This window comes from Dendrobates tinctorius, unplaced genomic scaffold, assembly GCF_039654945.1.
Source record: "Dendrobates tinctorius isolate UK_male_01 unplaced genomic scaffold, ASM3965494v1 ptg000138l, whole genome shotgun sequence".
NCBI lineage: Eukaryota > Metazoa > Chordata > Amphibia > Anura > Dendrobatidae > Dendrobates > Dendrobates tinctorius.
In genome coordinates, this window is record NW_027361806.1 from 1,276,847 (window position 1) to 1,421,025 (window position 144,179).

General features: G+C 43.5%; 1 long non-coding RNA gene across 1 annotated transcript; it reads right to left on the reverse strand.

The window, feature by feature from the left end:
* Nucleotides 1-29,621: 29,621 nt before the first annotated feature.
* On the reverse strand, nucleotides 29,622-58,833 carry LOC141048878 (uncharacterized). The gene is made up of 4 exons (XR_012220167.1): nucleotides 58,777-58,833; nucleotides 56,344-56,506; nucleotides 54,765-54,934; nucleotides 29,622-30,011 (listed from the first exon to the last, which is right to left on the reverse strand). It is a non-coding gene; the product is annotated as an uncharacterized lncRNA (long non-coding RNA).
* Nucleotides 58,834-144,179: the final 85,346 nt, after the last annotated feature.

Below are 144,179 nucleotides of genomic sequence, written 5' to 3' on the forward strand. Positions count from 1 at the left end.
GGTTGGCAGCTATCGGATTGCAGAGCCCTGAACCTATCCACAACAACTAGCAGTAGCCGTGGGGGGTTCCTAAGGTGCCCTAGACCCCTCGATCACAGCCGGAGAACTACATAGCCTAAAGACAGAAAGGGGAAAAACTAAACTGCCCCAGAGCAGACCCCAAAGCAATAGGCAGCCCCCAACATATAATGATGGTGAAGCAAGATGAAAACACTAACGCAGATAGAAAGATAGGTTGAGCAAATGATGGGGCCCAAGCTAACTAAATAGGACAGGATAGGAAAGCCGCTGTCTGCCATCCGCAAAAACCCTATCCAAAATGTGCCAACCTACTGATAGGAAAAACAGGCCCTGAAGTCGCTAGGCTTCAAAAGACTATATCAGCACTCAGGTATATTCTGAAGACAGAGCAAAAGATCAACAGATCAGAGACAAAAATGGAATTCAGCTCACCCCCGGCCGGGGATGGCAGAACTCCCAAAAAACAAGGCAAAACAAAAACAAAACTGAAGTGTACAAAGCAGAGCAGAAAAACTTAGCTTTGAGACGCAGGAATCAGACTGGTCTCCAAGAATCCAGCAGGATCACCAGCAAGGCAGAAGGGCGTCGGCTGCCTTATATCCAGTCCTCAATTCCAGCCACCCAGTCATCATCTAGCTGCCCAGGTGTTTGGTAATCAGCCTCACTACCTTCCTTCACCAGAGGAGGGAGTTCATCAGACCTCAACGGTGAAGGGAAAAATGAACTCACAACAAGTACCTGTGCCAATGACAATGCCAGGAAACAGCTGGCGGTGCTGGAACCCGGATGGGTAGCAGAAGGAACAAGAGCCAATGGCACTACCGAGGACCAGCTGATGGTGCTGGAACATGGTTACTAAGCAGGAGGTACCTGTGCTAGAGAGCACTACCAAGGACCAGCAGACATTGCTGGAACTCAGATACCGAGAAGGAGGCACCTAAGCCAAAGGCACTGCCGAGAACCAGCTGATGGTACTGGAACCCGGATGGGTAGCAGAAGCTGCAAGAGCCAATGGAACTAGTGAGGACCAGCTGACGATGCTGGCACCTGGTTACTAAGCAGGAGGTACAGATGTTGCTGGAACTCGGATACCGAGAAGGAGGCACCTAAGCCAACGGCACTGCCGAGAACCAGCTGACGGTACTAGAACCCGGATGGGTAGCAGAAGGTACCCATGAAAAACAAAGTTGCAAGGCCGCGAGCCGGCCGCAGATACCGAAACCCACAGTCCTACAGGCGGTGCTTGTCCTATTGGCACTACGGAACCAGCCTTTGCTGCCAGATCCCGCAGCCCACATAGGAACCCCATAAACTGCAGGCACCATAGACTTGGCTAACCCGACCGCAACACGACAGGACAACATATTGGTGGCAAAGTGACGTTGACACTACCCGGAAACAGCAGGCGTGCTGGAACCAGGCTGGGCAGGAGGGAGTACCCATGCCAAAGACACTGCCGAGAACCAGCTGATGGTGCTGGAACCCGGAGGGGCAGCAGAAGGAACAAGAGCCAATGGCACTACCGAGGACCAGCTGACGGTGCTGGAACATGGTTACTAAGCAGGAGATACCTGTGCTAGAAAGCACTACCAAGGACCAGCAGACGTTGCTGGAACTCGGATACCAAGAAGGAGGCACCTAAGCCAAAGGCACTGCCGAGAACCAGCTGACGGTACTGGAACCTGGATGGGTAGCAGAAGGTGCCCATGAAAAGCAAAGTTACATGGCCGCGAGCCGGCCGCAGTTACCGAAACCCACAGTCCTACAGGGGGTGCTTGTCCTATTGGCACTACGGAACCAGCCTTTGTTGCCAGATCCCGCAGCCCACATAGGAAGCCCATAAACTGCAGGCACCATAGACTCGGCTAACCTGACCGCAACACGACAGGACAACGTATTGGTGGCAAAGTGACGTTGACACTACCCGGAAACATCAGGCGTGCTGGAACCAGGCTGGGCAGGAGGGAGTACCTGTGCCAAAGACAATGCCGGGAAACAGCTGGCGGTGCTGGAACCCAGGTAAAATACTACAAACAGAGTGGAGACAGAGGCCTAATTGGAGCAAGTTTAAAATCTGTAGTTGTGTGAGTGTGGACAGAGCAGGAGAAATTGCCGGACACACAGCTGGGGATCAGATGACATTTCTGAACCCCAATAACACTGGAGCATATGTTGACTGTGCAGACGGCACTTCTAAGCAGCAACTGGCGATGATGGAGCCCAGGGTCAATCAGGGTGTAGGCTGAGGCCTAATTTCATCAAGTAGTGGGAATGTGGACAGAGCAGGAGACATTGCCGGACACACATCAGGGGATCAGCTGACGTTACTGAACCCCAATAACACAGGAACAAGTGTTGATTGTGCAGACGGCAATTCAGAGCAGCAACTGGCGCTGTTGGAGGCCAGGGTAAATACTAGAGACAGAGTGGAGCCAGAGGCCTAATTGGAGCAAATTTTATATCTGATGTAGTTTGAATGTGGAGGCAGCAGGAGACTTTGCCGGACACACAGCAGGGGAGCAGCTGGCATTACTGAACCCCACTAACACTGGAGCATGTGTTTTTCTCTGTGCAGACAGCACGTTTGAGCAGCAACTGGCGGTGTTGGAGCCCAGGTTCAATCAGGGTTTAGGCTGAGGCCTAATTGGAGCAAGTTTTATATCTGATGTAGTTTGAATGTGGAGGCAGCAGGAGACTTTGCCGGACACACAGCAGGGGAGCAGCTGGCGTTACTGAACCCCACTAACACAGGAGCTAGTGTTTTTCTCTGTGCAGATGGCACGTCTGAGCAGCAACTGGCAGTGTTGGAGCCCAGGGTCATTCATGGAGTAGGCTAAGGCCAAATTAGAGCAAGTTTAATATCTGATGTTGGGATGAATGTGGAGGGAGCAGGAGATATTGCCGGACACACAGCAGGGGAGCAGCTGGCGTTACTGAACCCCACTAACACTGGAGCATGTGTTTTTCTCTGTGCAGACGGCAGTTCTGAGCAACAACTGGCGGTGTTGGAGCCCAGGGATTACAGTTCAGGTGGTAGAAACATGAACACAACAGGAGACCTGGATACTGTTGCCAACCAATTATTGATTCTGGAAGAGGACTGGCAAATTCCAGCGAGATTCAGGCCTTGTTCATTTTCAGAAAAGTAAGCCGGTCAACGTTATCGGAGGATAGTCGCGTGCGACGGTCTATTAGTACACCACCTGCGGCACTAAAAACGCGTTCCGATAATACACTAGCAGCAGGGCAAGCCAGCACCTCCAATGCATACTGGCTAAGATCTGGCCATGTATCCAGCTTAGAGACCCAAAACTTGAAGGGGGAAGAGCCGTCTTGGAGTACACTGAGAGGTCAAGACATGTAGTCTGTCACCATCTGACGGAAACATTGCCTCCTGCTGACTTGAGCCATCTGTGATGGTGTAGACATTTGTGGCGGGCACACAAAACTTTGCCACATTTGGGCCATACTTTGTAAAGCACTAGCAGCACTGCTCTCGGGTGGAATGGAGAACATGATGGAATGCACCAATGTGTCTTGGTACTCCCGCATTTTACGCTCCCGATTCAACGGTGTTATGAGGCTTTGTAAGTTGTCCCGGTAGCGAGGATCTAGGAGGGTGTACACCCAATAATCAGCCGTGTTGAGAATCTGGGCGATGCGGCGGTTGTTTCTCAGGCACTGCAGCATGAAATCAATCATGTGCTGCAGACTCCCAACTGCCCAAGAAATGCTGTCCTCTGCTTGAGGCATCATCTCTGCCTGCTCTGCATCACCCCACCCTCGCTCTACATATTGACTACTAGAGCATTTTGTACCTCCCTTCTCTGGAGAGATGTCTTCCTCCTCCATTGACTCCTCATCATCCTCCTCACAAAGTGTCCCCTGCCTAGGCCTTTGTGAGGAACCACATTGCGCAGACTGTCCAGAAGCAGATGGCATTTGTGACTCCTCATCCTCCACCTCTTCCAAAATCTCCTCCCTTAGTGCTTGCAGTGTTTTTTGAAGCAGGCAGATAAGGGGGACAGTCATGCTGACTAGTGCATCATCTGCACTCGCCATCCGCGTGGAATCATTGAAGGCACGCAAAACGTGGCAGATGTCCTTCATTGAGGCCCACTCAGTGGTGCTGAAGTGTGACCGGCGCACAGTGCGACTTGTTTGCGCCTGATGCAGCTGGTACTCCATTACTGCTGCCTGCTGCTCACACAAAAGCTCCAACATATGTAACGTTGAATTCCACCTGGTGGGTAGGTCACATATAATGCGATGTTCCGGAAGGTGGAATCGGCAGAGCTGCAATGCGCGATCTTGCCATGCTGGAACGCCGCAAGTGAGCGCACTCTATGCAGACCTTGTGCAGCAGTGCATCAAGATCCGGATAGTCCCTCAGAAAGCTCTGCATGACCAAGTTGAGCACATGTGCCAGACATGGGATGTGAGTGAGGTTAATAGGAGGGGAAGCCAGCACTGCTTAAGTGCAGATGAAGTGCAGATGAAGGCCAACCAGGTCTGAACACAGACATATCAGGATTGACCTCCACACATTGCCCAACCAGCAAACATAGATGAAGGGCAATGTTGGCCCAGACACAGGTGCACAATTAAATAAAGCTTGGGGCAGGGCGGGGCTGCCGTGTGTGTGCACAGCAGCCTAGATCCATCATAATGAACACAGAAAAATTTATAGCGGACATAGCCAAGCGTGCACGGCAGCAGTGGTGGTGAGCCACAAACCAACAACAAGAAAATAGGGGGGGAAGCCAGCACTGCTTAAGGTTAGAACGCATAAATTGAAGTGCATATGCACATAATATCCAGCTGTATTAAAAAATGAGATATTTGGCAAAAAAATTGATCAATTCAATTGAGCCACCCCGCCGCGCCAAGGCAATCTCATGTGGGGGGTCCTACTCTACATTTATAATAAATACTGTGCCATTACGGCCTCCTAAGAGCATGACCACATCAAGTGCAATCTGTACCTGAACATTGCTGGATCGCTCCCATGAAGCCAGATGAAGCAAGTGCAGATGAAGGCCAACCAGGTCTGAACACAGACATATCAGGATTGACCTCCACACATTGCCCAACCAGCAAACATAGATGAAGGGCGATGTTGGCCCAGACACAGGTGCACAATTAAATAAAGCTTGGGGCTGGGCGGGGCTGCCGTGTGTGTGCACAGCAGCCTAGATCCATCATAATGAACACAGAAAAATTTATAGCGGACATAGCCAAGCGTGCACGGCAGCAGTGGTAGTGCGCCACAAACCAACAACAAGAAAATAGGGGGGGAAGCCAGCACTGCTTAAGGTTAGAATGCATAAATTGAAGTGCATATGCACATAATATCCAGCTGTATTCAAAAATGAGATATTTGGCAAAAAAATTGATCAATTCAATTGAGCCACCCCGCCGTGCCAAGGCAATCTCATGTGGGGGGTCCTACTCTACATTTATAATAAATACTGTGCCATTACGGCCTCCTAAGAGCATGACCACATCAAGTGCAATCTGTACCTGAACATTGCTGGATCGCTCCCATGAAGCCAGATGAAGCTGTTGTTGTTGGTTTGTGGCTCACCACCACTGTTGCCGTGCACGCTTGGCTATGTCCGCTATAATTTTTCTGTGTTCATTATGATGGATCTAGGCTGCTGTGCACACACCCTGCCCCAAGCTTTATTTAATTGTGCACCTGTGTCTGGGCCAACATCGCCCTCATCTATGTTTGCTGGTCGGGCAATGTGTGGAGGTCAATCCTGATATGTCTGTGTTCAGACCTGGTTGGCCTTCATCTGCACTTGCTTCATCTGGCTTCATGGGAGCGATCAAGCAATGTTCAGGTACAGATTGCACTTGATGTGGTCATGCTCTTAGGAGGCCGTAATGGCACAGTATTTATTATAAATGTAGAGTAGGACCCCCCACATGAGATTGCCTTGGCGCGGCGGGGTGGCTCAATTGAATTGATCAATTTTTTTGCCAAATATCTCATTTTTGAATACAGCTGGATATTATGTGCATATGCACTTCATTTTATGCGTTCTAACCTCAAGCAGTGCTGGCTTCCCCCCCTATTTTCATGTGAGTGAGGTTGCCTAGGCCCAGAGTTGCCACCAGATTTCGGCCACACTACCAAGCCTGGCTGGAGATTCGCTGGCACAAGCCACACGTCGCTCTCCTGCTTGATGGCATTCCAGAGCTCCTGCGCTGTGTGGCTTCGATTCCCCAAAGAAACTAATTTCAGGACGGCCTGTTGACATTTGGCCACGGCTGTGCTCATATCGGGTAAGCGTTCACGGGTCCATGTGGAGGTAGACTGACAGCTCCTGCAGCGCTGATTCTGAGGAACTGGAGTATGAGGAGGAGTCAATGTGTACAGACTGGATTCCTGCAAGCCTTGGAGTTGGCAAAACACGTACAGCGCCACACTCAAGATCTGTACCCGGCTCCACAACACTGACTCAATGGGCAGTGAGGGAAAGGTATCGTCCCTGTCCATGGTTACTGGTCCACGCATCGGTGGTCAGGTGGACCTTGCTACTGACGGCGTTTAGTAGCACATGTTTAATTTTTCCCTCCACATGCTTTTGCAGGGCAGGGACGGCTTGCCTGCTGAAATAAAAACGGCTGGGCATGGTGTATTGTGGGACTGCCAATGCCATGAAGTGATGGAAGGTGTCAGTCTCCACCAGCCTGAATGAGAGCATTTCAAGAGTCAGTAGTTTTGCAATGCCAGCATTCAGAGCCTGTGCTCGGGGATGGTTTGCGAGTATGGCCGCCTTTTCTCCCATGCCTGTGCTACCGATGGCTGTAGAATTGCCTGGGAGTGTGAGGATGACAGGGTACATGGTGCTGTGGGTGGAATGTCACTGGGCCTCTGGACAACAGTGCCAGAGGTTCTTCTATGGCGATCCTGTGAGGAAGCCGAACCAGCTGTATGTGAGCTGGAGGAAGAGGCTACAACACGAGCTGAAGAGGTGGTAGGTGGTGCTGTAGGTTAGCCTACGTCTTCAGTGTCTTTGTAACTCCACCACGTGCTTGGTCCGCACATGTTTCCACATATTTGTGGTATTGAGGTTGCTGACACTTTTCCCTCTTTTGACTTTCTGATGACACAGCTTGCATTTGACAAAGCAAATGTCATCTGCAACTGTGTCAAAAAAGGACTACGCACTGCAAGTCCTGGGAGCGCCCGTTTTGGGTTTTGGAAGAGGAATGCTTCTAATGGGTGCTGAAGTGGAGGCTACAGGCAACCAAGTCCGCCCCCTCCCTCTCCGTCCTGTTTTGGCTGTTCGGGGAATCTCTTCCTCAGAGCTGCTCCCACCACCTTCCTGTTCCTCACGCCATGATGGGTCAAGGACCTCATCATCTACACTCCCCTCTTCAAACACCTGCTTCTCCTGGGTAGTCTCGTCAGCACAGTACGCACCAGAAAGTGGCACCTGAGTCTCATCATCTGATGCATACTGAGGTGTGCTGACCATAGGCACTGGCCCACCCGCCTCTTCAGATTCAGAGGGACAAAGCAGTTGCGCATCACTGTATACTCCCTCTTCTTCACATTCTAGAATGCTGCTTGGCTGGCCCCCTGTTTCCAAGCCAAGAGATTCAGAGAACAGAAGTAGAGATGGCTCCTGTCCAGGGCTCTCTGACTGCCTGGGCAATTTGGCAGGTGGTGAAGAGACAGATGGTTGCTCTTCAGTGCTCTGGCCCTGAGAGGATGTGGAAGTAATTGAAGTCAATGCGTTAGCTGCCATCCATCCGACAACAGCTTCAGTTTGTTCGTCCCGTAGCAGTGGGGTATGGCGAGGTCCTACAAAGCTGCGCATAAAGGACTGTTGCCTGGTAAAACTGGGGATGCTGAGTCACTGGTGCCTGCAGCAGGCACAGAATCCCCACGTCCTCTCCCTGCTGAAACTCCACGCCCACGACCACGTGCCTTACTCCCTGCCGTCTTCATCTTGGTAGACTGATAAAGATAGGCAGAAAAGTACAAAGGGGGGTCATAGTGTGCTTATTCCTGAACAGCTGCTAACAGGTATAAGAAACACTAATTTTATAAAGTATGTGGACTACACTTTAATATGAGCTAATGTGGCCTACACAATTGTCAAGTGGAGTGTTTGGTGAACTTTATTTACGTGGTTTTTTTTCAAAAAAACAAAAAGGATGTGACCAAAGATGTGAAAGCGATAGTATCACAAACTTTTTGAAGCTATTATAATGCAGTAAGGTAACCTACAATGCAATAGATGAGGCTCCAAAAAATAGGCTAATACTAATCTGGCTGCGGCTGCAGGGCACAAGCCAGAAAAAAGGCTCCTCTATCTACTCCTATATAGTGTTTGCAACCAACCAATGTAGATGGATACGGATGGAAGCACACTAATAAGAGAAAAAATCAGGAAAAATGAGCTGCAATAAAACAAAAAAAGGACTATGTATGAGGCAGTGACGCACGCTGAGCGGACTACAACCAGAGGTGGCTGCAGAACACACTACAACGTGAGCTGCACTCACACACAGAGACCTCACAGACAGCCGTGAACAGTGCAGAGAACTGGGCAATAGCACTGAAAGGCTGCAGAAAGGCTCCGCTGTCTACTCCTATAGTGTTTGCAACCAATGTAGATGGATACGGATGGATGCACACTAATAGGAGAATTAATGAAAAATGAGCAGCAATAAAACAAAAATAAATATGTATGTGGCATTGACGCACGCTGAGCGGCCTACAACCAGAGGTGGCTGGAGGACACACTACAGCGTGAGCTGCACTCACACAGACCTTGCAGGCAGCTGTGAACAGTGCTGCAAGGCAAAAGAAAGCTACAGTGATTGATAATGTAGCCTGGGTAAAGCACAATATTATATAGCAAATCGCTATCTCTAACTTACTCTCTGAGTCTTGAACAGCAGCCTGTCCCTAACTGAATTCACAGCAGAGTGAACCCTAAATGGAGGCGGCGGCGGCTTTTACAGTGCATCATGACATCATTTCAGCAGCCAATCACAGCCATGCCATTAGTTAACATGCCTACATGCCTACCAGGATGTGCCCTCACTTCTGAGGATTCCTCATTGGCTGAATCAAATCAAACTGGCTCATAGCATTATGGGAACTTCCGATTCCGGTATTCGATATGCAAAAAGTATTGGAACTCAGTATCGGAATTCCGATACCGCGAATATCGGCCGATACCCGATATTTGCAGTATCGGAATGCTCAACACTAGTCTGCGCTCATCTGTTTTTTTTTTGTTGGAGTTGCTTTTTCAAGTAGCTTTCACTTACACTATTTCTCAACTTTTTTGTGTGTGTGTTTCTTTTCTATGTTTTTCTGTTTTCGTCATTCAGACATATGCGATATATCCCATACCATGCAAAAGGGTAAGTCTTAAATGAGTAGACCGTTAAGGTGTTTGTAATCTTGATTCTTAATCTATGTCCTCCCCAGTGGACATATATTAAATATTTGCATGAGGATATTTAAGTTTGTTTTTGAGGTGAACACTATATGTTCGGGCAGCACGGTGGCTCAGTGGCTAGCACTGCAGTGCTGGGGTCCTGGGTTCAAATCCCACCAAGGACAACATCTGCAAGGAGTTTGTATGTTCTCCCCGTGTTTGCGTGGGTTTCTTCTGGGTACTCAGGTTTCCTCCCACATTCCAAAGACATACTGATAGGGAATGTAGATTGTGAGCCCCAACGGGGACAGTAATGATAATGTGTGCAAACTGTAAAGCGCTGCGGAATATGTTAGCGCTATATAAAGATTATTATTATATGTCATGATTAAGTGCGATTTAACCACTCAAAACGCGCAGGCTCTGTACCTCTTTGCATGATGTTACTCTGTTTTTTCTTAACATTCATTAAAGATTTTATACTTTACCCATGTGGCTGGATTAAAGATGCATTTTTTATTTTTCAACTATGCTCAGCAAGACTTTACAGTTACTATTACAGCTACTGCATGCATTAACCCTCTGTCACCAGCTCCTGGCTCCTCTTATGTGACACTGTCTATCAAGATGTTGTCTTCCTTCACTCCTTCATGGGCAATTGGTCAGTGGAATCATCCCAGAAGTAATCTTCCCTGTTGTGAGTTCATTTTCCCCTTCACCGTTGATATATGATGAACTCCCTCTGCTGGTGAAGAGAGGTAGTGAAATTGATTGGGTTGGGAAGAACCTGTCATCTGAACAGGTGGAGCCTGATTGGACACCCGGAATCACTGAGTGGATATAAGGCAGCCGACGCCCTACAGGGGTGCTGGTGATCCTTTCTGCTCTGAGCTCTTGCAAACCAGTTCAGTACCTGTCTTCTAAAGCTAAGTATTTGCTCTCTTATTTTTCCATTAGATATTGTCTGTTTACTTAGGGTTTGTGTTCTGCCTGCCCTTGTTGGTACAGGCTGAGCTCCATTTTTGTCTCTGGTCAAGTTGATCTTTTGCTCAGTCTTCAGAATATACCTGAGTGCTGATATAGTGTTTTTGAAGTCTAGTGACTTCAGGGCCTTTTTTCTATCAGACGTGTTGGACATTATTTTGGCAGTATTTTTGCGGATTGCAGCGAGCATCTTTTCTGTCCTTTCCTATTTAGTTAGTTGGGCCCCATCATTTGCTCAACCTGTCTTTCTGTCTGTGTTTGTGTTTTCATCTGCTTTTCACCGACAATACATGTTGGGGGCTGTCTATTGCTTTGGGGTCTGCTCTGGGGCAGTTTAGATTTCCCCTTTCTTTCTTTAGGCTTATTTAGTTCTCCGGCTGTGAACGAGGGGTAACTATGATGTGGGGAATCGGGAACTGTTGGCCATGAAATGGGCATTTGAGGAGTGGAGACATTGGTTGGAGGGAGCTAAACATCAAGTCGTGGTCCTTACTAACCACAAGAATTTGGTTTACCTGGAGTCGGCCAAACGCTTGAATCCTAGACAGGCTAGGTGGGCCTTGTTTTTCACATGTTTTGATTTTGTGGTCTCTTTTCTTCCGGGCACTAAGAATGTCAAGGCAGACGCCCTCTCTAGGAGTTTCTTTGCTGATTCTCCTGTGGTGACCAAGCCTGCTACCATCTTAGGTGAGGGGGTAGTTCTTTCTGCCATCTCGCCCGATTTGAGACGTGCTCTGGAAGAGTTTCAGGAGGACAAACCTGAGCGTTGTCCCATTGGAAAATTGTATGTTCCTGACCAGTGGAGGAAGAGAGTGATGTCTGAAGTTCATTGCTCTGCATTGGCTGATCATCCAGGTATTTTTGGTACTAGAGATTTGGTGAGTCGGTCTTTTTGGTGGCCCGCCTTGTCTCGTGATGTCAGGAGTTTTGTGCAGTCCTGTGGGACTTGCTCCCGGTCTAAACCTTGTTCTCGCTCTAGTGGGTTGCTGATGCCTTTGCCGGTGCCCAGGAGGCCATGGACCCAAATTTCAATGGATTTTATCTCTGATATGCCTGTCTCTCAGAGAATGACTGGTATTTGGGTGATTTGTGATAGATTCTCTAAGATGGTCCATCTTGTACCACTCCTAAGTTGCCATCTTCCTCAGAGTTGGTGCCCTTGTTTTTGCAACAGGTGGTTCGCTTGCACGGGATTCCTGAGAACATTGTATCTGACAGAGGAGTTCAGTTTATTTCTAGATTTTGGAGGACTTTCTGTTCCAAGCTGGGAATTCAGTTGTCCTTCTCCTCTGCGTTTCACCCTCAGACCAATGGGCAGACGGAGAGAACAAACCAGACTTTGGAGTCGTATTTGAGATGTTTTATTTCTGCTGATCAGGATGATTGGGTTTCATTTTTGCCCTTGGCCGAATTTGCTTTAAATAATAGAGCTAGTTCTGCCACTTTGATGTCACCTTTTTTTTGTAACTTTGGGTTTCATCCTCGATTCTCTTCAGGGCAGGTGGAGTCTTCTGCCTGCCCATGTGTTGACACTGTGGTGGAGAGAATGCACCAGATCTGGGACCAAGTGGTGGATAGGTTGTCTCTCTCCCAGGAAAAGGCCCAGCGGTTTTCCAACCGTCATAGAACCATTGGTCCCCAGTTCAAGGTGTGTGATATGGTTTGGTTGTCATCAAAGAATATCTATAAGAAGGTGGCTTCTCCAAAGTTTAAACCTAGATTTATTGGACCTTACAAGATTTTGGAGATTCTTAATCCTCTCTCCTTTCGATTGGCTCTTCCTGTTACATTTAAGATCCATAACGTGTTTCATAAGTCTCTGTTAAAGAAGTTTGTTGAGCCAGTAGTTCCTGTGGTGGCACTTCCTGACCCTGTATTGGTGGAAGGTAATGTGGAATATGAGGATTTGAAGATACTGGATTCTCGCCTGGCTAGACGAAGACTCCAGTATTTGGTTAAATGGAAGGGTTATGGCCAGGAGGATAATTCTTGGGTCCCTGCATCTGATATTCATGCCGAAAGATTGGTTCGTGCTTTTCATCGGGCCCATCCTGATCGTCCTGGTGGCGTGGATGAGGGTTCGGTGACCCCTCCTCAAGGGGGAGGTACTGTTGTGAGTTCATTTTCCCCTTCACCGTTGATGTCTGATGAACTCCCTCTGCTGGTGAAGAGAGGTAGTGAAATTGATTGGGTTGGGAAGAACCTGTCATCTGAACAGGTGGAGCCTGATTGGACACCCGGAATCACTGAGTGGATATAAGGCAGCCAACGCCCTACAGGGGTGCTGGTGATCCTTTCTGCTCTGAGCTCTTGCAAACCAGTTCAGTACCTGTCTTCTAAAGCTAAGTATTTGCTCTCTTATTTTTCCATGAGATATTGTCTGTTTACTTAGTGTTTGTGTTCTGCCTGCCCTTGTTGGTACAGGCTGAGCTCCATTTTTGTCTCTGGTCAAGTTGATCTTTTGCTCAGTCTTCAGAATATACCTGAGTGCTGATATAGTGTTTTTGAAGTCTAGTGACTTCAGGGCCTTTTTTCTATCAGACGTGTTGGACATTATTTTGGCAGTATTTTTGCGGATTGCAGCCAGCATCTTTTTTGTCCTTTCCTATTTAGTTAGTTGGGCCCCATCATTTGCTCAACCTGTCTTTCTGTCTGTGTTTGTGTTTTCATCTGCTTTTCACCGACAATACATGTTGGGGGCTGTCTATTGCTTTGGGGTCTGCTCTGGGGCAGTTTAGATTTCCCCTTTCTTTCTTTAGGCTTATTTAGTTCTCCGGCTGTGAATGAGGGGTCTAGGGCACTGTAGGAACCCCCCCACGGCTACTGTTAGTTGTGTGAATAGGATCAGGGGTCTGCAATCCGATAGCTACCAACCTCTCAGGTTTTCTGGACTTAGCTTGTATTTTTGTTTTTTCCTCCTTCGGTGACTCATTCATAACACTTCCCTCTATAATCTGGTGCTACACTCCTCTCAAAATGTCCCCACTACTCATCTGTTAGCCACTGTTCAGTGACATTGCTCTTGCTCATTACACAGACCCTCTTCAACTGACACAGGCCCTCTTAAAGTGGCTTTGAGGAAAACAAGTGACTAGATAACTTCTGTCTCAGTTACAATCTCTACCCAACCTTGTTTATCTACAGGACAACAGACCTTAAATGGGTTATCCACTTCTAGGACAACAGTTCTCTAGCTGAATGTTTTCCACCATTAAAATAAAAACACCAATACTCACTTCCCATGCTGGCGCCATTCCAGCGGTCATGGGGCTTCCGCAACAAAGAGAGTCAATAAAATCGTGGCGTCTGGTTTCATAAACTCCTTCACTGATTTGAACTTCTTTATCATCTTATTAAACAGTGCAGGTTTTTTCCTTGCTGGCAGTACAAGGGTTAATCAGTTCAGTTGATCTCCAGGAGCTCTCTAACCTGGATTGTCTCAGCTGTTCAGTGTTAGCTGCTTCTCTCTGCTATATATACTTGCCACTGGCGCTTGGAAATTGCCAGTGATAGTTCTTACTGCCTGGTTAGGAGTTGGAAGTGAAGTTTGTGTTTTGAGCTGGCGTTTGGAGAGTTGCTCAGGAGACTGTTCAAGAAGTTTGTTTGGGTGTTCATCCTCATTCTCTCCAATTTGGTTTCACCTTCCTTTAACTCCCCTGTTTTCCACTCTGTTGGTTGGTGAGTGCATTTTATATGGTTGTAGTTTTCAGTTATCCCTGTCTGTCTTCCCTTGCTTGTCTGGTTAGTATTATCCTATACACTTTAGCCACACACCTCCATGGGTGAGGGAGGGAACAGATATGGATTAATATATGAGTATAGCAACTCGCATGACCCAGGTGTCTCCACCTTCAGGAGTAATCCAGGGGACAGGATGTCTCTAGTCCAAGAGATTAGGCAGGAACTCACAGTCCCTAGTCACTACGTGACATCTCATTCTCAGGACTCATGTGAGGTTGTTATGTCATGTGAGCCATGTGCCCAATCATTGTTGGTGTTACTGTCCCTGAATTTTGACGTATAAGTAATGCAGGGGAAGTGAGAGCAGCTGCAGATGTGAGTATTACTGAAGAAGCCAGTGCAAAACGCGCATTGGGGTGGAGGAGGTCACACCACACTGAGTCACCGATGCCCTGTCACTTGAGCTAATAGATTTTTGTACCTTTTCTTATGTTGTTAATATCCCTGCAATAAAAGCGCTTTTATGAGGACTGAAACTCTGTATTTACTTAGATATAGCTTTGCGGGTTATTGGCTAACACAGAGATTTTGAGATTAGATGTGTATGTGGGATTATCAGTATATGAGAATTTGGCATCTTTAGGTACCTGTAATTTATTTTTTTTATATCCTGTATTAACTAAGAGATTATCTATTCTCATATTGTACTTTTTGTGTAGCCCTATTTTTTATATTATATTATATTTATCACTTCTTTGGGCAAATACATGAAGTTTTGGTGACTTTGATTATTTTGGTGGTTTCATTGCCTCCTACTGGGCATTTCTGTTATTTAATTCTTTTAAAATGTATTAATAAAATTTCTTGTTTTTAATGTCACTGGATCTCTTTTCTTCGGCTATTATGTGATATTAGTTTGATTTTAGGTTTTGACTTTATGCTTTAAGAGTGCCAGTTTTGGATTTCTTATTGGGACAAAATTTGATTTAAATGTTTTCCATATAGCAGTACCATGGAGTATTAACAAAGACACTACAATCATAAGCACATGTAAACATCAACATAATAAGAACAATTAGAAGAAGCAGAGCAAGGCGGTAATCCTATGTCACCCCCTTACAATACCATGGGTATATTATGGCCTTGACCATTTTATACTCTGGGGTATAAATTGGTCAAGGCCATTTCATATCCCCTCATGCCAGATATCAGCAGGATTGAGTGTTATACACAAGAATTACTTAGTTTTTCGACATCTTATTGTGGATTAGGTTTGTCAGGTAAGTTATGTGAGAAGATAACTGACTTAAATCTTAAAGTTCTAAACACATAGATTTTAATTATTTGAACCAGAAAAATGTCAATCAGCAAAAATATCAGACCTCCACAAACCTAAAATGAGGTAAAGAATCTACCGCACTTCTCAGTAGTTACACATTTTCATAAATATGGTAAAAATTATGATGCCACATTTTCTCCAATTGCTAAGCAGACCACGTTCAGGACTCTACTGGCTATAGCTTTTGTACAAAAGGTGTTTGTCAGACATTTGGACATCAAGAGTCCATTTTAAAGGGAACCTGTCAGCAGGATTGTGCATAGTAACCTTCAGACAGTGTCAGGTCGGCTCCGTTATACCGATTAAAATGATACCTGGGTTCATGAAATCTGTCTTGTGGTTGTTGTTTAATCTCTATTTTCAGTTTTGAGTTAATGATATGCTCGTGCTCCGGGGCGGCCTGTGGGGGGGTCTTTGTGGTGCTCTGCTTAGGTATTCACCAGTACGGCTTCTGACAGATCAAAATATATATATATATATATATATATATATATATATATATTTTCTTATACATGGATGATGGGATTATGGTTCATCAAGAGGAAACATAAATTGCAAAGATGTCTAAAATTCTGAGTCAGCATTTTGAAACTATAGACCTTGGAAATGTGACATATTATCTGGGGATCCAGGTCCAAAGAGAAGAAGATGGAAGCTTTCTTCTAAACCAAAGTGCAAAAATCAAATCAATTCTGGATCAATTTGGAACATAAGAAGCCAAAGGTATATCAACTCTAATAGAACCATCCTACTTAAAGCTGGAATGAGACGATGATCTGCTACCTAACAATTAGAAATACAGACAGGAAGTGGTGGTACTTCTATACATAGCAACTATGACCCAACCAGATATCACAGCAACTATTGTAATTCTCTGCAAATATGTGGAAAACCCGCGCCAAAAGACTGAAATGCCATCAAAAGTGTTCTTTGATATTCGAAAGAGACTCAAGACATAAATTTAAGGATATCTGCAACAGGAGATCTCAAACTCACAGGCAACGTTGATGCAGACTGGGTTGGTGACTTAAGTGATTGTAAATCGACAAGCAGCTATTTGTTCAAGCTTGGAAAAGTTAAATTTCTTGGTCTAGCAGAAAACAGGGGTCTTTAGCCTTGTCATCTACAGAAGCAGTGTATGTGTCTACAGCCCACGCAAGTCAAGACTTCATTTGTTTAAATCAATTGTTAGGTGATCTTGTAAAGCCATCAACTCAACCGATGGTGATTTATGAAGACAGCCAAGGATGCATTAAACTTGCATACAGTGAGAAGATCAAAGCGAGAATCAACCACATTGATGTTAAATATCATCACCTGCATAATTTGAAAGAACGTGACATAATTGAGCTTGTTTATTGTGAGACTGACCAGATGATAGCTGATGTTATGACAAAGCCACTTCCAAGAGCCAACTTTGAAGAATTCAGAACTAATATGGGAATAACAGGATAAGCAGTTGTTGAGTGGGGGTGTTGGAATAATGCTTATACTTATTGCATCAGCTACTATTTACCACTGTTTAATAGTGCATGAGTCTCTGTCTCCAGCAAAAGTGTTATTTTGCCAGTAAAGCACTATAAAAGAAAAAAATCAGGAAGTTCCTGTTCACTGAGTGTGTAGCTGGAGCACAGTTTTACTTTCACTTTGCAAGCTGACAGACAAGATGCTATGACCCTAAGCTATAAGATCTACCAGTTGTACAATGTGTTGCCTTTGTTCCTTAATAAATATATATTCACTGTTGACAAGCTGGACAGTAATGAGATTAATCCACTGCCAAGAAATGCCAGGAAAAAAATTATGTTTTCACAGAATGGTAACTGTCTAAATAGATGAAATTAACCATATGTTACCCATACTCGATAGATACAAATTCCCACAAGTAATATGACAAATGCAGCACGTCATTGTCTCGCTGCTCGGGACTCGGAGCAGTTCAAGGCTTGTTGCTTGTGATTTCTAATGGTGCATAATACGAAGAATAATGGCTCAATAAGTACTAAATCATATAGAAGATGCATTGTCAAGGAAAAATCATGAACTCGTCCCTATTCTTCCTCTTAACCTTTCTAGCTGTTCATAGCTCTATCTGCCTGGAAGCAGCCTTGAGACCCGATGCTACCTTCCATACAGAAACTCTTGATCTCGACCTCACCTTCTCCAGAGAAGTCCTTAACCACAGTCTCGCCCTCGAAACCATTAACTCTTATATTGGAACTGTACACATCTTTGTGTTTTCAGCATGACCCTTATGCTAAGCCTACAGTCAAATCACTTCTTAAAGGCAAAGGTATATAAAAACTTAAACGGGTGATACAATTCCATAAAATGACTTTTAGGTTGTGTTTGAAAAATGATTACAAACATCTTAATAATCTATTTTTTTATTTTCATAGTTGCCAGATCTTTAGCTGTCAGCTTTGGTCCTGGTTTGGCATCACTTCGGGTCATATCATAAAGCATTTCCTGTATTAGTACATTATCAAATCAGAATGTGAAGGGGGCTGGTTGCCATTTCGATAACTGAGCCAGCCTCCTTCTATTCATCAGCTTTAGCAGAAAAGGAGACTGGCTTAGTAAAGATAGGTTCCTTCTTTGTCTGCATTGTTTATGACATAGAAAGGATCTGACCAGATCCTTCTTTGTCTATACATTAGCTGTGATAAAGAAGGGGACTGAGCTACTGAAATGAGAAGTCGGCCAGATCTCTTAAATAGAGATGAGCAAATTTGTTCGCATTTTGTCCCTGAAACTGATTTTGACATATCCGCGCCATATTCGAACACACTTCATGCCGAATGTATGTCTTATGATCGGTTCCGAACATATTCAGTAATTTCTACTCCCATTAACTCTAATGACGTTCGGCTATGTTTCAATCGTATTCAGAACCAAATCCAAACAAATTCGCTCATCTCTACTATTCTTAACCCCTTCATGAGATGCACCGTACATGTACCACAAAAGTCGAAAATGGGTGTATGGAGCGGGCTCACGCAGAGAGCTTGCCTCATACACAGCAGGTGATAGCTGAGTATTACAACCAAGACCTGCCACTAGCAATCTCTGCATTAAACACACTTCTGCATGCGTGAGATTGCGGTTCACCGATGGGTTATCATGACAGCCGGGGATCAGCTGATGGCCCATATGCCATCGCAGCATATAGCATAAGCCATCGAAAGATCGTATCTTCAAGTTCCCTGAGGGGGGTTAATAATAAGAGTGAAAAGAAAAGTTAAAAACAAAGTTTAAAGAAAAATAACTGAAGGTTCAAATCACCCTCCTTTTCCCCCATTGACAATCAAGATATTAAAAAAAATAAAAATATGCACGTACTTAGTTAAAACAATTTTGATTAAAAAAAGCGTGAAATCTTTCCACCGCAATAAGGTGTACCCAATTGGGACAGTAGTAACCTGCTCTACCCTTATCTACTGTATATTTCTATATTGAGGTTTGCTGACACAACGTGAGGTTTTAATACTAGACAGGATGGGACCATCCCAATTGGGTCACCTTGTCACGGTGGAATGGCTTGTACATTTTTTTTATCAAAGTAGTGTTAGCAAAGTACCTTATGTTGTTTACATGTACTATTACTATTTACTTATTTACTTACTATAGGGTATATGCTCCTTTTTATTTTGAGGGGGTTTGGTCTGTGAAATGGCCTCAGTGTGAGTGTGCTCCTACACATTGCACGTGTACCAACTTATGCTCTGGCTTATTTCTTTGGTTTTGCTGCTCATATCAATTATAAAGTCAGCTTTCTTCTTTGTCTATGCATTGTCCGTGACAGTAAAAGGAGCTGACCAGCCCCCTTCACACACAGCATTGATGATGTGCCAACCCTGGAAATCCTTTGTTAGGGTGATTTTACACTTACTGCATTTTTGCTGGCCGAGTTTGCGGCTCCAATGCATTTCTATAGGACCGTAAAATCGGCCCGCAAAAAATCAATGGTGCGCCGTGTGCCATACGGCCATGAGGGCCATATCTGCAGCCATGAAAAAATATCGAGCTTGCTCGATATTTTTCACAACGTACGGACACGGCACCCATTTAAATCAACGGGGCTGCAAAAATAAACTGGAAGTTTGTTGTTGCGGCGCGCCGTCACTTCCGGTTTTGCGGAATGCCTTTTTTTTCTCCAATACTATTTCCATAGTATTGGGAAAAAAATCCGGCCACAAAAAATGCGGCTATATGGCCCACAAAAACGGGCCGCAATAACGGGCCGCAAAAAATGCGGTAAGTGTAAAACCACCCTTATAGGGCCAGAAGTGGTGCTGCCAAATCTGAGACCACTCTGATATCTGGAAATCAGAGCTCTTAAAGGGAATCTGTCACCCCTTTTTTGAGATATCATATAATGATATCATTCAATTGTGTGTCACATAAGGATTCTCTTAGTACTTTTGCTTCCCCCAGACCCCGCACCTTTCATGCATAAATACCTTGTTTATATCAGTTCAGATGTATGTAAACTGCCACGGTCCGGTCCGCTGGGCGGGGCTTATTCAGCTGCTCCCCCCCTCCCTGTCTTGCTCTACACAAAAAGAAATGCATAGAGCAAGACAGGGAGGGGGGGAGCAGGTGAATAAGCTCCGCCCAGCGGACCGGACAGCGGCAGTTTACATACATCTGAACCAATATAAACAAGGTATTTATGCATGAAAGGTGCGGGGTCAGGGGGAAGCAAAAGTACTAAGAGAATCCTTATGTGACACACAATTGAATGATATCATTATGTGATATCTCAAAAAAGGGGTGACAGATTCCCTTTAATCAACACAGCACAAAAGCCACATAAGGAATGCAGTTAAAATAATTTGAGGAAAAATGGACAATCCCTTTTTATATTAATGGTATGTTTTACTATCTATAACACCATGAGGGTGCACGATTTTGGGTCATGTCATTGGAACAATATTTTAATATTCACATTGAATACTTGACTCATTTTACAAACCATTGAGGATGACGATGGTGAAGAAGATGTTGAAGGTTTCCAACTGTTCTAAACAAAACCCTTTCATAGTTGCCTATTACAGACTCTCGATGCGGTAAGTTCTCACAGTACAAAACGTTATTTCAAAACCATAGAAACACAAGACAAACGTTTCCTTTGTTCCATCCAAGCCTGGTAAACTGGAACTGCGCACTCCATGGGCTTAAGGCATTTTATTTTTTCCATCGTAGTACTAAACAATTGCATATACACTTTAGCTATTTCAACCTGAAAGCTAGTAACGGTGGTTTTCTATTATTGGAAAGAAAACAAAACCAGTTTAGTTTGAGAAAATAACATTTGCAGACCCGTTCCATTTGCCTTGACGTTTCTAAAACACCTTTGAAATCGAAAACAACCCCATAAAGCCTGCAGAAGGACGACGGAGAATTAAGTACAATGCATAATTATTAGACGAACTGGTGTGTTTTTCACAGATCCAGCTCATTTGCATTAAATAGAGTAAAATCAAAGAGTGTCTGCTATTTAATAAAATTATACGCGTCTGCCTTTTGTTAGCCAGCGAAGAGATGGCTTTGTTCTGACGAAGGTCATATCTGAGAAGCTAAAGGTGTAACCGGTCCTTCCCTATTGCATAATAATGGAGAGTTTTGCGTGCGTCTTTTGCGGGAAAACCTTCCAGGAAATAATGAATAAATACAGTGGCCGCTCTCTGTTCTATTAGCATTTGCAAGTTGTTGATTGCTCGCCTCTTAAATGTGTGTCTTTGAAAATCAGACGTGCAAGGATCACCTTTGAGTATAATTATGAAGACTCTTTATCAAAAGATTTTCTTCACCTGATCTGACAACCTTAATTATCATTCATGGTCAGGGCAAAATATAAAGCTACAATAGAAGGAAGGTTGGGTTAGTGAGTACACGATTATTGGCGTATTCCCTGTATAACAGGATATCCCAAATGTAAAAAGTTCATCATCAACTTAGACTGTCTAAAATATTGTGGGGGGCTCTCAAAAAGTATTAGGACCCGCCTGTGAGTGAAAAAGGGTGTGACCTCCAAGGGGATAAAGGCTTGTGTAAAGGCCATGTGGTCTCTCTCTGATATGCTTGCTGTTCACTTCAAAAGTTGTGCCATGTCGAGTAATGTGCTGTGAAGGAACTAGGAACCAGCTAGCAGCCCATGCCCTCTGCAACCCAGCACACACATGGTAGAACATCAGACCGGTACTTGAAATGATCCATCTGCTCTTATGTTTTGTACTTTACTCATATTTGCATATCTGACCTTTGTATATGTATAAACATTGTGCATATAGTATATTATCTAGTGTGCCCTTAAGGTGATTAAATATATCATTTAACCATGGGCTGTATTTTCGGTTAAACTTTCCATGTTACCGGGGCTGGTTTCGGGCCCAATGTAATCCCGCTAACGGACTGGGCTTGTATCTAATGAGGAACTGGTGGCAGTCCTACCAGGCTGGCAGCACTCGCTTTCACTGTGCTAGTGAAAGGGGCATGTAAGGGATGTGAGTGTGATGCCACGTCACCAGCTACATGAGCCAGATTCTCTCACTCCCTGTGCCTCCCTGGTCCCGTGTGGACAGGGGGTGTTTGTGTAAAACTGTATTAAGCTGACTTTATGTGTCCCCAGATGGTGCGGAACATCAAGTTGATGCAAGTGGCACTACGGGATCCTTCTGATGTAATAGTAATATCAGGCGGGATGGCGACATGCAGGTTTATCACAGCGACCATCTAAAGTTTATGTTAAGGTCCGTTTACTTGGACCAACTAGCGGCACAGGCAGACCAAAGTAAATGATGTGCACTGATCTATTTATGCCAGATCACTAAGTGTGCATAGGTTACTGTAGTTCTCAGTGGTATGAGTCCTGTTTACACTGACAATGTGCTGCCGAGAACGATGATATTTTGTGTTGCACAAAAGAAAATTTGGTGGACCTTTCTTCACAGCAAGATAATTGCAAAAAGAGGATTTTAACAATGCTTGTTCCCAAGCAACTTGTATTGTAACTGCTCATTTAGTCTCTATAGACATTAGATAAAAGTCAGCTGAACTTTACAATCTATGTGTGATTGGCCACTCTTCGATATGTATAGTATCTTCACTAATAATCACCTTCGACAGGAGTCAGACTCAGGGGGGATAAGAACTGGGCTATTTGAATTTAATTGCCAGATCCTTTTGTTCTCCCAACGGATAAGGCTGGGTTCACATTAGCGTTTTTGTGCGCAGCGCATCGTGCGCTTCCGTGCGCATGCGTCATGCGTACCTATGTTTAAAATTGGTGTGCGCAAGGTCTTGCGTTGCGAATTACTGTCTGCTGTCCAATCTAGAGCAGGGGCATGCTGAGCTGTCATTATTTGATGGAAAGTTCAGCTGCCCAATCGGATGCTGGGGCGTGCTGAGCTGTCAGTGTCTCGATTGACAGTTTAGCTTTCCAATCTGAGTTTAGGTGTTGCTTGAGCTTCATCCATGTGTCTACTGTTTCGGTAATTACCTGGCAATTTAGCTACCACTCTGCCTCGATTGTCGCTTCTTGCTCACTGGTGTGCATTTGCCTTTTTGCTCTGTGCTCTGATCTACTGCTAGCAGCCTATGCGCACTGAACAGTCTAGTATAGTTCACTTGATGTGCATCACGTACTTTGGTCTGTCTGTGTAAACAGTTTTTCGAGAGGCAGTTGTATTGTGTTGCCTGCCGGTCTATGTAAATGGATCTTCAGTCTGCAAAAACAAAAAATATCATGAGTGATTGCAAGGTTCATGCTGTGGACTTGTGCCGTGGATAGGCATATTGTTGGCATGTAATAGTTTAGTCTCTTTGAGCCCAAGGGAGGAGCTTCGAAATGCATTGCTATTTGAGACCTTGATTCTCTAATAAAATTTGTATGAAGTCAAACTGTTGCAGACATTATTTCCTCCATACATCTGTACCCAGGGGAAATCTGGGATGTGGTTCATTTGGAATAGTGGATGCACTCTCCAATCTCCAATCATCTACTCAATTATGTCAATAGTGATCATCATGCACCATTGGTTTCCTTTTTACCATTGGTTTCCTTTTCACTATTGGTATCATTTTCACCATTGGTATCCTTTCCACCATTGGTATCATTTTCACCATTCGTATCCTTTCCACCATTGGTATCCTTTCCACCATTGGTATCATTTTCACCATTGGAATCCTTTCCACCATTGGTATCCTTTCCACCATTGGTATCATTTTCACCATTGGTATCCTTTCCACCATTGGTATCATTTTCACCATTGGTATCCTTTCCACCATTGGTATCATTTTCACCATTCGTATCCTTTCCACCATTGGTATCCTTTCCACCATTGGTATCATTTTCACCATTGGAATCCTTTGCACTTCATCCAGTGCAGATGTGGACAAAATATAGCATGTTCCAATAGTTATGAAGCTTGAGAAATCTCTGGTTTTCATTTATAGAACCCTATACAGTATAAACCAAACTTGGCAGAACTTATTTTCAGTCTACTGTGTACAATGGCCTCCTGACACTCTCCCGACACATTAAGTGGGGGAGAGAAGTATCCAGCACATTGGTATTCCAATGGGTGATCCTTTTCTTCTCCTGGGGATAACCCACGGCACATAGAAGATGATTCTCACAGAGATTATTGTGGTTTGCTCATGATGAAGAGGTTTGTAAATCTTGAAACGTGTTGACAATAAACCAGATTCATGCTTCACCTTCGTGTGTGATTGTATCTTTGAACTTTGGGCAGCGCAGACTCTGAACCACCATATTCCTCATTTATTGACAAGATGATTGTCACAGAGAACGCAGGAGCGCTCATCCAAGCATTTTTGTGTATGGGATAGTCGACCAACATTTATTTAATGTGTATGGGGAACTTAATATCTGACCATACAGTTCCACCATAGGGGAAATTATATTATTTAAAAGTCATTCAAATCGATACCCAACTATGTAAAAATTGGATAGGATGAGTCTACCAGAGGGACATCCTTGGTCTTCTGCACTGGCCAATAGTGGGAGGTCCTGCGCAGGGCCGCCCTGTATAATGTCCTTATGTCCTATTAGAGCATTACGGAAGGGGTTGTCCTCCTGAGATAACCCTGTATAAATATCTCACAGTTTAGCATCAGTTGATAAAATCCTTTTTAACAAGAGTCTCCACAGCCCGTTTGGTCTTTGACAGGTTGCTGTATAAATTTAGCAAGTTACAAAAGAAGAAAAACATTGCATTAGATTGCTTATGTGTTTTAATGCCCCTTTAATTTTTACACAGCATGAAAACAAATAATACAGAAATTGAAAAGCTTTGTGGAAGGCTTTCTATCGCACATACACATGCACTTGGCCTACATAATTTAGCAGAGCAGAGAAGAGAATGGATTTAGTTTCTTTTGTGCAAAAAGCAAATGAAATGCTGCAGGAAAGAAAAAAAAATCCTGGAGTTAAACAGTGGGACCCACAAGCAACTCTCTGCGCAAACAGCAAGGTTAAATGAAGCAGAAAAGAGGATTGTAGTCACTGAAACAGACAATATCTCTTTCAATACCTTTCCAAACATCTATCCACGCTTACCAAGAAACACTCTGCTCTTTTGTCAATCCGCTCCATGGTGTATTCACTAAATGTTAGATTTCCTTTAACCCACACTTGTGTCTTTGCTGGCTGACAATTTGCAGAAAAATAAATACAGTACTTTATTTTTTTTTGCTTTCAATAGATATCATCTAAAAGGAAGAAGCCGAGACGGGAGACTCATGCTGGTGTTTGCTAGTGTACCATCCACTGATAAAAGACAATCAAAAGGCTCAGAGGAGTACTATAATAAAGATTATCCGCTGCATAATGAAAAATTATACAATTTTATTTTATACTTTCCGCATCGATTCATTCATCTCACCCGTTTGGAAATGTCTAGTGATAATTTGATAATAACCCATAAATACGGTATATCAATTTGACAACGAAACATTTCAAAAAGGTCCCATGCAGGATGTATGTGTATAATGTGTATGAGAGATATACAGTACATGCACATCACACACACACATTCACATTGCACACACAGAACACACATATATACAGTATAGTAAGCACATTACACATACAGAACACACAAATATACAGTACTAGCTGAAGAGCCCGGCGCTGCCCGGGCATAGTAACTAACTGTGGTTAGTAATAACAAATTATAATTATCCTCCATCCCATAGTCCCATGCCCATATACCCATCATACATATCCTCCATCCCATAGGCCCGTGCCCATATACCCATCATACATATCCTCCATCCCATAGGCCCGTGCCCATATACCCATCATACATATCCTCCATCCCATAGTCCCGTGCCCATATACCCATCATACATATCCTCCATCCCATGGGCCCGTGCCCATATACCCATCATACATATCCTCCATCCCATAGTCCCGTGCCCATATACCCGTCATACATATCCACCATCCCATAGGCCCGTGCCCATATACCCATCATACATATCCTCCATCCCATTGTCGAGTGCCCATATACCCATCATACATATTCGCCAGCCCATAGTCCCGTGCCCATATACCCATCATACATCCTTCATCTCATAGTCCAATGCCCATATACCCATCATACATATCCTCCATCCCATAGTCCCGTGCCCATGTACCCATCATACAAATCCTCCATCCCATAGTCCCGTGCCCATATACCCATCATACATATCCTCCATCCCATAGTCCCGTGCCCATGTACCCATCATACATATCCTCCATCCCATAGTCCCGTGCCCATATACCCATCACACATCTTCCATCCCATAGTCCCGTGCCCATATACCCGTCATACATATCCCCGATCCCATAGTCCCGTGCCCATATACCCATCATACATATCCTCCATCCCACAGTCCAGTGCCCATATACCCATCATACATATCCGCCATCCCATAGTCCCGTGCCCATATACCCGTCATACATATCCTCCATCTCATAGTCCAGTGCCCATATACCCATCACACATCCTCCATCCCATAGTCAACCATTATGACATCATAATGAGCGGCGGGGCTTGCAACCTATGATGGCATCAGCATCGCCATGGCAACCATTATGACATCATAATGAGGGGCGGGGCTTGATACGCACACACTTTTTCCCCATTATGTAGATAGGGGCAAAATTGTTTGGTGAATTGGAACGTGCGGAGTTAAAATTTCGCCTCACAACATAGCTTAGGACGCTCTCGGGGTCCAGACGTGTGACTGTGCCAAATTTTGTGGCTGTAGCTGCGACGGTGCGGATGCCTATCCCGGACACACACACACACACACACACACACACACACACATACATACATACATACACACATACATACATACATACATACATACACACTTTGAGCTTTATATATTAGATAATAAGCACATTACACATACAGATTACACACATAAATATAGTTCAGATAGTCAAACATGCATACACATTACACACATGCACATTAAACAGACATACTTACAGTATTAAGCAACATATATACATAGTGGCTTGCAAAAGTATTCACCCTCTTGGCATTTTTTGTAATTTGCTACCTCACAACCTGGAATTTCATAGTTTTTTTTAGGGTTTGCATCAGTTCATGTAATAAAATCATGCCTACAACTGGGAACATTTGGTTTTATTTTTATTGCGAAGGAAGCAACAAATAGGACAAAATTACTGAAAACTTCAGTGTCACACGCCCTAAAGTCAGTGCTTTTTAGAGCCTTGTTTTGAGGCAATTACAGCTGCAAGTTGCTTTGAATAAGTCTCTGAGCGCTCCTCATCTTGCCACTGGGATTTTTGACCATTCCTCAAGGCAAAACTGCTCCAGCTTCTTCATGGTTTCCTTTGGTGAACAGTGATCTTCAAGTCTGACCACAGATTCTGAATTATATTAATGTCTGGGCTTTGACTAGGACACTCCAAAATATTTATGCATTTCCTCTTAAACCAATCGAGTTTTGCTTTAGCAGTATGCTTTGGGTCATTGTCTTGTTGGAAGCTAAACGTCTGTTCCAGTCTCAAATCACTGATAGACTCAAACAGGTTTTGCTCAAGAATATTCCTGTATTTTGCACTCTCGACTTTCCCCTAGATTTGGACCATTTTCTCCCTGCTGCTGAAAAACATCCCCACATCATGATGCTGCCATCACCATGTTTCCCTGTGGGGATGGTGTTCTTGGAGTGATGAGCTGTGCTGAATGGTTTGGCATCAGACTGTCACGGGTGTGTCAGATGCAACAGATAGTCGCTCTGCATCTTGCTACAGAAAGTCTCTGCGTTGCAGACACATTCTTAATCCTTCTGGCTTTTGGACCAAGTGGCAACCTCCCTCTGGCTCTAATTGACACACATGAACCTGGTTGTTTATAGACTCCCAGTCTGCATCTTCCTTTTTTCCATGTGCACCCTTGTCTTATATCTGGTATATTATTTTAAAATTAATCCTGAAAACTTATGCAAAGTTTATATTTATAGTTTTTTCTTTTTTTTGCTTAGATCTGGTGATACTAATGCAATACTTCACATATTTTTAAAGGGGTTTTATTAGGCTTTAATGCTTTAATCTTTAGGAGCACTTTGCTCCCTTACCTCCAGGATTTCTGATTGCAGGGTCAGGACAGGGGGCTCCTGATAATTGACAGTTTAAGCTGGCTAAACTTCTTGCCCAAACTGTGCACTACCCAATGCTGCAGCTTTGGACAATATCCAGCGATCTGACCAGCTTCAGACTATCTTTAGATGTTGAATTTCCATATTTTAATTTTTCTATTTTGCAAAAAGAATCCATGAAAAAATAAAAATCACTCTTAACCAGGCACAATAACAACCCAGGATGATCGATGTATCTCTTTAATTCATTTCCCCACAATTCCATTCTGCATATAATAAAACTTTGGCAGCAAATAGCGTTATGATAAAGTACTGAGGAAATCGTGTTACAATTAATCTTAAACTCACTACATTCTGCACAATGTACTAAACACCGGTATGGAATATGCTCTACTTTGTATCTTCAGCCAACCTAGGACTGAAGTTTATGTGAGTAATGTTTTAAAATGAAATATGCAGGTATTTCCAATAGAACATTTACCACATCCAATGCTTGCAGACAATTTATTGCCGTTGAAGACAGAAGTGAAGAGCATTGGTCAAATCAGCCAATCCCATTGTAAATTCCAGTTGTAAAAGCAGCTTAGAGAATGGATATAATTAGATGAATTCTTTGTCCCATACAGAAATCCACATCATTCTCAATGACAATCCACCCTCCATGTATGAGACAATTCACTTGTTGCTTTGAAGGGGGTATCCGGTCTTAAGAAAGAAGTCTGCAGTCACTCAATGTGATTGCAAACTTGTAAATCCTCACAGAGAGCGCACTGTGACCTGTGATCATTTTCCACTGCTGGAGCTGGGATCGTCCGGTGCGTGGCCACAAGTATGGGATTTGCATACATGCTGTCACATGCCAACTAGACGGATCCGACTCACTTCAAGTCTAGTCTAGTTGGAATGTGGCCCAAAGTAGGCAAATCACAAAATTGCAATCACATGGCCTACTGTTCCCGACGCTGGCACCAGAGAATCTCTTGGTGCGCAATGCGAACTATGTGAAGATTCACGAGTCTGAAATGATTAACCTAAATTAAACTAAAATTATAAATCCTTTCCTATTATATTATATTCATATTAAAATATTCAGATTTTCACACTGGAAAGTTGGTGTTTATTTTTTGTGAAATTCATAAAATTGAAATGTTCTAATCTTTCTCCATCTTTTTTTTTTTGGTAGATAAGCTGACCTCTCTGATTTGGAGACATTTTCTAGTAATGAAACCCAAAATTCATAATTTACAGCTCTCCTGGATCCGGAAGACATATTTATTTTCAGTAATTTCCCCAATTATATATCTATACTGGCCGTATGATGAAGTGCCAAGTCTCATGAGTGTGTCTGGAAAGTCAGAAATGTTTGTACAATGCAAACCTATGTCATGTAGGGAATTACTCAGACTAATAGATCTTTAATTGAAACCTTGTGAGGTCTAAAGGGTAAGGTTTTTTAAGATTTCATTTACAAGCTAAACTAGTAAAATTAGCTCTTCATAAACTTTTAAATGCCAGAGACCAGAGTCTTATTGAAAAGAAAGTTGTTTACTATATTGGCTAAAACACTAAAAAAAAACACACCAGAAAACTAATAATACCCAAAAATGTTAAATAAAATCAGACGGATCGACTCTCCTGAGTCCATTTACTGTTCCTCGGCTAAGGATAATTTATGGAAGCTTCCTCTTGGTGACTCTGAAAGTATTTATCTTGCTGAGAAGTGTCTTTATTTACAATTCGGAATATAGTAAGTAATATTTCCGAGACCATTGGGACTTGACTTGCTTCTTCCCTTGGATTCCCTTTCATTTAACGGCTTCACTATAAATGGATAATACAAGTTTGGAGAATCTTCAAAATGTTTTCCATTTACGTTTTGAAGTGATTTGCAATCAGTAGAAATTACGCTTATTGCTCTGCAAATACAAAATTTAAGAGAAATAATTGGAATAACACTCTACGTATGGTACAAAAACATTTGCAGGTAGACTTTCCGCCCAGTCGAAGGAACATCTGTGGTGTCAGTCTTAACCCAGACAGACATTATTTTGTTGAATGCACTAAAATTCTTGACAACGTCTCTTTTTATGTGACTTGAAATAAGTCATAAATAGAGAAGAGCTGATGAATTTTTAACAGTTCAAACTTGTTATACATTTCTTAAAAATTTCAAATTTGGCAAATCCTAAATTCTCAGGATTTGATTTGCAGGAATCCAACAAAATGGCAGTCAGGTGAGCAACAGTTTTCTTGATTCTTTTTGAAGATTGGAAAGGGTAAAAATAAAAAAATATATATATTATACTAACGTGACCTATTTCTTCCCCTAAATGCTTAACATGACTCTGCTTCCCTGGTTCTTCACAGTTCTTCCAGGCACATACAACGACATGGGTGGTGATGAAGTGCTTCATGACCCCCAAGTGGTGTTGGCCTCACGCTGTCATGTGATTGGGGCAAAGCATATCTGTGATATCAACATTTATCGCCTCCCCCATGTGACCGTGCGAGCCTCTTAGCTGGTAGAACCGTAGACCAAGTAAGCAAAGGCAAAGGTGGCATAAAGAGTCAGAAGTATATAATTTTGTTTCACCCTTTCCCAAATTTCCGTTTTATTTAGCTTTGGTGTCAGGTGAGACCTCAGAACATAGTCAAGCAAGAAACTTTTGATTCAGGCTGAATACAAGTGGCTCTTCCTGAAATGAATTTTGAGAGAGTCACTCAACTCTATTTGGAATCAAAAAATTGCATAAGTATTCAGACATAGCTGAAACAAATTTTCTCAGTTTCAGAATCTTTGATATCCTCAAAGAAGGATTTTTCCTGGTGTGGAAAATCATAGATGCTTTCTAAAAAAAAAAGCACCAATGGCAACAGCTCAAAAAAGCTGAGTTGAAATACCACACACAAACTGAAGACAGGTGTGGTGATGTTTTCAGAAGAGAACAGCCACATTTTTCCAGTCACTGAAAGCCACTTTACAGTAAGTCACATCATGAGGGAGCATCAATGTTGGTTCTAGAACTGGTCCCATTAACTGTAGTCTGAACAAAGCAGTCCAGGTGCTTGGTAAAAGCTAAGGATCTACATATTATTATTATTATTATTATTATGCATTTATATAGCGCCATTTATTCCATGGCGCTTTACATGTGAAAAGGGGAAATATAGACAAGTATGATAAACATGTGTAAGACAAGGGACACACAAGTACATAAGGAGAGGGGACCCTGCCCACGAGGGCTCACAGTCTACAGGGATGGGTGAGGATACAGTAGGAGAGGGTAGAGCAGGTCATGCGGTGGTTCAGTAGACCGAGGATCATTGCAGGCTGTAGGCTTGTCGGAACAGGTGGGTCTTCAGGTTCTTCTTGAAGGTTTCCGTTGATGGTGAGAGTCTGATGTGTTGCGGCAGAGAGTTCCAGAGTATGGGGGAAGCACGGGAGAAGTCTTGTATGCGGTTGTGAGAAGAAGAGATAAGGGGGAGTAGAGAAGGAGATCTTGACATATCATAGTTGAAGCCACAGTAAGGCCACCAAACAAAAAGAGCTTAGTCCATGGTTGTTGAGGACCTGCCAAGAGATGCCCACCACTCTGGTCCTACAACATTAAGCATCAGAGGTGTTGGGAGTTAACCCAAAAATCATGGAATGGAGATGTGATGGTGGCGTAAACAGATGGTAAGTGATGTATTTGTGCTCGCTGGCAACATAAGGGAACTCCTTACCATAATGTAGGCTTTGGTTGAATCTTTGCATCTCTGAATGGGTTTTTATCTTAGGCATTTTTATAAAACATAAGCAAACCAAATGACTAAAATTAAGTCAAAGTCATAGTAATAGAGGCACGGCCTGACTAAAGTTTGACTTTTACCCACTGTTGGGTCACCTTCAAACAAGCTTGGAATCAGGGCTTTAAAGGGAACCTGTAAGCAGTTTTGGCCGATATAAGATACGGACATCACCTTTCAGGGCTTATATACAGCAGTCTCTAATGCTGTATATAAGCCCCCAATCCAACCTGGAAGAACTGAAAAAAAAGTTTTATTATACTCACCTGCGAGGCGGTCCGGTCCGATTGGTATCGCTGGTCTCAGTCCGGCGCCTCCTATCTTCTTATGATCGCCACCCTCCTGCTTGCTTCTTGTGGATGACGTGACACTGCATCATCCACACAGGCTCCCCAGCATGGTGTTCCTGCGCAGGCTGTTGAGGGCTCTTTGACCTTTTCTGGCACCTGTGTACTGCGCACTGTTCTATATATAATGAATATGTCACTCATGTTACTGAGTGGCATATTCATTATATATAGGACAAAGTGCATTGTGCTTTGAGCAATGATAATGTGGGAGGTAGCAGCTTATTGATTTAAAGAAACCCCCATTCCTATGTATATACATGCCAAATCTCAAGATAAGACACAGGCAAAAAGAAAACAACAGAGAATGCCAAACTCAGCACAGAACAGGCTATTAAACTGTTAAATGGGTCTACTTATACCCTATGGAACGCCTTGACACATTTCCCCAGGTTCATCAGGAGGCCAAATGGATCGTATCTGTGGTCATAAAAAAGATCCACATCCAGTCATTGTGATGTGAATTGAAGACAATCAAGGATTTTTCTAACATTGACATATTGGCAAATATATTAAAGTCCTTAACATATATTAAAGTCCTTAACAAACTTTGTAGGAAGATAAAAGAGGACACAATATCATTCATGAGGTGAAATCAGGATTACCCATAGCTGGGAGGCATCTTGTATAATAGGGAGGTGCCTGAGCAACCCATATAGTTAGGTGTTAGGTGGTTAAGGGTGTGCAACTGTAAGATGCCAGGTCCCCCGGCCCTAGTCTGTTAATGTTTTCCATGTCTCGTATCATGTGTCCCGTTAGTCCAGTATAGTTAGTCCTTGTTCCCGTGTCTGCTTCGGTGGTGTCCATACCCTGTAACCGCATCAGCAGTACCTGAACTGTTTCCTGAGACCAGTGTGTATAACTAGTGATGAGCGAGTATACTCGTTGCTTGGGTTTTCCCGAGCATGCTCGGGTGGTCTCCGAGTATTTTGGCATGCTCGGAGATTTAGTTTTCATCGTCTTATCTGCATGATTTGCGGCTGGTAGACAGCTTGAATACATGTGCGGAATGCCTGTTTGTTAGGGAATTCACAAATGTATTCAACCTGTCTACAAGTCGCAAATCATGCAGCTGAGACAACGAAAACTAAATCTCCGAGCACACCAAAATACTCGGAGGACACCCGAGCATGCTCAGGAAAACCCGATCAACGATGCTACTCGCCCATCACTATGTCTAACCTGTTCCTGTGGCTGTTCTGTCTGTTATCCGGAGACTGCATAATCCGAACCTGTCCCTGTGGCCGCCCTATCTGCTATCCGGTCTACACAGCCTGAACTTGTCCCTAGTGGCCGTCCTGTCTGGACCTGTCTCAAGTGGCCATCCTATCCTGTATAGGAATCTGAGTAAATGGCTTAGACCTTTGGCGTCAGCTGCTACTGCCGAACGGCACCCTAGAGTGATATCTGGCAGCTACCAGTCGCACAAGCCTGACCTCACCACTAGAGGGTCCATTGTACACTAAGTTTGCTGCTTAGGCCACTCCAGGGTAAGTCCAGTCCATGCATGAATCACATGCGCCATCAGTGAGCATGACAGCCAATAGGTGGTGATGTCATTGCCTGTGGTCCCAACATAAGGACCAAACCTATAAGCAGGATATAGTATGTTGAAGGTGTTCAGCATCACAAATCCTTCACGAAATACTTGTCCATGGTGAAGCTTCTGGTACTGCAGTGAAGGGGCAGTAAGTTCAGCTGCATACTTGTTCTTCAGATCAATGGAGGTCTACTGAGTCAGATAGGCCAACTTTTAATAAGTAAGCAAAAAAAATCCCTCATACAAGGTTCTATAACTCATACCAATCACAGAAAAGACCTGTTCTCTTTATCTTCTCAGTGACCAAATATGTTTTACAATTTTTCAATGAATGTCCTACAGTTGGGTCTGTTGAAACAGTCAGAGATTTGGGATGAGAGACTTTTACATGTCAGCAGTTCAGAAAACAAGTTCAAAAGTTGAAAGCCGTGCGCTCAGGACGTCTGACTTCAGCGCATAATATATTTTACAAGCTCGGCAGTCAATCTTATCACGGATGCGCAGAATTCAGGTTAGACCTGTTATTGTCATTTATTTATTCAGAGCCATATATATATATATATATATATATTTGTGCAGAAGATAAATTATAGACATTTCCTCGTCCTATATCTACAAACTGGAAGAAGAAAATACTTCTAAACTAGCAATAAAAGAAAGCCAGGAAGCATAAGATGAGCCGACATTAAGAATGGAAAGGGATATAATATTGGATTATAATTGGAGTCAGAGATAAATTAAATGCTTTTATTTCTATTAAAATGTAGTTGCTCTCCACCTCCAGGATACAAATGAGTCCATCGTTACCTTTCTGCAATTTTTTCACAATACAATACTATGAGATGCTAGCAAAGCCCTCCACAGGCTGCAATTGTCATCACAACTAAATATAACACAAATATCTCGTGACAGAGTATCACAAAATTGTATATCTTCCTCTATAGGACTATCTCAAGGTCCATGACTAGTACAGCTTGCATAATATGTGTATATATATATATATATATATATATATATATATATATATATGTGCACATATATATACATACAGTATATATATACTGCTCAAAAAAATAAAGGGAACACCACATCGTAGATATTACTGAACGAAATAATGCAGCTGCTAATCTTTATTCATTACATAATGGCATGCGTTGAGGACAAGAAAACATGAAAATGATCAATGTAAATCAAAATTAATATCCCATGGAGGTCTGCATTTGGAAGGATACTCAAAATCAAAGTTGAAAATCAAATTACAGGCTGATCCAACTTCAGTGGAAATGTCTCAAGACAAGGAAATGATGCTCAGTAGTGTGTGACCTCCACGTGCCTATTTGACCTCCCTACGACACGTAGGCATGCTCCTGATGAGTTGGCGGATGTTGTCATGAGGAATCTCCTCCCAGACCTGGACTAAAGCATGTGTGAACTCCTGGACAGTCTGTGGTGCAACGTGAATTTGGTGGATGGAGCGAGACATGATGTCCCAGATGTGGTCAATCGGATTCCGGTCTGGGGAACGGGCGGGCCAGTCCATAGCTTCAATGTCTTCATCTTGCAGGAACTGCTGACACCCTCCAGCCACATGAGGTCTGGCATTGTCGTGCATTAGGAGGAACCCAGGGCCAACCGCACCAGCATATGGTCTCACAAGGGGTCTGAGGATCTCATCTCGGTACCTAATGGCAGTCAGGCTACCTCTGGTGAACACTTGGAGGGCTGTGCGGCCCTCCAAAGAAATGCCACCCCACACCATTACTGGCCCACTGCAAAACCGGTCATGCTGAAGGATGTTGCAGGCAGCAGATCACTCTCCATGGCGTCTCCAGACTCTGTCACATCTGTCACATGTGCTCAGTGTGAACCTGCTTCATCTGTGAAGAGCACAGGGCGCCAGTGGCGAATTTGCCAATCCTGGTGTTCTGTGGCAAATGCCAAGCGTCCTGCATGGTGTTCGGCTGTGAGCACAACCCACATCTGTGGACGTCGTGTCCTCATACTGTACCATCCTCATGGTGTCAGTTTCTACTATAACTGTTTGTGCAGACACATGCACATTTATGGCCTACTGGAGGTCATTTTGCAGGGCTCTGGCAGTGCTCCTCCTGTTCTTCCTTGCACAAAGGCGGAGGTAGCGGTCCTGCTGCTGGGTTGTTGCCCTCATGCGGCCCCCTCCGCATCTCCTGGTGTACTGACCTGTCTCCTGGTAGAGCCTCCAGCCTCCGTCTCATGCTACCATGAGTGTGAAAGCACAACCAACATTCAAAAGTGACCAAAACATCAGCCAGAAAGCATTGGGACTGAGATGTGGTCTGTGGTCCCCACCTGCAGAACCACTCCTTTATTGAGGGGGTCTTGATAATTGCCAATAATTTCCATCTGTTGTCTATTCCATTTGCAGAACAGCATGTGAAATTGATTGTCAATCAGTGTTGCTTCCTAAGTGGACAGTTTGATTTCACAGAAGTGTGATTGACTTGGAGTTACATTGTGTTGATTAAGCGTTCCCTTTATTTTTTTGAGCAGTTATATATATATATATATATATATATATATATATATATATATATATATACACAGCTCTGGCAAAAATTAAGAGACCACTGCAAAATTTTCAGTATGTCTGATTTTTCTCTTTATAGGTATATTTTTGAGTAAAATGGAAATTGCTCTTTTATTCTCTAAACTACTGACAACATGTCTCCAAACTTCCAAGCAATAAGTTTTGTATTTATTTTCAGAAAATGATAAATGTTCAAAATAATAAAAAAAAGCAGTGCTTGCAGGCCTCAAATAATGCTAAGAAAACAAGTTCATACTCATTTAGAAACAACAATACTAATGTTTTAACTCAGGAAGAGTTCAGAAATCAATATTTTGTGGAATAACCATGATTTTTTTTCACAGCTTTCATGCATCTTGGCATGCTTTCCACCAGTCTTTCACAGTGTTTTTCTATGACCTTATGCCACTCCTGGTACAAAAATGTAAGCAGTCCTTTATTTGATGCTTGTGACTATCCATCTTCCTCTTGATTACATTCCAGAGGTTTTCAATGGGGTTCAGGTCTGGAGATTGGGCTGGCCATGACAGGGATTTGATGTGGTGGTCCTTCATCCACACATTCCCTCAGCGTATCCAGTTCAAATTACTAAGACTGACTTACAAGGCCATCTATAACCTGTCTCCCCTATATGTCTCTGAACTAATCTCCCGATACCTTCCCTCACGTAATCGCCGATCCTCCCAAGACCTCCTTCTTTCCTCCACACTTATTCGCTCCTCACCCAACCGCCTCCAAGACTTCTCCTGAATTGCTCCTATCCTCTGGAATTCTTTGCCCCAACAAGTCCGACTATCAACCACATTTGTAGCATGTAAGCCCGAAAGGGCAGGATCCTTTCTGTTAGGGCTCGCAGCCTGGGGTCCACCTTGCAGAGGTGGTACACTGCTGCTAGGTAATAGCGGAATAATAGAGCGGCGTGAAAGCAGTCACATGTGGGTTACGTCACCCAGTGTGAACAGGAGCGAACTCTGTTGACTCACAGAGCCGCACAACCACTGAACGCAAATACCGGAGCCTGTTTCACTCACAGAGCCCGGCCAAAAGCGCACAGAAATCGGCCACAAAACTCTACCCCAAGGACACGGGATTAGAGTTCCTCTAGGCCCTCTGAGCGCACGGCGTCGCTGCCGTGAACGCTGCTATAGATGCTGGCTACGGAGTGTGGAGCACGTGCACTGAGGCGTGCCGAGTCACTGATGGGGAGTAATGCCTGACTCCAACTCTGCCCTACCTACACCTAAGCCTGGGCGCTAACAGGCTAGGCTGCCTAACACATGCGTACCAAGGGTAGGGGTTTCATAATGAGTCAGTCACCAGAGACATTCATACGTGCATACACCACTCACTCCTCATAGTCTGAAAATACAGTGTATCCTAGCGCATGGCCAAGCAGCCATGCGAACCTTTTATAGCCGCGTGCGTCCGGGACCTTCCTGGCTTCTCGGATGGGCCAATCCGAACACGCGCAGGACCTTAGCACGTGACCTTCGATCTCCAATGGGAGATCACTCCACGGGCATGCTCAGTGGCCCGACATGGGGACTTAGTCCCTGGAGAAACTTGCTGCTGAGCAGCATGCATTGCAATAGCTGTGCCAGAGGAGGCAGCAGCAAGCAAACCCACAGAACTGGTCTGCGATGAGCACCCTCCTCTGCGGCTGGGGAAGAATGGGAGACCGCCGGGAGCAGAGCTCGGGATTCCCGCTGTGCAGCCACAGGAACCCGACGCCTAACATTTTCCCCTATGTATCAGTCTGTCATTGTTAGTTTGTTTACTGTAATTTGTATGTAACCCCTTCTCATGTACAGCACCATGGAATCAATGGTGCTATATAAATAATAATAATAACATTGATTGACCTAGCTGTTTGGCATGGTGCATTGCCCTGCTGGAAAAAAACAGTCTTCAGAGTTGGGGGACATTGCCTGAGCAGAAGGAATCAACTGTTTTTCCTGTATAACCTTGTGCGCGGCTATGCCCATGGACGGGATAGTACGTCTACCGTGATCAGCGGCGCCCACGTGGTGAGCGCCGCTGATCGCGGCCGGGTGTCAGCTGATTATCACAGCTGACACCCGGCACAATGTGTCAGGGGTGGTCACGGACCGTCCCCGACATGTTAACCCCTTGCACACCGCGATCAAACATGATCGCGGTGTACCGGGGGTTAAAGGGAAGCATCGGCAGGGAGGGGGCTCCCTCCATGCTTCCCTGAGACCCCACGGCAGCGCAATGTGCAGCGCTGCTGCCGGGGGCTCCTTTCCTGCAGGCCCCCGAATCCAAGATGGCGACGGGGGCCTTCGGGGGCCTGCAGGAAGCTGGCTTCCTCAGTGCCTGCAAAGCGCAGGCATGAGGAAGCCTTGTGCACTGCCTGTGACAGATCGCTGATCTGTCACAGTGATCTGTGATGTGACAGATCAGCGAACTGTCACAGAACAGTGATGTCCCACCTGGGACTATTTAATAAAGTAAAAAAAAAATTAAAAAAAAGTGTTAAAATAATTTAAAAAAAATCGGCAAATAAATTACAAAAAAAAAAAAATATTCCCCCAAATAAATCCATTTTTTGAAAATAAAAAAAAACAAACAATAAAAGTACACATATTAGGTATTGCCACGTCCGTAACGACCTGCCCTATAAAACTGTCCCATTAGTTAGCCCCTTTAGCAAACCCCTTAAAAAATAAAAATAAAAAACGAAGCAAAAAATAATGATTTATTATCATACCGCCAAACAAAAAGTGTAATAACGCGCGATCAAAAAGACGCATATAAATATCCATGATACCGCTGAAAACGTCATCTTGTCCCACAAAAAACGAGCTGCCACACAGCATCATCAGCAAAAAAATAAAAAAGTTATAGCTCGCAGAATAAAGCGATGCAAAAATAATTATTTTTTATATAAAATAGTTTTCATTGCATAAAACAGACAAAACATAAAAAAACGACCTAAATGAGGTATCGCTGTAACCGTACTGACCCGAAGAATAAAACCACTTTATCAATTTTACTGCACGCGGAACGGTGTAAACGCACCCCCCCAAAAGAAATTCATGAAACGCTGGTTTTTGTTCATTCTGCGTCCCAAAAATCGGAATAAAAAGCGATCAAAAAATGTCACGTGCCTGAAAATTGTACCAATAAAAACGTCAACTCGTCCTGCAAAAAATAAGACCTCACATGACTCAGTGGGTCAAAATACGGAAAAATTATAGCTCTTAATATGTGGTGATGCAAAAACTATTTTTACAATAAAAAGCGTCTTTTAGCGTGCGACAGCCGCCAAACATAAAAACCGCCATAAATAGTAAATCAAACACCCCGTTATCACCCCCTTAGTTAGGGAAAAATAATAAAATTAAAAAAAGTATTTATTTCCATTTTTCCATTACGGTTAGGGTTAGGGCTAGGGTTAGGGCTAGGGTTAGGGTTAGGGCTAGGGCTAGGGTTAGGGCTAGGGTTAGGGCTAGGGTTAGGGTTAGGGCTGAGATTAGGGTTAGGGGTGTGTTGGGGTTCGGGTTGGAGTTAGAATTGGGGGTTTCCACTGTTTGGGCACATCAGGGGCTCTCCAAATGCAACATGGTGCCTGATTTCAATTCCAGCCAATTCTGAGTTGAAAAAGTCAAATGGTGCTCCTTCCCTTCCAAGCTCTGATATGCGCCCAAACAGTGTTTTACCCCCACATATAGGGTATCAGCCTACTCAGGACAAATTGCAAAACAATTTTTGGGGTCCAATTTCTCCTGTTACCCTTAGGAAAATAAAAAATTGGGGGCAAAAATATCATTTTTGTGGAAAAAAATTATTTTTTTATTTTTACGTCCGAGCGTTATAAACTTCTGTGAAGCACTTGGGGGTTCAAAGTGCTCACCACACATCTAGATAAGTTCCGTGGGGGGTCTAGTGTCCAAAATGGGGTCACTTGTGGGGAGTTTCAATAGTTTAGGTACATCAGGGGCTCTCCAAACGCACATGACACCCGCAGACCATTCCATCAAAGTCTGCATTCCAAAACGTCACTGCTTCCCTTCCGAGCCCCGACGTGTGTCCATACAGTAGTTTTCTCCCACATATGGGGTGTCAGCATACTCATGACAAATTGGACAACAACTTTTGGGGTCCAATTTCTTCTGTTACCCTTGGGAAAATGAAAAAATTGGGGACTAATTGATCATGTTTGTGGAAAAAATACGATTTTTTTATTTTCATGCCCGGGCATTATAAACTTCTGTGAAGCCCTTGGGGGTTCAAAGTGCTCACCTCACATCTAGATAAGTTCCTTGGGGGGTCTAGTTTCCAAAATGGTGTCATTTGTGGGGGGTTTCCACTGTTTAGGTACATCAGGGGTTTTCCAATCGCGACATGGTGTCCGATCTCAATTCCAGCCAAAAACGTCAAATGGCCCTGCTTCCCTTCCGAGCTCTGCCATGCGCCCAAATAGTGGTTTACCCCCACATGTGGGGTATCAGCGTACTCAGGACAAATTGCACAATAACTTTTAGGGTCCTGTTACCCTTGGAAAAATAAGAATTGAGGGTGAAACGATCATTTTTGTGGAAAAAATATGATTTTTTAATTGTACCGCTGTACGTTATAAACTTCTGTAAAGCCCTTGTGGGTTCAAAGTTCTCACCACATATCTAGATAAGTTCCTTGGGGGGTCTAGTTTCCAAAATGGGGTCACTTGTAGGGGGTTTCCACTGTTTAAGTACATCAGGGACTCTCCAAACGTGACATGCGTCCGATCTAAATTCCAGCCAATTTTGCATTGAAAAAGTCAAACAGCGCTCCTTCCATTCTGAGCTCTGCCATGCGCCGAAACAGTCGTTCCCCCCACATATCAGGTATCAGCGTACTCAGGACAAATTGCTCAATAACTTTTGCAGTCCAATTTCTCCTGTTACCCTTGGTAAAATAAAAAAAATTGAACCTGAAGTATTTTTTTTGTTAAAAAAAGTTAGATGTTCATTTTTTTTAAATATTCAAAAAAATTCCTGTGACGCACCTAAAGGGTTAATAAACTTCTTGAATGTGGTTTTGAGCACCTTAAGGGGTGCAGTTTTTAGAATGGTGTCACTGTTGGGTATTTTCTATCATATACACTCACTGGCCACTTTATTAGGTACACCATGCTAGTAAGGGGTTGGACCCCCTTTTGCCTTCAGAACTGCCTCAATTCTTCGTGGCAGAGATTCAACAAGGTGCTGGAAGCATTCCTCAGAGATTTTGGACCATATTGACATGATGGCATCACACAGTTGGCGCAGATTTGTCGGCTGCACATCCCTGATGCGAATCTCCCGTTCCACCACATCCCAAAGATGCTCTATTGGATTGAGATCTGGTGACTGAGGAGGCCATTTGAGTACAGTAAACTCATTGTCATGTTCAAGAAACCAATCTGAGATGATTCGAGCTTTATGACATGGCGCATTATCCTGCTGAAAGTAGCCATCAGATGTTGGGTACATTGTGGTCATAAAGGGATGGACATGGTCAGCAACAATACTCAGGTAGGCTGTGGCGTTGCAACGATGCTCAATTGGTACCAAGGGGCCCAAAGAGTGCCCAGAAAAAATTCCCCACACCATGACACCACCACCACCAGCCTGAACCGTTGATACAAGGCAGGATGGATCCATGCTTTCATGTTGTTTACGCCAAATTCTGACCCTACCATCCGAATGTCGCAGCAGAAATCGAGACTCATCAGACCAGGCAACGTTTTTCCAATCTTCTACTGTCCAATTTCGATGAGCTTGTGCAAATTGTAGCCTCAGTTTCCTGTTCTTAGCTGAGAGGAGTGGTACCCAGTGTGGTCTTCTGCTGCTGTAGCCCATCTGCCTCAAAGTTCGACGCACTGTGCGTTCAGAGATGCTCTTCTGCCTACCTTGGTTGTAACGGGTTGCAATTTGAGTCACTGTTGCCTTTCTATCAGCTCGAACCAGTCTGCCCATTCTCCTCTGACCTCTGGCATCAACATGGCATTTCCGGCCACAGAACTGCCGCTCACTGGATTTTTTTTCTTTTTTGGACCATTCTCTGTAAACCCTAGAGATGGTTGTGCGTGAAAATCCCAGTAGATCAGCAGTTTCTGAAATACTCAGACCAGCCCTTCTGGCACCAACAATCTTGCCACGTTCAAAGGCACTCAAATCACCTTTCTTCCCCATACTGATGCTCGGTTTGAACTGCAGGAGATTGTCTTGACCATGTCTACATGCCTAAATGCACTGAGTTGCCGCCATGTGATTGGCTGATTAGAAATTAAGTCTTAACACACAGTTGGACAGGTGTACCTAATAAAGTGGCCAGTGAGTGTAGACCCCTCAAAGTGGCTTAAAATGTGATGTGGTCCGTAAAAATAAAATGGTGTTGTAAAAATGAGAAATCGCTGGTCAACTTTTAACCCTTATAACTTCCTAACAAAAAAAAATTTTGGTTCCAAAATTGTGCTGATGTAAAGTAAACATGTGGGAAATGTTAGTTATCAAGTTTTTTGGGTGCCATATCTCTGTGATTTAAGGGCATAAAAATTCAAAGTTGGAAAATTGCGAAATTTTCAAAATTTTTGCCAAATTTCCGTTTTTTTCATAAATAAACGCAAGTTATTTGAATGAAATTTTACCACTAACATGAAGTACAATATGTCACGAGAAAACAATGTCAGAATCACCGGGATCCATGGAAGCGTTCCAGCGTTATGATCTCATAAAGGTACAGTGGTCAGAATTGTAAAAATAGGCCCGGTCATGAACGTGCAAACCACCCTTGGGGGTGAAGGGGTTAAACGTACAGATAGCAAAAGCCATGTTGGATAAATGGCAATAAGTTACTTTTAAATTAACAACAACATGAAAAAAACAAAAAATAAACAGTCCACAATAAATATTATCACTAACATGCAAAGTGCTGCCCATGACTTTGTAACAGTCATAGACGAGCAACAGGGTAAATTTTATGACGTGCACAAAATCTTATAACAGGACCTTCAGATCCCATCATACGAATCATAGCTCTACAAGGTGTGTTGAAATCTGCAAAGAATCGGCATAGCCTAAATGACCATGTGGGACACTAAACCTCGAAAATGTCAACATGAAATTATTGATTAGTGATTGATTCAAAGAATAAAAAAAATGGAAAATAGGCAGGGTGAACAGCATGAAACAATGTTCATCCAGACAAGTGTAATACTGAGAGGGGTGGTCAGAAATCCAAAGTAATTTTCATCCTAAATCTCTATCTATTTAATGCCGAGATCTAAATAGTTTTGTAATAAGTAAATTGTCTCTATCCTTCCCTAAATTCCTTTTGCTGATGCTTCATTTGAGAATCCCATTGTATGCTGGAATACTCAAATGAAGCGTCATCAGGGGGTAAAGACTGCAGTCACTGTCGCAGAACCTGCCCCCTACCCGAAACAAAGTGTCATCAGTGACGTTCATTTCAGGGGCTGAGCTAGTTCCCGCTTTAAGTGGACTGCGCAATGTGCAAAATGACAGTGCACTCTGCTGCCAGCTCAGTTCAGCAGTAACAAGCCTTCAGGAGAGCGCAATGTTGTCAGATGAATCCCCAGTGTGCAGAGACCATTCCTGTCCCCACAAGTGACGTCAAATGATGCTGGTATTCTTACAACATGCACAAAGTGCGCTCTCTTGCCTGCTCATTACTGCTGATCTGATCCGACGAGACTAAAGAGTGCACTGTCATTGTGCACATCACACAATGCACATCAAAGCTTTAGTATCACCTGCCTAATACTGTTTTCTGCTTTAGCTTTCAGTTGATGACCTAGAGCAAAAATGTATAGTAATATCCCAACTGCTGCCTATTGTAGTTTATATATACAGTACTAGACAAAAAGCTACACATAAAACAATATATCAAAGTTCAAAATTTTCCAAAACAATAAAATGTGGAAACAAAAAGAGGTAAAGTAGAAAGGGGAATTATGACAGTGTATCAATGAACGTTTTGAGTCATAGTTCATATGATGTATCTCCATAAGAAGCACACCAGTGTTTTGTGCACTTTTTTTCTATGCCTGGTTTTAGGATTTCAGTTTTATATCATTTTTTGTGATATATCTTTGGTATATGGTTCTATAACTAATAGAGTTTTGGATTTAGGTTTTCATGGTATATGAATGATATGTAAGGGCCAATTTTGTATATTTTTGAAGTTCCCGTGTAGCCTAGGTTTCATTTTTAAGTCATGTTCAGTTAAATAGGCGCTGTTGTTTTAATAAACTAAGGTTCATCTGATGGACAATGGAATGACGAAATAATTTGAAAAGTAATTTTTTTTTTTTTTTGCTTAAAATGATGTTTTCAGCTGGAAAAGTGCTAGTCAGCTGGTGTTTCCCTTCTGTGTAATTTACTGTCTACTGTATGTTGCATATTGTCAAGTGTGATCCATCTAAAGATAGATTACAGGAAGTCGGGGTGGGTTTTTGTCTCTTTATTCCCACTATCCTGTCCCGGACCTTTGGTTTGGACAATGGTAGAAGCACTATTTACTAGCAAGTAAGGCTAAGTCAGTTCCTGTACTCATAGTGCTGACAGAATGCTAATGAAAATAAACCACCTAAAAAGAGTGGAGGACACATGACAGAGTCCGGGAATCAACAAAGTTCTTGGACATATTAAACAGATATGTGCACCAAAAGCAGCTTCATCTTCTTGTAGGCATTAATGGAAGAATACCAAAATTTTACTCTGTTTTTTTTTCTTTTTGCTCCTGCTGTCCCGTCCCAGACTTTTGGTTTAGGGCAGGAAAGCCATTGTACAATGGTTGGACTCAATATATCCTGGCAAGTAATGCTAAGGGAGTTCCTGTACTCATAGTGCTGGCAGAATACTGATGAATAAAAACCGTGACGGACACGTGTCAGAGCATGAAAATCAATAACGTTCCTGAACATATCTAAACTATGTGCACAACAAGCAGCTTCATCCTGATGTAGGGGAAAATGGTAGCATGTTGAAGTTTTACTCTGGTTTTACATTTAAAGACTCAAAGATTACAAAAAGTGGAGCTATTTTATATTAAAAAGGTAATGAGAAAAAAAAATGGAGAGATTATTAATCCCCTTTCGCCGGCAACATAAAGAGAATTCAAAGTCTTTGTTTTTGGAACCATTGAAAAGCGGAATTGAAACCTTGTGGCTCGTAAGGCAACAGAGAATGATTTCTCTTTTGCTATCGACCCAAAACAAACATTTTTACAATAATTTTCCAGTATCAAAGTAATTTTTTTTCTTTTTTTCATGCAAGACAGATGAATACTTTACACCCATGAAATAACTTTTCCGTGCCAAGCATGTGCGATGTATATATTTTAACACCTTTGATAATCATTTAAAAAGTGCACGTCTCTAAGGCTGAGTGCACACTCTGAGGATTGGGGTGCGGATTTGGCCGCGCGGATTTTGTAAAATCCGCAGGTAAATATGCAGGTCAAAAGACCTGTGGTTTTACCTGCGGATTGCTCTGCGGTTTTTCTTCTCCACAATGGAGGAGATGGCAAACTGCAGGAGAATCCGCAGAAAGAATTGACATGTCAATTCTTTCTGCGGTTTCAAAACCGCAGGAAAACCGCGCGGAAAAATCAGCACCGTCTACACTGCGGTTTTTTGGTACTGTACACTGCAGCAAAAACTGCTGCGGACCCGCAGCAGCCAAATCCGCTGTGGAACCGCAGCGGAATCCGCAGCGTGTGCACACACCCTAACAGTTTTCTCAACTTTCCTTTGAAAACATCGTCTCGATGCTACTAATTTCGCTTTTCATATTCATTACGGGATCTGTGTTTAATTCTCCCTCCCGGCTTGACATTTCTAACCTTCTCCATACTGTACATTCATTCCTTTTACTCCCCTTGATTAAGAAATTAGGCTATTTACTTTTCTCAGTAAAGGGCTAAAAACTCCACCTAAAAAAAAAAAAGAAACAAAGTAAGGCCAGTTTCACACGTCAGTGTCTCCGGTACGTGTAGTGACAGTTTTCTCACGTACCGGAGACACTGACACACGTAGACACATTCGAATGAATGGGTCTATGCAGACGTCAACGTGTATTCACGGACCATATGTCCGTGTGCAAAATACGCTGACATGTCCGTTTTTGTGCAACAGCACGGATCACACGGATCCATACAAGTCAATGGGTCCGTTTAAAGACGTACCGCACACGGATGGCGTCCGTGTGCCATCCGTGTACGTTTTTAGAAGTCAAAGGGTTAACATTGAAACCAATTTTTTCAATACATGGACACACGGACAGCATACGGACAGCACACAGATCACACACGGATGGTACACACGGACATACGGATAACACACGGATGTAACACGGATGGCCTACGTATCCACAGGGACACACGGACACGGATATCTCCGGTACCGTTTTTTCCGGTACCGGAGATATCAGGACGTGTGAAACCGGTCTAACACAATATTAAAATTAGTCTTCTAAGTTTCTCATAAAAGAGCTAAAAATTCCCACCCACCCCCCCCCCAGAAAAAAAGTAAGAAAGTAACACGATATTAAGGAAAACCGATAGAATCGTTTTCTGAAAAAAAAGCAAAAAAGCGATTAAAAAAAGAAAAAAATTAAAAATTAAATTCCGGTCCACCAGAAGACATCTTCTAGATAGAAAAAAATAAATTAAAAAAACTGGAAAGGGAATCAGATAGCTCGTAAATGTCGACCTTCTATGGAGAAGAATTTGGTTTCTTTTACATTTTTGCTGTCACTCCCGCTGAAGAAGAACTATCATTTTAACCAAGGTTTGGTTCCCGCATCTGGAACCAATTTTGGAAAAAGGGAGAGGAGAGAGAGAGAGGGAGAGGGAGAGGGAGATGGCTTACAGAAAGAAACATAACCTTAAAATAATTATTCCTTAAATCATTAATACAATGAATATGCCATGTGGACGGATCAAAAAGTGAAATACGGCCCAGCTATCAATTAAACCCCTGTTGTACCTCGATGTGTTTTCTCAGCTCATTTGTAAGTCCTGCCAGCTTACATCAATTTTTTTTTTCCGCCCTGTGTCAACCATTCAGCACTTTTCTATTCCCGGCTACTTTCTGCAGGAGTTGTCTGTTTTGTAATAGAAAGGAACATTTATTAAGGCTGATTTTTTTTTTTTTTTTTGCCAAATGAAAACCTTGACCCACTAAGAAATAAAAATAAAAAATTGCTACAAAAATATACGATCAGGAAGAAATTGCCCATTTATTTTTGTTATGATTACCAATCGTCTGTTCAGCATTTCGGGGCAATTTTCGTCGAAACCGGTAACGGTTAAAGTATAAAGTAATGACTTTCTATATCACCGATTCAATGCTGCGCGGGTTTTTAAGCTTTTAAAGTAATTGATTGATGACTTAAAAGGTTGAGCTTTATAAGTATTTTATGTTTTTCTGATTTTTTTTTTATTTCTTTTAAACAAACTCTTTTTTTCTTTAATTTTACAAGATGATGGGTGGCATATAGGTTTCAGAAAGCACTTTACCGCACAGCTTGCCGGAGATTTTAATAGACCAACACAGATGTTTTTCTTCACTGTGCTTAACTCGCAGGAAAACAACGTAGCAAAAATAGAGTGTGCATTTTTGCATTTTTTTGCTATAAGCGACTTTTCGATCTGATGCTACGGTTTATTGCATATTACATTTTTAACAAGTTCCGGTACCCAACAGAAAAGGGGATCACTTCCTTTAAAGGGGTATTCCCAAATCAGATACTTCAAGAATAAATACGTTTAATATGGTCTGAGATGGTTTAGTGAATCCTCCGTTGAGCAGAGGGTCGGACACGATGACCCTGGAGGTCCCTTCCAATTCTAACATTCTATGAACTCAATGCAATGGATTCCACCTGTGAAACCCACACCTATCTCCAAAACAGGTCTTGCCCTGCAACAAATGGAGAGATAGGCTGCGGTCACACATAGCGAGATACGGCCGAGTCTCGCAGGTTAAAACCAAGCTCTGGCGCCGGCACTCCGGAGCGGAGCGTGCAGCCGCACAGTAATACATGGAGCTGCACGCTCCGCTCCGGAGTGCCGGTGCCAGAGCTTGGTTTTAACCTGCGAGACTCGGCCGTATCTCACTGTAGTGTGACTCCGGCCATAGTCTCGCTCTCAATTCACTTCTATATTATACATAACTGGGAAAAAAAGTTACTCTCAACTGAGCAAGTTATTACCTATCTGTAGGTACAGATGCGGACACGTCACTAGTGCAGCTGCACAGGGACCCAAGACATTAAGGGGCCGCCACCACCACCCCTAAAGCAGGTGGAATCATGCATTATGATGAGCTATTGGATTGCAAAGGGCCCATTTACTGTAATATTCTTTCTCAGCTACCCTGTTCTGCTGGCGTCCAATGTGTACATAGCAACCTGCTGATCACTGAGGGTTTGATTTCTGCTCTTCTTTTAGAGATCATAGGGATCTCAATGGTCAGACCTCAGCAAAAAGTCAGCAATCATATATCCAAGTTATCACTTGCCCAGTATACTGTGACTTGTTCATACTAAGGACACTCCCCTTCGATTCTAATTTAGTTAAAGGGAATCTGTCAGTAGCACCATCCCTCCTAAGTGGTCTATATGTACATGCAGGTCATAGAAAGATCAATAAAATGATACATTGATATGTGCGATCCAATGTCTTATTCCAAAGATATCCATAGTTTTCTTAATCTGTAAATGAGCTGGTAGGATCTATGGGCCAGGCATAGATCTTCCTGAGAATCTGCCTCCAGAGCTTATTTAGAATAAAAGGAGGTGTTACCAGTGTGAGGCATGTAGATCAGGAGAACATACTGCCCGTCATTACATGTCTCACACATTAATGCCCCCTTTCATTTCCAATAAGCTCTGGAAGCAGATTTTTTAGGAAGATCTATGTCCGGCCCATAGATCTTAACAGCTCATTCACTTATTAAGAAAAACAAGGATTTCTCTGGAATAAGACATCAGATTATCATTTTATTCTGCTTCCTATGACCTACATGATCATACAAAAAAGTCTTAAGAAGGTTGATCCTACAGACAGATTCTCTTTTATTAAAAGGATCTAATGCATGCAATAAAATTATTTTTTTAGCTTTTTAAATTAGACATTTGACATACCATTTTTTTTTACTTTGATATCATACCATTCTCTTACTGTTTAAGGCTTAAAAAAAATGTTATCCTTTCTCTAAACATTTGAACCTTAAGCCTTGCCACAAACATACGATAAAAGCCCAATATGCAAGGAATAAAATTTGTTCCTGACCCCCCTATTGAAATCGACACAAGAAGTCGAGTAAAACTGTACCTTGTGTTTCTCATAGAAACTGTCTAATCCTTTCTTAAATCTATCCTCACATACGGCTATTACTGATTCCTGTGGGAGCAGGTTCCATAACTTTACTTTTCAGATACTAAAGTAACACTTGTTTTTTTGAGATTAGATCTCTCACTTTTAGCTGCAAGGATTGACCTTATGCTCCTTGTGGGGTCAATCACGTAAATTATCGCATGGTCCTGATAACAAACATTTCCATATTTTTATGGAGATATCGTATCATCCTCAGTCTTCTCTTCTCTAGAGTAAATACATTATTTGACATTGGTTCTTCTTAGATGAGATTTTCCATATTCATGAATACATATAGAGATGGGGGAAGTGATTTCATATGCCATAAACTGATGTTTTATGGCATATGAAATTCTGAAATGCCTCTTTCCTTACGTAGGAAAATCATGGTGAGAAAAAAGATTAAGGATACATAAACTAACGCATTTCGGGTTAGTAACCCTTATTCATAGCTGGTTGCTAATCCAAAATGCGTTAGTTTATGTATCCTTAATCTTGTTTTCTCACCAACGCATTTCAGATTAGCAACCTTCATTCACAGCTATCAATAAGGGTTGCTAACCCGAAACGCGTCAGCTTATGGATCCTTTATCTTTTTGCTTTTTCTCACCATGTTTTTAATTGCATAGTAAAAGCTATGTTCTAACATTTTTTCATTGTTGCTGGAGCCCAGTCCTCATTGACCTTCTCTCCCATCTTGCATTTTCACCTGTTTACCCCTATGCAACCTCTATCCCTAATTTGCAATCCACTGTGAGCTGGAAAGGGGAAGACTAGCTGCTGTGATCTCTGCTGTACACAGCACAGCACTCAGAGAAATATTCCCATTCTTCATTCATTTTTTAGCATAAGGAGACAATATGGAGGCCATCATTTCACAGCAGAGCTGAGCTGTCTGGATGCAAATCAGCTCTGGGATTTAGGTAAATGACTTGGTAGAAAGCTCACCTCAATTTTTCTATTTCTCCCTCTGCCTGTTGCTTCTTCATGCTCCTCACTTCTATTAACCCTTTACCCGCCCATAGGATATAATGGCCTGTGTCACAAGATGTCAGAGTGAACCTGTCTTGCCATGCATCAAACCACTTGGATTAAGTGGTCACCATACCACTACAAATCAGTAAAATCAGTACATTTTTCCCAAAAAAATTTAACGAACCCGAATTATTTTAGGATTCAACTGGCATGACCAGTCAACTTCTGATCTGCTGGACTCTGAGGGCCAGAAGTAGTTAAAAAAACAATACAATATTATATTTATCTATCTTTTATTTAAATTGCAATATACACTGCTAAAAAAATAAAGGGAACACTTAAACAACAGAATATAACTCCAAGTAAATCAAACTTCTGTGAAATCAAACTGTCCACTTAGGAAGCAACACTGATTGACAATCAATTTCATATGCTGTTGTGCAAATGGAATAGACAACAGATGGAAATTATTGGTAATTATCAAGACCCCCTCAATAAAGGAGTGGTTCTGCAGGTGGGGACCACAGGCCACATCTCAGTACCAATGCTTTCTGGCTGATGTTTTGGTCACTTTTGAATGTTGGTTGTGCTTTCACATTCGTGGTAGCATGAGACGGACTCTACAACCCACACAAGTGGCTCAGGTAGTGCAGCTCATCCAGGATGGCACATCAATGCGAGCTGTGGCAAGAACGCTTGCTGTGTCTGTCAGCGCAGTGTCCAGAGGCTGGAGGCGCTACCAGGAGACAGGCCAGTATACCAGGAGACATGGAGGGCTGTGAGCACAACCCCCATCTGTGGACATCTGGCACTCAGATCATCCTCATGGAGTCGGTTTCTAACCGTTTGTGCAGACACATGCACATTTGTGGCCTGCTGGAGGTCATTTTGCAGGGCTCTGGCAGTGCTCCTCCTGTTCCTACTTGCACAAAGGCGGAGGTAGCGGTCCTGCTGCTGGGTTGTTGCCCTCCTACGGCCCCCTCCACATCTCCTGGTGTACTGGCCTGTCTCCTGGTAGCACCTCCAGCCTCCGTCTTATGCTACCACGAATGTGAAAGCACAGCCAACTTTTAAAAGTGACCAAAGCATCAGCCAGAAAGCATTGCTACTGAGATATGGTCTTTGATCCCCTCCTGCAGAACCACTCCTTTATTGAGGGTGTCTTGATAATTGCCAATAACTTCCATCTGTTGTCTATTCCATTTGCACAACATCATGTGAAATTGATTGTCAATCAGTGTTACTTCCTAAGTGGACAGTTTGATTTCACCGAAGTTTGATTTACTTGGAGTTATATTCTGTTGTTTAAGTGTTCTCTTTATTTTTTTGAGCAGTGTGTATATATATATATATATATATATATATATGGATTTCAAAATGTTAAGGCTGCATTCAACCATGGAATGTAAGATGTAAAGTTTGATTTAACTGAATTAGACACTTATGACTAAGGAAAAAAAAAGTAATCATAGACCACACCTTTAGCATAACATTTTTTGCTGCTGTAAACTGAAAGAAACAAACTAAGTTAAGCAACTAATTTAAGAAAAAATACAACTCAGGACTCCCGCAATGAGGGGATGATTGAATTAAGTACTCTCCGCTACCCTAGTGAGCCACTCCTGAAAAACAAACACGTGTAATGGGCAGGTATAAACAAAAAATTAAAAAAAAATATTTTTGAACTGTTTAGAATAGCGAGAGGCTGCGCTGATGCTTCTGACAGTGACAGACTTGGTAGTTGGGAATGAAATCTGCAGAAAATGATTCTTAATTAGGATCCGTGACATAACAATGTGTCTTTGATTACCGGAGTAAAGCTACTCATTCGCTTTTGTTTGGAACTGTGAAATAAGAAAAAAAAAGATACAATGTCATTTACAGCGTAAATATTGAAATTCTACGAGTAAAACCACCCCGGGGCCATCATCAATTCCAAAAGTTTATCAAGCGATAGCATAACATGAAATACTAAAGTGTCACTTTAGCTGGAAACAAGTGATTGTGACCATTAAGCATGTGGCGGCCATGTGTGTAGAATCATTTATAACCTGCAACCATGTGGTGAATGTCACACAATGCTCTGCATGTGAAGAGGAAGCCGTTCAAGACAATGCTTCTGCTACAAGAGCTAATGAGGATTAAACGAGCATGCGCATACCCTCCTCAACGTCGAAACTACAACACCGGGAAGAAAAAGTCATGGAATAATGGAAATCACAAGATGGATAGACGCGTTACTGATCTGAAAATGATGAAAAATGGAAAAAAAAAAGTTTTCAAAACCTCTTGATTTATCCAATCTGGAGTATGAGCACCACATGGAACAATCCTCATACTTCCAGCCTTGGTTGCTATCAATGAGGTTATTAATGGTCGTCTAAGGAATATTCTCTGGCGGAATTCACTTGAGCAAATCATTGATATCTGCTGCTGGCAGCTCCTGTGCAATTGCGAACCAATGACGTCCCAGATGTGCTCAAGGGGAGACAAGTCCACAAGTCCGGAGACATTGCAGTCATGGTAGCACATTTAAGCTACGCAGGATGCTCACAGTAGCACAAGGAACATGCGTCCCGCGTTATCATGTCGAGAAACTACTCCCAGGACACTTTGGAGAAATGGTCGCACCATCGGTGGATGATTTGTATCGCAGAGCACTGCTCAGACAACCATTAATAGCCTCACTGATAGCAGCCAGGGCTGAAAGTGTGAGGATTTTTGCGCCTGGTGCTCACACTTCAGACTGAATAAACCAAAATATTTTGAATTTTTTTTTTTTTTCAATTTTGTTCATCGTTTGCAGATCATTAACACGTCATCTATCCATCCTGTGATTTTCATAAAAGTTATCACTTGAGAATTTTCAATCTACAAACAAAACAGTGTTAAAAGGTAGACAACCTCTTCATATTGAAGCACAACAAGAGAACACAAAATGACAAATTTGCAAAAAATACTCTGCAGTAAAAAACATAACAGTAATCAGCAAGTGCTGTATAACAAATACAGGGTATTTGGTCGATGCGTTTTTTGCAAAAAATGTATACCAAGCCGCTTCACCACGTCACGGTAAGGCTAAGTGCACACGTTGCAGAAAATTTCTGCACAAAAACCTGAATCCCTTCCCAGAAACCGCACCTATTTTTCTGCGGCGGTTTTGATGCGTTTTTGATGCGTTTTTTACCGCAGCGGTTTCTAAACGCATGGGAGAAGCCAAAACCGCGGAAAAATCCGCAAAATTAATGAGCATGCTGCGTTTTTTACCGCGATGCGTTTTTTTCGCGGTAAAAAACGCATCAATGTGCACAAAAAGTGCAAAATGCATAGAAATGACTGTGCAGCTTATTTTTAGCGGTTTTACAGCGGTTTTATAGTGAAAACCGCGGTAAAAACCGCTAAAAAAACGCTGTGTGTGAACACAGCCTAACCCTTCACGAAGCAGTCCCTATCTAATGTATTTAAAACCTGAACATGTGAACAGTGTCTAAATGAACAGGATACAGACAGGCGCCTCCTAGTATATGGGCTTGTGGTGTAAGACAGCTCATTTATGTGCATGTCACACAGGAGAGGGGTGGGGTCTCCCAAACCATGCTTAGCAAGGAAAAACGGATTAAAAACACATGTGACATGCACAAATGTGAACAAGTCAGTAAGACAATGCTCACACCACCCAATGGCTGAAACACAACAAGAGAACACAAAATGACAAATTTGTAAAAAATACTCTGCAGTAAAAAACATGACAGTATTCAGCAAGTGCTGTATAACAAATACAGGGTATTTAGTCGATACGTTTTTTGCAAAAAATGTATGCCAATCCGCTTCACCACGTCACCACGGTAACCCTTCACGAAGCAGTCCCTATCTAATGGATTTAAAACCTGAACATGTGAACAGTGTCTAAATGAACAGGATGCAGACCTCTTCATATTGGCGAGAACGGCACCGGATTTTATTCTCATGTTCACAATTAACCTGCGCCATTAATCTTTCAGAAATCCACCCGATCCCGACCTTTTATATTTCTATCATTTGTGTTCACACTGAAAAGACTAACCTGCCTAAAGATGTAAGAGGCCACTAAGTAACACTTCAAGCGACAGCCATGTTTTGAAGATGATACTTTCATATCCATAAACCGAGAGGTTTTGTGTCCTTTTCACTAGTGGCTCTTGGAAACGTCACCTTCAATCTTCAGTTTTCATGACTGAGTACTCAGTCACTTAGCTGGAAGATAATTTTACAGCCATATATGATGCTGGCCACATTGCTGTGAATTTACAAAAAAAAAAAAAACTTCCCATGGTGAAAATATTATGAAACAGAAATGTTAAATCTTGGGTAAAAGATTTAAGACAATGGATTTTAAAAACAATTATTAGATTCTTAAAAGGAACTTGTTGTAAGTTTTAGGCTTATCCAAACTAAATACATTACATTTCATTACATTGAGGTTGGCTAACACAAGGTGAGGTTTTAATACTCGAGAAGGGACTGTCCCGATTGGGGGCACCTTGTCGCGGTAGGATGACTTTCACTTTTTTTTTTTTTAACCAAAACAGTATTAAATACTTTACAGCAATGACAAATTAAAAATTACAGTATCTTCCTGGTCAGAATAGGATATACCATCTTTGATAAAAATAAGTTTCACATTTTTATGTAAATGAGGTTCCAAGCTCATTGAAGGCGGGAGAAACCCTATCCATAAAAATACAAAGTTGTTATTTCTCAGCGATGGAGTATGTAAGTATGTATTTGTGGCCAGGAGTATATATTTGCACTTGTCTTTTACTATCCTGCCCAGAAATGTAGTTAGTTTGATAGCCCTAAAACTCATGACTAGTGATGAGCGAGTATACTCATTGCTCGGGTTTTCCCGAGCATGCTCGGGTGTCCTCCGAGTATTTTGGCGTGCTCGGAGATTTAGTTTTTGTCGTCTTATCTGCCTGATTTGCGACTTGCAGAAAGGCTGAATACATGTTGGAATTCCCTAACAAACAGGCATTCCACACATGTATTCAAGCTGTCTAGCAGTCGCAAATCATGCAGATGAGACTACGAAAACTAAATCTCCGAGCACGCCAAAATACTCGGAGGACACCCGAGCATGCTCTGGAAAACTCGAGCAACGAGTATACTCACTCATCACTACTCCTGACAAGTTCCCTTTGGAGTGTTTGATCTACTGACAATAACCAGATCACAAATCGTTTTCCTTTTGGGACCCCCGGCGATTAGTTGTTATCTGTATGGAAACTTCAGTGTTCAATTTTCCATACAGCTCCCCCACAGGGAAAATTAGTAATTACACCATACCCATTTATATAATTGGAATCCAGAAAAAAATTTGATGCCCAAGTTTTGTACAGATAGGTCAAACGTCAGGACCTCCAAGACACATTACTTTTTAGGAACAGATTGCAAAACGAGTGTGACAAGTTTGCAAACTTGCTAATGTTAGCCAAGGGCAGAGTACGGTAGATTTACCTAGACTGAAGTTTAACACGCCAGTCTTAATCCATAATTTGTAGATTTAAAATGTGCCAAATTAAAAGCAACAGTTCAGCAATTTTTTTTTCAGCGCTGATATGACACTTTAAATGTAAGCCCCCTGCCCCCAGTCATATACTCACCTTCACTTCTTACCACCTCCGCTCCGATACCGCAGAGCCATCTTGTGCCTGTAGCTTCTGATTGGCCGGAAGTAAGGAGCTCCATCACAAGCTCTCAACACAAGTCTATAAGCGCCAGAAGCCGGGAGGTCACTTTTCACTGAAGACACGGACCAGAGCGACTCTGGATAATAATGAAGGGGACGACAGGTGAGTATGACTGGATAAAAATAAAAAAAATCTGGAGTGGTGCTGTAATGCGTTTCCATATTTGGCTATCTCTTCACACTTGGCAATTTTGGCTGGTTTTTTTTCTGCAGCCCAAACTTTCTTTATTTGCAGTAAAAAAAAAAAACTGCTTCCAATAACCAGGTTTTCTTGCGTTTTTGCTGCAGTTTTAGTGCAGATTATTCATGTCATTTGTCTACAGTACAAGTTTAATATATGGTAGTTTCATTCACCACGTTCACCCAAAAAAACAGCAAAAACACACGGCTGCATTTTTTTGCACTTTCTAATTGCTTTCTAAGGTGAACAAACGCTGCAAAAATGCTGAAAAGAGGAGAGTTTTCAAAAAAGCAGCAGTTTTGTAAATTCAGTCAGGGCAAAAGAGCTTTTAGGGTATGTGCACACGTTGCGGGTTTGGCTGCGGATTCGCAGCGGATTTGGCCCTGCGGATCCCCAGCAGTTTTCCATGCGGTGTACAGTACCATGTAACCCTATGGAAAACAAAAACCGTTGTGCACATGCTGCGGAAAATTCCGCGCAGAAACGCAGCGGCTTATTTTCCGCAGCATGTCAATTCTTTGTGCGGAATCTGCAGCGTTTTTACACCTATTCCATTATAGGAATACGCAGGTGTAAAATCTGCAGGGAATCTGCACAAAATCCGCAGAAAACCAGCAGGGAATCCGCAGCTAAAACGCAGGTCATTTTACCTGCGGATTCTGCAGAATCCAAGTGGAAAAATCCACAATGGAATCCGCAACGTGTGCACATACCCTTAATTGGCATTAAAAAAAAGCAATAAATAAAGCTCCAAAAGCATAATGTGTTATAACCTTAAGGGTATGTGCACACTTTGCAGATTAGCCTGCAGAATTTTCGGCAGAGAATCCGCATTTCTTAGCAGAAAATGCAGCATAAAACGCTTGCCTTTTTCCTGCGGAAGTGATGCGGATTCCTTGCGGTTGTCCTGCGGATTCCATAGCATTTTTTGCTGTGCGGATTTGGGTTGGTTTGAAAATTATCTGGAGAGAGAGAGAGAAGCTGTGGATCCACCAAAAGAATTGACAAGCTGTGTAAAATATACCGCTGCGTTTCTGTGTGGAATTTTCCGCAGCATGTGCACAGCGTTTTTTGTTTTCCATTGCTTTACAAGGTGCTGTACAACGCAAGGAAAACTGGTGCGGATCCGCAGGGCCAAATCCGCTGCAGATCTGCAGCAAAATCCACATCGTGTGAACATACCCTTAGGCTGTGTGCACACGCTGCGGATTTTGCTGCGGTTCTGCAGCGGTTTTGGCCGCTGCGGACCTGCTGCGGTGTACAGTACCATGATTCCCTATGGGAATCAAAAACCGCAGTGCAGACGGTGCGGAATTTTCCGCGCGGATTATCCGCGGTTTTCAATCCGCAGAAAGAATTGACATGTCAATTCTTTCTGCGGATTCCGCTGCGGTTTGCCATCTCCTCCATTGAGGAGATGAAAAACCGCAGAGCAATCCGCAGGTAAAACCGCAGGTCTTTTGACCTGCGGTTTCACCTGCGGATTTTACAAAATCCACGCGGATGAATCCGCACCTAATCCGCAGCGTGTGCACGCAGCCTAAAGGGGTTTTTCTATGGTAAGCAAGGGCGGGCATATCAATGCTGCACAGGAGCCCAAGAGGTGAGGAGGCCACTACCACCTCAAAATCTATTGGAGTTGTGCATTATGATGAGCTATTGGGCGGCAAAGGGCCCATATTCTGTTTTTGTACAAGGGTCTCTTCTGTCTGTGTCCTCCAGTGATGGGCATGAAGTCTGTTGCAAAAGACATCTTAAGGTCTATGTACAGCTTTAGTAGAATATCTTTCTTTCTACCAGAACTATAGGGGGTACAGAGCACACACTAGGGTCCTAATGACAGAGACGGCCCGCTGCCACGTAACATGCCGCCATAAGTGGGGGACCTGTTACAGAATGAGACCCAACTGCTATGATAACGCCCCCGAGGGACATAAATCTAGGTGCATCGGTGGGGAACTTCTTTTCTTGCCTGGAAAGGCTTTAATCTAAATATGTGAATCATGAAATGCACACTCACGTTCTCTAACCCCCCTCACTCCCACCAACGAGTAAAACAGGTGGAAATTACATGTCTGACAAGGCGCTAAGCATTTAAATAGAACGTGGCTCATAATAGAAAAATAATAATAGAAATCCCAGCGGTGCGCACACCAGAATCCCCACCTGCGAAACATACGAAAACCAGGAACAAACAGTTGTGCAAACGAGAAGGAATGAAAGGATTCTGACCACCGAAGTCTCAGATATATGGAGCCTCCCTGCTAATTGTATTAATTAGTGCCGCATGTATTATGGCGGAACAGCTCCATGTAACTCAATGGGTGAGACGTTTTATTCTATGAAATATAATAGTTACTATTAAGACCAAGTAACTCGTTTTATTGGTGGTTTTCTATTATTTTTTTCCCTATGCATGTTATGGAAAATGGATTTTGCTAACTTGGTAAGCTGACAATGTATTCCATTTTTTTACAGTTTATAGAAAAAAGATCTGAATATTTTTTACTTAAATTGTCCTTGGAGCGCACGTAACAACTTTGAAATAGGGAAGATTTTTTCTTTTCTCTGGACAGATGAATGTGAATGTAGGCGTTCAGTCTGATGATGAAGAATCCTAGGACCATGTACAGCAGGTGAACTCTTTCCCAGGAGGTTTTGGGAGTCTTCTCTTCTGCAGTGTAAAACTCATCCAGAAATCAAAGAAGTCTCCCCTGTTTCCGAGGGGCCTCTCAGATGTTCAGGAAGAGCTGGCAATTATGTCTTTAGAGGTAATCTGTCACCAGGTTTTTGTTTTTTTTTAAACTACTTTTGGAGAAGCATAATGTAGAGACAGAGACACTGATTCCAGTGATGTGTCACTTATTGGGCTGCTTGCTGTAGTTTTGATAAATTTACAGTTTTATATAGAGGAGATTATCACTAGAGGACTAGTAAACCTGGCAACATGGTAACATGTATCCCTCATGAGCTCTGTTTAATCCCACTACAACGCCGATCGGCAGATTTATGCCTATGCACAGTGTACACAGAAAGCAGCCAATCAGTGGTGTGGGTGGAGTTATACACAGCTCTGCATTCAGAGAACTGCTAGATTTGCAGCAGTTAAAACTCTAATTTTACCAAAACTGCAGCAAGTAGCCCAGTAAGTAATACATCACTGGAATCAGGGTCTCTGCCCCTACATCATGCCACTATCAGATGGAGTAGCGAAAACCTAGTGGCAGACTCCCTTTAATATGTGTGGTTATCAGCAGTAATAATCAGAATCATGTCTATTATTTCTCTTTAAGGTTTTTAGGAGTGATAAATTAGATAAAATGAAGGTGTCACTGATGAGGCCAGTGATAGGCTTCAGAGGTCATGTGAGTGATGGCACGATGTTTGCTTCATTACTGGAGTGAGGCAGCAAAGGATTAAGTAGATAAGTAATGGTTATTTTTTTACTTTAACACATTTTTAACCCATCACAGTTTTAAAATATTCCATACAACCCCTTTAATAGTGTGGGCTGTTTTGTTTTTGCATTATTAATACTTTTTCAACCTTTCTTGATTGCAGCAGCCAGACTCATATTTCTTTCCAGCCGATACACAGTTTCCTCCATCCTGTGCCACTCATTACACTGGTTGCCCATCTACTACAGAATACAATACTAAGTTATCACTGTCATCCACAAAGTGTTCCATAGTGTTGCAAAGCCCCCTAACTCCTCTCCCACCTCTGCTTACCATCCTACCCATGCTCTCTATTCTGCTAATGATCTAAGACTAGCATCCACCATAATCCAAACCTCCTAGTTCCGTCTCTAAGACTTTTCCTGGACTTGTTTTCTGGAATGCACTACCCCAGTCAGTAAGGTTAAACCCCTGTGTCCACAAATTTAAGCTTGCCCTTAAAACTGCATCTTTCTAGGCAGGCCTATCACATCACCTCCTAATCTAACTTCTCTAAGTTTCCCCTTCCTACATTTTATCTCAAAACCCTTTTTGATTCCCCAAACTCCATTCATTTTGTATCTGAATATAGATGACAGGACCAAACAATACAAGCACTTTTTTACCTTCTTTATCACCTCTTGTGAGTGGGGTTATCACTAAAGTTGAGCACATTTTTAAAAATTTGGTTCCGATTATGATCGGCGGCAAATATTGCAATATTCTCCGAACGCAGCCGAATGCCATTGGAGTCATTCGGAGTAGGAATGACCGAATATGTTCGGAAATGATCATCAAACATAAATTCGGCACAAATAGGGTAACAATATGGCACGAATGTGGCAAATTTAGATTCGGCGACCGATTCCGAACATATTTGCTCGACTCTAGTTCTCACTCTTCTTGGTAGATTCATTGACTTATGTGTTTCTTTGTCTCGTTTGTACTTGTTTCCCATGTATTGTACAGTGCTGCAGAATATGTTGGCGCTACAGAAATAAAATTTGAATTATTTCAGGGGGAAATGACTTTTTGAGCAATCGATTTTCAGTGCAATCCATACGACATGTTTCAGGTCAACCTCTTTTTTACTGAAGAGTTAGAGAAAAACCTCTTGTATGTTTTCCTAAGCAGACATAACACCGGGATGAAAGGGAGTAAGAGCCGTACACGTTGGAAAGCCAAGCTTATATATAACACATTCCTAGACGTGGTGTGTTTGAGATAAGTGACAGGCCTTTCACTTTTTTCTTCTGTTTAGACATTAATGCGTTGAGTGAAAACGTCAGATTTTCAATTAAACCAAACACTGAAGCCGCCGACACACGGCGAAGAATTCAACCAAGTATTAATTATCCCTCTTCGTTCCTTGATGTTTTTTCTGAAAGTTGATAAACCGAGGCAGATTTCTGGTGACATCATATCGAGTTTAGAATAATCCACTGCAGATTATTCTTCTGTCATTAATGTGCCAACGTCAGGTCACCAGCCTGATTGTAAGCCAAGGTACGAGTGCGGGTGACGGTACCAATCATTAACCTTCGTTATTAATGGTTTGTTGACTTAAAAAACACACAAAGCGATGGAGGATGGAGCAACGTGATTTATTAGCACAAATACCAACTGTTATTGTTCAGGAAAGACACATTAGGGTGATGATCATTACTTAACTCATTGCCTGTCAAATCTATAAATGGGATGTCAAGCAAGGAAAACTCAATTAGTCAAAGTAGTAGTAGCCATGGGGTGTGCAGATGTAGGAGTCACAACTGGGCCTCTGGTGCTCATAGAGTGGCCAAAGGTCCTCAGTCATAGAGGAAGACACTGATAGGGCTGATGCAGATGACTGGACCTTCAATCCAAGTTCGAACCGACCAAACATCAGATCGCGCTCGGACTAATGTTATTCTATGGGGCTGTGCAATGTCCCATTTTTCCTCAGACAGAGTCTGTCCATGGAAAAAAGTGAAGCATGCCTAAACAGTGTCCAATATTCAGATGGCACTCGTACATACATGTCAATAAGTCCATGGAAAAAATAGGATTGCACTCAGAGGACAACTGAGTTTGGTAAAATTTTCATGAACTGACGGAATAAAGAAGATGGAGACATTTTTTCCCATCTTCTCAACATCTGAGAAAATCGAATCACACTCTGACCACACTCTGGCCACACTCTGGCCACACTCTGATCACACTCTGGCCACACTCTGATCACACTCTGGCCACACTCTGATCACACTCTGGCCACACTCTAACAACACTCTGGCCACACTCTGATCACACTCTAACAATACTCTGACCACACTCTGATCACACTCTGACCACACTCCGATCACACTGACCACACCCCTGGTCCCACCCCATGGCTACACCCTGGTCACACCCTTGACCACACCCCTGGTCACACCCCTGGCCACACTCTATTCACACTCTGATAAGAGTGTGATTAGCATAATCGACCCGATTCTCTCGATTATAAAAAATATAGTCTCTCAGACTTACTGTGTCTGTTAAGCCACATTCAGGCATCCATTTTTTGAGTACGAGTTCTGTCCAGATTTTTCATGGATAGCACTCGTGCTGGTGATAGTCTATTTTGTCATTCACATGTTCTTTGAAAATCGCAGAGACATGTTTGATTTTGATCCGTGGGTCAGATCAAAATTGGTAATGCAAGTCTATGGACATGTGAAGAAGTCGGGCCACACTTGGTTGTGGCCTGATTTTCAAGCCTGTGGACATAGGAGAAGGTGGAGAAACTTTGTTCCTCAAAAGCAAAACTGATGACAGTCAGACCAAGCTCTGATGAAAACCTGAGCAAAATAATGGTCCCATTTTTCTCGGACATGTGAATGAGCCAGATTTTGCTTTGGACTCAAGTGAACGCTGTAGATTATGGGTTGCCCTCCCAGGGCCGTGAGGTACTCGGCACCGGGCCCGATGAGCTCCAATGGGAGATGTCACGGCAGCTGGGACCCGGCCCGTGGCCCTGGGCGCCCATTGTAAAAAGGGGGAAAGTTTATAAGTGATTCGTGACGCCACCTGTGGTGTTCGGCAATGTAGATGTAAGCCGACGCTGCAGACAGATCCTCTGGGACAGATGGTGTGGTGCAGCAGTGATGTTATAGCCCTCCACAGGCAGGGCTGTAGTCCCAGGGTAGTGTAGGTGAAGTGACACTTAGATGGTGTAGTGTCAGGCGCAAGGGATGTGGCAGTGCTGGGCAGGTTGGTGCAGGAATAAGTGGAGGACACCAGGGCATGTAGTTCCAAAGCTTTACTCACAGTCTGTTGCAGGTACAGGTGCCCGCATCCTTGCCGTGTCCTCCGGGTCAGGAGCTCAGCCAACTTCCAGGCAAGATGAAGTACTCCTTTCCAACACTCCGCCAGCATATGTGCCTTTTCTGAACGTCTCCTCTTATAGCACCTTTGAATGAAGTACTCCTAGTACTGAGTTACACTGGAGTTCCTCGTGTCAGATGTTCCTATGAACTCTACTTGTACGGCAGACAGCTGTAGCCTGCTTCGGGGACTACTTGCTACTAAGTCCCGGCTCACTAATATGTTGCTGTTGTGTCCCCAAGTCTTGTGTGGGAATAAAGTGGTCACTACTTCTATTCCTCCGGTGTCTGCTGCAGGACCATTAGTATCTGTACAACCTCGGGGACCAGACCCCGGCCTTGCGCTTAGAACTTGAAAAGGGTTCTCCTCTAACCCTGGTCCTTGTTCTCTTATTCTCCTTACGTTCCGTGCTAATCCTTCTTCCCAATGGAGAATCAAGCTTCCTTTCTCTGTCTCTTTCCTGTGCCAGCAGACCCAGATCACTGTGGCCTGCTGCAGCACTTCCTTCTTCCATCCCTCTCCAGGGGATCTTCTCTGTCTCACACTCTGTCCTTCTACATCCTCACTCACTGACTGAATCGAAGACTGACTGACTGACTCAATTCTTCCCGCTCTTTTGTGCGAACTAACTCTACTGTTGTGAGCTCATTTTCGGGTTTGCCTCTGGCTTCTGGTGAGGGTTATGGAGCTGGCTGTGCTGACAGAGGAGTAGTGAGTTCTCTATCTGGACTCCCTCTGTTGGTGAAGGGAGGTAATGAAGCTGATCTAAATGGCAGAGATTGGCCACCTGAGGAAGAGGACTGTGATTGGACATCAGGAGTTTCTGATTGGATTTAAGGCAGCCGACTCCCTAGCTTCTTGCTGGTGATTTTTCCTGACTGTGGCTCCTGGTTTCCAGTTTGGTTCCTGCCTTCCTAAAGCTAAGTTTTCTCTGCTATTGTTTATATGAGTTTTTGTTTGGTTTGCTTAGTTTTTGTGTTCAGCCAGCCCTGGCTGGGACTGGGCTGAATCCCCATTTTGTCTCTGATCAGTTGATCTCTTTTGCTCTGTCTTCAGAATATACCTGAGTGCTGATATAGTGATTTGAAGTCTAGCAACTTCAGAGCCTTTTTCTATCAGATGTGTTTGACATTCTTTTTGGCAGGGTTTTTTGCGTGATTGCAGACAGCAGCTTTTCTTTCCTGTCCTTTCTAGTTAGCGAGGGTCCCATCGTTTGCTCAGCCTATCTTTCTACCTGTGTCTGTGTTTTCATCTTGTTTCACCGACAATACATGTTGGGGGCTGTCTTTTGCTTTGGGGTCTGCTCTGGGGCAGTTTAGATTTTCCCTTTCATTCTTTAGGCTTATTTAGTTCTCCGGCCATTATGAGGCGTCTAGGACCACCGTAGGCATGCTCCACAGCTACTGCTAGTTGTTGTGGATAGGATCAGGGGTCTGCAATCTGCTAGTTACCAACCTCTCCGGTTTTCTGGGCTTAGCTTGCTTTTTGTTTTTTCCTCCTCGGTGACTCATTCATAACACTCTACCCACCTCCCAGCACGTTTCGTGTTCCAAGCAGGGAGCCACCAAGGGGTGCTATGCTATACTCCAAGGAGGGAGCCGCCGAAGGTGCTTTGCTACACTACTTTGTGGTGTGGGGTGCAGGTGTTGGAGTGTGGTCAGGTGTCTCCACCTTACCTGGATAGTGGGGTACCACACCTCAGGAGGAGGTGCAGTACCTCTGTGGCGACTGAACCCTCAGGGGAGCCACATACCCCCGTTAAACACAGCACGTCCGCGGGCTGCAAGGAAAACAAAGTTGACAATACAGGAACATACAAAATTTTGTAATGCAAAATAAACAGTTCTTATCTAATCTTCTCAATATGAGAGGCACAGTTTCTTGAACGTTGCAAACAATTTTAACTATCTAAATTCAAAGTTATGCTACCTAATTTAAAGTGCTATGAAAGCAAACTCACTACCGATTCAAGTAATACATTTTCTAGCAACACTTTTTCTTTCTGCCATCTTTCACATTTTCTACTTTTCTTCTTCTTACCCCTAAGTGACAACTGCTGGTGTCTGGTTCATCATCTGCATATCTTTATCCAATCTTTATTTAAACATTGTAGCACATTATTTCTTTCTCTCTGAAACTCTATAAAATCTGTCACTATTTCTTTTATTACATACTATCACTATCAAGTTTCTAGTCAAAAATACTAGTAAGTGCAATGGTAGACACTGGTCCAGCCAACGTGTCTGGAAATGTCCTTATAACGAGGTAGTCCTTATTCCAAGGAAAGGTTCCTATGTAAAACCAAGAGAAAGCACCTAAAGAAGTGCAAACTATTTACAATTACAGTTCTGGATCACTCAGCGTCCATGATCTCCACAGTTCAAGTGTAAAGGCTGCCAATAAAACTGGGCAACAACTGAGAAAAGAAGCAAGAAAACAAAAACATGATAACCAAAAATAGAAAACAAGAACAAAGGTGCAAATACCCTCCTGGGTAATGAGAGTTAGTTTAAGTCAACATCTTGACTAGTGATCTCCTCTTGGGTTTCTGAAAGCTAGTTGCGTGTGCTGCTTCCAGGGGAGATGCTCTGGGTGTTCACCTCCTGGTGGGTTGATGAACTGCTGGTCCTCATCTGGTATGGTTGCTGCCTGAAGTACAGCTGGTATTGCAACTTGTACCATGGGGTGAATGACAGGGGTAGATGTAGCCTGTCTGGTGTTGGTAGGGGTAATCACTACTGTAGGAGGTATTCCTGCTGGGGGCACATACGCTTTCTCCTTTTTATATACCGCGATGAAATCCTCAGGGATGTGGCGGATATTCATGGCATACCAGCCACGCAGCCCCTCATGCCGGGTAAAGGTTATGTACTCACCCGTGTGCAGGTCTCTAGCAGGGTGTCCCTTCCTTAGGTGTGACTCCACGTCCCTCCGGTTGAAGAACAGGTCACTGATCCTCTTGGGGTCAGAGATAAACCCAACCCCCGTTCGTGGTTCACATTCAGGACCTGGCCCCATCCTGCCGAGTCCCTGGGGCCATAGTGACCAGCACGGACCTTCTACTTCCGGTCCATAACCGGGCCCAGCACAGCCTGCCTCCTCTGTTCCTTTTCCCGCTGCTCGGCTGCCAGCTGACGGATGGTTGCCTGGCAACTGGCCCATGTCTCATCCTCCTCTTCCCGGGGCCTACCTTCGCCCACCATGGACCATGGCACCACTGTTAGGGGTTCCGGTGTTTCCCCCTGGGGGCGATGGGCGTACCTGGTGCCTCCTGGCGGTGAGGTCTCAGGTCCGGTACAAGCACGGTGCGGGCCCTGGTGGCAGCGGTGTAGTGGTTGCTGTCCGGGCGGATATCGGAGATAGTGGTGGCACAACCGGCGGTTCCCGGTCAGCGGGGGTCTCTGGAGGGACCTGCACGGCCGCCCTGGGTCCAGACGGGAGCTCTTCCTCCTCCGCTTCAGCTCCCAAAGCTTCACACTGCAGCGGTGGCAACGAAGAGATGACGATAGACGCTGCCGGTGACACTGCAGCAGTCTCAGGTGCTACAGGGTCTTCCTGGAGGGAATTCGGTGTAGCGGTGGTGGGTACCGGTGATACGGGTACCACGGGTGTAGGTCCCTTCTGGGTGCGCTGCAGATTCAAGGACCACAAGGCTTCCTGCCTCAACCGTAAACGGTGCGTCAGCTGGGCAATCTCGTCCTCCAGCTGCTGGCGGTTCATCCTGGAAGCCGGGTCGGAGCCTTCAGCCATTGCGCCGGGGAGATTCAGCTCAACCTCCTCGTGCTCCGCAGGCCTCCTCCCTTCTCCTTCCAATATGGCGTTCTGGCGTTCTTCTTCCCGCCTCGGCTCTTTTCCCGCCACTGGCTTCCGCTCCTCCTTCTGGGGGCAGCGTCTTCTTCCAACTCCTCCATACCAAGCCAGTGGCGGGAAAAGAGCCGAGGCGGGAAGAAGAACGCCAGAACGAACCCCTCGGGGGGTGGACCATTTTGCTGTCGCATAGAAGTTTAGACAGGGGAGGCCCAGGACAGTCCACGCTCTTTTCTTAGGACCACCCATAGTGTCACACCCTTCTTCACCTCGCTGGCGGCCATTTTTAGCATTCATTTTACAGTCTATTAAATTAGGTCTTCTGCACATTTCCAAAAGTTTTAAGTCCAACAGATCTCAGGCACACAGAACCCGATGGCATCGGGTCTCGTTATCCTGTTCGTGACGCCAAGTTGGGTCGCCCTCCCAGGGCTGTGGGGTACTCGGTACCGGACCCGATGAGCTCCCATGGGAGATGTCACGGCAGCTGGGACCCGGCCCATGGCCCTGGGCGCCCATTGTAAAGAGGGGGAAAGTTTATAAGTGATTTGTGATGCCACCTGTGGTGTTCGGCAATGTAGATGTAAGCCGACGCTGCAGACAGATCCTCTGGGACAGATGGTGTGGTGCAGCAGTGATGTTATAGCCCTCCACAGGCAGGGCTGTTGTCCCAGGGCAGTATAGGTGAAGTGACACTAAGATGGTGTAGTGTCAGGCGCAAGGGATGTGGCAGTGCTGGGCAGTTTGGTGCAGGAATAAGTGGAGAACACCAGGGTATGTAGTTCCAAAGCTTTACTCACAGTCTGTTGCAGGTACAGGTGCCCGCATCCTTGCCGTGTCCTCCGGGTCAGGAGCTCAGCCAACTTCCAGGCAAGATGAAGTACTCCTTTCCAACACTCCGCCAGCATATGTGCCTTTTCTGAACGTCTCCTCTTATAGCGCCTTTGAATGAAGTACTCCTAGTACTGAGTTACACTGGAGTTCCTCCTGTCAGATGTTCCTATGAACTCTACTTGTACGGCTGACAGCTGTAGCCTGCTTCGGGGACTCCTTGCTACTAAGTCCCGGCTCACTAATATGTTGCTGTTGTGTCCCCAAGTCTTGTGTGGGAATAAAGTGGTCACTACTTCTATTCCTCCGGTGTCTGCTGCAGGCCCACTCGTATCCATACAACCTTGGGGACCGGACCCCAGCCTTGCGCTTAGAACTTGAAAAGGGTTCTCCTCTAACCCTAGTCCTTGTTCTCTTATTCTCCTTACGTTCCGTGCTAATCCTTCTTCCCAATGGAGAATCAAGCTTCCTTTCTCTGTTTCTTTCCTGTGCCAGCAGACCCAGATCACTGTGGCCTGCTGCAGCACTTCCCTCTTCCATCCCTCTCCCGGGGATCTTCTCTGTCTCACACTCTGTCCTTCTACATCCTCACTCGCTGACTGAATCGAAGACTGACTGTCTGACTCAACTCTTCCGGCTCTTTTGTGTGAACTAACTCCATCCACCTCCCATCACGTTTCGTGTTCCAAGCAAGGAGCCACCAAGGGGTGCTATGCTATACTCCAAGCAGGGAGCCGCCGAAGGTGCTTTGCTACACTACTTTGTGGTGTGGGGTGCAGGTGTTGGAGTGTGGTCAGGTGTCTCCACCTTACCTGGATAGTGGGGTACCACACCTCAGGAGGAGGTGCAGTACCTCTGTGGCGACTTAACCCTCACGGGCGCCACAATTACACCATAGATGGCCATATTTACCAACAGTTAGGACGGAAAATGTAGGACATTTAAGCCTCATGTTCAAGAATGTCCAAGAATAGCATCAAAATACAGTTCCAACAGCTACAGAGTGGCTGTGGCTGTGGCCAGGGACTGTATATCACTCTGAAATCGATAGGGGGAAGATGTGCAGTACCCGGCTGTGGCCACTATTCTGTTGACAGAGCTGTGAAGTTCTGGAATCCATTATCACCAGGAACAGCTGATCGATGGGAGATCCGAGTGTCGCACCCTCACCAACCAGACATTAATGACCTATCCTAAGGATAAATCCATAACATTAAAGTCCTGAACAATCCCTTTAAGGTTTCACCTATCAAAACAAAAAACACAATATATCCTTGGGATTAATGTATGATTGCTCGGCCAGGATCACACTGGTGGGATTTCCCATTGATCACTAGAACAGAGGTCTAAAGCCACCAACTCCACCACACTGCCCGACCACAGTGAAAAGGAGGGTGCTACTGTGCTATTGGAGGTCTATAGAGTCTATAGAGAATGCAAATACCGGTAGTGATAAATGATTTTTTTTCTCCTGCTAGTGAAGCTTTACACTCGTTCTGTAACTTATAGAACCTTCCCATTGTGATTCCAAACTGCAGGTATAAAAACATTTCTCATCGTGAGCTGGAAACTGTCAGCAAGCAGCAGTTCATGGATCTGCAGTGGTCATTCTTATCGATGTGTTTCCACAATGCCATGCTTCCAGGACACACAAATGCCAATGAAGAACTAGTTGGCTCAATAACAACCTGTTATCCTCAGCAGTCCTGCTCATTAGCAGATAATTACCTAAGGCTAATTATATGCATTCATATGTTAATTAGACTATTTGGATCTTCATGTGTCATTGATCTAAATTAACCTGGGCATTAAAATATGCCAGAAGTCTAAGCTGGGCAGAAGAGAGGAAAGATGCCAGGTTGGCATCAAGACATTCAGTTTTGGATGAAATTTTAAAGTGTAGGACAAGAGCAGAAAACCAAATTTTTGCTTCAATGTAATTCTACGATTGCCTCTGCAAAAAGCTATAATGCAGTTCAACAGTCTACTTGATGATGGTTTCCAGACAAAAAAAAATTAAAAATAAAGAATAACAAAATCAGGCAAAAATGAATGCAAATTAATCCGAAACATTCCAGAATTTGCAAATAGAATATTTTACATGATTCCATGACTATGTATATTACCCAGTCCAGTCCTATGTTAATTTTCCTCTGTATTAATGTAAAATAGTGATTCTTATGTTTTACTATAAAAAAGGAATATTTGAGCATTGCGTGTTACCGTGCATTCATGCATTCTTACAGCAAAAACTCAAGTGAGAAAAAAATGAAGGTCGCTCATTTTTCTCCAGTCGAGATGTTCCAAGGTCCCTACTTGATCACAATAATCTCTAAGATATATTAATTAAAAAAAAGGATTAAAAATAAATCAGCGAACTCCTCTTATCAAAATGTCGGGCGTTTTCAATGGTGCCGGTGGCCATTGTCCGCTTTCACTTTTTTGTTACCGAGTAAATAACGCTCCTGCTCTTGCCCTTCGAGAGCATTCTTCGCCCCCATTTTTTAGAGCTAAAACACAGCTGCTATAGGTGGTCTGATGCATCAAACACAAAAAAAGTAGGTTCTATAGGGAAGATTGATCCATTACAGACTTCATTTGCCTTTCAGAATAAACGTTTGGGACCCGGTTCTCAGGCACTTACAATTTTAGTACTTGAACTCCACCGAAGGGACCATCACTTGACTGACATTTCCACCTCTAGTGTCTATACCAACCTCTGTGCTTCCACCAAACCCATTGTGGCCGAGACATTGTACCTTTAAAAAGGAAAGTGTTGGGAGAAGAAGCTTTGTCTTGCTGAAGGACTTTGCAATTACAGGCATCATTGCATACCATCCCATCTAAAAAAAAAGAAAAAACCCAATTCTTCTCCTTATCATAAGAGCCCATTCAATCCGAAATTATACCAGACTTCAACTAGGGTGAAAGAGACCTTGTGTTTCCAAGCAAATTGATTGCTGTAGCCACAAAAGGTGAGAACCGCAGTGGAGGCCTCTTCTGCCGCCATTGTAAGACGCTTTCGACCAACCAGCAGAAGCCTATTGAAATCGGGTGGTTGTATTTCTTGCAAACAAACAAGTTCAATAATGTGATGGTCAACAGAGTTACCCTATCCCCCGAGAGCTTTTGTTCCATGAAAAGAACCCTAAAATAACCACTTGGAGATGTTAAACCAAGGCATAATATTTTAATATGAAAGTAGACGTCTTGTACATCCCGTGTCTACACCACAATTATTGTCCTCAATTAGATCACTCAAGGGTCGGTGCAAACTACGACCAGAGAGGTTATTTTTTATTTTTATTTTTTATTATAAAAAAAATAATTCATAAATATTTATTTTCATTGTAAAGAGCGTAATGAACGATCCCATCTATGGAAAGGCGACAAAGTATGTTCTAGATGTTTTACATAGTTTACGATCTTGATCTCATGACTAGAGATGAGCAAAATTGCAAACTGACAGGTGGGATCGAATTCGGATGGGAAATTTGCCATTTAAATGGAACTTGTCGTGTGCAAAAATGATATTTACCTGGAGATATATGGCTGGTCTGCAGGTAAATAGCTTTAAAATGCTGTCTGGCCGCCACACTGAAAGCACAGTTAGCGGGAAGAAATGAACCTATATTTTCCTGGGATCTGCTCGCTTTCAGCTACTGGGGTGGTGGACGAAGCGGTTACAGTCATTGTCCTCTACACTATGAGCAAAAAAGGCTTTAATCAATCCCCATCACTTTGGCTGACAGTTCGCTCTGCAGTTATATGCAGAGCGAACTGTCAATCAAAGTATCAAGGAGTAATTATGGAGCGCCCGGGGCGCGCGCGCTGCGGGGTGAGAGCGCGAGAGGGCGCTCGCACAGTGCAGGCAGGGCCGTGGGGTACTCGGTACCGGGCCCGTCGACTTCAACGGGGGACAGTGTCATGGCGGCGGCGACCCGGTCCGTGGCCCTGGGGCATCCATTAAATAAAATGATGAAAGGGGAAGGGGAAGAGTTGTTGGTGATGTTGTTAGATGTGGTAGAAAAGAAGATAAAGTATATAGATGATTAAATACGTGACACCACCTGTGGTATTCTGGTCAGAGGTGACCAGCGCGGCAGTGTTGTTCCCCTAAGACTGTTGATGTGGCGCAGCTGAGGTGAAAATAGCTCTCCACAGGTAGAGCAATAGTCCCAGGGCAAAGATGTTAGATTAATAGTCAAAATGACTGTGAACGTTGGAGTGCAGAGAAATGAGAGGAGGACACAGAGAGGTGCAGTTTCTTTACCTTTTACTGGTAATTTGTTGCAATCTGGAGTACCACATACAGGTGATGGAATGAGTCCGGCTCGCCTGGAGGCATTCAGGGGATCCACCTTGCCGAGTGGGGATTTTGGACTTCCTTCTGTGCTTTGCGTGTGGGTCTCCACTGTTTATAACTATGCTGCGACCCTAAATTGCATGATGATTTCATTAACCTGTATGGCTGTCAGCATGAGCCTATTCCACGGGTACCGTCCTTTTCACCGTCGGCCCCTGGCTCCTTATCCGCTGCTGTACCCTCAGGTGCTCAAGGTCGCACAGAAATTTACAATCCCCTGTACTTTCAGATTCGACGATCAGGTCATACAGCTCCTGACCACCAAGGACTCTGGCGTCCCTTTCTCTCCAATAGCGCTTCGCTCTGGGGTCTGCTATAAGCAGTTTTTTAGCTTCCCAAGAGCCTCTCCATCTCTGATCATGTCCTTTCCCTCTTCACGGATTAGCCTCTGCCTATCGAGCTCCTCTCTGATCAGCTCCCTGTCTTGAACTGACTGGATCTTCCAGAAAGATCTTTTTACCTCACATTTAACTGTTTTGTCATTTCCTCACAGCTCACAGCTGCTCTCGTTTCCATGATAACCCCTCAGCTCACCTCTAGCTGACTCACCAACCCCCTCTGCTGGCCTGAATTTATAAGGCAGCTCCCTTTTCTGACCTGCATCAGGAATTGTGATTTAATCTATGTTACCTGGCATGGGGGTCCCCTTTCTCCCTCCAAGCATGACTTCACCTCATAGAGGGAGGCAATGTCACTGTGACAACCGGACTCTGGGGTGTCACATTCCCCCACAGTTAAGTTCAGTACTCCTGGACTGAGGAAACATAACAAGAATTGTCAACAACAATTAATGAAAATCTACATAGTCTTAAAAATGTAAAAATTATCAAAAACCAGACAAGAAAAAGAAACAATAGCACAGTTACTGCAGCGACCAGTCCTTACGCTGCTGTCCAGGAATTGTCTTTGTGCTTGTACCTGGAGTTTGGTTGGTGGGAACCGCCTTAACCCACTTTGTGTGTCGTCCCTGGGCGTGGCTACAGGGCACTCTTTAGATAGGCCTGTTTTTCGGCCACGCCGGCGGCTTATTTTCAAGGCCTTTTTGGAGTAACTATTTACAAATAAAAGTTCTGACCACACAAAGTCATGTGGCCCAATTGTCCTTTAACTGGTTATTATGAATACTTAAAAAAAGGTTCATACAGTAAGTCTCTGTAGGCTCTCATGGTTAACGGTTACAACTATACATTCTTATTACTTTATTTACATTATGTAATCTCTGTAACGGGCAGGGATCTGACCTCTTGTACTACAATTGGATCTACGCAGTATAGGTATTTCTGATGACCTGACCTGTTCTCTGATGTCTACTGTTGGTGCACTAGTCACTACGCTATAAGTAGCCTTGTGTAAGATATGTATTCTAGACTGCCTTCTCTCTACTCCTAGACTCACCATGAGATTGTCAGATTCGCTGTTAGCAGGTGACAGATTTCCGCATTCCACTGCAGATGTGGTATCTGTTACTGGAGCCATTTCTTATGAGTCTCTTCTTCTTCTGGTGCAGTAGGCTGATGAAAGGTTAGTACTGGTACTACTATTGCCTAATTTACTTGTGTCCACGTCTGAGGAAATTCTCCAAGTATAGTTTGAATCTTTTCTTCCACCTCTACTATGGGTTGTGGAGCGTCTTGGACTTCTTTCTTATCCTTCAATTGATCAGGGCACATCTTTAGATGATCTCTTGAGGCTGCTTCTAAGGTTTCTCCTCCATCTTTGCTGATGATTCATACTTTGGTGTTATTAAAGTCTGAAGGTATCACGGTGTATGGCTCTGCTTCCCACTGGTCATCTAGTTTGTGAACACGTCTCTTTCTATTGAGTACTTGTTCTCCTGGTGCCAAGGGAACTGCAGGGGCGTTTTGGTTGTAATTTCTTTCCTGCCTCTGTCTTGCTTGGGACAAACTTTTCTCCACACATTCTTGTACTTTGCGGTATTGTTGCTGCCGCTCTGTATCCCAGTCTGCATCTGATGATGTTGTCTCAGGTGTTAAGACTCCCATGTTAAATCAATGGGTAACTTGCCAGGTCTTGCTCTCATCAAGTAGGCCGGAGTGCAATTTGTAGAGTTTACTGGTATATGATTATATAGATCTATCAGATCTGGCAACTTCTCTGGCCACTGGTTTTGTTCTTCCAGAGGTAAGGTCTTCAATAAGTCAATTACCACCTGGTTCATCTTCTCACTGATGCCATTTGTCTGTGGATGGTATGGCGTCGTTCTGATTTTCTTGCAACCGTAAATGTTACAGAACTCCTGAAACACTTTTGCCTCAAAGGCTGGACCTTGGTCGGTGAGCACTTGTTCAGGGTATCCGTGCAGTCGACAAAAGTGCTGCTGAAATGCCTTAGCTGCTGTCTTTGCTGTTTGGTCTTTAACAGGCACGACTACCAAGAACCTTGAGTAATGGTCCACGATGGTCAAAGCATAGGTGTAGCCATTCCTACTTGGAGTTAACATCACGTAATCCAAGGCTACCAGTTCAAGCGGCTGTTTTGTGATGATCGGCTGTAATGGGGCTCGCTGGCTGTTACGGTCTTTTCTGCGCAGGTTGCATGGGCCACATTCTCGGCACCACTTCTCAATGGAACTCCTCATGCCAACCCAGTAGAATCTTTCACAAAGTAGGACCTCCAACTTCTTCCAACCGAAGTGTCCTGCTCCATTGTGGTACGCCTCCAAGACCATGGATCCCTCTTCAGGACTACCACCTGCCAGACCAGTTTGTGTGTGCGCGAGTTGATGTTCCGCCTACACAGTTTACCCTCGTACATGAACAGCTTGCCTCTCTCCTTCCATAGCTGCTGTGCTTCCTGTGGGTCATCTGGACCAGGGAGTGAATCAGCTTGTGCCAGCCACTCCTTTACTAGGCGAACAGCTGGGTCACTATCTGGTGTCTCTGCCCACTCATGATGGGGTAATGGATTCAACGTTACCTCTCATACAATAAAGCACTTATTCCTCACTCCTTGGGAGTGCTGGGCTGCAATTGGATGGTGGAAGGCTGGTAACTCGATTTCTTCGAGTTCTTTTGGATCTTCTCCCCCGTCTTGTGAATTGGGCATCCTGGACAATGCATTCGCATTAGCGTTCTTATGTTCTGCTCTGTACTTGATGGTGAACTCGTAGTTGGACAGCCGGGCCATCCATCGCTGCTCAAGTGCCCCGAGCTTTGCCGTTTCAAGGTGGGTTAGCGGATTATTGTCCATGTAGATGGTGAACTTTGCTGAAGCCAAGTAGTGCTTGAAGTGCTCTGTTACTGCCCAGACTATGGCGAGGAACTCCAGCTTAAAGGAACTGTAGTTGTCGGGGTTCCTCTCAGTGGGATGAAGCTTCCTGCTGGCGTAGGCAATCACTCTCTCTCTGCCTTTCTGCACTTGTGACAGCACTGCTCCCAATCCCACGTTGCTGGCGTCAGTGTAAAGTACAAATGGTTGGTCATAGTAAGGGTAGGCCAGGACCTCATCTCCTGTGAGAGCCAATTTCAACTTGGTGAAGGACTCTTCTATCCTTTTGTTCCACTCGAACAGAAGATTTTTTTTCTTCGCCTTCTTGGATTGGCCCACTAGAAGATCTTGCAGCGGTGCTGCTATCTTGGTGAAGTCCTTGATAAATCTTGGGTAGTAGCCTACTAACCCAAGAAATTGCCTCACTTCATGGATAGTGCTGGGTCTTTGTCAGTCCCGGATAATGGTGACTTTGTCAGGATCGGGTGCCACACCTTCCGCACTCACCACATGGCCTAGGTACTGCACCTTGGGTTTCAAAAGGTGACATTTGGACGGTTTTATTTTCAGGCCAAAGTTTGACAGGGCTTCGAATACCTCGGCCAGGTGCTTCAAATGGTCTTTGCAGGTTTTGGAGAAGATGATGATGTCGTCCAGGTACAGCAGAACGGTTTCAAAGTTTTTATGTCCAAGGCAGCATTCCATTAACCGCTGAACGCATTGCTGACCCCGAACGGCATGTAGTTAAACTCGAAGAGGCCCATTGGTGTTGTAAATGCTGTCTTCCCTTTGTCTGCCTCTGCCACAGGAACCTGCCAATACCCACTGGGGAGATCTAAGGTAGAGAAATAATTAGCAGTTCTCAGTGTGGCTAGTGATTCCTCAATTCTAGGCAATGGGGAAGCGTCTTTATGTGTAATGCTGTTAATCCGCCTGTAGTCTACACACATCCTCATATTCAGGGGCTACAACTATTTCTGATTACCGCAGCCTCCTTCTTCTCCTGTAACATACTCTTGGCACATTGATAGTGTGCTGGTGGTACAGGCCGGTGCCTCTCTTTAATGGGTGGATGATCTCCGGTGGGGATATGATGTTGGACCCCTTTTTCCTGCCCAAAGTCTAGAGGATGCTTGCTGAAGACCCGTTCAAATTCTCGAGCCACCCGGTAGGCCCCATGCTTTTGGTGCGAAGGGGTGAAGTCAGTGCCTACGTGTAGCTGCTGACACCAATCCTCCTGCTGCCCTTCAGAGCCATTCTCTTCCACCTTGTCAGATGGAAGCAAGGGTTCTAGTGTCTCGATTGCATTGTTATTGACAGTGAACAATTTAACAAGGGTGGGTAATTGGACCTCTCTCTCCCCACAATTTAAGATACATATCGGTACTCTCCCCTTGCGGACATCAACTACCCCTCTGGCTGTCAGGATAGTGGGCCTACTATCAGAATACATGGGTTCTACCCAGGCTTGGTAATCTTGACCCCTTAGACCTATTGCTGCCCAACACCAAATTAACATTTCACTTCTGGGAGGTACTGCAATGGGGAAAGGATCACTTACTCTGACACTGCCGACTTTGCCACCAGACAGCTCTACCTGTTGTCTCTGCATCAGGGCTCTGATCTCCTTTTGCAGGACCCGTTGCTGACTGGAGCTGGCAGTCTCGGCTACCTGTTGTAACAAAGCAATAATTTCTCCAAGACAATTTTCAATTACATTAGTGCCTAAAGTGATCATAGGATGGCATTCTCGCTTGTCAATATCAACTGTAATCAAACCTTGCGATTGCAATTCTACTGGGCCAATCTTGGTGATCACCTCTTTATATCCCATCTGAGGCAAGGGCTCACCATTGCTGGCAAAAATGGCAAAGTCTTTATCTGAGCTATGAGTATTGTCTGAATCTGCCCAGTACTGCTTAAAAAGAACATATGGTATCGTTGTCACCTGGGAGCCGGTGTCCAGTAAAGCGTTCATCGGAAAACCGTCAATCACAACAGGCAAGACTGGTCGTTCTCCTATGTACTTGTCTCGCCAATTTGGTGGGCCTGGTCGCCTTACTCCCGAGGGTTGGCCCTTTGCCCGAGGGGTTGCTTGTTTAAATGACAGGATCTGGCTAGGTGTCCCACCTTGTTGCAGCGGCGACAGATGGGCTGTCCGTCTTTGTCGTAACGATCACTGTCCCTCCCTCTGGTCGGTGGGATCCTCTTCTGCTGTCGCCACGGGACGTCATCTGGACTGGAGGCCAGCTGGATCTTCTTCTTTCGAGTCACTTGCAGGGACTGCACAGTTTTTGTGAGTGTAGCCACACTTTTGGTTAGTTCCTTGACTTGGAGAGGTAAGTCTGCAGCAGAATCATCATCTTGGGACGGCTTGTCAGTCTCAATAGGGGTCTTTGGAAAGGATGCTGTCTCCTGCTCGTATGTAATTGCAGGATGATTAGAGGGCTCTGTGCTGCCAAGATTCAGTTCATGCAGCACTCGGATGGCCCTATCCTTAAAGTGTGCAAAGTCCTATTCAGGATTTTGTAGGGCCATTATGCGCAGCTGTGTCCTTTGATTGTTAGACTGGAGTCCCTCTATGAACTGCTCTGTTAGTAATCTATCTTCATCTTGCACGCTCTCAGGGTCAACCTGCTTTACGGCCCGTAGTGCCTCCTGAAGTTTAAGGGCATAGTCCCGTATATTGTCCTGCACTCTCTGTTTGCACCCAAGGAATCTCATTTTTATCTCTGTTGCAGTGCGGGTATCAAAAGTGTTCTTCAGTCTGGCCAAGATTTGTTGGACAGTGCCTTTATCAGTGTCCGGCCAGGACTTTACTTCCCTCTGGGCCACACCAGTTAACTGGCCAATGAGGATACTGACTTTTTGGCTTTCAGACAGGGGGTACACTTTGAACAAACTACATAGTCTTTCTTTAAAATCGCTCAGGGTGTGCGACTCCCCTGAGTACTGAGGTAACCAGGCTGCTCCTGGTATATATGGCATTGATAGCGGCATTATGGAGGCTGCGGCAGCGACCGCCTCTGAATCTTCACCCGAGTTGGGCATTTTTCTTCCTGTTTTTCACTTGCTCACAATAGAGCGCAGCTCCAGCTTCACTGGCACGCCCCTCTCTGCTCACACGCACTGTGTGACGCAGTTTTGGCGGTTACTTGAAAACTCAGTAAATTTAATAAAGTCTATGGCGCACAGTACCCAGCTTTGCCAGGCTCTTTTACCTAGCTTTGCTAGGCTCGCTAAATCCTGTTCGTGATGCCAGTTGGAGAGCCCGGGACTTGCCTACTGCGGCTTGAGGGCACGAGAGGGCGTGCGCGGTGCAGGCAGGGCCGTGGAGTACTCGGTACCGGGCCCGTCGACTTCAACGGGGGATGGTGTCATGGCGGCGGCGACCCGGTCCGTGGCCCTGGGGCATCCATTAAATAAAATGATGAAAGGGGAAGGGGAAAAGTTGGTGATGTTGTCAGATGTGGTAGAAATGAAGATAAAGTTTATAGATGATTAAATACGTGACACCACCTGTAGTATTCTAGTCAGAGGTGACCAGCGCTGCGGTGTTGTTCCCCTGAGACTGTTGATGTGGTGCACCTGAGGTGAAAATAGCTCTCCACAGGTAGAGCAATAGTCCCAGGGCAAAGATGTTAGATTAATGGTGATGGAATGAGTCTGGCTCATCTGGAGGCATTCAGGGGATCCACCTTGCCAGGTGGGGATTTTGGACCTTCCTTTTGCGCTTTGTGTGTGGGTCTCCACTGTTTATAACTATGCTGTGACCCTCAATTGCGTGATGATTTCACTAACCTGTACGGCTGTCAGCATGAGCCTATTCCACGGGTACCGTCCTTTTCACCATCAGCCCCGGGCTCCTTACCCACTGCCGTACCCTCAGGTGCTCAAGGTCACACAGGAATTTACAATCCTCTGTACTTTCAGATTCGGCGATCAGGACATACAGCTCCTGACCACCAAGGACTCTGGCGTCCCTTTCTCTCCAATAGCGCTTCGCTCTGGGGTCTGCTATAAGCAGTTTTTTAGCTTCCCAAGAGCCTCTCCATCTCTGATCGTGTCCTTTCCCTCCTTCACGGATCAGCTCTGCCTATCGAGCTCTTCTCCGATCAGCTCCCTGTCTTGAACTGACTGGATCTTCCAGAAAGATCTTTTTACCTCACGGTTTAACTGTCTTGTCATTTCCTCACAGCTCACAGCTGCTCTCGTTTCCATGACAACCCCCTCAGCTCACCTCTAGCTGACTCACCAACCCCCTCTGCTGGCCAGAATTTATAAGGCCGCTCCCTTTTCTGACCTGCAGCAGGAATTGTGATTTAATCTATGTTACCTGGCATGGGGGTCCCCTTTCTGCCTCCAAGCATGACTTCACCTCATAGAGGGAGGCAATGTCACTGTGACAACCGGACTCTGGGGTGTCACAATTACAACTGATGACTGTAACCACACCTGCACATCCCCATGACTGAAAGTGAGCGGCTCTCAGGAGGATACAAGATTATTTTCTCTCAATAAGTCAACTAGGTAGCATTTTAACGCTATTTACCTGCAGATTAACCCTTCATTTGCAGGTAAGTTGCACTTGTACACATGACAGGTTCCCTTTAAAGTTGTTGGTTATGCTCTGAGGTCTCTTTAAACACTGAGGTTAAATAAATATAGCTTAAAAAAAAACTATATAACGGTCTAAAGGGTAACATTTCTCCTTATGAGCATTGTAAGCCTCCTTACCTTGGCATATCAGTCTTGTCGTTGTCCATAAGGAAAAATGTTACCCTTTAGATCCCAGTCAAAGGCTTCTAAAACAGTGACATCAAATCTCTTGCTTTGCACTGAAAAGGGGCAAACACCCCGAAACACGTGTTGGCAAATTGAGATTCTGGTTTGGGTTTTATCCTAAGTCATGTGGCAAGGCTCAACAAAGGGTTGATTTTCACTTTTAGGGTTACTGCTTCCAATAGCTGATGCTAGAGATCATGTTCAGCTACCTCGGCTCTGGTCACTCATGGCAAGACAAAGCGGGAGGAATAAGCATCAAATAAACCACACACAACATCAGAACATGTGCCGTGACCCACATCATGACTTTGTGAGACTAGCCAATGTCATGAGGTCTACTCAGCCTATTCTTCAATATAAGAAATATATTTTAGATTATCATTTATTTATTAGGTTTTTTTTTATGGAACTTTATTTAAAAGTAAATGAAACCAGTGGGGGAGGGGAGGAAGCCCCTGCTGCCGTCCATTCAGGTAAAGGGGAATGGTGTTTATAAATATTCTATTGATAAAAACCATAAATCCATTAAGGCAGTGATTCGACTTTCTTCATGACCTTGAAGCAGCCATAGCAGCGAAGAGAAGATGTCCTGTATATCATACAGTGTATTCTTATACAATGGAGATGCCATTTAGAGCCGTCGGCTGATAACTGACCAGAATACTGAGTCTTAGCACACAGAATAGGAAATCATTGACGCCGGGCCGCAGATCGAGTCATTTTATACCTATTATACCTTATAATGCAACAGGTAGAAATACGCTAAGCAGTGCTCATGGCTGATACAGCTTTCTGAATTAATTTAATTAAATATTTGTAAGCAGTCCTATGGAAAAGTACAGGCGCGGCATCATTATATGATATCATATATTTGGCCTTGCAGCTCTCAATGTGACTGAATACAGGAGCCTCATTTTTTTTCACTTTATGAGGGACAAGAAGCAAGGACACGAGAAGGTCATCGCCGCAATGTCAGCAGAAGAGCGCTTCAGATATTTTTCCAGTGGTGCATCCTATTAAGATGATTTATATCACTCAAATGGGGCATAAAATCTATTTTGTGTCAAATAGGTCAGTATCGATAATACGAAGATAAATATGTAACAACCGCGCGTCACTTCGTTTTTTGCCAATAAACAGTCAGAGCGCAGCTTTCTTATCATATTCGGCCAAAGTCACTTTTTCTTTAAGTCGTTTTTATAAATCTGTCCATAAATATTTTCTCTGTTAATAAAACATCTAATATACAGTATATATATATATATATATATATATCTGAATGATCCAACGTTGTCCTAAATGACTAATGATGATAAATATAATCCACCTGTGTGTAATCAAGTCTCCGTATAAATGCACCTGCTCTGTGATAGACTCAGGGTTCTGTTTGAAGCACAGAGAGCATCATGAAGACCAAGGAACACAACAGGCAGGTCCGTGATACTGTTGTGGAGAAGTTTAAAGCCGGATTTGGTTACAAAATGATTTCCAAAACTTTAAACATCCCAAAGAGCACTGTGCAAGAGATCTTATTGAAATGGAAGGAGTATCACACCACTGCAAATCTACCAAGACCCGGCCGTCCCTCTAAACTTTCATCTCAAACAAGGAGAAGACTGATCAGAGTTGCAGCCAAGAGGCCCATGATCACTCTGGATGAACTGCAGAGATCTACAGCTGAGGTGGGACAGTCTGTCCATAGGACAACAATCAGTCGTACACTGCACAAATCTGGCCTTTATGGAAGAGTGGCAAGAATAAAGCCATTTCTCAAAGATATACATAAAAAGTGTCTTTTAAAGTTTGCAACAAGCCATCTGTAAGACACACCAAACATGTGGAAGAAGGTGCTCTGGTCAGATGAAACCAAAATCGAACTTCTTGGCCACAATGCCAAATGATATGTTTGGCATAAAGGCAACACAGCTCATCACCCTGAACACACCATCCCCACTGTCAAACATGGTGGGGACAGCATCATGGTTTGGGTATGCTTTTCTTCAGCAGGGACAGGGAAGATAGTTAAAATTGATGGGAAGATGGATGGCGCCAAATACAGGACCATTCTTGAAGAAAACCTGTTGGAGTCTGCAAAAGACCTGAGACTGGGATGATACAGGAAAGATGTATATCTTTGTACCGTATTAGCCAGTGGATAGAAAAATATTCAGGATTGAGAGTCCTCAGTAGTTGATACCTTTTAATGGCTAACTGAAAAGATGGTAACACATTGCAAGATTTCGAGACTACTCAGTGTCTGAGACTGGGATGGAGATTTGTCTTCCAACAAGACAATGATCCCAAACATAAAGCAAAATCTACAATGGAATGGTTCACAAATTAACGTATCCAGGTGTTAGAATGGCCAAGTCACAGTCCAGACCTGAATCCAATCGAGAATCTGTGGAAAGAGCTGAAAACTGCTGTTCACAAACGATTTCCATTACTGATCCTGTACTGATCTTAAGTAGAGATGGGCGAACCCGAACAGTAAAGTTCGGCTTCTGTACTGAACACCTACTGTTTGCGCACAAACGCCAGGTGTTTGTCATGCTGTGATGTGCATGACAGCGCAGCAAACACTGCTTATGATCAGCGGTAAAATCATTACCGCTGGTCAGACAGTCCCAGTTCACACACTATCAAATGACAGCGTGAGCATGCAGCTGTGATTGGATGTAAAAAGTTTACCTAGAGTCACTGGCGTTGGCAGATGGGACTACTACTCCCATCAGCCTACACCTGCTGCCGCTAATAGCAGCGAGAGCAGGCGGCAGCTGCTGGGAGTATTCATCAGCCAAAGCATGTACTCTAAATAAATAATTCAATTAAAAAAACCGACGTGAGTTCCCCTGTATTTTTGAGAACAAGTCTGCTGTCAGCGTTAGCAAGGCTGCTTATCAAGAACAGAGGGGTCCCCACTCTTTTTTATTCATTATTTAAATAAATAATTTAATAATACGGCGTGGGGTCCCCCCCATTTTTGACAACCAGCCAAGCTAAAGCAGACAGCTGGGGGTTGGTATTCTCAGGCTGGTAAGGAGCCAAGGATATTGTCCCGCCAGCCTAAGAATAGCAGCCCACTAAAGGAGTACATTTTAATGAATTAAATGGGCTTAGTTTTGCCCCGTCCCTTCCATGCACCGTCACTTTTGGCACAGTTGGCCAGGACTGGAGTGAAATTGCCAAAAGTCCGAGATGTGCAAAAATGTTGCTCCGTTTTAAAGTGCTGTACTCCAAAATTGTAGTGTATGGCAAAGTGGAGATTATCATAAAACATGGGCTACGCTCACAGTAAGGACGATATCCTGAGAGTATGTACATTTTTTTATGTACAAAATTGGGGAGTTTAATATAGTAATCTTGCAAATTTCACATGAGCCACTAGAGATATTTTAGAATCTTACTTCCTATTCTTTCAGGATGAGTTTTCATCAGGCTCCTTATCAGCAGAGTCAGAATCACAATGACAATTAAAACCTAATATACATGACAATTTCCTAAAGCGACAAAGTTAAAAGAAATCTGTCACCAGGTTTTTGCTATGTAATCTGAGATCAGCATCATGTAGGGGCAGAGACCCTGATTCCAGTGATATATCACTTGCTGGTCTGCATGCTGTCATTTTGATACAATAATAGTTTTCTCTATTGCAGATCTAGCAGAGCTCAAATGTTGAGCCCTGTATAACTACGCCCCACATCACTGATTGGTAGCTTTATATGTACACTGTATATTGACAGTAAGCTGTTAATCAATGGTGGAGGTGGAATTGGACCAGGAGGCACAAGGCAGCTTGTCCTGTATTAATAATCTCCTGCTGACAAAACACCAATTTTATTGAAATAACAGCTCACAGTCTAGTAAGTTACACATCGGTGGAATCAGCGTCTCAGCCCCTACATCAGATTACATAGCAAAAATCTGCTGTCAAATTCAATTTAAAGTCTTAAACCCCCCCAGCATGAAAATTGCAAAAGTTCTCACTATTTTTTTGTAACACAGATCGAGACATAGAAAAAAAATTGCAAATAATATAATAATAATAATACATTTACAATGAAAATCTGATTTAAACCAAAGGTCAATTTCTGATGATAGTTTCTCGTTAAGAGCCTCATCGACTGGACGATAAGTCTGAGGGCCTGTGCATTCTATTTTTTATTTTTTGCCCTTGGAAATTCTACTAGAAACTGGAGACCTTCTGAAATCTCCTTTTCCGAGCATCGGAGGAGCAGCTGTTTCAGTTCTGTCCTTGTAGAAAAGTTGACTTTTTCCCAGTTCCTTTCGAGAAATCTCGATGTGTGGTTCTCCGCGCGTGTAATTCAGCATTTGTACGTCAATCTTATCTGTAATTAGCTAGGGGTATGAAATGACATTCCCGGCCGTGGACAAATCAATTAGATCGGGTCTCGCAGTCCGAGCCCGGTTGGAGAGCGTCAAGAAGAATGGAACTTTTTGTGTTCTCGATTGGTCTCCCATGTTGTCCACCGCGGCAAAGAATATTATCTGTAGAAGCATGAAAATGCAAAATAAATATCGCTCTGTAGGAATCAAGTCTTCTCTTAGCCAAAACCTTCTCCAAATAAAAACACTGGACGTGTGACAGCCAGATATAATGGACCGACGCGAAAGAGATTTACAGACTCTAATCGGCTCAAATTAGCCTAAGCCAAACACAAGCAACTTCGTGCCAAGTATTTAGCAAGAGGCTAAGACAACAGCAGATCCCACTGACAATATCTCCCCCCCAACCCATGACGTTTAATAGCCGCCATCAGTTACAAATTTTTGGAAATGCTGAAAAAGAAGAAAATATTTACTAGGGGAGCTCTATCTAACCCTCATCTCTGTGAGAGGTGTTATTTTTGGGGTCATATGTACAGTAGATATTTAAGCACTGCAAGACCCGGCCATTTACCCCCATTCCTGACCAGTCACATTTACTGGTGCTTTTTTTTAACATGTGGTTTAAAGAGCTGTAAACTTTTTTCTTCTTTTGGCTATTCAAGTAATTTTTGCAGCTTATTTTTTTAATACATAGGAACTCATTTTATGTCAATGACATATTCTATACTTTTTTCATTTTTTTACTAATATCGGTGGGAAAATAAGGAAAACAAGTGTGTTTTTCCCATTTTTTTTAAAAAAAAAATTATGACCACACGGGACCACCAAAATACATTTAAGAATGACAGTGGCATGTTTTTTAAACTTGTTATTTTTTATTTATTTTACACACAGTACCTTTCATAATGTCACAAAAGATCTTTGGAGGGGGATATTTTAATATTAAAATAACTTTATTTTTATCTTATTTCCCCTGTAACTGGGGCAGATGTATTAGCCTCAGTTACAGGGGAAATTCTGCCTCCTGGAGCCGTCTGCATCTCATATGATCCAGCAGCTACTGTTCCCTCCCGTACAGTGGCGGTTTAGAGCATTCAGCACCTCCAACTGTACGCTACAAGGAAACAAAAACTGACTGGTGCCTCCTCAGAAAACAAAATAAATGTGAACAGGAGCGAGTTGCTGTGATGGCATAATATACAAACCAAATATTGCAGCAGCAAACTGGATAAGGCTCGTGGTCTGCTTAAAGAAAGGTCATCTTGTTCTGGCTGGTGGGCACACATGAATTGGCCAGTTTGTGCTTCTATCAGCCGATCAAAGAAAGGTCGTCTTGTTGTGGTTGGTGGGCACACATGAATGGGCCAGCTTGTGCATCTATCAGCTGATCAAAGAAAGGTTGTCTTATTGTGGCTGGTGGGCTCACATGAATTGGCCAATTTGTGCATCTATTAGATAGATAGATAGATAGATAGATAGATAGATAGATAGATAGTGATAGATTAGATACATATGAGCAGGTTGGAGGACCTCCTCTCGCTTTCCCTATGTGTCAGTCACTCCAGTACTCCGGCTTTCATCTACAATCTGTTATTGTGTCTGGTTTATGTGACAATGATGGAGTTTGTTGGTCCTTTGTTTGTTTAGTCGGGAGTATTACATAAACCCCACAGCTTCTCTTCTTTCACTTTCAAAGTGAGCAGACAGCGGTCATGGAGTTTCCATAAATCTTACACAAACAATAATAAACTATGAGCGGCATATGTGGCATGGCTACCGGGGCATGTGAGGCCACTAATGACACTCACAGGTAGCCCGTCGCTTGGTTCCCGGCTGATAACATTTTTGCATTAATTTGATATATCAATCATTCCTCCTTGATGTTAATACATAGCTGCACACAACAACATAGAGTCACTTGTACTGCTGCTAACAAGGTCCTGAGACAGTATTATTTTTGTCGCCTACATATTAGACCAGAATTTCCAACTAGTCCATTGCTGAATGTGGCCATTACTTTACATAGATTTGTCTAAAATTTGGAGATAAGAGATCTTTTGATATTCGAAATCTCCAGCTTCGCGAATTTCTCCCCAAAAAATTTAGATTGATGAAAAAATTGCAAGTACTGCAAAGCCTCCAATTACACTGAAAAGGCCCTGAGGTCTCCTAGGACTGTAGCTCTTTAAGACAAACACAGCCTTAGTAATATCAAAGTGACTTCCACATACAGTATATGGCTAGCGGATGGAAACCATTCTTCACTGCTGTGCTGTCACACTCACTGTCTATAATGTTTAGTCAGTGTTTTATGGCTTTCTCTCCCTATCTCTGTGGCTAGGCTGGAAGCTGTGATATCCTCTCACTCTCCAAAATTCACCACAAACTAGCTGCTGCCTTCCCTTCATCTGCTTTTAAACAGATTATGATAGCTGCTGCCTTCTCTGTCTCAGCTTTTATACAGACTATGATAGTCCCTCCTGACTGGTTGTGCTATGCCGTGTGATATGATAGTTGAAAGTCATTAAAGAGAAGACTCCATGACTGTGCCTGAGGTCATGTGATCTTTTTGTGACTGATGCAATCTTCTGCTTTCTATAAAATAGTGGCGGGCAACTTTTTAGTGGTTTTACATAAGTCAAATCATAAATTGTTTGAATTCTCAGGGTCGAGAGAATTTCCTACAATTTGACCCAAATTTGATTCACATCGAATCGATTTGCTCATCTCTAATACTAAGGTCTTGCAATCAGCTATTTCTGTCTTTGGTGACTCTAACCTAAGAAAGGCTTCAATTTTCTTTGTCCTATATGATGAGACCCCATGTAACAAAGCATGTCCGCTTGAGGGTACACCTCTGTATTTATCCTATACAACTATGTAAAGGGGTATCCCTTATCAACCTTATTGTGGCTGACTTAAAGAAGTATTCATATCATGTACAAATGAGCAAGTTATGACATATATATAGAGTAGAAGAGGAGTCCACCAATGGGACCACATCTATCTCGGTAATGGGACCATGAAGCATGCTGATGTTGACAGAGATATGGTCAGAATCCCATTGATAAAGCCCACCACCGTGACCAAGACTCAGAGGTTGTTGCACGTGTTCCAATGCAGCGCTCATCACTATGTAAAAGCATTGGGCGTCACACCAAACTTCACGACGGAATGATGCGCAGTGACCTAAAGGGCCCGTAATCATTAAAAGTAAGGGCCCTGGTCACTTTGTAAGGACACCTTTTATGCTATCCTTTGAGACTATGCACCTTATTTGACTAATATGATTTGCGATCTTTTGACATTTACTGCTAACTAATAGCATGGAGCATGGCTAGACTTGGTCATAGGAATCTACCGTCAAACTATGCAAATCTATCTGATCTACAGACTTTTCTCCTATTCATCCTTCTATCAGCATTTCTATTACAACTAAGATCTTTTTGCCCAAATCAAGACCAATTCTTGTCTGTTTGAAATCTAACCTAATATTTATAAGCACTTGCACTTCATAATTTTTCTAATCATGGATGTCTCTATATGTAATGAAATACTTCATCTACTCATAATATTGGTCTGACCTGTCTACTTTAATCTCATTTTGATCCATTGTCCTTTTGCTACTCCGTCTTTGTGATTTATACTAAATCATACCTGTAAATCTGTTTAGTGTGGCTTGCTGCTTTTTGTTTCTTTGCTTGAACTGTCTGATTTTAATAGCTATATTTCATTAGCTACCAGGCCTCATTTTTTCTAGGATTGATTCTCTGGGAAATTGCGTATATCCCCCAGTTACCTCTCTGTCTGTTGCTTTCAGTACCTCTGCAACATGTCTGCTGTCTCCCGGACAACTACTGTCTGCCTGCGACTTTGAGCACCTCTGCTACTTGCCTGTGGCTTCCAGTACATCTGCAACCTGCCTTTGGCTTCCAGGACCTCTGCTACCTGCCTGTGGCTTCCAGTACCTCTGCTACCTGTCTGCTGTCTCCCAGACATCTCCTGTCTACCAGCAGCTTCAAGCACCTCTGCTATCTGCCTCCGGATTCCAGTACCTATGCTATCTGCCTGAGTATTCCAGTACCTTGTCTACTTGTCTACTGCCTCTTGGACATGTCCTGTTTGCCGGCGGCTTCGAGTACTTCTGCTTCCTGCCTGTGGCTTCTAGCACCTCTGTTACCTGTCTTCTGTGTCCTGGACATCTGCTGTCAGCCTGCGACTTAGAGTACTGCTGCTACCTGTCTGCGGTTTCCAGTACCTCTACTACCTGTTTCCAACATACCTCAACTGCCTGTTACACCGGCTGTGGCCAGTGTGACCTTGGGCTTCAAAGATCTACCTCACTCAATGAGCCAAACGAGACTAGCTGTAAGGAACTCATATTACAGAAATGGAAAGGCAGAGGAGCAAAAGAAAAATAATGCCAGATTCAGGAGATCATCAAATTTCACACCGTGTAAATAAAAATAATTTTTTTATGACCAATCACAAAACATCTAGTTGTGTGGACTTGGGCTGGAACTGTTATTGTCCAATGGGCTTGGTACTGGTCTCTGGTTGCTAAGTAGACATGACGCAACAGGCATGTCTTTGGCTGAGATGTTGTGACGACCATCTGCGAATCTGGGCTGCAGTAGGAACAGCGCCCCGAGTAACCCAGAGACCCTTAACCCCTATACAGGGATCTGGAATTGTAGCAAGGCCCAGGGGGTAGCTGTCTAGAGGAGCAGTGGACCAGAGCAGGACGGCCGCCAAGGGGTTAAAACTAAAACCCGTAATCGTGGTCCGGAGGCAGAAGTCGGAGGCCGGCGGGCAGCAGAGGTACAAAATCAGCAGGCAAAAGAAGGGTCTAAAGTCCGGGACAAGGTCAGTAAAAAACCAAGAGGGCAGCAAAGGCACAAAATCAGCAGGCAGAAGAAGGGTCAGGAATCCAAGTTAAGGTCAGCATCAAAAATCGGGAGAGAGGCAGAGGTACAAAAACGGCAGGCAATAGAATGGTCAGAAATCCAGGCTGAGGTCAGAGTTAACTATAGTAAATCACACAGTAGTGACGCAGGAGAACCAAGAATATATCCGACGGCTTGCAAGACCAGTCCCAAGGTATTTGAGGGATCAGGTCATCACTCACAGGTTCCCAGACTGATGATGTCATTAGGACCGCCCCCAGGACTAGGCCAGATGGTGGTGCAGTAACCCCCTGATGACTGGCAGAGGGGCGGAGCCTGCACCCACCAGACGCCTGCGCAGGAGCCCCTTCTCTGTCACCACCATCACCCACGGGCGAACCACGGCACCTCCCAGTGGCCGAGGCAGGAACAGCCATCCCCGAGTCTGACGGTGAAGTGACAGTCCAGCGCCTCCTAGTGGCCGAGACCGGAACAGCAGGGCCCGAGTCTGACGGCAACATGCCAGACCTGCGCCTCCTAGTGGCCGAGGCCGGAACAACAGGCCCCGAGTCAGGCAGCAACGTGCCAGTCCGGCGCCTCCTAGTGGCTGAAGCTGGAACAGCAGGCCCTGAGTCTGACAGCGACGTGACAGTACCCCTCCTCCAAGAGGGGCCTCCGGACCCTCAAAACCCGGTTTGTCAGGGTGAAGGAGGTGAAACCTAATTAACCCCTTGGCATGGATGTCACTAGCGGGGATCCAGGACCTCTCCTCTGGACCGTAGCCCTTCCAATGCACCAAATATTGCACGGACCCTCTCACCACGCGGGAATCAAGGATACCCTGGACTTCGTACTCCAAGGCACCCTTGACCAAAACTGGAGGAGGAGGGGACTGGACGGGATGAATTGGGGAGCGGTACATCTTGAGGAGGGATTTGTGGAAAACATTGGGTATTTTAAAAGACTGAGGGAGCTTTAAATGAAAGGCTACCTGGTTAATTACCTCTAATATCTCATAGGGACCAATAAACCTGGGACCAGACGCCTGCGCAGGAGCCCCTTCTCTGTCATCACCATCACCCACGGGTGAACCACGGCGCCTCCCAGTGGCCGAGGCAGGAACAGCCATCCCCGAGTCTGACGGCGAAGTGACAATCCGGTGCCTCCTAGTGGCCGAGACCGGAACAGCAGGGCCCGAGTCTGATGGCGGCGTGACAGACCGGCGCCTCCTAGTGGCTGAAGCCGGAACAGCAGGCCCTGAGTCTGACAGCGACGTGACACATGTGAAAGGTAGTGGTAGAGGTGCCACAAGAACCCTCGGAGGAGCAGAGCATTTCATTACAAAGTGACGGGTGCATCCCCAGGAGTGGCATCCATGACGGGAAAATGTGGTAGCAGTGGCCCACCAGAGACAGATGGTATCATATTAGGGCAGGCTGCCATAGCTTACCGTCACTTTTGCTTAACCCAACCTGGAGGAGAATCCCAACCTTGAATAAAGGCCACCTCAATAAGTCCCGCTTCCAACATTGTAATATCACTGACAGGGCGAAGAACACTATTACTGATCCAACAAAGAACTATCACCAGAATAATCCAGCAGGCAGTATATGACACTGATGAATACTAATAATACTGTCTAGCTGGTTTCAATGTCTTAAGGACCATTATATTCATGCAAACCTCAATATCAAGGTCTATAGTTTACGAACATAAATTAAGCAAACTTTTGACTTTTATGTAAACGTCCTCATTACACCATAGATACTTGACTCCTATTTCATCGGCTTTGTTATTAGTGGTTTGTGTCCTTGTTAAATGGCAGAAAAAGAAAAATCGTAATTTTCAATGAAAAAATGTAATGTTCTCATCCACGTGTCAAAGAAAAACATAATTTATATAGAAGAAAATATTTTGTGTGTTTAAGGATAAATATTTTTTTTTCCTTTTTTATTATCATATCACTGAGGTTTGGAATAGCTGTATGAGGACTTTTTAGCACATTGTACTTAACGATACCGATTGAACCCCTTTACTACCTTGGGTTTTTGCGTTTTCGTTTCTTGCTTCCCTTCATGTGAGGGTTTGTTTTTTGCAGGTCGAGTTGTACTTTTGAAATTGAAAAAAAGTTCAATTCCACAATTGTTTTGGTTGTTTTGGGGTTTTCTTTCTACCATGATCATTAAATGCTAAAACGGACCTGCCATTATGATTCTGCAGTTCATTACGAGTTCGTAGATACCAAATATGTATAGATTCTTTTTTAACTTAAATGGTAAAAAAAAAATCCAAAATATGTAAAAAAAAATAAATAAATAAATAAATAATGCCGCCATTTTCCAAGACCCGTAGCTTCTCCATTTTTTTGGAATTTAGGATTGGGTGAGGGCCTTTTAATTGTGTGCCGAGCTGATGTTTTTATTGATACCATTTTGGGATAGACACAATATTTTGATCGCCCGTTATTCCATTTTATTGCAATGTTGTGACGACCAAAAAAAACGTAATTCTGGCGTTTTGATTTTTTTCTCGTTACTTCTTTTTATATTTTGATAGATCGGGTGTTTACGAACTCAGTGATGCCAAATATGTGTATTTTTTTATTTTGAATGGGGCAAAAGGCTGGTGATTTTAACTTTTATATATTTTTTTTTTTAAAAATGAATGTTTGACACATTGTTTTTTACTTTTTACTTGTTTCAATAGACTCCTTAAAAAATTTGAAGCTTCCATCATCTGATCACTTGTGCTACACATAGCAGGGCCACTGGGCGGCGCTCATAGCAGATCAGCAGTGACAATTACGAGAGTCTACTGCAGGCCCTGGGTTGTCATTCCAACCCATTGGCGCCCTGCGGTCATGTGACAGGGGCACCGATGGGCGGATCTATTGACACACATCCGGTTTGTGTGCGTTAAATGTCGGGATTTTAACATATATGGCCTATCCTTAGGATAGGTCATCAATGTCTTAATGGTGGGGGTGTGACATCCAGCACCTTCGCTGATCAGCTGTTTCCGGTGCCGGTGGCGGCCAAAACTTCTCAGTTACAGATCTGCACTGCTCTGTTGACGGAATAGTGGCGCCGCCGGGTACCTCACAGCCCCCAGCACTATACAGTCAATGAGGCTGTGCTGTACAACTCTGTAACTGAGCAGTTCCAGCAGCCGCCAACATCAGGAACACCTGATCGGCAGGTATGCCGGGTGTCGCACATCCACCGATCAGACATCGATGATCTATCCTAAGGAGATAATTTATTAAGAATTTCTGATGTGTCCATAGAGAATGTTGATCATTCATAATTTTTTTGTACAGGAAATATTAATAAATCAAATTGGCAATTTGGAAGCCCGACTTCCATAACTCTGTTATATAGTGTCATACAGCGCTCCGCGTGTCCGTGGCTCCATACTTTGGAGCCAATGAGACTCTGTGTCCTTACATACAGCCTCTATTCACATTGGCATAATTATTTAGAACGATCGAGATGGCTATGCAATGCCATATAATATGACATTTGGATACAGATTTTTTTCCTAAAATGACGAATAGTACCTTTATTCTAGAACCTTATTTTTGCCTAATGGAGTGTTTCTGAAGATCACTCACCAAGAAGCTTAAAGTGGATCAGTTGGTAAGATCAATCCAACCGCCCCCAGAACCGCATATATTGACATGCAGGCCTTTGAAAACTAAATCCATGGACACCTTTATATCTTCTATCTGTTGCTGCATTCCCAAAAAATTAGTATTCTGATTCATATACAAATGGATCGCTAAGTGCTCTAAGTGTGACATAAGAATTTCCAGCACTCCGCCTCTGGATTTTGTTTCCTTGACCAGCACCAGACTTTTTACCTTGATAAAGATCTTGCTGTCTGATCCTCTTGCCTGGCACTTTATGTCACACAACGTCATCAGAATGGTGGCTTCTTTTCCATTCTGCTCTGCTGACAAGGTTTGACTGCCGACGTCATGCTGATTGACAGCCAGCTCGCCACTGCTTAACTGAGCAGAACATCCCGGAAGAATAAGAGCTGCTCTGTTGACATAGAAACTCTGAGCGGCACCAGGTACAATAGGCAGTTTCTTGCCCCTGTTAGTAACTACTTGTCTGTTAGTTTTTAGGAAGGTTCTAAAAAAAAAAAAAATCATGGATAACCTCTTAACACCTGATTTGCATATGGATAAATATTATAATATTTTAGAAATGCAGCAACAGATAGAAGATATAAAGGTGTTGATGGATTTACAAAGATCTGCATGCCTATAAACGATTAATCTTTCTGATAGATTCCTTTTAACAGAATCTTCTTCTGATTGGCCAATAATCCATAATTGTTAATAATCCTTCATCTCTCAGGTCCTCCTAGTGTTAGGTTTAAAAGAATAGATAAGACGTAGAATTAGATTTACCCATTTTGACTAGATTGTGCCATTTTGGATGCTGCCTGCACAGTTCTCTCCAGCTGCAGCAATTCTTCAACTCTGGGAAAATATCCCGACTCATATTCATTTCATTTTGTATTCTCTCCAGTTCGTCTGACCACACACAAACGCAGCAACCCCAGCTGGACGCTCCGAGCAACTGAACCTCGAATGGGGAATCAGAAGTCCCAGAGCGAAATCTGGAAACCCAGCAAATGTATAGGCAGCGCAACGACTGGAATTAGGAATCTGGCACCGGCATGCTTCATTGTTGTGAAAATATATACAAAGAGAACACGTCAAAAATCTCATCCTATTAAATCTGTCACTGTACATTAGGATTAGGCAAAGCTCCACCACTCCCCTTTACGAAGGCTCATTTGCTCCAGTATATGTGTGCAAACTACCCGATAATCTTCTTGTTCCCACCGGCGATTTAGTTGCTTATACTTTGCAATCATTTTCAAACCAGATGTAATAAAAATCAGTTCACGTGCACTTAAGCTAAGGTTGAGCTTGTGCTTATACAAAGCAGACAATATGAACGAGCAGTGATGCAGTGCAAAGCATGGCGAGGAACAGAGCAGCAGACTACGCCTTTAATGAGAATGGCGCTAATTTTCAAACACCAATCTGCAAATCAAATTGAAGAGGTTGTCCAGGCTTCATATGTGACTACAGACTTGAGTCAAGATTCTCCGATGCCGATGCCGGGAGCAGGTGGTTCTGTGACTGGAAGCATGCAATTTGCATAGTTCTGGCCACATTCCAACTAGACATGTCCGACCTTGCTCACTTGTATTCAGCGAGGCCACTCATGTCTAGTTGGTATGTGACCTCATGTATGAAAATCGCATAACTGCAGTCCTGATTGCAACCCCTGCACCTATTGTAATTAAACCCCTGTCATTGGACACTCTTAAAGTAGGCCATGGTCGAGCTCAATGCTTTTGATAAGAGAAGTCAAGAATGTCTGCTGAAATCCTCTCTCCAGATAAATTGGCCTAATGGGTCATGGAAGTTGCATGGAGCCCAATCTCACCATGTTCTTGTACACTAAAAACTCACCACGATAATCCAAGACCCATTTTCATTTTTTGCCATTCCTCCTTTCACCTTTTTATAAAGTTGAAAATTTGGGAAAAACTAGTAAAAGTTTATATTACTTTTTAAGGTTTATTACCTACAATGGCATGTAAAAGTTTGGGCACCCCTGGTCAAAATGACTGTTATTGTGAACAGATAAGCAAGTTAAAGATGAAATGATCTCTAAAAGGCCTAACGTTAAAGATGACACATGTCCTTTGTATTTCAGGCCAAAAAAAAAATTTTCATCTTTTACATCTTAAAAATTACAAAAAGGAAAATGTGCCAATGGAATTTTTGGGGACCCTGCATAGTTAGTACATAGTAGCACCCCCTTTTGCAAGTATCACAGCTTGTAAATGCTTTTTGTAGCCAGACAAGAGTCTTTCAATTCTTGTTTGAGGGATTTTCATTCATTCTTCTTTGGAAAATTCTTCCAGTTCTGTGAGATTTCTGGGTCGCATGCACTGCTGTCATGAGGTCTAGCCACAGAATTTCAATAATGTTCAGATCAAGGGAAAGGCCAAAACAGTTCTATTTTAACCTCATCAGTCTACAGGACTTGTTTCCAAAATGTATCAGGCTTGTTTAGTTGTTCTTTTGCATATTTTTGACGCTGAATTTTATGGTGAGGACGCAGGAGAGGTTTTGTTCTGATGACTCTTCCATGAAGGCCATATTTGCGCAGGTGTCTCTGAACAGTAGAACAATGTACCACAACTACAGAGTCTGATAAATCTTTCTTTAGCTCTTTCCCAATCAAGCGGTTGTTCTGATTTCCCTCTCTAGCAATCCTATGAGCAGCTCTTACTGAAATCTTGCTTGGTCATCCAGACCTTATCTTGACCTCCACTGTTCCTGATAACTGCCATTTCTCAATTACATTTTCAGTTGAGGAAAGGGCTAGTTCAACTTGGAAATGCTTTGCTATTTCTTATAGCCTTCTCCTGCTTTGTGAGCCTCCACCATTTTCATTTTTAGAGTGCTAGGCAGCTGATTAGAAGAACCTATGGCTGCTGTTTTTTGGCACAAGGTTAGAGGAGGCTGGGTTTTTATAAAGCTGTGAAATTTGCATCCCCTGGCTTTTTCCAACGATGATCGTGAACAAGCCATAACCCTAACAAGCTGATTAAGGTCTGAAACCTTGGTCAAATTTATCTGAGCGCACAAATCTCCAAGGGTGCTCAAACTTTTGCATCAACCCATTTTCTTTTTTGTAATTTTTAAAATGACAGTATGTATTTTAATTGCCTAAAATACAAAGGCAATGTGTCATCTGTAACTTTAGGCCTTTTAGAGATCATTTCATCTTCAACTTGCTTAACTGTTCACAATAACAGTAATTCTGACCAGGGGTGCCCAAACTTTTACATGCCCCTGTACCTTGTTTGGCAACATGACACCTTGCTGTAGAGTGGAGTACGGGTGGGTTAGCAGACAGAAGTGACCGGGGGGCTTTGATATTCTAGATCATCGGCCTACGTGCCCTGTAATCTTACCATGTACTTCAAGAGCCGCTGACACTTTGGACATAGACTTTTTCTCTCTGTCTCCCACCTTCAAGCTCATGAGTAGTATTGAATTAAAAGCACTTAATACAGTTGGCTTAAAATGACTTATAAATGTGCTTAAGAGCTGAGCTCGAAGGACCACCCCTTACGATAATTCTAGAGGTTAATTCCTGCGCTAATTCAACTCTTGACCTTCGTTTCACAGTCTGCCAACGTTGCCGTCAAATGTGATTTATCTTATTTAAGACACCTGCACATTGGAAATATAATTGCATGTATGAGAAACAAAAAATGCGAGGCAGCTGGAGTGGAGCGAGAGCGCTAAGTCCGGGGATGTAAATATCAAATGCATGTGCCGCTGATGTGTGATCTTTAGGTGGTAATATTTCTCTATCTTACATATCTATGTACTCACCGAATGCAGCTGTTGGAGAAGCTCGGAGCAGAATTGTGGTGTGTGCAGATAACGGGTGGGGAGTCCGGACCATGGAACCTTTCTACTAGCAGAAGTCAGCCCCACATTGTCCCAGGTGGTCCTGCAGGTTTATAAAGAAAGTGAAAAACAAGATGACCACAAGAGACCCCAACAGCAAAGTTTTGATTTTAGCAACTGATGCCCTAGTTCATAAATCCACAAGCGCTATCCGTGGCTTTCATGGTACCCATGATGTTCTATGTCCAATTTTGATCTAAGCGTCGGATAAAAATCAGCAATCGAAGTCTACAGGTCTTCAAAAAACACCGGACAGCACTGGGATGAATGGAGAGGGTGGAGAAATTTTTTTTTTCTCTTCATTTTTGAGAAAAACTGAGGTCACTCCGATCCAACTCTGATCTCCGATAGTCGAGTGAATCTGCCCTAAAGGTGAAACTTTGCATTAAAATAGCCATAGCTGTAAGGGTCATCTATACATTTAATATCCACTTGTTATTACTATTGGACACAAAGAGAACTCTGCAAAGGAATACGTGGATTTTGTCCTCGCTGCCCAAATGATGAAATTCCAGAAGGTTAATAAAGTTTGACAGTGGTTTATTCTACGCGTTTCAAGGTTTTTTGCAACCTCTTCTTCAGGAAAGATGGTATTGCGCGAGAAAACATGCAAGTTGCAGAATCAAAATGGATGAGAATTTTTAAATGAAAGTGTCAAGAGAGAAGTTTTTCTGAACACATAAGAGATGCAATCCAACAGGTCTATAACCGGTGGTGTAAGGCCAATGGTGGCAGACCAAAGACCCATGGGCGGGGGAGGCTTGGTGCAGAATGGCCCACCCTCTGCTTCCGGTCCATCATCTTTTCCCAATATCCTTTGTATATTCACTGCAGAAGTCAGGAGCATTTGTATGAAGTGAGCTCGCATGCCGAGCCTTCTCCATACCTTGTGTGTTCTAGCTATTATACACAGCTGGTAACTGCAGGAATTGGAGCTACCTATGATTGTAGCAGTGAAGAGCAGCCATGGCATCTAAGTGGCCCATCTTTCCCCCCCCATTGGGCATTGCTTGTTAAAATGGGTCAATGGCAACAAGAGATCCCATTACAGACCTTCGCTATGGTGCCCCCAGATTTCTATATACTGTATATCACCATTCTGTTAGATGTGGTCCACTACTTTATCACTGATGACCTATCTTGCCTGATCGGTCAGGGTCCAACACCCAATCAGATGTTATCGGTTTTGGCGGAGGCGATCGCAAGGTTTAAATGCTCAATTGCAAAGCTGCTCCATCTTCTGATAGTGGCCGGCGCAGGGTGCTGCACATCTGCCTCCTATTGATTTGGAGAGATGTGCAGTACCTAGCCTCGGCCACTATCAGAAGACGGAGCAGGCCCACAATTGAGCATTTCCGGCTGGCGGCCACCACCGACATGGAGAACCGCTGATCGGCGTTGGTATCGGACCCTGATCCTGAGGATTTTTGTCCTCACCTCAACCAGACGTCACTCATCCAAACTTCTGACACCTGGTAATAATGTCAAGTTTTTCTGGGTTTTTTTTAAAGGTTTATTTAACCTTTAAAAAAAAAAGGTTTAGAAATATCTTTTATTAATAATAGTTGACCATTGTGCGTTTTCCATATCATCGATAGCAATATTTTATCGGGAACAGAGGGAGTCCGATAATCAAACACTCAAACTTTCTTAACTTTTCTATTTACAAACAAGGGGTTAATTCGCTGATCTTTGTGTGGTCTCGTCTATGTGCTAAGAAACCTACTTTAAACCAGAACTGTTTTTCGAATTTGTCTTATAAATAGTGGAATTTTTATTAAAAAAAATTAGAAAGAAATTGAGTTTCATGTTTCTTTACTTATGCAGCCATGTAGTTTTTATTGCTGAACGAGGCTGTGGTTTGTGTAACAGAATCTCCCTAGTAATATAGTGCGGCATGTGAGCGCTGCAATGTTACCGCATCAAGTTACACTTTTATTATCCGAAAGTCAGTCTACGGTTAGATTAAATTGTCAAGTTTTAGTAATCTGTGCAAGTGGTGATCAAATTAATCCTGTTTTTTAAAGGCATGGCCTATAGCCAGTCTATTGAGAAATGTGCTTCTGAAGCCGTATGACACGTTTTGTAATTAACTATAAATTCCTAAGGTAAAAATAGCCGCTTTTAAGACGCTGGCACTGGCCACTTTTTTTTTTTTTTTTTCGAAAACCTTGTTCATATCCATTTACTTTGAGAACATGGCCTGTATTTTCCTGGCGTGTTTAATGGAGGGTGTTCAAATCTGCAAGTAATGGAGACACCGTAGCTTTAAGAAAAAAAAAAAAAATATCCAAACAAACCGCTGTAATAATAACGATGGAACGATCAGTCATATCAAGTTCTGGTGGGCGCTCACTTTGTGATATGTTTCTATTTTTTTTTTGTCAAACACTATAATAGAAACTTTATAGGTACATTATAGACACATTATTTTTGTATTATTTACCTCCAGCCAAAAGATAAAAAAAGTTTACAAAAGTTTTAAAAATGACTTATGTGTGGATCTTACTTAAAAAATGGAAGTTTTGGGTGAAACTTGACTTCTTAAAGGGCTTCCATCCAAAGGTGCTCATACACATTAGCAAGGAATGGAGAGAACTGTCTCTTTTGCAGAAGGGCTTCTAGAATCCAACCCCAACAGGAAAGGATTGAACATGTCAAATTTTGATGCCTGATCCTTTTTTTTTTTTTTTTTAGGGTGTGGTTAGGGCTTTCTGGCTGTGGCTTACTTCTCACTCCTTACCAATACACGTGTATGGCCGGGGTCACAATTGCGAGTGCAATGCGAGAAACTCACGCGAGTCTCTCGCGTCAATACCCAGCACCGCCGCTTGCAGTTCGGACCGGAGCGTTCAACTGCATAGAAAGACATGCAGCCGCACACTCCGCTCCCGAGTGCCGGCGGCACTGCCGGGTATTGATGCGAGAGACTCGCGCGAGTTTCTAGAATTGCACTCGCAATTGTGACCCCGGCCTATTGGGAAGGCTCACACAGTACAGGAATAGTCATGTTCTCACATTTGACTGTGGTAATAGGAGAAGGGATGTAACTAGGTATCTCCTGTTACAATATCTAAAAAAAAAATCAATAGCGAAACCTCCAATCTCTTTTACTCATCATATAGTAAAAAGTTTAGCAACTACGGTATGGCGCTATAGTTTTAGACAGGTGTGAAAAAAATGCTGCAAAATAAAAGTGTTAACAGTTTATTGTTTATCAATTGTCAAAATGTAAAGTGCAGGAACAAAACAGAAATCAAAATCACATCAATATTATGTGACCGCATTTTGCCTTCAAAACAGCATCATTTCTTCTAGTTACGTTGCACACAGTGTTAGAAGGAACTCGACAGGAGCTTGTTCCAAACATCTTGGAGAACCGACCCCAGATCTTCCGTGTGTGAGGCTTGTGCGGATCCTTCTGTCTTTTTATGTAGATCCCAGACAGACTGGATGATGTTTCTCAGATCAAACTTGGGAATGCAGCAAGTTTTCCCCTCTGATCATTGAGGTCCCATGAAAACATCTGAAGGTGAATGGCCCCTTAGAATGAAATTGGTCCGAGTTTGATCCAATGTTTTGTCAGATGGCATTCCTACCAAAAATACGCTCGTCTGCACCTGTCCTAAGCCTGCCTTATTAACAAGGTGCCATTCTTCAGGCTTCTCCCAGCCAAAAATAAAAGTCACCAGGAGGGAGATAAAGGGAATCTGTCACCCCATTTTTGGCCTATAAGCTGCGGCCACCGTCATCAGGGGCTTATCTACAGCATTCTGTAATGCTGTAGATAAGCCCCCGATGTAACCTGAAAGATAAGAAAAACAAGTTAGATTATAATCACCGGGTGGCGGGGTCGGGTGCGGTGGGTGTCGTGGTCCGGTCCGGCACCTCCCATTTTCATACAATGATGTCCTCCTCCTTACTTCTGCCGTGGCTCCAGCGCATGCGTACTTTATCTGCCCTGTTGAGGGCAGAGTAAAGTACTGCAGTGCGCAGGTGCCGGGAAAGGTCAGAGAGGCCCTCAACAGAGCAGAGAAAGTACGCCTGCACAGGAACCGCGGGAGAAGTAAGGAGGAGGACGTCATCGCTAGAAGATGGGAGGCGCCGGACCGGACCGCGACACCCATTGGACTGGACCGCCCCCTCCGGTGAATATAATCTAACTCGGCTACATCTACAGAATGCTGTACACAAGCCCCCTGATGGCGGTGGCCGCATCTCATGGGCCAAAAATTGGGTGACAGATTCCCTTTAAGATTTTTTCTTTTTACCATTGTCTACAAGATTGTTGCCCCATTGTGACAAAGAGGGTGTTTTTATTGAAAAAAAAAAGGGGGTAGAAAAAGGGTCGTAACTATAGTGGGTGCAGGGCTTGCTGTCCTCCTAGGTCCAGAATCCTAGGGGGGGGTCACAAAAGAGGTCCAATAATTAAAGACCAATGAGCAGCACGGTGGCTCAGTGGTTAGCACTGCTGTTTTGCAGCACTTGGGTCCCCCGTCACGGGAGGTGAGTACGCGAGGTGAGTATAAGCTTTTTTATTTCATCAGGGCGAAATGTGCGGTATGACAAGGACAACTTCTTTAAGTTACGCTGCTGATTACAAGGAAAAAAAGGTTATTTTTTTAGAGTTTCTCTACTTGGATATGTTTGTAGCTCACCCCCCCCAAACAAAAATAAAATAAAAATGTGTGACCCCTAAATTGAAAATAAATTCTAATTTTTGCAATGTGTCCATACGCCCGGAAGCCTTTAAAACGCCCTTCAGGCCATGTACCAATGACCTTGTGAATTAACAAGTCTGTACCTTATAAAAAAGAGGCTTCAATTATTAGTTTGCTTCCCCCAATTCATTATGGGATTACTTACTGGCACAGAAACCCCGCTCGCCCCCCTCCGACGGGAGAATAAAAAAGTGAAACCTCAGCTCCCGTCTTGCTATTTATCATTACACGTAGAGCAAGTGGCATTTTTCATGGCTTTACGGGGAATTGTCTGCTGGTCGGAATTTCCGCTGGATGGAACCCCATTGTAAATATCGCATTTCCCCCGCACACATATATTACGCTGAGGGCGCACACATTGTCCCGAGTGCTTTGTGAGTTCACAGCGTGGTCTTCCTAGCCGTATGTAACACAAGCATACAAGTTTCCTTCGCATACTTGTGGCCGTTTTTCATAAGGGTTACCACAAGCAGAAGGCACGCATTTACCGCTCCGCTCCACAAACATGACGTCACGCCATGAACATGTTAAGAACCGCAATATCAAAAAACAAAAAAAAAAAAATCAACCGGACCTCCCACGCACACTCCCTTAACTCTTCGGAGGGCACATCAAAGGGCACAAACTTTAGCCCTGTCCTATTTCGTTTTTTTTTTTCCTTTCCCGTTCGCTTTTCCACTCTCGGCCCAAGTCATAAACGTTATATTTATATATTAATAAAATTTCCACCCAATATACTTTTTACTGCATTTTACTCCAGAGTACGTGAAGATGCAAACTTAATTACTGTGGTTACATTTATTAAGAATTTATTTTTTTTATTTTTTTTATTCTTTTTATAACCACGCGGTTTTCTCTCTAACCCATAAATTTGGTGATAGAGATTTAACAGATTTTGCTAAAAGTTTTTGGGAAAAGCCACAAATTAGAAGCATTCTCGTTCTGAATGGGTTCGATCCCATGAGACCCGATATAAAAGGGGGAAAAAAAACAACATAGTTGGTGGCATGGCCTCAAAGTTTATTTATAATGAGGGCGAAAGCTCATAGATTAATGTTACACACTTTTAAGGGATTTAATGGGACGGACCAGTACTATACATTAGGAGCGCAGCTTAACCCTGTTAGGACTGGGTTGTTTTGTTTGGGACCTTGATGACCAGAGCAATATTTCAACATTTAGATTGTTGCCAAAAAAAAATTTGGTGACCGACTAAAAAAATAATATTAATAATTTAAAAAGAAAAATGAGTTGTTTTTTATTTAATTTTTTAGTCGGTCACCAAATTTTTTATTTCTTTTTCTTAAGTGATGCGAGATTTTCTTATAAATAATCAGCAGCTAGAAAATACCTGATTGCCAAAAGAAATTTTACTCCTGTTGTTTCCATCTTAATCTTCTAATTTTCTGGAGTGTAATGAGGTCAATTATCTGGATATTGTGCACGGAAGATGTCATCATAGCGCCAAGAAGAAAAACTGGACAGATATTAGATGCAACAGTTGATAAGTGCAATAATTTTCAATCTAAGGCATAAACGTAGATAAATCGAGATAAAACAAGTGAAACATGGTGGCAAAAGTAATTTCTGTATGTTTGGGGTACATTATGAAAGACAGGAACACATTAAAGGGAATATGTCAGCAGCTTTTTGCTATGGAATTTGTGAGCAGCATAAGGTAGGGGTAGAGACCCTGATTCCAGCGATGTGGCACTTACTGGGCTGCCCGATGCAATTCTGATAAACAGTAATTTTGACTAGGGTGCATAAACTTTTACATGCCACTGTAGTAGTGTTCAGAATGCTGAGCTGTGTATAACTCCGCCCCCACCACGGATTAGAAGCTTCTTGTGTATATTGTCAGCAAACTGCCAATAAGTAGTGGGGCAGGGTTACATGGATTAGCTGGACTGACTGCCACGCGCCACCTAGTCCTGCAGTGTTAATCTCCTGCTGGTAAAAGAAAACTAATTGTATTGAAACTACAGCAAGCGACACATCCCTGGAATCAGGGTCTCTACCCCTACATTATTCTGCACTCAGATTACATAGCAAAAACCACTGACAGATTCCTTTTAGCGTCAGAGCACCTGACAACCAAGCCAATTACCATATTTTTCGGACTATAGGACTCACCAGACCATAAGAGGCACGCAAATTTTCAGAAGGAAAATAGGGTTAAAAAATAATGCATCAAATAGGAGTCCGTCTTACAGTCTGAATTCAGCTTACCAGGTAAGGGTTGAAATCGGCAACATTGGTGGAGCAGGGAGGTTTTCGGTGGTCCGGCGATGATCTGACTGCCATCCCAGGCTGGTGCAGCAGGTTCGGAGGTGCTCAGTGGTGCGGGGGCTCCACCGACATTTTATGAAAACTCAGAGCCCCCGCACATCCACTGCTGCAATGTGGTGGCCTCCTGGAAAATGGCCGCTGAAGGCGGCGCATGCCCAGATTGAGATCTCGGTACCGATGCTGCGATCACTATAATGATACATTAGATTCGTTGTGTACTATATTTTTTCAGTTTAAAAATGGAATCATGGTGAAACGAACAAAAATGTCTCATGTGTCTTAGTCTAAATGGAGGTGAAAAAGTATGTGTGACCACTGCAGCCAATCAATGGCCTCTGACTGACTCTTCATTGACATCACAGGTTTCTATTTTTCTTATTGACTTCATATATTCAGTTTATAAACATCACTTAAAGGGTCCACAAATTATCTTTATAAATGGGCACTGTGGGATAGTGCTTGTATAGAGAAGTAATTTTGCCATTTACTCTTTCTTAAAATTCTCAGCCATTCTTGAGATATAAACAGTTTTCTTTTGTTTATCGCTTGTTGCCTTGTAGACCGACCACTGCTGATAGCCAGCTGAATGTGAGCAGCTCTTACAAGCTCTTCTCTAGGTAGCTTGAAATCACTGGTTTGAAGTTGGCCAGGATCGCTGGAGCAAGCTGTTACCTCCTAACCCCGACCTACATCGGCACAGCGTTTACAAGCTAGACAGCATCGGTGGTCGGTCTCCTAGACAACGGGCAGTAAGCAAAAGAAAACTGTTATTATCTCAAGAACGGCTGTAAATTTTAATAAGCAGATAATCACAAAAGTGCTTGTTTTTCAAGCACTGTATGACAACATCCGTCTAGGTTAATGGGAATAATAACCCTTTATGGTTCCTGGACCATAATGCAAAAAGTACCAAGTGCCAATTCTAATACTGGTGTCACGATTCATTTTTAGATTCATGGCAGCTCTGGTTCTGCTATAATTTAAATGTAGCTTTTTCCTTTCAGGCCAGCAAGGGTGAATGTCAGTTTCCTTGCTGGCAGCTGCTGTGTTTGCAGGTCAGCTGATAAGGGTGGTGACCACGCCCACCATCCTTTAAATAGTCACCTGACGCATCAGCTGACTGTTGTTGATAGAGATTTTTTCTGGTGACCAGCCGATGAGGTGGGAGCTCTCTGGTGCCATCATGTATCAGCTGTTTGAGGTCCTGGTTCCAAATACTCTGCTGTTTGGAGTTTGCAGCAGAAATTTGAAAGCTAAGTTTTCTTATTCCCTGTCTTTGTGTGTCACGTGCTAGTCATTACTCCCTGTGTTTACACCATCTGCAGTGGTGATTCTAGCGTCCTTGCTGGCCAGTGCACTAGACAGGGTATAGTGAGGTGACAGCTAAGGACTAGGCACATGATGGCGACGGGGGGAAAGACCCGCATAGGGCGTTAGGTGAGCATAGGGATAGACACAGGCTGTGTTAGGAGGTACCCCATCCCTCGTTCCCTATTGTTAGGGCCTTCATCTCCCTTTTTCCATCCCCGTTGTTGGTGTTTGTTGTGCCGCATGGTGGACCGACCCCTGTGGATCATGACAACTGGTGTTTGTATATATGGGACAGGGGTCTATGGGTAAACTCATGCAACCAGGACTGGACTGGTCTATTGAGTGGGAGAGAACCCGGTGCCATCTTTGGGATTTCAACGGTATCTGAGCAATCACATGATGACTGATCGAATCGGCAAGCAGAGCCGAATCCTAACATTGTGTATCTTATAGCTATACCACTTGATGCAGTGCCTGGCAAAAATTAGCCCAGGTCTGAAAATGGTTTTGTATAGATGTAAGAAGGTCCTCAGGATTAGGTCCTCTGGAGGGCCCCATGTTCCTCAGTCTGACACTGGATGTAACTGCCTCCTTTGCACCCCCTAGCAGCTGTAGCCTTAGTTTTGTTTTTGTACATGGAGTTTACAGAGTCCTGTTTTCGCCCGTTCCCAATTTTTAATTTTTCTAAAATTCTGCATTACAGTAGCAAAAAAAAAAAAATGATATGTTTTGTTAGAAGCTGACTTGCCGCCGGAGCCATATAACTACTATTAGGCCCAGACATTTTGTAAATTTGATATTCCCAAGTAGGATCTCCATCCTCTACTTTCTCAGTCTCGGAAAACTTCAGGAACGATTACTACAGGGACCCGAGTCAAAGGTCTGTCAAATCAGTTCAAAGAAATCCTTCCTCTCAGAAGTCGCCTTAACTTTCAATATACGAATATCTCAATCACGCGCCGACGTTGCACTTACAAAGAAATATTGTTAAAAAAAAAAAATTGCTTTATGGCGCTGAGAAGACCCCACCAGCGGAGAAACGGTTAATAGGATGTAGTTATCTAAACAGAATACATTGCAAATAGAATCGGATATTTCCTTCAATAGAAAACAATCTACTGCAACGAGTTTTCATTACTCCCGGAGAAAAAGACATTAGTTCTCTGAATTACACGCCACTTTCATAATTCTCCCTGAAGTGCCACACAGGGACTGCGCCGAAGAGAGGAAAGTGAAAACACATGTGCAGGTTCTCAGTGTCAGGCTCGGCCCGGCCCCTGGCCTCTGCCCACCGGCGCTGCTCCGAGCCCTAATCCTGGCCGTGAATGGCGGTATTTGTGAGCGCCTGCTAAGACTCAGCTAATGCAGTCATGAATAATGGCCGCCGTCGTCCGCTTATCTGCTAAGCTCCAGCAGACAGATCAAGAAAGGCATCAGGAGGCAACTAGATCACCTCTGCCTTCCCTAGCACACAGAGAAGACCTACTGGGCACCGACAGGGAAGAGGATCAAGACCAGATGTGACCCCGGTGCTGTAAAACAGCTCCGAACATGGGGAAAGAAAACAAATGGATGAAAATGGCACCAATTGTACGAGGGACCTACCGGTGGCGGCAAAACTGTCATTGGGCCAACTGGGCAGTACTGCAGAGGCATAGTGATAGATAGGTGATAGATATACCCCAAGATCAGACAATAGAGCTGGTGGAGGCGTTGGTCTGCTCCTATCACCAAAATGTACCTTTCAGGTTATCCCTCAACTACCCTCACTTGTCTTCCCTTCTTTTGAGGTCCATGCCGTCAGACTCTACACCCCCTTCTCCATGCGAGTGGCGGTGGTATATCGTCCTCCCGGCCCCTCCCATCAGTTCCTGGATCATTTTGCCACTTGGCTTCCACATTTTCTCTCCTGTGACATCCCTACCCTCCTCATGGGAGATTTCAACATCCCCATTGCTCTTCCCCTCTCCCCATCTGCTACTCACCTTTTATCTCTAACCTCCTCATTTGGCCTTTCGCAGCTTACTAAGTCTCCAACGCATGAAGACGGAAACTCCCTCGACTTGGTCTTCTCTCGGCTTTGTGCAGTGGATGATTTTGCAAACTCCCCTCTCCCGCTCTCTGACCACAATCTTCTTTCATTCTCTATAAAGAACTGCCAGGCTGCTCAGGTCACCCCCACTGTCCAGACTTATAGAAACACACAGGCCATTAACACCCAGAAACTTATGAAGAACTTGCAGTCTTCATTGGCCCCTATCTCCTCCCTCTCATGTCCTGATTCTGCATTGAAGCATTACAATGAAACACTTCAAACTGCCCTGGATGAATTTGCACCCCCTATAAATAGAACACCACAACGCAGACGGCGACAACCCTGGCACACGGTGCAAACACGTTTCCTGCAGCGGTGCTCCAGGTGCGCCGAACGTCTGTGGAGAAAATCCAATCTACACGAAGATTTCATCCATTTTAAGTTTATGCTTAGAACATACAACACTGCCCTTCACCTCTCCAAACAAACCTATTTCAACACCCTCATCATCTCACTGTCTAATAACCTGAAACGTCTCTTTGACACTTTTCATTCTCTACTCAATCCAAGAGTACAGGCCCCAACCACTGAGCTCCGAGCTGACGATCTGGCCAATTACTTCAAAGAAAAAATTGACCAGATCCGACAGGAAATTATCTCCAAATCCCCTCATACCATGCACTGTCCTCCCTCCCCCACTGCATCTAACTCACTCTCTGATTTTGAACCAGTCACAGAAGAAGAAGTAAGCAGGCTCCTTGCATCTTCTCGCCCAACTACTTGCACCAGTGACCCATTTCCGTCACATCTCCTCCAGTCCCTTTCCCCTGCTGTCACCCCTCACCTAACTAAAATATTTAACCTCTCTCTCTCTTCTGGTATTTTTCCCTCCTCATTTAAGCATGCCATCATACATCCACTACTTAAAAAACCATCCCTCGACCAAAACTGTGCCGCTAACTATAGACCTGTCTCTAATCTTCCCTTCATCTCTAAACTCCTGGAACGCCTGGTCCACTCCCGTCTTATCCGCTATCTCTCAGAAAACTCTGTTCTCGACCCTCTCCAATCCGGTTTCCGCTCTTTACACTCCACTGAAACTGCCCTCACTAAAGTCTCTAATGATCTGCTAACAGCTAAATCAAATGGTCATTACTCCATGCTAATTCTCTTGGATCTCTCTGCAGCATTCGACACTGTGGATCATCAGCTCCTCCTCACTATGCTCCGTTCCATTGGCCTCAAGGACACCGTTCTCTCCTGGTTCTCCTCCTATCTCTCCGACCGCTCCTTTACTGTTTCTTTTGCCGGTTCCTCCTCCTCTCACCTTCCTCTTACTGTTGGAGTTCCTCAAGGATCGGTTCTAGGCCCCCTCCTCTTCTCCTTGTACACTGCCCATATTGGTCAAACAATCAGTAGATTTGGTTTCCAGTACCATCTCTATGCTGATGACACCCAATTATACGCTTCTTCTCCTGACATCACACCAGCCTTTCTAGAAAACACCGGCGATTGTCTAAACGCTGTGTCTAACATCATGTCCTCACTATATCTGAAACTGAACCTGTCAAAGACTGAACTCCTTGTGTTTCCTCCCGCTACTAATGTACCTACACCCGACATTGCCATTTCCGTCTGTGGTTCCACTATTACTCCCCAGCAACATGCCCGCTGTCTTGGGGTCATACTTGATTCCGAGCTTTCCTTTGCCCCCCACATTCGATCACTGGCTCGCTCTTGTCATCTGCACCTCAAAAACATTTCTAGAATTCGACCTTTTCTTACTTTTGACTCTGCAAAAACTCTTACTGTTTCTCTTATTCATTCTCGTCTCGACTATTGTAACTCTCTTCTAATCGGTCTCCCTCTTACAAAACTCTCCCCTCTCCAATCTGTCTTGAATGCTGCAGCCAGGATCATATTCCTCACCAATCGTTACTCCGATGCCTCTACCTTGTGCCAGTCATTACACTGGCTACCCATCCACTCCAGAATTCAGTATAAACTTATTACCCTCACCCACAAAGCCCTCCATGGCTCAGCACCACCCTACATCTCCTCCCTTGTTTCAGTATACCACCCTACCCGCGCCCTCCGTTCTGCTGATGACCTGAGGTTAGTATCCTCAATAGTCAGAACCTCCCACTCCCGTCTCCAAGACTTTACACGTGCCGCGCCAATTCTTTGGAATGCACTTCCCAGGTCAATACGATTAGTCCCCAGTCCCCACAATTTTAAGCGTGTCCTGAAAACGCATTTATTCAGACTGGCCTATCGCCTCAACACATTAACCTAACCTATCCCTGTGTGGCAGAGCCAAAAATTTTACCATAACCAGGTTCCCAGCATCATGTTCCCACATGCTTTATGCATCCATTAGCCCTCTGTGTCTGTACTGTTACACACTTAACATTATGGCTGGTCCATACAATCAGGGCAACTGTTACCACCCACCTTTCGTGTCTACCTCTTTCCTCATAGACTGTAAGCTTGCGAGCAGGGCCCTCACTCCTCTTGGTTATGCTGTAATGTCTATTGTCTGTACAAATCCCCTCTGAAATGTAAAGTGCTGCGGAATATGTCGGCGCTATAAAAATAAAATTTATTATTATTATTATTATATAGGTGGATAATAAATAGATAGATATAATTGTGCTCAAAAGTTTACAGAACTCGGCAGAATTTTTGCTTTCTTGGCCATTTTTCAGAGAATATGAATGATAACACCAAAACTTTTTTTCCACTCATGGTTAGTGGTTGGGTGAAGCTATTTATTGTCAAACTACTTTTTTTTCTCTTTTTAAATCATAATGACAACACAAAACATTATGCCAGCGCGGTCCTGTAATAGGAGACACCCGCTGGGGGACACAGACAGAAGTAGGCCCCTGTGCAAGAACAATATATGGGCCTTTTGTAGTCTAATAACTCATCATAATGCACAATTCCCCCCGCTTTGGAGGTAGAAATGGTCGCCTTACCTCTCAGGTAAGTTGCACCAATTATATGTCTTTCCTTGGAGCCACTGGTGTAACAAGTCCATTCATGACATTTCTTCCCTCCTAAATCTTCCCTATCCCCCATGAGTGATGTTATTGAGAAGTGGAAGGAACCGCAGCAACTCAGCCACAAAGTGGAGACCCCGTAACGTTACAGAGTGGGGTCACCAAGTGCTGAGGAGCAGAGAGCAGAAAAGTCACCAACGCTCTGCTGAACCCATAACTGCAGAGTCCAAACTCCTCCAGTATTAATATCAGCACATATACTGCACCCAAGCCTGGAACTTGTGCATGCAGCCTTACATCACCAAGCACAATGCTGAGTGTCGGATGCAGTAGTGTAAAGACGCTACAACTGGATTCTGAAATAGAGGGCTCCCAACTGCCCAAATCCCGGACTTCGACGTCATGCAACACCTTTGGGATGAACTAGAGTGGAGATTGTGAACCCGCATCAGGGTCTGACCTTCTGGATTAACTGGAAAAAATTCCAAGACACCTCCAAAATCTTGTAGAAAACCTTCTCAAGAGTGGAAGCTGTAATGGGTCGCCCTCCCAGGGCTGTGGGGTACTCGGTACCGGGCCGGTATCAGTGGGACGTGTCACACCGGTGGTGACCCGGACCGTGTCCCTGGGCGCCCAAGTAATAGGAAGAAGTGAATGGTGGAATGTAGTTGAATGAATAGTTCGTGACGCCACCTGTGGTGTTCGGCAAGGGAGGTGTTAAGCCGACGCTGCAGACAGATCCTCCGGGACAGATGGTGTGGTGCAGCAATGATGTTATAGCCCTCCACAGGCAGGGCTGTAGTCCCAGGGCAGAGTAGATGTGGAGACACTTAGATGGTGTAGTGTTTGGCGCAGGGGATGTAGCAGTGCCAGGCGGACGGACGCAGGAATGAATGGAGGACACCAGGGCATGTAGTTCCAAAGCTTTACTCACAGTCTGTAGTGCCCGCTTCTGTGCCGTGTCCTCCGGGTCAGGGACTCAGTCAACCTCCAGGCAAGATGGAATGCTCCCTTCCACGCTCCGCCAACTTATGTGCCTTTTCTGAACGTCTCCTCTATAGCGCCTTTAAGTGTGAAGATCTCCTAGCAGGGGCGTATCTAGGGGGGGGCAGCCGGGGCAGTTGCCCTGGGCGCAGCCAGCAGGGGGGCGCAGTCGGGCCGCCTAATGCAGCGGTCCGCAGTGTCCTCCTTGGCGGCTGCGTTCTGCCACCCCCCCGGCCTGAGAGTCGGCGGTTCTCTAGCCGGCGCAGAGAAGGAGCGCGTGCCGGCTCCCAGGGAACAATTGTACTGGCGTCTATACAGACGCCAGTACAATTGAAGCTCTGACCGCCGGGCCAGAGCGACGTCAGCAGCGTGATCAGGTCATGTGATCACGCTGCTGACGTCACTCCCCGGCGCCCAAAGCAAACGCTGGTGGTAAGTGTGCTCCTCTGTGGAGCTGAAGAACCACCGAAGATAGAAGATGAGGGGGAGTTAATGAGTGGAGATGGGGTGGGGGGGATTTGTAGAGGGGATGGCGGTTAATGTGTGGGGGTATTTAGAGTGGGGATGGGGGTTAATGTGTGTGGGGGTTAATGAGTGGGGATGCCATGGGGTTAATGTGTGGGGGGATTTGGAGTGGAGATGGGGGTTATTTAATGTGATGGGGGTTAATGAGTGGGGATTGGGTTAATGTGTGTGGGGGTTAATGAATGGAGATGGGGGTTAATGTGTGGGTGCGTTAATGAGTGGGGATGGGGGTTAATGTGTGGGGGTATTTGGAGTGGAGATGGTTATTTAATGTGTGGGGGGATTTGGAGTGGTGATGGGGTTAATGAGTGGGGATTGGGTTAATGTGTGCGGGGGTTAATGAATGGGGATGGGGTTAATGTATGGGGGCGTTAATGAGTGGGGTTGGGGTTAATGTGTAGGGGGATTTGGAGTGCTGATGGGGGTTTATGAGTGGGGATTGGATTAATGTGTGGGGGGATTTGGAGTGGGGATGGGGGGTTATTTAATGTGTGGGGGGGATTTGGAATGGGGATGGGGGTACTTAATGTGTGTGGGGGATTGGGGATGGGGAGATTTAATGTATGGGGAGATTTGAGGACACAAAATAAAGAGTATGTATGAGGAAACAGTAAGGGCGTCGTGTGGAGATTTGCTGCAGAAGACCAGAGAAGATGGAAGTCTGCAGAGACGAGATGTGGATGAGAAAACTCATCATGGGGTCTAGAAGAAAAGGAGACTGACTGCAGAGACGACGTCATCTATAAGGTACTTGGATGTAAATGTTATTTGTGATACTGACTAATTCTCATGTTTTTATTTGTTAGGAACATGGTTGTCCAGGTTTGTGATCAGTCTGCAGACATTCTATGTGACTGCAGACTTCTGAATTCTCACAGTGCTCACTGAACGCTGTTAGGCTTCTCTTGTGCCGGTAATTTACATACATGCGGTCACATGCTGACTAGACGTGTGTGGCCTCACTCAATGAAAATGAACGGAGCGAGGCCGGGCACGTCTAGTCGGAATGTGGCCAGAAGTATATAAACCACATACTTGTGCTGACATGACTGTACATCGGCAAGGGAGAATCCTAAAAGCGTGCAGTGCATTCATTGTGAGAATTCAGAAGCTGCAATGTCAGGATTCAGCTCTGCAGGTTGCCGTAGTCATCACATGGACACTTCACTCATATGCGATTTTCATAGGTATGGTCCTGTGACAACGAGCTTCTCTTCCTGCTTCTCTCAGTTTTTTACTGAACATTGAGAGCATTAGGAGGAGCAGCTCGCAGGTACATGGCTAAGTGTTCAAGTCGCATATGTACTTGGGCAGGGGGGGGCGCCGAACCGAATTCTTGCCCCGGGTGCCAGAAAGCCTAGATACGCCTCTGTCTCCTAGTACTGAGTTACACTGGAGTTCCTCCTGACAGATGTTCCCAAGAACTCTACTTGTACGGCAGACAGCTGTAGCCTGCTTCGGGGACTTTCTACTCCTGAGTCCCGGCTCTCTATCCGTGTTGCTGTTGTGCCCTCAATTCTTAGATGGGAGTAGTGCATTTACAGCCCACTACTCCACCGGTGTCTGCTGCAGAACCTTTAGTGTCCATACAACCTCGGGGACTGGGCCCCGGCCTTGCGCTTAGAACTTCTAGGCAGGGTTCTTCCTCTAACCCACGTCCTCTGTGTTCCCTTTTACTCCTACATTTCGTACTTGTCTTTCCCTTCTATGGAAGCTCAGGCTTCGGTTCAATGTCCTTCTCCTTCTTTCCTTTCCTGTGCCAGCTGGCTCAGATTACTGAGGCAGCTGCAGCACTCCTTCCTCCATCCCTCTTCCAGGGATCCCCACTCCTCCCGAGTGGCTTCCTCTCTCCTACTCAACCTCTGGACTCGACTGAACCTCTATCCTGGAACCGTCCCACTCTTTTATATGTATTCTAAACTCCACCCACTTCCCAGCACGTTTAGTGTTCCAAGCAGGGAACCACCAAAGGTGCTCTGCATCTCTCTAAGCAGGGAGCCGCAATGTGGTTTTGCTGAACTACTCTACTGTGTGGGGTGCGAGTGTTGGAGCGTGGTCAGGAGCCTCCAACTTACCTGGATGGTGGGGCACCACACCTTAGGAGAAGGTGCAGTACCTCTGTGGCGACTGAGCCTCAGGGGCGCCACAGTAATATCTGCAAAGGGTCCGACTCTGTGTTAATGTCTTTGAATGTAGGACTGGACGTTATAAAATGTCCTGTAGGTGTAATGTGGACGGGGCTCGTACCTTTTGTTCATATTTTGAAGATACATTGATTTTCTAACCAAGTACAATGAATAATACTATATGTGACCTGCAGGTGTCACTGTTGCTATTGCTGTGTCCGCAGCTTTGGAGCCATGGTGAGACCAGCAACACCAGTTATTGGAAGAGGAAAACCTGATATACTGGTATTAGTTTAGGTAAGTAAATAGTAATAGCTCATGGAAATCACAAATTAATATTTTGATCAAAAAAAGCGTAAAAGCCATCCCACCACAACAATGTGTGCCCATCGGGATGGTCCTATGTCTAGTATTCTCATACATTGGAGCTAAAAATAAATTATTTTACAATTAGGTTTCACTGTTTGCTTTTTATAGCCTCTGTGTATCATTTTTAACCCCAAACATATGCATTTAAGTTAAAAAAAAAAAAAGTAATTGCTTATCAATTGCCAGAAAATGGAGCTGTGTCTCATATTTTTATTATCAGGTGTGAATGGGGCTGGGCTGCAATAACAGACACAGCCTATGGACAAGAGTGACGCTGTTAGGCTATGTTCACACATTGCATTTTTTATGCAAATTTTAAGCAGTACCAGCAAAGTCTGTGAGATTTCAGCAATCTCATCCACACACATTTTTTTTTTCTGAATGATTTGGGAAAACTGCTGCGTTTTTGCAAACTGCAGCATGTCATTTCTTTCGGCGTTTTTTTTCACCCATAGGAAACAATGGGTAAGTGCAAAAAAAAATATCAAAAGCGCAGCAAAAGGTATCATGTTTTGCTGCGTTTTTGGTGCAAAAAAACCTTAAGAAAGTTGCGTTATGCATTTTTTGGGGCGGCTAAACTTTATCAACATGCACAAGAGACAGCAAAAATGCAGCAAAAACACCGAAAATATGCGGCAAAAAAATGCAGCAAATAGGCAGCAAAAAAAACCCTCTGCTTTTTGCTGCAGCAACTTTTGCTGCAAAACAAGCAGCAAAATCGCAACATGTCTACATAGCCTTGTAGAAAAAAAAACAGTTTCTGCAATCTGCGCAATTCCCCTACATTAGTTTTAAGTATAAAAAGCAATGGAAAAAATATCTTATAAAGAAGAACTGTTACAATTCTCAAGACACTATTGTATCCATTAACGTGGAGAAAGAAGGAAATAAATACAAGTGTCCCCATAGTAAAGCTACACCATAACCAGTGAGGATAGTTCACCATAAAACATCACCATGGAGTTGGACAAAGTGCAGTGCAGAGCAATAAAGTGGATGAAGAATGGCCAAAGGAAAGGCTCCATTATCCGTGTTTACTCTATCGGAGAAGGGACATGATTACTATTGACTATTGGCCCAAGGTTGGCGCAGGGAACTTGTAAGTGGCTTTTGACCTGAAGGACAGTACAAATGAGAGTCCTCCCTGGAGATAAGAGGACACATCCCCAGTAGCAGAGGAAACTGTTGGAACAAGGCTGGAAACATGGCGATTACTGGCAGATAAGAGACAATTACCCAATAGTTTGTTTACTTGAGACATAATATCAGTCAGGACTTTAGAGAGGAACAAACATCTCAAGTTTTATTTCAATCAGCTGTTGTGTCTGGTCCACGAGAAGCTCCACTACAAAAAGTGGAAAGAACGAGTTCCTTAAGCTCCCGCCGTGGTGTCCCCTTGTAGACCCTATACTAATTTAAAGGCCGGGATCACACATGTGAGAAACTTGGACAAGTCTCGCATGTTAATACCCGGCACTGCCACCGGCACTCAGGAGCGGAGCGTGTGGCTGCGTGTAGTACCGGGTATTAACATGCGAGACTCATCAGAGTTTCTCGCATATGTGATCCCGGCCAAAGGGAGACTGTCAAGTCCCGTAACTGTTCCCTGCTGATAATACAGCAGTGTGCAGGGGATTTTTTCAATCTGATAAACTGTTTTGGGGGGTATATACTAATTCTGCAATCTTGAGGCTACGCGGTGACTTTGGAAGCAATGCAGGTAGCATGATCGCTACATCGCAGTGCATTATAAGCAAATGGGGTTGCAGTACTCCCGAGGGTATCACGACAAGCAGGTTGCAAAAATCCAACTAACGATATAAATGCACTGCAGAGATTTAGCTCTTTGGCAGTCGGCAGTGTTCACACACAGGCACAAAGTTCTTATGGTACACAGGGAGGTTTATTAAAGTTTATAACACTTCCAGCAGAAAGAAAACTATACAACCTTCTTCAAGCATAACGTCAAGCAAAGAAAAAGTAAAACGGTCCATATGTCAGAACATGCTCACCCGTTCAGTTACTCATCCAACTTTCTCTCAAGTTTAGTCCGAGTCCACTTCTCACCCTCAGACACTGCTCCTCGCTCAGTTTTGGCCAGCAACAAACTGATTACCCCCAACAGCACCTTCCTGATTCAATATAAAACACTGCAGGAGAACTACAAACAAGACCTGTGGAGCTAGGAAGCCTACCTGGCTTTGCTACTATATACACTGCTCAAAAAAATAAAGGGAACACTTAAACAACCGAATATAACTCCAAGTAAATCAAACTTCTGTGAAATCAAACTGTCCCCTTAGGAAGCGACACTGATTGACAATCAATTTCACATGCTGTTGTGCAAATGGAATAGACAACAGATGGAAATTATTGGCAATTATCAAGACACCCTCAATAAAGGAGTGGTTCTGCAGGTGGGGACCACAGACCACATCTCAGTACCAATGCTTTCTGGCTGATGTTTTGGTCACTTTTGAATGTTGTTTGTGCTTTCACACTCGTTTTAGCATGAGACAGACTCTACAACACACACAAGTGGCTCAGGTAGTGCAGGTCATCCAGAATGGCACATCAAAGCGAGCTGTGGCAGATGACGCTACTTCAGCCTTTGTGCAAGGAGGAGCACTGCCAGAACCCTGCAAAATGACCTCCAGCAGGCCACAAATGTGCATGTGTCCGCATAAACGGTTAGAAACCGACTCCATGAGGATGTTCTGAGTGCCCGACGTCCACAGATGGGGGTTGTGCTCACAGCCCAACACCAGGCAGGACGATTGGCATTTGCCACATAACACCAGGATTGGCAAATTCGTCACTGGCGCCCTGTGCTCTTCACAGATGAAAGCAGGTTCACACTGAGCACATGTGACAGAAGTGACAGAGTCTGGAGACGCCATTGAGAGTGATCTGCTGCCTGCAACATCCTTCAGCATGACTGGTTTGGCAGTGGGTCTGTAATGGTGTGGGGTGGCATTTCTTTGGAAGGCCGCACAGCCCTCCATGTGCTTGCCAGAGGTAGCATGACTGCCATTAGGTACTGAGATGAGATCCTCAGACCCCTTATGAGACCATATGCTGGTGCGGTTGGCCCTGGGTTCCTCCTAATGCAGGACAATGCCAGACCTCATATGGCTGGGGTGTGTCAGCAGTACCTGCAAGATGAAGGCACTGAAACTATGGACTGGCCCGCCCGTTCCCCAGACCTGAATCAGACTGAGCACATCTGGGACATCATGTCTCGCTCCATCCACCATCATGTTGCACCACAGACTGTCCAGGATTTGGCGGATGCTTTTTCCAGGTCTGGGAGGAGATCCCTCAGGAGACCATCCGCCTCCTCATCAGGAGCATGCCCTGGTGTAATACCACGGTCGCCGGGGGGTAGCCTCCTCAGCCGCTCCGGTACTCACTGTGCAGGAGGCTGCTTCAACCCAGGTACACTGCTCACTTCTGGGGTTCAAAAGACTGGAGGCAGAGGCCAGGAAAAGCTTAAAAACTTCAACTTTATTTTCCTCAGGGCACAGCACATCCACAATGGCTTCAGGACTCTTTACACAGTACCAGCAATACATCTTCATCTACAGCAGCACTCTACTACTACTACTAGTTCTTCTTCAGTTACACACGTGTGGACCACACAAACAACAGAACACGGAACACAGTGAACACGGCACTTCGACCTCTCTTCCTGCGACCGACTTCAGCCCACAAAGGTAACCATCTACTCCGTTGTAATTCACCCCTTTACGGCACTGGTGATCCTGTACATGTACTAGGCTAATGGCTCACTTGACTCTTGGAACAGCTCCCACACTGTGGCTGTCACTTCCACAGGGACCCACTCACTGACCTCCCTGGCTTGACTGCTTCAAGACACGGGCTGGTTTCACAGACTGGCTTCAGTGTCACTTCAGCTCCTTGACTCTGGCTGACTTGACTTCAGAGGCTCTCCTATTAGCCCCCCTAGCCCTTTAGCTCCCAGTCTCTAGCTAAAGGGCCTCCAGTGACCCTTCTCACTGGCTGCTGCTGTAGGCAATCTCTTCACTCCTCTGCTAGGATGGCGACCCCCGGCTCAACTCACTCCAGGCAGGAAATTTATCTCTCCTCTAGCTTCCGGCAAGCCACTCCTCTCATGTCCCTCTAGTTATCCCTTCTAAAAATTCCCATCTGAATGAGCTCAGTGCCCCATCTAGTGTCCCTTTACTAGTACTACTCTACCTATTGTATCTATATAATGCCCTATGGCAGTAAAAACATATATGTAAGTCACATATAATACGCTCAAACATGTCAGTTATAACAAGGCAAATCATGACGGCAAATTAGCCAGGATTAAGTTCTGGCACCCTCTTACACTGGCATTGTAGGGAGGTCATAAAGGCACGTGGAGGCCACACACACTACTGAGCATCATTTCCTTGTCTTGAGGCATTTCCACTGAAGTTGGATCAGCCTGTAATTTGATTTTCCACTTTGATTTTGAGTATCCTTCCAAATCCAGACCTCCATGGGATATTAATTTTGATTTGCATTGATCATTTTTATGTTTCTTGTTCTCAACGCATGCCACTATGTAATGAAGAAAGATTTCCAGCTGCGATATTTCATTCAGTGATATGTACAATGTGGTATCTTAGTGTTCCCTTTATTTTTTTGAGCAGTGTTTACCTTATTTAGTTGCTCTTTAGCATCTAAAATATCATGGATTCCTTCGGTTAGCTCATGACTCCAATAACCATTTAAATTCAGTAAATTAGTGCTGCATATGATATACGAAACACTTTCATTATGAAGAAAAGGAAGCACGAACAGAAACTCCTATCACAGGTACTGATGATGATTACACAGTCAAACAGTTATCCTGTAAAAGATTCCATACTATCATTGTATACTTAGGGGAATACAGAGGTGAAAAATAATCACACTTTTACCAAAACAGGCACAAATGGTACAAACGCTGGCTACTTATGTCATTCTGCACTGATGAATCATATGAGCAAATCTCACAAAATTGGTTTTAGCCAACTTGATTTTGCCACCAGGTTCAATCTGGTCTAAATAAATTCAGTCTGAAATTTCTGTCAAGATTTGTTTTAATGCTCTGATATCTCTCCAGACCCCCAAAGTATCATAAACAGAGATGAAGGAAAGCATTAAAAAATTATATTCACTTGTCCTGGACTTTCTCTTGACACCTTACGCTGCTACAGCTCCATGGTCCTCAGTGCGGGTATTTGGTTCTTCTATCATTGAGTCAACGCAATCAATTGGAGGGGCACGCAAGTCATCAATGTCAATGATGTGCATTGCCATTAACTTGACCGCGAGGAAGACCATGAAGCTGTGGTGGAGTAAGGAGCCAGGTGAGTATCTAATACACGTGAGTATAATTTCTTTTGCTTTTCGACCTCATAAGAATCCAGGAGAATGACACTGGCCAGCTGCCTTCATGCATATCGATTCCCCAAAATGCTGGATTAATTCTTCTCTATAACAGAGCATAAGGGAGTTACATGCAGGGTGAAAATTGGAAAAGAAGACGGAATCTGAATTGCAGGGAAATAAAGCAAATGCAAAGTATGATAGACAATCAGGTGGTGGAAGCAGTGATGGAACAATGACTATGTATTGGTGGCACAAGTATGGACTTGGTCAACCGACTGACTCAAAGAGTGCATTACCAAGCAGAGACATCACCTATATAATGTCAGGAGACCGTATTTCCTCCTCGGAGTATTCCTTTAAGTATAAACAAGATTGTTCTATTGTAAATATTTTTGCAAATGTCGCTCTACCAAAGTGATGGTTGTTGCTGCTGTAAATGGTTCACACTCATATCCACTGATCAGACTTTTCCGAGCCCCCATTAATTTTATTGCACATGTAAATGAATTAAAAATTGGAATACTATGGAGGCAAAACCCAACGAGAGACTATGAAGTCTTGATATCATGGGAATAAATTGCACTAGAAAAAAGGGCATGAAGATCACGATGGTGAATATTTGTTGTTGTTTACTTTGTATCTGACAATTTGCAATCCCATCTCTCACGCAAAAGTCAAATATCAGGCAGACTGCACACAATGTCAAAGTCCAGCGTCTACTAACTGGTGTCTATTCAGCAAAAACATTTCTTTTAATTAAAAAATAGGTCACGCACATTGGAAAGTTCACAAAACAAATCTGGTTTATTGTTGCTATAGTCGCCCAAAGCACGATATCGGTGTGTATAAAAATCCCAACAGAATATGATTTTATAATACCGCATGGTTGTGACCTACAAACACTCTAGACAGCCATTGTCTGAGCTTGATAAATATCCCATCCTGACAATTCGCTACTAATAAATATTATTACACTTTAGGCTTCCATGGTCCAAGGTAGGCTCAACTGGTGAGGTGGATCCTCAAAGCTCAAGGTCTGGGTGGACATACGGGCCACATGCATTGGTGTAGTAGGCTGGTAAGGCACACGGAAAACAGGTAGCAGGAGTACCATAGGCGGATAAGAGAATGGGAAGCAGGTATTTGAGGTCCCAGAAACTGCATGCAGGCAGGAGCTGGGACAGATAGTAAAGGTCCTTGAGACTGAAGAAAGGTAGCAGAGATCCTGGAGAATGCAGACAGGTAGCAGAAGTCCTGGAGAGCGCAGACAGGTAACAGAGGTCCTGGAGACTGCAGACAGGTAGCAGAAGTCCTGAAAACCACAGGCAGATAGGAGACTGCAGACAGGTAGCACAAGTCCCAGAGATCGCAAACAGGTAGTAAAGATCCTGGAGACCGCAGGTGGGCAGGCAACGAGGAACAGGTAGCAGAAGTCCTGGAGATTGCAGACAGGTATCAGAGGTCCTGAAAACCGAAGGCTGACAGGAGACCGGGAAAGGGTAACAGAGGTCCAGACACTGTAGAAAGATAGAAGTTTTAATATGAAGACATAGGTGTGTGTCTTGGTAGGCCTTATATAAGACCAGGTAGAGGATCACATGGCATCATGCCGGGCCATCTGCAAAGCACGATGTGGAGCACAACAAAGTTCAGGGGACGGGGTAGAGGGGAGTAAAGACTGAATCCGGGACTGATGCGTAACAGTCCGCAATGTCAGCACCAGGCGTCGCTCATCCATAGAGTGATGATGAAGACTGGAGTAGGTTCTGTGTTCTAAATTCTGGTATGAATATTTGGGTTCCCATAGTTAACAAAAAGATAATGTGATGGTGTTAGGCTCATCTTCTGAAGTGAGCCCATGAAGCCCCAGATCTGGGTGGACACAAGAACCCCCGGCGTTGGTGCAGTTGGCAAGATGTACATGAGAAGCGAGGATGTGTTACCCTCAGAAATCATGGGAGCAACAGGATGGGTGAAGTGAAGACAGCAGGGCAGCAGGGATAGTAGCAGGGTAACACGATATGCACAGCAAGTGGAGTCCACCAAATCACAATCCAAAGACACGTGTGTGCCCTAATGGGCCTTAAATAGGATCATGGAGATGACAACACTGAGCTAAGGTGGGAAACCTGCAAAACCCGACGTGGAGCACAACAGAGGGCACCAGACTGAGGTGAAGGAAGCTGAATCCAGGATACCTGGGACAGCTGTGTAATAGGTGGACTGGTGAAAACAAGTTCTAACTTACCACCTCTCTATAGGCTAGGTGATAAATTGTTGATCATAAGGGTCAAATTGTTGGGACCTTCGCCCATCGACATAAAGGGGAACTTTTAAAACTGGAACAGCAGTGCACACGCTTGACCACTGCTCCATAGAATCATAGAATCATAGAATGGTAGAGTTGGAAGAGGCCTCCTGGGTCATCTGGTCCAACCCCCTGCTCAAAGCAGGATTTACTAAATCATCCCAGACAGATGTCTGTCCAGCCTCTGTTTGAAGACTTCCATGGAAGTGGAGTGCCCGCCAGGGCTGTGGGGTACCGGGCCGGTTCTTAAAGGGGAAAGTGTCACGACATCTGTGACCCAGTCTGTGGCCCTGGGCATCCTTTGAAAATGTTCATTAAAGTTTATAGGGGATGATTTAAAAAGGAATTAGTTCATGATGCCACGTGTGGTATTCGGCAAATAAGGTGTTAGCCGACGCTGCTTCAGAGTCCACTGTGGCTGATGGTGATGCAGCAGAGTTGTTACAGCTCTCCACAGGTAGAGCTAGGCCCCAGGGCAACTGTATGTGTAAGTGATGAGATGATGATGGTGGTTGTAGTGCAGGACAGATGGTAGAGCAAACAAATCTGAGGACACAGCAGGGTTGCAGTTGGCTTTACCTTTACTGGATGTATAGAGGTGCAGACCGGAGCACTGGTTACAGGTGACAATGGAGGTCCCAGCAGCCCGAAGCATCTCAGGATCCACTCAGCGAGGTGGGTTAGAGGCCTCCTTACTGAGCTGCTCTATTTGAGGTTCTTGCTGCCTAAAGCACCGCTCAATCCTCTGCTCTTCTCACTGTCAGAAAACGTTACCCACATGGCAAGCAGCTTGAGCCTTTCACAAGTGTCGCTCCTCGTGACATCTCCAGGCTGTAACCTGCTGCTGTGCCTTTAGGTGTGTGATGGGGGGTCAGAATACTTGCAATCTACTGCCCTCTGGATTTAGCTGATGAAACCATAGTGCTCTGCAGCCATGGACTCCGGTGTCCAGTTCTAGCACTGAGCTCTGGGATGAGTGTGGTCACAGCTCCTCTTCCCAAGCTTTCCTATACTTTTCCCTTCCTCTGACTCAGAATGCACTCCAGTTTGGGGACAAGCTCCTCACTTATCCAGTCCCCAGCACTGACTGACTGAAACTCTAACTTCCTCCTCCTGACCAGAGAGAGCAGCTCCCCTGAAGTCAGGTTCAGAGCTCCCACTGCTGACCCAGAGCAGGAACTGTGTTGCATGCTGTGTATGTCTGGGCAGGGGATCCCTCCTTGCTTCAGGCCTGACATCACCCCCTGTGAGCGAGGCATATGCCATTGTGGCAACTGGACTTCTGGAGTGCCACAGAAGGAGAACTCACCACCTCTCTGGCAGCCTGTTCCATTCATTCCCTATGGCGCTGCCAAAAGCCATTGTCACGCTGTTTTGTCTGTATCTGCTTGTCGGCGTGACAATGCATGTTTTTGCTTTAACCCTTTGCTCCTTTCCCCCTAAATGAGCTGGGTTACTGTTGGCTGTTACCTGTATGGAGCCTGCTCAGTTCCCTTGTCTGCTGCATAGCCATACATGTGTTGTTAGGTCTTTGTTCTGCCGCATGACCATCCGCATGTGCAGTTCCTGGTTGCCGCTGTGGAAGCTGTCCGTGGGTTGCGAGGTCATTTGCAGCTGGTGCATGACTTTCCATGTGTGTTTGGACATGCAGCCACTGCCTGGTGCCCTGAGCCTCAGTTCCTGCACTGACTGTTCTGTAATGGTTTCTGTTTGTGCTTAGGGCGTGCGCGGCCACACCTTCCCTGCTTTTACCAGGGTTAGTGTGTGTACTTGAAATGCTGTCCCCAGCTAATTGCTGAGGGGCAGCTCCTATATAAAGTTCCCCAGCCCTATGGGGGGGCCCCAGCCACTCACAAAGCTCTTGAACTTTGCCATGTGTGTTTTGTGTTCCTGGACCTCTCCTGTCTATGTTTTGGTACCAAAGTCCCTGCCTTGATTCCTGTTCCTACGCCTGTCCTGGAGGCGGTAAATCCAGGCCTGAATCCTTGATCTTGTTCCTGTCCTGTACCTGTCCTTTACCTGACCCTGTCTGAACTGTATCTGCAGTGTTGTGTCCTGGAATCCCTTTGTGTCTGGAGCCTCACACCCAGAGACTCTGAGTCTCTTGTAACCAGTGTTTTTGCTGAGCATCTACTACCCTGTGCTCTGACTACCATGTGATGCTAGCTCCATGCAGGCCCAACAATCCTGCTGTTCTAGCATCATCGCACTTGAGTTCCTTCCTAGGTTAGATGCCCGGAGCCTGACGACCTTAGTCTGGAACCTGATGACCGCTGCCTGGAGCTTGGAGCCTGATGACCACAGTGGTGCCTGTCGTGTCGGATGTCCGGAACTGAACGACTCCTGTCTGATGTCTGCCGGTGACTCTGATGTCCTGTGGGTGACCCTGATGTCCTGCCTGTGTCCTGATGTCCCGCTGTCCCACCTATGTGTGCCTCGGTGATCCGTTGGTGCCTTGGGGTCCACTGGGTGGTACCCTTCTGGGAGGTGTGGAATCAGGAGCCTAGCATAGTCATGTTTGGTTTATGTACTGTGTGACTTTACTTTAGTAAACTTTACGTTCTCTGTACCTGAAGTTGTGCAGTGTAATCAAGTCCTACGTGTCTTCTCCTTGTCCACATGCTCTGCTGCCACAGAATCCCAGTCACTGCCCTGCCCTAGTTCGGATAGGCCTGGGTCCGCCTCTGCGGTATAGAGGGTCCATATTGCGTCCCCCGCCCCAGGCCGTCGTGGTCGGTCGGTGTGGGTGCATTCTTTTGCTGGGCCGTGTCTGCGGCTGCAGTTTATCGTGACAGCCACACTCTTTTTTTCCGTCAGGCCCCTACAGAAAAAATCAATGGTTGTCTGGCATTCGACCTGCTACTCCATTTTGTAGAGGGTGCAAAAGTGCCCTGTCACGGAAAAAAATTCCTCATTGTGCCGACTGGTGCCGGTCCCAACGGTTGAATCCGGCTGATCACTAAGTTATTCCATCTAAAAAGGTTTTTTCATAGTGCCAAGAGGGAAATAGCACAAGATTAAGGGGTGAATAGAATTTGATTAATCGGCAAGATTAGTTACCTACAAGTTCTTTTCCGTTTCGTATGGCATGTGCCCGGGGCTGTGGGTGAAGGGGGCTGGCTGACTAGTTAATTTCAGTAACTAAGCAAACTTCCTTCTGTTTCACTGCCAATTTTTTAGACAGGTAAGTGGTCTATTAAAATGAGGACCTTCACACACAGCTCCAGTCATTTACTGACACAGGAGACACTGTCATGCGTTGGACGCTAACCTGGAAACTATTTGCAAAGACTTGGAACATGTTGCTAAAGTTTTGGGCACCTTTCAGGTATAAACTATTTCAGTAAGTTTCATAACTTACTAAATTAAGCACCTTTAAGAATTTTTATTTTATTTGGACAAAAATAAATTACAGGATCGCACCAAGGAGTGGCGTCCATTGACACAGCACAATAATCCCTGAACATCATTAGTCAAAAGTGCGAAGTATCAGAAAATCCGAGCAGCAACAATCACCAGGGAAAATCTCCTTGGGTTGAGGTTCCAATGTCTCTGACTGTAAATGAACGCAGAGTAAATAGAAAGAAAAGAGAAAATACAATAAGATTGGAAGCGTGGAAATAATGTACAGACTGTAAGAGCAAAAAGAGAGCAATGTGAGCTGTCTAATAAAAAAAGGATTCAGGGTCTTCCAGCTCCATAATAAAGTGACATCATTTCGTTATAGGGAAAAAAGGAACTTTCCTAAGTGGAAATAAATGACAAAAGTGGATACAAGGGAATCCCAACCAAAAATGGAAATGGGCCTATAACTTCATGTGAACAGGGACAGGATAGACTCAAAGAAGAAAGAGATTAAATATAAATAATGGCCAAAATGGTCACAATTGTACTCGTATAGGATGAGAATCCTCACTTTCCGCTGTATTTGTTGCCTTCTTCTCAGTTAGCTATCAAATTGAATAACCCTTTCAACTGTAACAGATTTTGCAACTTAAGTCCAAATTTCATCAATGTTTCAATCCATGCACAATAAAGAAGCCCTCCTCCTCCACCTCTTCCTCAAAATCACCATTTTTATCCTCTTAATATATTGCCGTCATCATATTATACAGCACTGTGTACTTGTAATTGCTCATTTTTCCTTTCTACCCAGATAATTCTTCTTTTTTCCATTAGCTCTATCACATCACATAATTAAAAACTGACTAGCTGAATCCTTATAAGCTCTATGTAGAAACAGGAGGTCAATTTTTCCTATATGACTCATGTGCCACTGCAAAAGTCCCTGGCAGGAGGAGGAGAAGGAGGGAACAGCTGGGTCAGGAGTTAAAGAAGAGAATGATAAGTGCAGAGACAAGAGACTTCCTGTGTCATGGACTGACCTGGGTTGGAGTAGAGGTATTGCATTCACTATGGTCATCGCAGTCAGGAATATCCAAAAGAGTCGGGACACGGAGCAGCAATTTAGTTTAAAGAAGCAGCAGGTACCATAGTCAGAAATAGCAAGGGGTCTGTACAAGAAAGCAGCTGTATAATCTTAGCATGAAGAAGCAAGTGAAAGGAAGCTTGACTAAATGCTCATAGCTCAATAATCTTGCAAGGAAGGAAGTGCTTAAGTAGGGTGTTCCATCAGTGTGGAGACAATCAGGAACTCAGGGTGGAGACAATCAGAAACAACACATGTATACCTGGGTTAGCAAGGCACTGTCCAGCGAGCTGAATAGCTCAGAGGGATGAGCTGCCGTCTGGTGCACAAGAGCTGCTGGGTTCGAAGCCTGACATCTTTTTTCTACATTTAGCAGAGAAAAGAGAATAATTAGTTGTGTAGAAAGGCAAAATGAGCAATTGTAAGGACACATTGCTACATAATATGATGACTACAATACTGTATATTAAGAGGATAAAAATGCTGATTGGAGGAGGAGTGCTTCTTTAATAAAGTTTTATTGGAGTTCTGGTAAAGTCTTAAAACTTTGTAAAAACTTCTTACTCGGGGTAAGACTGGTTATTAATATTAGTATTATTGTTATTTCCACTGCGGTATTTTATTTTTTTTAATAGAAGACAAAGCCTTTGAAACTGAATCTGAAATACACATGTTTATTCCTAGGGATTTCACACCCTTGTTGCACAGTAACAATACTTGTTATTTCAGTTGTTCCAATTTAAGGCTAGCAAATATCTGTTCTAATGTAATGTTCCCTCCTAGATAATTCCCAAGAGTCGCTCCGAACACATCATTGCCGTGGCAGGATGACAAAAATCCCTGCTGTGTTAAAAGAAAACACCAAGCGAGCGCCAAGTTGTATCAAATGCATGGGGTGATTCCCTGAAAACATTATTATGAGAACGGCCGACCGCAACGAGAACCAAACGTGTATGTTTTATGGCTCGTCCTGCCGTCCCATTATTATTATCGTTATTGGGTTTTTGTGTTGTTTTTTTTTGGATGATTCCTCCGTTTGCATCGACGGTAACAGATGTTGGTTTCTAAACGTCCTGACATTTGTATTAGTTAATAACTCCGTGAATGGAGCCTTAATAATGCATCTGTTTTTACAATCGCCGGAGAGCATCATGGGAGCATGCATGGTGGTCAGGCTTAAAAGAACAACGCTCATTTATGATAATTGCTTACAGCTCCCCACTTGGCTGTTTCTTGTGACCTAAATATATCCAGTTGTTTCCTCCCTCACTCTTAGCTTTTTCAGGTCAGTCTTAATGATTTAATTCAACGAAAAATGTCTGCCATTTCCTGTAACCTCTGTCTTTATTCATCTCTCCTCCCTAAAGTGTTTTCTTCTGCTTTTTTGCACGGCGTGGGTTTTGGTTATTCTGTTGCTTCCTTGGGTGGGAACAATGCAAACAGTGTTCGAGAAAGAAGCAAAGCGTTTACCTTCAGGCAAAGAGACGGCTGAAAGTAATAGACGGGTGTTTGTCTCTGAGTTGGGTTAATAGGGATATTCTGTTTGATCCTAGACCTCTCTCTTATACGCATGCCCTGACCACCGGGAAAAAAAATTGCTTGGTTTTCCTAGGATTCCTCCCAAATTAACATGCCAGTATTTTATGGTGCAAATTGCTTCATCAGATCAATAGCAATGTAGCAATTCTAAAAGTCAATATCAAACCTTTAAGCTTTGCCACATGACGTAAGAAAAAAGCCAAACCAGAATATCAATTTTCAGACACGTGTTTCTGGGTTTTTGCCCCTCATCAGGTGTTACAGGGGATGCACATGTATTCGGTTCCCTAGATTGGGTCTACCAGATTTTCTGCTGGACAGCAGCAATATAAATGTTTGATATATCTGGATTTTACATCTCAGGTTACACATCTAATAAGATGGATCTATTTTTCTGATTTACCCAATTTCCATCACAAAAGGTTAAACAGTTATTTTCTTCTGTTCTACGGAAGGAACCCAATTAAAGGCAGTTGTCCATTTTCAGGTCAATAGAAAATGTTGGATAATACTAAAATAACTAAAATAAGCATTACTAACTTGTGAATAACTCTTGCTGCTCCAGTGTCACCCATCCACGGCCCCCCGATGTTACAGGACTGGGACATGACCACTGCAGTCAATCATTGGACTCAAGCGGGTGAGTAAGCACAAAGCAGCTAAGCCCAGTGATAGGTGGTAATAGTAACAAGTAGAGATGAGCGAACATGAACTTAAGGCTGTGTTCACAAGTAGCATTTTCGCGGCGATTTTAAATGCGCCATTTTGCCGCGAAAACACAAAAAAAGCATCCCATGCATTCCTATGGCATTCCACACATGGTGTGCTAATGCTGCAGATTTTTCCGAGGCGGAATTGCATGCTCATTCTTTGTGCAGAATCATGGGAAAATTCCGAAAATCCGCACACATAGGAATGCATTGTTCTGCTTACTTTCTGCATGTGGCTGTGCCCACCATGCGAAAAGTAAGCAGAACATTTGCAGATGGTACCCACGGTCCGGAGGAGAGGAGACTGTCCTCCGGGCTCTGGATACCATATCCCTGTAAAAAATAGAATTAAAATAAAAAAAATCGTCATATTCTCACCTTCCGATGTCCTTCGCAGCATCAGCAGGCCTCAGCGATGCTCCCGCCAAGTCCCGTTCCCAGTGATACATTGCGACAATGACCTTTGATAACGTTGCGGTCTCGCGACACCATAGCAGTCTCGCGAGACCGCGATATCATCAAAGGTCATTGTCGCAATGCATCACTGGGAACGGGACCTGCCGGGAGCATCGCGATGATCGAGAACGCTGCGTGGGACGCCGGAAGGTGAGAAAAACACAATTTTTTATTTTTTTCTATTATTTTTAGCATTAGATCTTTTTCCTATTGATGCCACATAGGCGGCCTCAATAGTAAAAAGTTGGTCACACTCGTCAAACACTATGTTTGACGAGTGTGACCAACCTGTCAATCAGTTTTCCAAGCGATGCTACAGATCGCTTGGAAAACACTAGCATTCTGCAAGCTAATTACACTTGCAAATCGCTAGTTTTTCCGCGGGAAATTTGCGGGAATTTAAAATGCGGTTTTCTCGCATATTTCCCACGGCATGGAATTCCGGAATTCCCACAGAAATTTCCGCGAGAATTCCGCAACGTGTGCACATAGCCTTAAAGTTGAAAGTTCGTATCGGACAGATAGTGTCCGGTGCTAAACGCCGAACATGGACTTTTCCCAGAAGTCCATTACAATGTTCGACGTTCCAGGGCAAGAGAGAGAAATAGAAGCGAGAATTTTCCAGCTCAAGTTCGGGTCTTCATTGTTTTAAATGGGAATCAGGTTCTGGATCAAGTTCAGGTAAAGTTCTGGTACCAGAAGCGAAGTTTGGAATAAAGTTCGGGTAGGGTCCCAGAACCTGAACTTCCTTGGGTCTGCTCATCCCTATTCACAAGTTATGGGCATCATATCAGAAACAAATTTTAATGTTATGTGATTACTGGTTTTAATCCCTTCCTGTCAGCACCAATTTTCCCTCTTGTGGTTTTGCTTCTTTTTCTTCACCTTTTTCCAAGAGCCATAACTTTTTTATTTCTCCATTGACACAGTCGTATGGTGGCTTCATTTTTATGGGATGAGTAGTAGTTTTGAATGACATCAGTCAATTTTCCACATTATGGATGGAAAAGAGTGCAAAGAAATCTAAATGTGGTGAAAAGGTAATTAAAAAAAACAATTCCGCCATTTGTTCTTGGGTTACATTCAATGTGTGATACATGTGATCTGGTAACATATTCCTGCAGATTGTATGACTACAGAGGTTCCAAATACACATAACAATATATATATATATTATTTATTTAATTTATTTAATTTGTTTTAACGAATGTTAAAAATGCATAGCTTTATTAAAAAAAAAAAAAAAAAAAAAAAAGAATTGTGACTTTCTGAGAGCCATAACAATTTTTATATTTTCCTTTGATGGGGCTATATAGGGCTTGTTTGTATAGGTGAGATGTATTTTTATTGATACTATTTTGGGATACATATGACATTTTGATTGCTTTTTAATTCATTTTTTTTGTGAGGTTCGGTAACTAAAACGTAGTAATTTTGCCTTTACAAACTTTTTTTCTTTATGCGATTAAACATATAAGTTAAATCATTTTGTTGCCATAGACCAGACTTATAGGAACGCAGTGACGCCAAATATGTTTTTTTTTTATAATATATTAAAATTAAATTTCTGAATGGGAAATTGAACAATCTTTATATTTTTGGTATACTGTAAAACTCACGAATTCACACCTTCCACAATTTCCTGCAGTACTTTAGCATTGCAGTATAGGGTTAAATTAAAAATCTCTTATGAACCCTGGACACAAATGGCGGTGACAGGGGCCTTTTAATAGGGCCTTGTCTGCCATGATAGTCCATCGGTATGGTATCGGTCTTCGGCTCTATCTTGGGCCATGGAGACTTGTTGGATCAACGATCTGTAGAAAGATAGATCTTATGGAAGCCCAGATAGGTCCACCAGGGTCTTCTCCATCATTATCTTGATAGTATCAAGCCATTGGGTTGCTGGTCTTCCTCTTCGCCTTGTTCCTTCTATTCTTTCGACCATGATGTCCTTCTCCAGTGATCACTCTGTTCGTTGGATGTGTCCAAAGGAGTCAAGTCATAGCTTGGTGATCCTTGCTTCCAGTGACACGTCTGGCTTGGTTTGTTTGTTCTTAGAATCATAGAATCATAGAATCGTAGAGTTGGAAGGGACCTCCTGGGCCATCTGGTCCAACCCCCTGCTCAAAGCAGAATTCGCTAAATCATCCCAGTCAGCTGTCTGTCCAGCCTCTGTTTGAAGACTTCCATTGAAGGAGAACTCACCACTTCTCGTGGCAGCTTGTTCCACTCATTGATCACTCTAACTGTCAAAAGGTTTTTTCTAATATCTAATCTGTGTCTCCTCCCATTCAGTTTCATCCCATTGCTTCTAGTCTTTCCTTGTGCAAATGAGAATAAAGATGATCCTTCTACAATGTGACAGCCCTTTAGATATTTGTAGACAGCTATTAAGTTTACTCTCAGTCTTCTCTTTTGCAAACTAAACAATCCCAAATCCTGCAACCTTTCCTCATAAGACAGGGTTTGCAGACCGGTCACCATTCTGGTTGCTCTTTTCTGAACTTGCTCCAGTTTGTTGATGTCTTTTTTAAAATGTGGTGCCCAAAACTGGACACAATATTCCAGATGAGGTCTGACCAAAGAGGAGTAGAGGGAAATAATGACTTCACGTGATCTAGACTGTATGCTTCTGTTAATACATCCTAGAATTGCATTTGCCTTTTTTGCTGCTGCATCACACTGTTGACTCATATTCAGTCTGTGATCTATTAGTATACCCAAGTCTTTTTCACATGTGCTGTTGCTTAGCCCTATTCCTCCCATTCTGTATATGCTTTTTTCATTTTTATTGCCCAGATGTAGTACTTTGCATTTTTCCCTGTTAAAAACCATTCTGCCCACTTCTCCAGTTTATTTATATCTTTTTGAATCCTCTCTCTCTCTTCTTCTTGCCATCCATGGTGTTGATAACATCCTTCTTCAGCAACACATTTCGAAGGCGTCGATTTCTCTTCTTTCTCGTTTCTTTATCGTCCAGGTTTTGCATTCGTATGTTATCACATAAAAGACTAAACAAATGCGGATTAAACAGCAGTGATCATAAACTGCTAGAAGCATGCGCCTGCTATATAACACAGCCAATGCCACCATTTTTGGTGCGGGCTATGGCTACATTTATAACACATATCAGAAAGGGGTTAAAATATATAAAGAAAAAAAATCATACAATTATTTATATATATATACACTAATAGTGGGCAAAAAAATAATTCCTGCTTGAAGCAAAACCTGATACAACATCAATAAGAAAAAAACTTTAAAAAAGTTATATTTACCGATTTTCGGGAGGGAAAAATGAAAAATAAAATAGTTATTTAGTGGTTAAAAATATTTATAATAATTATAGGGCTAGAGAGATGAATTACTGACTGCTTCACTAAAACAATAATGCCTAGTATTTTATAGGATGTATGTGTGGACATAGCCAGTGTTTGAAATATGGGCAAATGTGTAGCTTTGGGCGCTTTAAAGCACCACTCCTCCCATCAAAATTTTTATACTCTTAATATAAAGTGTACTTACAATTACTCATTTTCCCTTTCTACCCAGTTAAATTTTCTCTTTTCCATTAGGTCTGTGACATCACGTAATTATAATTGACTAGCTGAGTCCTTCTAATCTCAATGTAGAAACAGGAAGTCAATTTTCCCTGTATGAGTCATAAGTCGCTGCAAAAGTCCCTGACAAGGGGAGAAGAGAGCAGCTGGGTCAGAGCTTGAAGATGGGAATGATAAATGCAGGGACAAGAGACTTCCTGTTTTTACATAGAGCAGAGAAAAGAGAAGAATTAGCTGGTAGAAAGGCAAAATGAGCAATTGTGAGCACACAGTGCCGTATAATATGATGGCTGCAATATTTTAAGAGGATAAAAAAGATGGGAGTGCGTCTGAAACTTTTTCTTGAAGAAAGTACCTGTATTTTTCATATGTGGAACCAATGGCGCTATATAAACAAATAATAATAATACGTGTATAAATGGCACTGGCTAAGTTACCTTCAGTCATACCATACACAGGGAAATATTTTTGAGCACTGCCCCCCCCACAAGAAAAAAAATAATACATTTAAAAGAAGAGTCACTATAATATTGCTTGGAGGACTTGTCCACTTGTCTCAGTTTATTTCAAGAGAATTGGTGGTGACGGGTCATCTGTATGGAGAATATGGATCTGCGCACGCTCCCATCTACAGCGCTGGCCGCCTGCTAATGCCACTAAAGTGCTGTAGGTGTAAGGCCGGGGTCTGTTATTCTCGCAGCCACTCTGGGTAAACACACACGGGGTGAAGCTTGTTTGGGAGGAATGAGATTATTGCCTCTGGATTCTATTCAAAACACCAGCAGTGATGTTGCTTTCTTTGGACAAGCTTTTTCCATAAAAGAAAAAAAAATGAATTATTTTCAGAAGAAACTGGAGCTGATGAGGCGTAACGGCCTGGATGTGCTGCGTTGCTGTTGAACTGGGTTAGAACCAGTATATGCAACGTTGTCGGAGAGTGAAGGTTATATGTAAAATAAAAATTAAAAAAAGAAAACAGTTATAAAAATGTTTCTCAGGCTACAGACATAGTTGCTTTTTCATTTTTTATAACTTTTCATGTGACATGATAAATCATTTCCGCGTTTTACTTTTTTTATTTTTTAAAAATGACCTTCTGCAGCTTACATGTATTACATTACAAGCTGCTTAATACCTTTCAGTGTCAATCCCGGCAGCTGGCTTCAAGTTGGTAAAGTGTCTGGCTCCTACAGAGGTAGACATACTGTATCATTGATGCAACAGGGACCTTAGAGGTAAGGGGCCATTACCACCCCTAAAGCTGGTGGAATTTTGTATTATGATGAGTTATTAGACTGCAAACGGCCCATAATTATTCTTGCATGGGGGCCCTTTTCTGTCTGTGTCCTATCTACACCTGAACAAAAACCTAAACTCATTACGATCACAATTGAGCTTAGATTCAGTTGAAGACCAGAGGGGCTGGAGACCGAACCAACAGGAACCTTGATGGTCAAGATTGACACTAAATGTTATCAAGCAGCTTGTAATGTATTATAGCACATGCAAGCTGCAGAAGATAAATGGTTGAAGTGATTGTCCAAGATTGGACAATATTAGACCAAAGGCAGTAGAGGAAAAAGACAAAATACCTATCACTTACCTGTGTAAGCACCTGCTGCTCTGACCACGGCTTAGACACCATCTATATATCATTGCTACTTCACACATGTCCCAGGTATTCCAGGGTCTGCTTCCTTCATCTCAGGTTGGCTGCCCTTTGTTGTTCTCCACGTTGGGTTTTGTAGGTTGCTCAGCTTGGCTCAGTTATGTCATCTCCATGATCCTATTTAAGGCCCAATAGGACACACACCTGTGTCTTAGGATTGTGCTTCAAGACTTTAGTTTGGTGTACCCCACCTTGTGTGCACACTGTACTTCAATCACTGCTGACTTACACTTCATCTGTCCTGCTGCTCCCAAGATTCCTGAATGTACTACATCCTTGCTCCCCTGTGATATCCTGGAAGCTGAATCAGCACTCAAGGTCAAGGGTATCCACCTGGACCTGGGGCTTAGTGGGTCCACTTCAGAAGGTGAGCCTCACAATAGTACACAGGAAACTGCAGAAGGAATTAAAAGGAAATCTTTCAGTGAACTCATCTCACAACATGATCTGTAGCCCTTATCTTTCTTCCTCTGCGCTATCTTCTTAGCTGATTTATGACCACTTCACTTATACTTTGGTTTGGTCATATATCAGCTTAGAAGATTATACACAAGAGCGTACAAAGGGATTAGAGACCCTAATTCCAGATTCAGTTCACTGACGGATTTCAGCTAATTTATTCTGCTGCCAGTTATGTACTGTGATACATAGAGGCTCTAGAAGCCAACTGTCCAAAAAAATGTAAATAATAATGTACTGTGATATATAGAAGCTTTAGAAGCCAACGGTCCAAAAACTGTACTGATAATGTACTGTGAAACATAGAGGCTGTAGAAGCCAATGGTCCAAAAACTGTACTGATAATGTACTGTGAAACATAGAGGCTGTAGAAGCCAACTGTCCAAAAACTGTACTGATAATGTACTGTGAAACATAGAGGCTGTATAAGCCAATGGTGTAAAAACTGTGCTAATAATGTAATGTGAAACAAAGAGGCTGTAGAAGCCAATGGTCAACAAAATGTACTGATAATGTACTGTGAAACATAGAGGCTGTAGAAACCAACAGTCCAAAAATTGTACTGAAAATGTATTGTGAAACATAGAGGCTGTAAAAGCCAATGGTCCAAAAACTGTACTGAAAATGCACTGTAATACATAGAGGCTGTAGAAGCCAATGGTCCAAAAACTGTACTGATAATGTACTGTGAAACATAGAGGCTGTAGAAACCAACAGTCCAAAAATTGTACTGAAAATGTATTGTGAAACATAGAGGCTGTATAAGCCAATGGTCCAAAAACTGTACTGAAAATGCACTGTGATACAGAGAGGCTGCAGAAGCCAGTGGTCCAAAAACTGTACTGATAATGTACTGTGAAACATAGAGGCTGTAGAAGCCAATGGTGCAAAAACTGTGCTAATAATGTAATGTGAAACATAGAGGCTGTAAAAGCCAATGGTCAAAAAAATGTACTGATAATGTACTGTGAAACATAGAGGCTGTAGAAGCCAACAGTCCAAAAATTGTACTGAAAATGTATTGTGAAACATAGAGGCTGTATAAGCCAATGGTCCAAAAACTGTACTGAAAATGCACTGTGATACATAGAGGCTGCAGAAGCCAGTGGTCCAAAAACTGTACTGATAATGTACTGTGAAACATAGAGGCTGTAGAAGCCAATGGTGCAAAAACTGTGCTAATAATGTAATGTGAAACATAGAGGCTGTAAAAGCCAATGGTCAAAAAAATGTACTGATAATGTACTGTGAAACATAGAGGCTGTAGAAGCCAACAGTCCAAAAATTGTACTGAAAATGTAGTGTGAAACATAGAGGCTGTAGAAGCCAACAGTCCAAAAACTGTACTGATACTCTTTTAAAAAACACAGTTGGTAGCCCAAAAAAATGCATCAATTTAAAGAAAATAAATATTACCTCTGAAGGTATTCATATCCTTTAATTCAAGCTGGACTGTTCCTTTAAATCACTCATGCAAGTATATGACCAATTAATTTCTAGAGACCCTAAAGGAGCTTTTAGTAAGGAAAGGAAATACTAATAAAATCTTGAGTTTTGCGTATCATGTTAGTTCATCCTGCGAGTGTGCGATGATGTATAAATGAAACCGTTATTTTTGACTGCAGAATCACTTATATCGACATGACCCCGAGGACGGAGCGCGCAGGATGGAACATTTTGTCATGTATCACTTCCTCTTGAATTCCTTCAAATCAAACATTATAGGCAGAATTATTTCTGACATTTTAATTGAAGCATTTGTTAGAAAACTTGGGCTGGTGAGCCGGCTACATATTTTCAATTCAGTTGGACTTCAGTTGCATTATTAATGGTGTATGTGTGCGCTTACTTCTTTATGATTCATGCCGTATCCACAGGGAGATGATGGTGTTATTACTAGATATATTAATGACATGTGGGATGGCAGGAAACTCGCTGTGATATCTCCTTGGATGGAGGAGGAGGAGAGGGAATGGCACTTATTATTTTATGCTTAGTGCATGTTGTCATCATATACCAGGATTACCTTACTTTGCCAACAAGGTTTTCCCATTTTCTTGGTCAAGGAAAGGAACCTACAATACGAATTTAGCTAGTCTCTTTTTATTCACGTGATGTCATAGACCTAATGGAAAAGAGAATAATTAGCTGGTAGAAAGGCAAAAAGAGCAATTGTAAGTATACAGTGCTGTATAATGTGATGACTGCAATATATTAAGAGGATAAAAACTTTGATGGGAGAAAGGCTTTTTTAATGTAAAGTCTACTACGTAAGGATGCGTCTTTCCTTAAGTTTCTTCTTGACTAGACATATTTCAAGAACAACAAGTTTGAAAAAAAAAGATTTTGTTATCTGTAGATGGTTATTTTATGTGTCGTTACATGCCTGATGATGTAATACCCTATAATAGACACATTGGCCAATAATTGGATGATTAAGTTACTTCCCCACTAAAGGATGGAGAAAGTAATGTGGATAGACATCAGCACCAGATCTAGTGGAGTTTACTCACTGGGAGGCAAAGTGCTTGATGGTTACAAAGTCTCCTTACAAGGTAACTGATTTGAGCTGGAGTATACAGCTGGTATACAAGTTTTAACTAATGTTGTAAGTGACTAATGAGTTGTAAACCCTTGCTAGCTTTTTCCCCAAATGTTCATGGCCATGAATACGTTAATCGATTGGGTGCCATTTGTCCATATTAATTGAGAATTGGGGAAAGATACATTACTTTAAAGTTCCAATAAAGCAGGAACTTTATTATGCAAAGTTTAAATCGCATACACTGAGGGGCTGATGAATTTTGAGACCAGCATTTAGCCATGACGAGTAGTTAGCTCTGAAAAGACGTCCATAACAATTTGAGGCCTCCTAGAATTGTATCCAATCCCTTTCAAGCTCTTTAATACAGATAAAACTTTAAAATATCGAAGAAACCTCCACACATACATACGGCTGTGGGTAAAGGGATGGTAACCATTCTTCACTGATATCCTGTCACATACTATACTATAGTAAGCTGTGAGTGATGATGTTTTCTCACTATATAGATTCACGACAAAATGGCTGCTGCATTTCCTGACTTGGCTTTTAGAGTGGCTGTGTTAGTTCTTCCTGATTGGCTGTGCTATACCATGAGATGTGATAACTGCAATTTATTATGGGGAAACCTACCCGGCCAGACTTGAGGTCATGTAAGTCTTCTCTGGCTGATACAATGTTCTCCAATGTGTAAAATGAAAGTGAACACATTAGGTGATTCACACAAAGTGAATTGCAAAGTTTTCTATTTAGGGGTTAGGGTCTGGTCTGAGTTCTCCATTAATTTTTAAGTTTAGTCTAAATTCTGAATTACTTTTAACATTTGAATTAAGGTTTAAAAAAAGTTGGGGTATGGTACATTTTATAAGTAGAGGATAAAGAGACTGGACAATGGCTACTGGCAATGGCCACTAAGCTGACAGAGAGGGACTAGAAGTTTGTAACTGAGTTACATTGACATACAACGTCCGTGTTGGACTTTCTGGGGCATTAAAACATAGAAATATTGACATATCCTGAAATAAATAAATCCTGTTTAATATGCAGACAATCAGTCTGGACCCGTTATAGGACACGTTAAACCATGTAGAGTAATACCTGTATCCTCATATGGATTTATTGAGTAAAACACGCATGCAATATTTCTTAGAATCATTGCACTCATGACAGGGAGACTTCTGGGTCAAGAAATCATTTGGTGTATCACTGCATACGGTGAAAGCAGTGTAATACTAATCATTCCTTCTGCCATATCATGCTACGCTCCAGATTTAATATTTAATACCTTAACTCTAACCTGGAATAACACAGGATGATGGATGCTCTCTGCCGGCGTCAGGATTCTGGACTTTTATTAATTCCTAGATGATATGCACGTAAAAATCTTTCTATTTTCTTCTTTTCCAGAGTCTAAAACGCTGGATCTAAAATCCTTTGTTCTGGGGATCAATTTTATCCTGTACATAGCAAAAAGATGTATTCAAAAATAATATATATAATATAATATATATATGCTATATATATGTCACGACCCAGCTGTCGGGTGAGCAGGGGCTCCTTCCCTGTTCCTACCACTAAGGGGCGCCCTATTCCCTGGGATACTTCTAAAGGTGAAGATGCCAGGGCCGCCACTCTTGCCTTATCTCCTGAATCAGCCCTCCGTCAGGTCTCTTCCCACACCCAGGGAAGAGGGGGCGCTACTATGCACCGCAGTACACCAATCAAACGAACAAGGCAACACAGACAAGGGTAAACTGAAAATCCTACGAATACAAATATTCACTCACATATAACAGAAGAATGCACCGGGGAGTGGAGGACAAGCAAATAACCAAAGTAAGAAGAGGGAAGGGAATTATCACACTTACAAACCACGCAACAGTCACAGATAACTCTTTCTCATATAAACAGCTCTCCTCCTAAGCCATGCAGCAAAAGCTAGCTCTGACATGGGTTTGAATCAGAACCCAGATTACAAAGGAGATGGAGGTGGTTAACCGAGATCAGTGGAGAGCTCAAAGTTTCCAACATGGCTGATTAACCCCTGTTCTGCCAAAAGAAATAAGCACCATTTGAAAAGAAGAAGTGCTTCTTTTCAGTGTAGGAGTAGGACTAGTCAGACGCTGCAGTCTTCTGGCTCCTCTCCGTTATGGTAATCCCGTGATAATCTACATATATATTTTTTTTAATAAAAACTATTTGCATTTATATATATATAATTGTAAATAGTTTTTATTAAAAATATTTCTTTTTTACATAAAAAGCTACTATGCAGACCTATTAATCTCCATGGGTATAGAAAACTCACCATGTAGCTTGATCATACACTATACAGTAACTCAAAGTGCTTCCACCGTGTAATCATTGTTTTTATTTTCTGCATCCTACTTTTCAACTTTCCTGTATAGACTTGAGCAGATTCAGCAGAGTCATTTCATAATGCTTAGATGGAGGAGGACATTATAACACATTCAATGGGTACGGAAAGTATTCAGATCCCGTTACATTTTTTATGCATTGATTCATTGCAGCCATTTGGTAAATTCAAAAAAGTTTTTTTTTTTCCCATTAATGTACACTCTGCACCCCATCTTGACTGAAAAAAAACAGAAATGTAAAAATTGTTGCAAATTTACTAAAAAAGAAAAGCTGAAATATCACATGGTCATAAGTATTCAGACCCTTTGCTCAGTACTGAGTAGATGCGCCCTTTTGAGCTAGTACAGCCATGAGTCTTCTTGTGAATGATGCAACAAATTTTTCACACCTGGATTTGGGGATCCTCTGCAATTCTTCCTTGTGGATCCTCTCCAGTTCTGTCAGGTTGGATGGTGAATGTTGGTGGACAGCCATTTTCATGTCTCTCCAGAGATGCTCAATTGGGTTTAGGTCAGGGCTCTGGCTGGGCCAGTCAAGAATGGTCACAGAATTGTTCTGAACCCACTACTTTGTTATTTTAGCTGTGTGCTTAGGGTCATTGTCTTTTTGGACGTGAACCTACAGCCAAGTCTGAGGTCCAGAGCAATCTGGAAGAGGTTTTCATCAGGATATCTCTGTACTTGGCCACATTCATGTTTCTTTCAATTGCAACCAGTCGTCCTGTCCCTGCAGCTGAAAAACACCCCTATAGCATGATGCTGCCACCACCATGTTTCACTGTTGGGATTGTATTGGGCAGGTGATGAACAGTGCCTGGTTTTCTCCACATATACCGCTTAGAATTTTCACCAAAAGTTCTATCTTAGTCTCATCAGACCAGAGAATCTTATTTCTCATAGTCTGGGAGTAGTTCATGTGTTTTTAGCAAACTCTATGCTGGCTTTCATATGTCTTGCACTGAGGAGAGGCTTTCGAGGGGCCACTCTGCCTTAAAGGTCTGACTGGTGGAGGGCTGCAGTGATAATTTACTTTGTGGAGCTTTCTCCCATCTCCCTTCTGTATCTATGGAGCTCAGCCACAGTGATCTTGGGATTCTTCTTTACCTCTCTCACCAATGCTCTTCTCCCACGATTGCTCAGTTTTGCTGGATGGTCAGGTCTAGGAAGACTTCTGCTGGTCCCAAACGTCTTCCATTTAAGGATTATGGAGGCCACTGTGCTCTTAGGAACCTTGAGTACTGCAGAAATTCTTTTGTAACCTTGGCCAGATCTGTGCCTTGCCACAATTCTGTCTCTGAGCTCCTTGGCCAGTTCCTTTGACCTCATGATTCTCATTTGGTCTGACATGCACTGTGAGCTGTGAGGTCTTATATAGACAGGTGTGCGCCTTTACAAATCAAGTCCTATCAGTTTAATTAAACACAGCTGGACTCCAATGAAGGAGTAGAACCATCTCAAGGAGGATCGCAAGGAAATGGACAGCATGTGACTTAAATATGAGTGTCTGCGAAAAGGGTCTGAATACTTATGACCACGTGATATTTCAGTTTTTCTTTTTTTAATAAATTTGCAAAAATGTCTACATTTCTGTTTTTTTTCCAGTCATGATGGGGTGCAGAGTGCACATTAATGAGAAAAAAATGAACTTTTTTTAATTTACCAAATGGCTGCAATGAAACAAAGAGTGAAAAATTTAAACGGGTCTGAATACTTTCCGTACCCACTGTACAAATATGTGGGATATAACATGAACTGGTGCAAATAATGCTTTGTATGCAGCTATACTGCCCCTTTCTTGTTTCCCAAAAGAAAAAGGGCCCTACTAAGAAAAGCAATGACTAAAAGACCACGTATTAAAGCAAAGGCTCTAAATTCTGGAGCAAATGCTTAATACATAGTGTTTTGGGGGGCAATCAATACACAAAAAATAGATGCAAAGACATAAATGATAAATGTAGGTACATGTGTATATGAATGTCCATAGATTGCTCTGCAGATGTATATGAAGACTTCAGAGCTCATATTAGCAAATCCGACAATAGAAACAATTACTTGACATTAGCAAGAACTCAAAAACAAAATAATCTTCATTATAGAAAAAAAATTAGAGGGACAGATGGCCATAATGATTGTTTTAACAAAGTAAACTTCCTATTCCCAACACATTAAAATAAAATATTAACATATTAACAAATAAGCATAAACCACTGATTTCCGACAGCCGACTATATTTTAGAGCATAATGGAAATTGTTAAGAGTAGGCAGATTGAAAACAAATGTAATTAATTGTGTTGCCGCAAGGATACTTCTGAATCTTTGTTCCCTACTGAGAAGAAAGAAGTGTTCAGCCTTGGTGTCTTAATACGTGTTTTTTTTTTGTGGAAATCTAAAAGAATTCCAAAAAATGCCCTTTGGGTTTTCATTTTTTCCATTGCAAAATTTTTTTTTATATTCAATTTTCTAAACACAATTGCTCATTTGAAGGGGTCTAATAATTATTCTTGCTTTAGAATTGTACAAAACATTAATTATAATTGAATCTTTCCAGATGGGGAAGAATTTTATTTTTGCAGGTTTTTGAAGGCTTTATGATTGTAAAACTAAAATGTATTGTATCCTCCTCTCAAGAGAGAAGCAGCACAAGCACAGTGTCATTGACTTAGCAGGGACCCAATACAGTGACGTATCTAGAGTTAGATGGGGCCCAATGTGAAATTTTGGACCTAGGCCCTCAACTAGATGTTGGGTCATTGTAGATCCTATAAAGACATGCGTGTTTGCCCCCCTCTAATAATGTTCCCCATTCTGGCGGTTTCCTGTAAAAATCTCCCCCATCTTGTCCCTATCCTGTAATAATATCTTTCATCCCAGGCCCCTACCTGGTATAATGTTCCCCAATTTCTGACCCTTCTGGTTATAATATCCCCTGAGACGGTATTACATCATTTATTTATTTATTTTACTCATTTATATAGCACCATTAATTCCACAGCGCTTTACAGACATTATTGTCACTGTCCCCGATGGGGCTCACAATCTAGATTCCCTATCAGTATGTCTTTGGAATGTGGGAGGAAACCGGAGAACTCGGAGGAAATTCCACGCAAACACAGAGCGAACATACAAACTCCTTGCAGATGTTGTCCTTGGTGGGATTTGAACCCAGGACCCCAGCGCTGCAATGCTAGCCACTGAACCACCATACTGTGCTAACCACTGATTTAAAGCATAACTGTCCTATTACACAAAACCTGTAGAAATCAGGTTCTGCGTTCATCTCTCACAGCAAGATCTATACTATTAGATCACAGACTGCACATGAGTCAACAGTGTGATGCAGCAGCAAAAAGGCAAACACAGTTCTAGGATGTATTAAGAGAAGAGAAGCGTAGAGTCTGGATCCCGTGAAGTAATTACTCCCATCTACTCTTCCTTGGTCAGGCCTCACCTGGAATACTGTGTCCATTTCTGGGCGCCACATTTTAAAAAAGACATTGAAAAACTGGAGCAAGTTCAGAGAAGAGCTACCGGGATGGTGAGTGGACTGCAAAGAATGTCCTATGAGGAATGCTTAAAGGATCTAGGAATGTTTAGCTTGCAAAAAAGAAGGCTAAGAGAAGACTTAATAGCTAGCTACAAATATCTGAAGGGCTGTCACAGTGCAGAGGGAACATCTTTATTCTCATTTGCACATGGAAAAACGAGAAGCAATGGAATGAAACTGAAAGGAAGATACAGATTAGATACTAGAAAAAACTTTTTGACAGTTAGAGTGATCAATGAGTTGAACAGGCGGCCACGAGAGGTGGTGAGTTCTCCTTCAATAGAAGTCTTCAAACAGAGGCTGGACAGACATCTGTCTGAAATGGTTTAGTGAATCCTGGTTTGAGCAGGGGGTTGGACACAATGACCCTGGAACTCCCTTCCATCTGTACTATTCTATGATTCTAAGTAAAAGGGGTTGTATCATCTTGGCCTTTGGAGTGCAGCACTCCCCTGCCTCCTGGCTAAACCAGACTGTGTGTAATTCTTGGAGCAGCGCTTACAAGTTCTACAGCAATAAAATCGTAAGTGCTGTGCTTCTTGCCAAGGAATCTGACCTCCACTTATAAACTGCAGCGGTGGTCAGTAGCAGTAAACAAGGAGCAGTAAACTAAATAGAAATATAACAAAAATAAAAAAAATCCTTGCATTCTTGAGAATCA